At 36.7% G+C, this 144179-nt stretch overlaps 9 protein-coding genes and 3 long non-coding RNA genes across 31 annotated transcripts in view; 3 read left to right on the top strand and 9 right to left on the bottom strand.

The window, feature by feature from the left end:
* LOC135598966 (cold-responsive protein kinase 1-like) overlaps positions 1-7705 on the bottom strand; it is a 10098-nt gene extending 2393 nt beyond the window's left edge. For 2 of the 4 annotated variants that reach the window (XM_065093518.1, XM_065093521.1), the window contains exons 1-7: positions 7594-7696; positions 7402-7499; positions 3398-3533; positions 3127-3242; positions 2828-3038; positions 2495-2732; positions 2088-2238 (exon numbers count right to left, since the gene is read on the bottom strand). In XM_065093518.1, coding sequence (XP_064949590.1) covers positions 2088-2238; positions 2495-2732; positions 2828-3038; positions 3127-3242; positions 3398-3467 — 786 coding nt within the window. In that variant the 5' untranslated portion in view covers positions 3468-3533; positions 7402-7499; positions 7594-7696. Of the gene's footprint in view, positions 1-2087; positions 2239-2494; positions 2733-2827; positions 3039-3126; positions 3243-3397; positions 3534-7401; positions 7514-7593 lie in introns of all 4 variants that reach the window. The other 2 variants (XM_065093519.1, XM_065093520.1) reach the window with 2 other exon arrangements.
* A 6585-nt stretch (positions 7706-14290) lies between these two features.
* LOC135580790 (small RNA 2'-O-methyltransferase-like) lies at positions 14291-26662 on the bottom strand. 3 transcript variants are annotated; one of them, XM_065093514.1, is made up of 12 exons: positions 26623-26662; positions 26405-26491; positions 25367-25684; positions 23381-23476; positions 19006-19460; positions 18646-18897; positions 17193-18139; positions 16957-17108; positions 16762-16878; positions 16424-16552; positions 14836-15245; positions 14291-14765 (listed from the first exon to the last, which is right to left on the bottom strand). In XM_065093514.1, exons 3-12 carry the CDS (start codon positions 25637-25639, stop codon positions 14579-14581), a joined length of 3018 nt encoding a protein of 1005 aa, XP_064949586.1. In that variant the 5' UTR covers positions 25640-25684; positions 26405-26491; positions 26623-26662; the 3' UTR covers positions 14291-14578. The 3 variants fall into 3 exon arrangements, with proteins under 3 accessions (XP_064949586.1, XP_064949589.1, XP_064949587.1); XM_065093515.1 differs by having other exon boundaries at positions 14598-14755; positions 26405-26646; XM_065093517.1 differs by lacking the exons at positions 23381-23476; positions 25367-25684; positions 26405-26491; positions 26623-26662 and adding an exon at positions 23112-23249.
* Positions 26663-47828: 21166 nt separating this feature from the next.
* On the top strand, positions 47829-50044 carry LOC135598965 (F-box/WD-40 repeat-containing protein At5g21040-like). Its single transcript, XM_065093513.1, has one exon. It carries the CDS (start codon positions 48259-48261, stop codon positions 49933-49935), a length of 1677 nt encoding a protein of 558 aa, XP_064949585.1. The 5' UTR covers positions 47829-48258; the 3' UTR covers positions 49936-50044.
* A 688-nt stretch (positions 50045-50732) lies between these two features.
* On the bottom strand, positions 50733-62321 carry LOC103998206 (uncharacterized). 6 transcript variants are annotated; one of them, XM_065093510.1, is made up of 10 exons: positions 61992-62321; positions 61789-61840; positions 61308-61379; positions 60047-60136; positions 58330-58372; positions 56534-56640; positions 55320-55415; positions 52225-52415; positions 51762-51828; positions 50733-50993 (listed from the first exon to the last, which is right to left on the bottom strand). In XM_065093510.1, exons 2-10 carry the CDS (start codon positions 61825-61827, stop codon positions 50886-50888), a joined length of 813 nt encoding a protein of 270 aa, XP_064949582.1. In that variant the 5' UTR covers positions 61828-61840; positions 61992-62321; the 3' UTR covers positions 50733-50885. The 6 variants fall into 6 exon arrangements, with proteins under 6 accessions (XP_064949582.1, XP_009417900.1, XP_009417894.1 ...); XM_009419625.3 differs by lacking the exon at positions 61789-61840 and having other exon boundaries at positions 61308-61376; positions 61992-62320; XM_009419619.3 differs by lacking the exon at positions 61789-61840 and having other exon boundaries at positions 61992-62316.
* A 1379-nt stretch (positions 62322-63700) lies between these two features.
* LOC135598964 (uncharacterized) lies at positions 63701-66805 on the bottom strand. Its single transcript, XR_010481750.1, has 2 exons — positions 66644-66805; positions 63701-64473 (listed from the first exon to the last, which is right to left on the bottom strand). It is a non-coding gene; the product is annotated as an uncharacterized LOC135598964 (long non-coding RNA).
* A 1859-nt stretch (positions 66806-68664) lies between these two features.
* LOC135598963 (uncharacterized) lies at positions 68665-73238 on the bottom strand. Its single transcript, XR_010481749.1, has 2 exons — positions 73123-73238; positions 68665-68868 (listed from the first exon to the last, which is right to left on the bottom strand). It is a non-coding gene; the product is annotated as an uncharacterized LOC135598963 (long non-coding RNA).
* Positions 73239-82467: 9229 nt separating this feature from the next.
* Positions 82468-92023, top strand: LOC135598962 (protein transport protein SEC23 E-like). Its single transcript, XM_065093508.1, has 13 exons — positions 82468-83357; positions 83450-83623; positions 85068-85229; positions 86174-86316; positions 87088-87163; positions 87284-87456; positions 87536-87614; positions 88712-88789; positions 88934-89095; positions 89214-89477; positions 90984-91088; positions 91443-91619; positions 91690-92023. The coding sequence occupies exons 1-12, from the start codon at positions 82560-82562 to the stop codon at positions 91587-91589; spliced, it is 2361 nt and encodes a 786-aa protein (XP_064949580.1). The 5' UTR covers positions 82468-82559; the 3' UTR covers positions 91590-91619; positions 91690-92023.
* A 1632-nt stretch (positions 92024-93655) lies between these two features.
* LOC135580778 (protein EXPORTIN 1A) lies at positions 93656-109576 on the top strand. Of its 2 annotated transcripts, none has more exons than XM_065093507.1 (32): positions 93656-94020; positions 94711-94827; positions 95731-95823; positions 95930-96001; positions 96185-96292; positions 96362-96444; positions 98316-98454; positions 98577-98645; positions 98849-98926; positions 99060-99122; positions 99234-99278; positions 99770-99874; positions 99966-100064; positions 100816-100968; positions 101373-101432; positions 102526-102636; positions 103244-103341; positions 103429-103537; positions 104281-104346; positions 104907-105005; positions 105103-105183; positions 105304-105393; positions 105876-105961; positions 106107-106187; positions 106319-106501; positions 107706-107772; positions 107852-107962; positions 108070-108177; positions 108266-108403; positions 108470-108607; positions 108703-108807; positions 109005-109576. In XM_065093507.1, exons 1-32 carry the CDS (start codon positions 93925-93927, stop codon positions 109125-109127), a joined length of 3174 nt encoding a protein of 1057 aa, XP_064949579.1. In that variant the 5' UTR covers positions 93656-93924; the 3' UTR covers positions 109128-109576. The 2 variants fall into 2 exon arrangements, with proteins under 2 accessions (XP_064949579.1, XP_064949578.1); XM_065093506.1 differs by having other exon boundaries at positions 100765-100968.
* A 1248-nt stretch (positions 109577-110824) lies between these two features.
* Positions 110825-112887, bottom strand: LOC135598110 (uncharacterized). 3 transcript variants are annotated; one of them, XR_010481492.1, is made up of 2 exons: positions 112754-112887; positions 110825-111243 (listed from the first exon to the last, which is right to left on the bottom strand). It is a non-coding gene; the product is annotated as an uncharacterized LOC135598110 (long non-coding RNA). The 3 variants fall into 3 exon arrangements; XR_010481491.1 differs by lacking the exon at positions 112754-112887 and adding an exon at positions 112501-112735; XR_010481493.1 differs by lacking the exon at positions 112754-112887 and adding an exon at positions 112530-112735.
* Positions 112888-113466: 579 nt separating this feature from the next.
* On the bottom strand, positions 113467-122441 carry LOC103998277 (APO protein 4, mitochondrial). Of its 3 annotated transcripts, none has more exons than XM_009419724.3 (6): positions 122334-122437; positions 121167-121211; positions 120729-120776; positions 120538-120640; positions 116258-116516; positions 113467-114672 (listed from the first exon to the last, which is right to left on the bottom strand). In XM_009419724.3, the coding sequence occupies exons 5-6, from the start codon at positions 116509-116511 to the stop codon at positions 113952-113954; spliced, it is 975 nt and encodes a 324-aa protein (XP_009417999.1). In that variant the 5' UTR covers positions 116512-116516; positions 120538-120640; positions 120729-120776; positions 121167-121211; positions 122334-122437; the 3' UTR covers positions 113467-113951. The 3 variants fall into 3 exon arrangements, with proteins under 3 accessions (XP_009417999.1, XP_009417992.1, XP_009417984.1); XM_009419717.3 differs by having other exon boundaries at positions 121167-121220; positions 122334-122432; XM_009419709.3 differs by lacking the exon at positions 121167-121211 and having other exon boundaries at positions 122334-122441.
* Positions 122442-123193: 752 nt separating this feature from the next.
* On the bottom strand, positions 123194-124553 carry LOC135598109 (uncharacterized). The gene is made up of 2 exons (XM_065091641.1): positions 124417-124553; positions 123194-123761 (listed from the first exon to the last, which is right to left on the bottom strand). The coding sequence occupies exon 2, from the start codon at positions 123723-123725 to the stop codon at positions 123432-123434; it is 294 nt and encodes a 97-aa protein (XP_064947713.1). The 5' UTR covers positions 123726-123761; positions 124417-124553; the 3' UTR covers positions 123194-123431.
* Positions 124554-125279: 726 nt separating this feature from the next.
* LOC135580771 (ubiquitin receptor RAD23b-like) lies at positions 125280-135085 on the bottom strand. Of its 5 annotated transcripts, none has more exons than XM_065093504.1 (13): positions 134886-135085; positions 133489-133650; positions 131894-131932; positions 131738-131820; positions 131572-131625; positions 129669-129846; positions 129448-129597; positions 129304-129369; positions 128769-128816; positions 128581-128693; positions 126493-126574; positions 126302-126417; positions 125280-125558 (listed from the first exon to the last, which is right to left on the bottom strand). In XM_065093504.1, exons 1-12 carry the CDS (start codon positions 134949-134951, stop codon positions 126304-126306), a joined length of 1155 nt encoding a protein of 384 aa, XP_064949576.1. In that variant the 5' UTR covers positions 134952-135085; the 3' UTR covers positions 125280-125558; positions 126302-126303. The 5 variants fall into 5 exon arrangements, with proteins under 5 accessions (XP_064949576.1, XP_064949574.1, XP_064949575.1 ...); XM_065093502.1 differs by having other exon boundaries at positions 125280-125522; XM_065093503.1 differs by lacking the exon at positions 125280-125558 and adding an exon at positions 125616-125634.
* Between the last annotated feature and the right edge of the window lie 9094 nt (positions 135086-144179).

Raw genomic sequence — 144179 nt, 5'->3', positions numbered from 1 at the left:
AGAAGCACAGGCATATAAAAAGGCATAGGCAAAAACTAACAGCATAAGATTTCTGCACAAGACTAATGATAATTTGTACCAATTACTTTTAACTATCTAAACCTAAAAAAAATCTAATCACTTTCATTAATACAATTACTGAATAGAAGCCATTGATTTTGGTCAAATAACAATTAGCAAACTTCCTCATTCTCTCACTTAGGTTTGTATCTTCAATATATTCCTTCAAAGATTATTTGTCTATCACAACTTTGTTTAGACTATCAAATAGTAATTTATTTTAAATTACCCACATACCTAAACAAAAAATCCTAAAGGCATCTAGTAGAATTCAAGGATGGTTCTTTTTAATAACTCATAGTACAATTTTCAAAATTTTGTTATTCTTTTTGTTAGAGCAACCTCTCCAATATGTTGGGAGGCTAGGTATTAGAGACTTGCACCTTGTCAAGAAGTATGTTCATTGTTATTCTCAATGGTTATGATTGTTTATGCTAATCCTTAAAACCTTCAGAAACCTCACCATTCTGCCTTCAGAATGGGTATTCTAAAGAACATATTTAGATCTTTGTTGGGAAGGCTTAGCAAATTTTCTAGGTGTTGATACTTGTGACAATACATGGGAGCATCCTTGGATGATCAGCATTCCCCTAGGAAGGTGACCTACACATATAAATATAGTAAATGTGGATAAGATGATGAGGCATGAGAAGGTGACTGGATGGATTGACAATAGTCAGTGGAACAATTTTGCTCTTACTAACTTGTTTTACTATTGCACAAACTTTTTATTCTTCCCTTAAAGATGGGAGGCTTGCCCATAATGACAGATGTGCTGGCTGTAGGACAATGTAACAATTAAATGTGGTTCTTATGGTCAAAATATTTCGATGGAAACTTTTATATGGTAAGTTTCCAATCTCGGAATGGTTCTCCAGATTACCCAACTACCCTATATCCCGATGCTCTGTTTGTCAATAATCCTCTGATTCTGCCAGACACATTCTCTTTCAATGCCCCTTTGCTCTGAGTTACCAACAACTAATTCAGGCCAAACTTAAGCATCAACTTTTCTATTTTGGGGCATGGCCTCTTGGTCCTTGGATTACTGAGGTGCAGGATTTGGGGAAGAAGTCAGGGAGAATTCTTCTTAATTTGATAGCTAGTTCCCTTTGGGCCCCACGGAACCAGCATAAGGATTGTGATTTTCATAACAGCAAAGTCCAGATTGAGCCATTATAGTCTAAAGCCTTTGTTTTATTTTGTGAGGAAACTTTCCCCACAAGAGTCTGAGAAGGTAGTGGGATACTTTGAACTGGAAAGGTTAGTAATGGCTCTTCTAAGCAAAAGTGTTGATATAGCTAAGTGGGTTTTTTTTCTGTTTTTTAGGAAAGCTCATTCTTTGACAGTGTATGCCAGCAATAAAAGTACCTCATGTTTGGAAAGGTAACTCTCCTGGTTACCAAGCACTTAGTAAGCACACCAATACTTAGTGTGCATGACCTGAATTTATAAGTATACTACATTTAAGTCTCCAATTCTGCATAACAAAAAGAATGCGGCAAGATATGAAGCAAAGTTTTCTTTTTTCCTTTTCTATGCAATACGTAAAATACATACATTTTTTTGGGTGTGCCCAGTTATGCATCGGTTTTCTGTATAAGTAGTTACCTATTATTTAAATATTTAAAAGAAACATTAAAATTTAGATACTTTGATGTGCCTAGTTTGTACTTTTAATTTGATAGAGCTTGCTGGAGGAATAAGGAATAACGTGATAAAAAGTGCCAATAGTAAAGATAAGAACTAAACGTGTTTCCTTAGATTTGGTTTGTAGAACTTGAAGTAATGACTCTTCTCAGAATACATGCAGCCTATATGATATTAAGTTCTATGTCATCATCAATAACAATGATTACATGGAACATTTGGTTACGTACCACCCTAGGCCTATGGACTTGAATAACAAAATCATTCCAACAAAAATATGATTGACATGAACCAAATAAAGCCTAACTATAAAACAAATATTTTTGTATTCATATGGAAAGAGAAACATTCATCGTTATCTGAGTAAATTTTCTTACCCTCTCAAGTAGAAATTGTTCATCATAAGGTAACCTTGTGTTTGTGTTACACCTGCCAGTAACTATTTCTAGTAGGAGTACTCCAAAGCTGTACACATCTGACTTCCGATTCACTTGCCCCTTAATTGCATATTCAGGAGCCAAGTAACCTCTGCATAAAACAAAAAATTTAATAATTAAAAAAATGAAAACAAGGTGATAACCAAGTTGGCCCAGAACGCAAGTGGTTTTTAATTTTTTATATTGTTTTGCATCTAACTGCCAGATTCCATGCTCTAGAGTGATAACATCAGACCATGAGCACATTTAGCAGTTTCAAATCAATTTCGAAGTTGTTATTGTACTTGAGTTTATTTCTGAAAATTACTGAGATCATTATAAGCTAGAAAGAAAGTAATGGAATTTACATTGTTCCAGCGACTCGAGTGCTGACATGGGTTATATTTGGTGGCAGAAGCTTTGCTAAACCAAAATCGGAAATCTTGGGAGTAAGATCCTTATCAAGAAGAATATTGCTTGCTTTAATATCCCGGTGAACTATATGAGGCCGGACTTCCTCGTGCAGGAATGCAAGTCCACGAGCAACACCAATGCAAATTCTTACCCGTGTTCTCCAGTTGAACTGGATATTACTGCAGCCAGAACCTGAAAAATCAATACTTTAAAATATAATCTGATAGCATCAGAAGTATAAATCAGCACTTAATTAAGAAAAAAGCACTAGCAGGAAATTAGGATACCAAGAAGGGTTTGCGCAAGGCTATTATTCTCAAGATAATTGTAAACAAGTATTCTGTGAGTTTCTTCAACGCAACAACCATGCAGACTAACAAGATTCTCATGCTCGATACCAGAGATCACAGCGATTTCATTCAAAAATTCTGGTACTCCTTGTCTCGACTCAGAGGATAGCACTTTTACAGCAACAATCTTCCCATCTTTAAGCTTTCCCTAAACCAATTAACTCAAAGTTAGCTAATCAGTAGAAATTTTTCCTGACTTAAATAGTAACAGTTAATTCAAAGTCCAAAGAATTCACCTTGTAGACAGAACCAAAACCTCCCTCACCAACCTTATTGGTGAGGCTAAAATCACCAGTTGCATTTCTCAATTCCTTGTATGAGTAGATTCTAACATTTTCAATTCCTGGAATATCTAGAAAAGATTAACAAAATCAACAACTCATTGTAGGTAGAAAGAACTCTTCAGAATGCAGTCGGCATGAACATGGAAAATATGAATCCTAATTTATATCAAATAAAAAGAACTAAATTAAACTTTATTTAGATTTCAACATGATATGTGTCTACCTTCAAGATGCTGATCACTTTGTTGTCCTGAACAACCTATCCTCTTAAATATGAAAGAGAAGCAAGTCATAATGGTATGACTGAACGACCAATGTCTCTGAACGTTGACCTTGTGTTTTGTGAATTAAAAGGTTTCCTGCAAAAGTAAACACTTGACTGAGGAAATATATCATTCAAAAGTTAATATAAACAGAAACAGAAATTTTCTTTGGTTCAGATTAAAAAGGTGGAGAAATCCTCCACCTAGAGAACCATTTGTGAAACACTTCGACATCTCATCCACAAGAACATGTACCTAGAACCAAGGTTTGCCGTACCATAACATACCGTTTGGTACGAGTGGTACATACCAATCCAACAGGGGACCGATATGGGCGGTTCATTGGTACACCCACATGTACCATGTGTTGGTACGGCTCGGTATGGCTCGATATAGCTCCATACGTATTGTACCGACAGCTGGTCGGTACACCGGTACGGACCGGTAAGGCGAACTATGCTCAGAACCTCATAGAGATGAAGACGTAGTCAACACGATCAGAATTTTGTTTATTTAACTAGGTATACAATAAAGGAGACACACAATACTTGGTGTTTTTTATCTTTACTCAAGTATTATGAAAAGGAATCATGTTCCTACAGTGATGGATTTATCGGATTTGTGCCCAAAATGTACTGTGTTGCCTGATATTTCTTGTTCCTTTGGAAAATCGAATTGCAGGATTAAAATGGTCTAATTTTCCAGACTGATTAAAATGGTCTAAACCAGCTTTTCATTGGACTTGACCACCTTAGAAAGAATGAACTGGTGATCTATAAAACATAAAACTTGGTTTATGCCATACGGACTTTTTCACCTGGAAAATGTCGCTTCTGTTAGCTGCTAATCAGAGAAGAAAGTGGCTGACAAGAATGAGCAGAGGAGTATCATGAGGAGAGGATGACAAAAAGTCTGACACCAATGAGTTAATTATTTTTGAGCTTTTTATTTTGCATTTTCTCTCTTCTTTTTTGTGGCACCAAACCATGCTAGCTAGTACAGTATGAGACGGGTCTGGGGGTTTGAACTTAAATCCATACCTAACACATAATTTATCATCTTTGTTTGGACAAATCCTATAAATGAGCCTAGTAAAGAACAACTACATTACTTTTTTCTGATTTAAGAACTTGGTTCTCTCGACATTCAAGAACTTCTATATTGACTAATACACCATTACATATTTTGTCCCCTTTAACTTATATCTTCCCTTATCCACCATGAATCTTGAGTCCAAAAAAGGCACCCAATGTATGAGGCATCTTGCCTCATATGAGGGTCCATGTATGAGGCATATAAGGCTCTTGCAGGATCTAGAGGGGTCCATAGATGCATCTTATCAAGAGGCTATTATCATGACTCAAATCCTAGATGCCCAGCTCACATACATCAATAATCTCACAGTGACACCAGGACTCATCCTCTATCATGAATCTTGATCAATTTGTAAAATAATGCCTCCATCATGTAGCTTAAACCACCTTTAAACTGTCTGATTTTCATAATCTACTGTTGCTTTATGGCTTTCACTAATAAGATTTGACATAGCTTGTCAATATCAAGATTTCAGTGGCTTTCATACGATAAAAGATAACGATCTTCTCAAGGCTATTTTGGCCACAAAGGCCAACCAAAACTAAAAGCTAGGCAAGGACAAATGCACTAAGTTCACTCAAGTGAGATCAAACCCATGATGCGCTGCTAAAACAGGGCCTATCACCCTACCAATGGGGCAAATCAGCAGGAACAAGAGTTAGATGTTTAATTAATTGCTGGATCTAGCACATTTATGAGTTTTCAGTATAGTATATCCACTTTCAATATGGAGGTTCAAGTCAAGGCCAAACATTCACAAAATGTTCAGCATCATGTTTCAGGATATATATAGCTGAACTCAAAGATTCAAGAACTTCTATGGATTGGTGCTGGAATAAGTCAAGCTTAAAGAGAAGCAGCATCAAGCTTTCAAATTTCATCCTTAGGGAGTGATGCTCCTTTGTGTGACTAACTAGCCAAATAAGGGGAAAGAAGAAGTATCACATTTATGACTCTTGAGCACACCATGATACTTTAATCCATGATCTTGAGCATAAGTATGCAAAAGGTCCAACAGTACACAATTTTTCAGGAAGAACAGCTAAATTCAAATACAAAGGTTGGAAAATTCTAAAAAAGGGTGGACCCAATGCATGAGGCTGTCGCCAATGCGGGGTCGGGGGAGGATCAATGTACGATGTCTTACCTTTAAATATTTAAAGAGGCTATTTTTGTAACTCGAACCCTGGTCTCCTAGGTTGCAAAGTATATAAGCATAGTATTACTATATAACCTTTAAATATTTAAAGATTGGAAAATTCTATTACTATATAAGCATAGTATCAAAATTTCTATTCTATATAAGCATATTTTTAAAATATTTACCCATAAATTATTTTTTTGCTGATGCATTTGCACTCAAATGGATTTAGGTATTGGTTTAACCACTTCTAGTCATATATGACTTTCATAAACTTCCCTAACCTTCTTGGGTGAATGATTAGTAGATAAATAGTCACCAATCAAGATTTTAATTTGCCAGGTTAAACCAAGCAGAATGATGACCATTACCATTCTTTTGACCAATTTGATGGATAAGATCCAGTCATGCTCATTAGAAGTGATGGATAAGATCCATTACCATTCTTTTGCCCACAATTTCACTATAAACAATTCTAAATCCTTCCCTGCTATTTCCATTAAATACACCTAATGCTATAGAATAAAAAATAAGTAGAAGTGATGAAAAACACAAGCGGAGATGCTGCAACATATCAAAATTTGTAGCATACAAGAAGGTTGACACATATCTATTTATAGCCCTATAAACTTCAGCATAGTCGGACTTTACACCGAACCCAGACGAGAAAACGATATAAATTTCTAAATTTGAAACAGATGTGGATTACCTAAACTGTAACAGGCCCGTATGTGGAAACAGACCCTATGGTACCACCATTTACCTGTTAAATTTTCTAATATAGTTTCTTCCAAAATTCTTGTTGGGTGTGCTGATTTTGCTTGATTTCAAGTTGCAACCAACACAGATATTCTCATTCCCCTCGTTTGACTGTTGCATATCGTTCTACAACTTAGGTCCAAATGCTCACCATCTCAATTAGTTATTCACTACTGCAGCCAAAAATAACACGACTACAATAACAAGCCTCCTTTGTGTTAAACAGACCTATTTTTCAGAGTAAACTAGAACAATTAAAGAAACTTAATATGAACCAACAGGGATCTTTTCAAGTACCCTTATTTCAGTTACAACTTGCAACGTTGACCAACAGATAAACAAAAGTCCGCAGAAGGGATTGTTTCAAAAGATTATACAAATAACATGAAGCTAAAAATTTAAAAGGTCTAACAAACATATAGCAAGGAAAACATGGCTATATAAATTTGTATATTATTTGCAAGCCCAAGACAATCAGAATGAAATTTTTAGGAACAATATTCCACTTTTAACTTTGTGCTGTTTTCCATGATTTCCTCTGGTATATAACACCAAACTGAGCCTGTCATGGATAACTCAATTACCTAATTAATTGCGCTATGACGCCACATACTACTCCCAAAGGAGAAAGTAACAATTGAACGTCAAAATATCCCCTTTACTAAGCAACTACACGAAGTTCGATCTGATACACAATTGTAGCGAGCCCAATCAAGAAAGTCCAACACTATAAGCATTTCTTTCTTCTAAAAGGTAATGCACAGCTTCAAAACTCCGCCAAGGAAAAAGACAGCACACGACATCGCTTAGCCCACCCAACTAATCTCAAAAGGACTCCGAGTCTAGCTCATCAAGAACAAGAAACATGCAGCTCAAATCATAGCAAACAAGAAACTACACATAGAACACATATCGGAAAAAAGAAAAAAGATCCGATTTTGAACTCAAATTAAGAAAATTGCAACACACCTCAGATCTTGACCGGCGAGCCAAAAAGTGCCACCGGACCGACGGCGCACGTTAGCGCTCCAAGCCAGGGGATCAGCTAAACCCACCACACCTTAGACCTGCGATGTTGCATCTGCAACGATTAAAATAAGAAGCGAAGCCGACAAAGGCGCAAATCCACCGGCCGACGAGAAAACCCGAGGAGAAAGTTACCGGGTGCGGCCGGACGGGGGGCGGCGCGAGAAGGTGCGCACGTTAGGAGGCAGCCGCGGGGGTGGGAGCTCCGCGATCGCGTGCGTGGAGTACACTCCGGTAGACAGACCGCTTCACAATTAATAGCACGCTGACACAATCGGACCGGGCCGAAGAGTTGAACCATCAGCTTCGATAGACCAGACGAAAGAACGAACCGGGTTCTTTCCCGTTATCCCTACGCGATGGGAAATTGATCCCCGCCCAAGGAGGTCGGAATGAGCCGATGAAATGAACCGGGCGGCTCGATGGATGACAAGTTGAACCGGGTTCATGTCCTAAGTGTGAACCCCCGTCATTCCACAGCACACGATTGTGCTAACTCGTGTCCTACCAATCTTTGACTTTTCTTTGACTTCGCGCAGCTGGTCAACAATTACCTGCTTCTTCCGATCAATCTTTATCCGTCCAAGACTCATTTAGGATTCAACTCTCTCCTCCAAAAAATATATATTTATTTGTATATTTATATATCTTGCTACAAAAATATAAATTAATATCAGCAATCCTTTATCATGATTTTTCGTATTACTATTATTTTGAAATGTGAAATCGGCATTAATTTATTGATCGATCAATGGGTTATTACGAATTTAGGACACATATACTAATATTTATACATTAAAACTGAACAATTTTTCTTATACATATTATTATATAGGATGTAATCAAGCAGTTAATATTTTAGGGAAGAAGAATAATTTTTCTTCTCTATTAAATAATTTTAGTGGTGCCGATGAACACTAAAAGAATCTGTATTCGAGAATTAATCTTGAGAAAAATAGAATCTAAATCTCCTTTTCCAAGATTATTTCTCATCAACCCATTTCCCTGTATTGGATGATTCCAATTATCTTGGCAGCACCTGTTTGAGGTAGTGCAATGTTTTGATATGTCAAAAAGGGAAGAGACTGAATGGATCATTTACATGTTTTTGGTCTGCCTTTGACTGCTGTCGTTGGAGGATTGACACAATCCATTCTCCTTTTGGCCCGATATATATTAATACAAAGAGATTAGAGATCTCATCATTAAGTCAATCTATCATTCAATGACTAGAATGGAAAACGGGAAGAAAGAAATATAGATGCATAATCTCTTTTTCTTTTTTCTTATTCGACATGCAGTTTATTTGCATGAATTATTTTAGTGTCTTGAGCCTATGTCACGCTCAAAAAATTATTAAGGAGTAGTTTTATGATATGTTTCGAATCGTTCTTCCGATAATATTAAATTATCTGTAAAAAAATTTAAATTATTAGATTATTTTTTTATATAACTTAAACTTTAAGATTCAAATGAACTAAGTAATCAATCGATAGATATATTTAGTTTTATTACTAAAAAGAATGACGAGACTTTACAAGTGATGGATTATGATACTCGATTCTATGTATATGTACATTAATATGATATGTTTGTCAAACTCAATCCTAAAATTAATCTTACGACATAGTGTATTGATACACTATATGTTTTGCTGAGTTTAGAAAAGTAAAAATATGAGAATAAAAAAGAGATATGAGTAAAAAAAATTTAAAAGAGTTCAAGGAATTAAGAAAGTGAAATGAGTCGAAAGAGGAGAAAGAAAATGATTTAAATTAGTTGAAAAATCTTTTCCTAAATCTCAAATGGTTAAATTGACCGTTTGAAATATGTCAATCTTAGCATCGCGACTGATAAGATCGGTAATGATCAGATTTCGATTGTTATCATCTAGTATAACCTAATACGGGTCAAATAATTGATAAAGCTCAATAAAAAATGATTGACGTATTGATTGGTACAATGGTACATACCAATCATACCAATACATACCAATAAAAAATGATAAAGCTCAATAAAAAATAATTGATAAAGCTCTATCATACCAATACATACCAATCATGCCAAACGATATTCATTGGTACATCAAACCGGATAACATCTTCTGCTTTCAAGACATCGACCGTCACTGCTAACACGTTTGGATGAAGTCCATGCTAATATGAAATAGAAAATGAAGTGTGCTTTCCAGAAAGCATATTTATTTTATTATCACTTTCGTTTGGTGGCTGATGCTTCATGCATATTATACTTGCAACTTCTCCTGGTTAGATCACATGATAATTATTCGGGGTGTGAAGTCAACATCAGCAGCTTCTTTCTAGCTTCCTACTGATGATGTGGGATGAATCTTTTTCTTTGTCGAAGAACAGAATAACTTCCCGTTCTACACCAACTGCTTATCTTTGAATCACGACTGTTCTCTACGTGAGAAAGCTGTAGGAAAGAGGAGGGCGGCTGTTAAGAAAAATCATTGTCGAGGTCTTAATTAATCCAACACGATTCAATCTCAAGGGTATAGGAGTATCCAAGACGACTTTGAGGTGATATCGAGGAAAATTTCTTTATCCGATCTCTCCAAAATTTAAGTTAGTAACCGAGATCGAGCACATTTTGCCTTATGCTTCTACTGTAAAAGATTTCTTCTCACATGGGTGGGTCGACTTTTCCTGACCAATGCATCTCGGGCACATTTGACTTATACCTCCACTATGATAGATTTCTTCTCACATAAGTCATGTCTTCTCAGCTCACAAGCCCCAAGCGCATTTCCCCCTATGCTTCCACCATAGTAGATTTTTTTTCGCGTGGGTTGGGTTTTCCCAACTCATACACCTCAGGTGCATTTCTCCATATGTTTCTACCATAGCAGATTTTCTTATCGCTGGTCGAGTTTTCTCGACTTATATATCATGGGCACATTTCGTCTTATGCCTCTGTTGTAGTGAATTTCTCTTGGCACGGGTCAGGTTTTCTCAACCCACACACCTCGAGCGCATTTCATCCTGCACTTCTATCGTAGTGGATTTTTCTTAGTGTGGGTTAGGTTTTCTCAACTCACACACCTCAGACACATTTTGCCTTATGCCTCCACCATGACGGATTTCTTCTTACGTGAGACGAGTTTTCCTGACTCACCTGTCTCAAACACATTGGACCTATGCCTTCGTTGTGATGGATTTCTTCTCACGCAAGTTAGGTTTTTTTGTCTCACATATCTCGAGCACATTTTGCCCTACACCTTTACCATGGTGGATTTTTTCTCATATGGGTTGAGTTATTTCGACTCACGTGTCTTGGGCACATTTGACCTATACCTCCATAGTGACGAATTTCTTCTCACGCGGGTCGAGTTTTCTTAACTCATGAGTCTTGAGCACATTTCGCCTTTGCCTTTGCCATGATAGATTTCTTCTCATGGATCTCAAGCGCGTTTTACCCTATGCTTCTACCATAGTGGATTTCTCTTAGCATGAGTCGGGTTTTTCCGACTCATATACTTTAGATATATTTCGCCTTGTACCTCTATCATAATATATTTCTTTTGACGTGAGTTGGGTTTTCCTCACCCACACGGCTTAGGTGCATTTCGCCCTACACTTTTGCTGTAGCGGATTTCTCTTGGCGTAAGTTGGGTTTTCATGACCTATACATCTTAGGCACATTTTGTCTTATACCTTTGTCGTGACGGATTTCTTCTAATATGAGATGAGTTTTCCTAACTCATGCATCTCCAGCACATTCAGCCATATTCTTCTATCATGGCGAATTTCTTCTCATGTAGGCCAAGTTTTCTTGACTCATGTCTCTCAAGCATATTTCATCTTGCACCTTTTCCATAGTGGAATTCTTCTCACGCGGGTCAAGTTTTCCTGACTCACGTATCTCGGGTGCATTTGGCATATGCATCCACTGTGGTGGACTTCTTCTCACGTAGGTTAGGTTTTCCCAACTCATGTGTCTTGAGCACATTTCACATGTACCTCTATCGTGATGGATTTCTTCTCACGCGAGTCAAGTTTTTCTAACTCATATATCTTAGTCGTATTTCGCCATACACTTTTGCCATAGCATATTTCTAGGTCAGGTTTTTCTAACTTACATACCTTGAGCACATTTCACTTTGTCCCTCCGCCATAGCGAATTTTGCATTATACTTTCACTGTAGCGAATTTCTCTTGGCACAAGTCAAGTTTTTCTAACTCATATGCCTCAACCATATTTCGCCCTGTGCCTCCGCCATAATGAATTTCTCTTTGTGTAAGTCGGGTTTTTCCAACTCACGCATCTCAAGCGCATTTTTCCCTAGCTTCCATTGTAGCAGATTTATCTTGGTGCAAGTTAGGTTTTTCATACTCATATGCCTCAAGCACATTTTTCCTTGGCCTTTTTATGCATCTCCTTGTGCTTACTTAAGGCCATTGTCTCCACAATAGTGTATTGGTTGACCCTCTAGAGTACCTCAAGCATCATCACTAGTGGCCTCTCCAATAACAATAAAAAAATGTGAGAGCGCTTGAGTCCCATCATGAAGGCTTGTATTACAATTAATGGATGAGCTTCTTGCACGCCTTGAATCTCATTTGCAAATCGAGTAACAAAGTCGGAGAGTGTTTTTTTTGTCCCGTTGCTTGAGTCTAAGAAGTATTATCGCCAATGGCTTCGGTGCACATTCCCAAGAAAGTAGAACTCGAACTTCTTTGCAAGCTACGTGAAGGAGGCTGACTTTGAGAGGCTTCAAGCAAGTGTACCATTCTCATATTGGGCCTCTTAACGTTGTCGGGAAGGCGTGGCATATTAGGGCATTCCAGGTGTCATACAACTACATATAGGCATGAAAGGTAGTGGGCTCTATCAGGTCGATGCTACCATCAAAGTCCTATGATGATAGGAGGTGAAAGTTCATTATTATTTGCTTCTCCTATATGTTCTGAGCGAATGAGGACTGACTCAAGGTGGAGTTGTCCAGCCTTTCCCCTCGGGATAGCTGGAACTCTTATTATATCTTTTCTAAACGTTGTCTATTTGTCATAGTTGGATCCTCAGCGATTCATCCATCAAATCAGCAGATTAGGTCACAAATTCAAGCAGATCAGAGCGATGGTGTGGCGGTGTATCGAATTGTAGTTGGAGAGCGAGGAATTTCCTCATTCGATGGTTCCATAGGCCTTGGGCGATCTTGAGATGTTGGCACTACATCAGGAAGAGGAATCTTGACAAGCGTTGGTGCCAATGGCAGTTGAGGTACTGATCACGATTGAGATGGTGGCATTACTTATTGGTCTAACTGAGGTAGGAACTAGGCGATAACCTGCATCATGCCAATTAGTATCTACACATTTTGGGTGAGATTTAAAAATAACTCGGTGGGGATAAGTAGGTGGCTTAAGGTTGTCCTTCGGGGCGAAAGGCCTAAGTAATTAAATAGATGTCAGTATCTCATCGGCGTCCATGCCGAAATGAATGCATCCATATGTGGGAAGGAGAGTAGTTGTCCCCTTGAGTAAAAGTGTTGTGAGTTGGAGGTAGGGCCTCCTCATTGGAGCATTTTTTTGAGAGGGTTAGCAGGTGGATATTCTTATGATATTAGGTCATCCTTCTAGTGTCAAAATATTAAGACAAATCATCATTGACATCTGAGTCAACCCGAAATGGTCCAAACCTGAGGGCACAGGAGTGTCCGAGGTGGTACCTGCACCAAGATTGATGTTAGGGGAAATTTCTCGACCCAGTCCATCCGACGCTCAAGTTAGTGATCGAGATCTCTTTGTGTGTATAGGTATTTTTCGGAAAGAGAACCTCTTAGCGTAGCGCCAGGGATTATCTTTTATACTTGATCTCGGAAGAGATAACCTATAATCGCTTCTCTTGGTATTTTGTCCACACGTGGGCAATAGAGGTTGGCTCAAACAACCTATTTTATATTTTTATCCATATGAGCATATGGGTGGAGGTTGATATAGATTTTTTCCTTGTATAATGATTAATATATTTCTTATCAAGATTAAATTCACAATCTTTCACGTAGATTGTAGCCCATTCAAATAACTACATCATTGATAATTCAAATCATTCTCTTTCACACAAAACATAGTTATCCGAACCGAAATGAAATATGGAGCCAGCCACTAATTGGACTACAGATTCGATATAAATTAAATTTTGTTTTATTTTCATGAGATTTGATAACCGAAACATAGTCAAATATCTATTAGTTTATTATCAGAAAATAGATCAGCAGCGCATGATGTGAGATGATAAAAGAATTATTGTGACAGTAACCGGGTTGAAAAAAAGGAAAGAAAGGACAACAACAGCAAGATTAATTGATAGATGAAAGTGAGACAATGATAACATAAGAGTGAAAGCGAGAGAATAATAACATAAGAGGAAAAAATAAAATAAAATAAAATAGAACAGCAGCACATGATGTGAGATGATAAAAGAATTATTGTGAAAAGAACGGTGTTGAAAACAAAGAAAGAAAGGACAATAACAGCGAGATTAATTGATAGATGAAAGTGAGACAATGGTAACATAAGAGTGAAAGAGAATGATAACATAAGAGGATAAAATAAAATAAAATAAAATAATCTTTCTTATAGAGATAAACTCTGGATCAAGATTTATAATCTACAGTCAAAGTCATTGAGCAAACAAATGGACAATCCAACTAATCGATTAAACCCGCAATATTGGAAAAGTATCATGTGTCATAAGTGGAAAAAGCCCCGTACACTATAAATTTGCTGAAACAAGAGAGAACATAAAATGGTCCTGCGTTTTATGACATGGATAATTGATTTAGTATGATCTCCAGGAAGAGAGAGGCTGCGATTCCAACCCTATCTATGCTAGTCATTCATAAATCAAGTTACTACATGTAGCTCCGCTGCACATCTGTTTTCATTGTTGCCCCTAAGAAGTAGACTTCAGGAACAACTGTGATCTGTTCCAACTCCTGTAGACTACTAAATGCTCAACAAAAAGTGAGGAAAAAACAAAAACCTGAATTTGCATATACAAACTTTGTCATTTGGGAGGTATAAGGTGGTAATATTGCTGATCTAACATAGAATCAACTACATGCTTCACTGGGTTCAATTCAATTCGATTAGGCTCAACTAGTATGACTCATCATCGGATCCTTTGATTTGTGCATCTCTGTTGCGGTGGAGAGTGGTGGACTGGACTGCCTCATCCTTTTCATCCCCAAATGAAGTCTCTCCTCATTCGTTTCTCCCAGGTCACTCCGAACACTCTCAGCTGACCTCTCGACTTCTACTTCAAATGTTGGCTGTGGTGTGCTTGAAATAAAAAAATTGCTAATTAGTTGTCTGGAAAACTCAGTCAAATTCTTAGAGAGAAGATCAAAACCTGTCAGCCCATTCCCATATTAGTTCATAGGGTTGAGATGAGTCCTCTGTTTTGAAGTATGTTTCTGCTGTATTGAAAGAGCTTCTTCTGAAGATGGCGATCTGCGAAGCAAAACCTGGTTCCACATCTGATGATCCACCAACCCCACTAAATTCAACACTATAGTTGTGCCTAAGTGCAATATCAGTGGCCCAACATTCAAACTGCTCTCTTGTCCACTCGAACTTGTGATCATGGTTGCGAAACTTGCAAGGTGCTGTATTCTCTTCCGTGGTGGGCACAGCTGATCTCTGAAGAATGGAGTTGTACTCATAGTTGGGTGTTGAAACTACGAGTATTCTTGGGCAGAAAGAACTCAACACAACATCACCAAATAAGAATGCCTGATCTTCTTCCATATGCTCAATCACCTGCAGTAGGTTGGCATTATATTAGTACGGTAAGTAAACACCTCTGCCTATGGAAATTCAAAAAGTTCTGTTCTATAACCATATATATATAGGAATTTCTTAATGATACAACACGTCATGCAGAAAGGCAAATTAGCTTACCAGTGTTCCAACTCACAGAAACTTGGCAGTTTATTAAAAAGAGCTTTCTGAATTAAGTTCTAATTTCGACCACATCCTTAAGCAATGCATATACATGAAAATGGCATAAAAGAAGACTGATTCAATCCAAATAAACTCTTCCAAACATCTTCAATGAGTTATAACGAAGATCTACAATTACTTGCAGGTTTGCAAGGTTGATTGATCCAAATTAACACTGGTGTTGACCACAGGAACAATTTCTTGGGGGGCCATTGAAATTGGATTGGCTCAGCCAATCTAGCCAAACATGGCTGATTTGCTACTAATAGCCACCCAATTTCAGCCAATCCAATTGATCTGAACAATTTCAGGTAATTCCAAGAAAAAATATCCATATAACCCAATTCCTATCATGAATCCTACTTTGCCTTTGAAAGTTGCTAGGCATAGCTAGATTTTTCACTAGTGCTTCTGCAGAGTAGGATTATAGATACAAGGAAAACTTGTGATGCATCTTTGGAACTATCATAATATCCTATTTACTCTTCCAAAAGTCAAATCTCCTACATCAAACCATAAAGACCCCCATTTGTGCACCTGACATTGCACACATTAGGGCTTTTTAGAACCCTTTATTTGCAAATATAAATTAGCCTAATGGTTCCAAATGAGTCAAATTGGGATCTTACTCAAGAGCATAAAAAAAATATTTGAGTTTGCAGGATCATATACGATATTTGGATTTTTGGTGGAACAACATTCCGACACTTAGCAGGGGTATACCAGAAATTTCTTCCAAATATAAATAACACTACATTTGCTAGTGCCTGCAGAAAATGCAACTCCTACTCAGAGATTATACTGCCTTGTGCATAAAAGGATATCCATAACAATGGAAGATTTGATGCCTGCAAATAACAAACAACGTTACTCATGATAATCACATTGACTTCATTCCATCAAGAACAAGGCAATACTCGGACCATTTAGGATGCTTCATGTGTAATTTCTCCCTTCTGATTTAAAGAGTAAAGAGTGGTCTGAATGGTCAGTACCTCTAAACAAGTGCCAATGTCAAACCCAGATAAACGGGAGTCATAAACCGTAATCGATCCATCATAAAGCACAGCTTGTCTGATGCTTGTGGGCACGCCAGAATTTAGGCTTAGCTTTTGATGTAAAATCTGGAAATGTCAGAGTATACAATGGTTAAGTGACCATAAAATTGCAATTATGTATCATGGACAACTGAAAGGTGAAAGCCCAAAATTCAAATGAGCTAAAACATATACATGAGGTTATCAAATCATTCTACTAACAGGCTGAACAACTATGACTATATCTTTCGAAAAAAAATAGACAATTTAACATGTCCATAGACCACATAGGTTACCTTTGCAGCACGTGCAAGGCTCTTCTGAGAGATATCCACACCAACAATCTTCTCTAAAGTCGTTGTATGCTCCAATAAAGAATTAAGCAGGCTACCTGATCCACATCCAAAATCCACCTGCATTAGAAATCACAACATCAATCTCAATAAGCACTATAAATCTAGGAAAGCAAAGGACAAAGATCAAGCTAATACCAAAGTGGCAGCACTACATTCATTGATGTGCTGAACTGCAAACTCAATGCGCTGTTTTGATAGAGAAGGACTGAACAAAGCCTTCTCCATTCTGTCTTCTAAAGGTTCAGGTACCCGCAAAACCTTTACTGAGTACTCCAGAAAGCAATTGTCTACAAAAAGGGAATGTATGTATATCCCACTTTGTTTATTGCTATCAGTAAATCAATATACACACAAGGTAGGGTATAACTCACACAGAGGTAGCTTAGAAAGATCTTTAATAGCGTCGCCAGCTGCAGCCAATATCAGGTCCCTAGAAGGCATGTCTATGACAAAATGTGCAGATTGATTGACAGACAACTGAGTTGCACATGCTTCAAGCTGGTGGATTACAGCATCAGTCCCTACCTCAAACTCAAACTCATCTTTACCTTCCAAGTGATCTTTTACAGGATCTCCAATCTTTACCAATGCAACAGCATAACTTATGCATATTAAAGATCCAGGCGATGGGAAGACACCAGAATCTGGACCTTCAATATTTAAAACAACCATTCCATTCTCCTCTTTCCTGTTTGGATAATACTTGCAAAATGATTCCAGTGAACTACACTCTCTTAGGTTGTCATTCTTCGTAGATCCGAAAATAGATGAGCACATAGCAAATTCATGAGAAAGATTTTCTGCATGCACGATAATACCATGAGCATGTCCAGAAGAGGACAATACCTCCACAGGCATGTCTAGTTGTTTAAAGTACTTGTCAAACCAAAGAAGAACTTTTAATGCAGAACACTGAATGGCATCAGACTCTTTCCTGTAAGTATCAGTAAAAGAACCTTCAACTATTGGTTCCAGTCTTCTTGACAGTATCTTCACTTCGCACCTGAAAATACTCGAGTTGTCCAGGTTTTTTTCCCCAACATCAGAAACATCTCCATTTGCAATATCAACTTCATCAGTTGGCTTTGATGAATTAGATTTCCTTTGAGTAACTGATAAGGAAGCATCTGCATTAATTCTTGTAATAGAAAAAACAGGCTCTGAGAACTTGTGTAGACGGCAAAAAGCATAGAGGAGATCCCTTGGGGCAAGGCCCTTCCAGTTTGAACGCCCAGTGTACGCAGTGGGTAATTCAGCTGCAAGAATTGCTTCTCTAGATAACTTATAGTGCCCATCAGGGAACTTTGCAAGAAGCATCCTGGAAAATACAGAACAAAACACCAAGGACCTCAGACAACAATGGTACAGTGACATGAGAGGCTAAAAACACGGCAAAAATGTATACATCATTCAGTCAAATGATACTGAAAAAGAAAACAGAGTAAATTCGATGGAGGTTACTACAATTAATCAGATCACCAAAAACCTGTTGTTCAGCAGCACAAATAGCACAAAGCTGTGGAGTCATGGGATCATAAAAAATGAAAACCAATCCATGTGCTGCTCAAGATGCGGCATTTGTCTTTGCTTCAATATTTATTGGTAGTAATATAGGCTGTTTGAATTTAATCGTGATAGATAAATATCAATAAAGTTCTAGTACTGTTGCTGCAAATTTATGTGAACTGCTAGTTCTGCACAATATAACTCTAACAAAATATGATGATAACTTGTGTTCTGTGAGAAAACTCAACAATGTTTCAGGATGAAATAGGTAACAGAAATAAGAAGCACAAAGAGAAGCATCAACTAGCCAGGACAGACCTGTAATAGGTACATAGAGAGACATCTTCATAGAAAAGATATGGAGACTTCCATGTGTATCCAATGTTAGCTAAGATGGCATCTCCATATATATCTTGGCCAGAGAGATATGAAGCTCTTTGATTAATTATTGGTTCAATACTCACTTTACCTTCTGAACTTGTCTTAAGACCAGATGAAGAATCTGAAAAGTGAGGAACTTCTGGATAGGGGAAGTATACCTTCATCTCTGAAGAAGCCTTGCCAACTGTCCTGAAATAGCAAAAAAATTGATAACCAAGCTCAACTATCCATTTTTAAACCCAAGCAACAAAAAAGTACTGAAAGACAAACTGTCTTATATTTTACTATTTTATACACCTTGAAACAAGAACCCGAGAAGAATCCTTGACATTCAACTTCTGAGCAATTAAATCCAAGTAGTAATGTTCATTAGAGACGTCAAGGGTCAGTGCTTCAACATTTTCTTCAATAGAGCAGGGAATACGTAATGCTTCTATCTGTACACACCCTAGAGACTCTGAATGATGATTAATTACTGATGCTATAGCCTCAGGAGAATATGGAGCTTCCTTCCATATCCATAATTCATCAGTAGCTGTACATAGGGAAGAACACTTTCTGGCAGCGTTCAAGATGAGTGATGAAACCAAGAGAGGATCTGATTCTGCCTTGGAATTGATGACTTTACATAAATTATGAACCTTTACATCGCATGTGGTAATGGCAGATATGGGAATCATACCAAAGTGCTCTCTCATCACTCCAAATGCAACTCCAAAATGACCAGTTAATGGATGAGTTGATGAAAGGAACTATCAATTAAACATAAAAAATTGCACTGTCTGTTAGTAGTTATAGACACCATATACATAAAGAAGAAGACAGTGATTTTATTCAAATCTATATAACAAATGTTAGAATGCACAAACATTTCATGTCAAGCAAACAGAAAGAGTTAACAGGTTTATTGCTTTAATTTCAAGTGATCAAAACTGTTCAAACATTTATACTTCTAGCTAGCCATAATCCCACAATGGTAGTAATTAGTATTGACATAATAGAACTGAAAGGATCGATCAAATCTTGTTACTACTGGAGTAATTTAGTGCATAGCAAGAGAGATTTAGTGACATGGATGAGACTTGCTTTTGTCAATCAAATTACTAAGCAAGGATCGGTTTGAAGACTGATTATGCTGGAACACAATGGGGTTTTGCTGATGAGCAAAATGGGTCAAGAGAAAAAATTGAGTGAGTAAAACCAATAGAGAAAGAGAGCACGTAAATGAAATATTAGGAAAGACTCTGGCCAACACTAAAACATTTCTTTTGTCTTAGATTCCAGTATACATCTCAATTTTTTTAGTCTAGTCACATACTTTAAAGTTTTTAAATTGATGGGCTATTAATAGTATCCATAGAATTGTTTCAAGCCAAGGTATACAGTTTCGAATAATACCGTCCGGTACGGGTGGTACGTACTGGTCCGACAGTATATCGGTACGCAGACCGCTCGGTACCGGGCGGAACGCTTAACATTGCCCCGTATCGGACGATACGGGGTTATATTGGGCGGTAACGGTCGAAATTTCGACCGTTACCACTCTGTAACAATGCTCCAACGGTCAAATTGACTGTTAGAGCCCTTTCTCATAGGTTTTTAAACTCTTCTTCTCTCCTATTTCACTCTCATACTCTTTTAAAGACTTAAACTATCTCAAACTCTTTTTTTCTCATATTTGCGCTCTCCTAAACTATACAAAACAATGATTTGTGAATTGAATCAAGGGTAATTTAGGAAGATTAAGAGGAAGAACTTTCTAATCAAAAGGTATGTATTCTCTTTCTTTAATTAGAAGTATGTATTCTCTTTTTTTTTATTTTCAGATATTTTTGGATGATTTTACACCTAAATTAGGTGTACCACTCGGTACGCCCTGGTGTACCGCTCGGTACACGGTACCATACCATACCGAGCCAAGCTCGAAACACTGGTACGGTACGGTATTTCAATCCTTGTTTCAAGCACAGAAGTTTTGTAGGAAAGAGCAACTATAATCATCTCCTTCTCTAAGCCTAATCTAGATCAAGGGCTTTTATATATAGACAAGGATACTGCTTAAACCAGCCAACTTTCTGTAAACAATTTGAACCACTTAATAAATTCTAAAAAATATATAAAACATGATCTGAATCCTGTTTTTAAAAAATAAAAAATATATTTAAGAAAATACATCACATCTACTCAACCTACACCAAATCAAACGCAGCCTACATCAGATCACTTGTGCAGCATATATGTCATTCTTGATATCTTCATTTTGCCATGCCAAACTATGAAAACCAAACAATCTTTCAATGTTTTATATAGATAGTTCATGCCACTTAAGCCAGCCATCCTTACTCATATGCCTACGAATATCCTGAGAAGGAAAATAAACAATGTGACATCCTTACTTATTAGGTACATATTGTTGAGTCCTATCATTCAACTCTGAACTTGCATTCACAAATTAAAATAAACAATGTGACATTTGTTTTATATAGATGGGGAAAAGTTTAAGAGAAAGCACAATATAAAAAGGAAAAAATAATATCATTTTCTGTCTTTATCTCATTGAACCCATTGTTGATTTTAATTGCTCACCAAAAACCCTCTTGAAGCCATTCATTGATTTATAGAAAATCTTATGTGGTGAAGTTTATTGTTTCGCTATATCATTTCTCAGATATCATTCAATATGAAAGATCTTTCTATCCAACAAAAATGCCACTAAAAGCAATTTAACCTAATAAGATATAAGAAAAAATTGTGGCTCAAAAAGAAGAAAGAGGAGCATAAAACACAAGTACCAAGACGTAAACCATAGGCTTATGTCGAACACAATTGTCACACGGTTTACAATCTTAAAATTGGAATGAATATTGGCCAGCAATGATACAGTCAATATTAAATTACCAAAAAAATATTTGACAATAAGAAATGTGAAGGAATTTTTTAGCATTTTTATCATGACATCATCCATTTGAATGCAAGTTAGAAATTTTGTTTAGTATAAACAATGTACAATAACAGGCAGTTGTTCTGCAGTAATATTTATCACTAAGAATAAGCAAATTAAGTATTATACAGGAGATAAGATCAGACCATCCATCATACTAGCAAGTAAGTCTGCATGTCATAAAATAGCATAAATGGCCAAGCGCTTAATATGATACTGCATAATATTGAACAGACTCAATAATAAATATAACATACTACTAAATACTATTTGGAACAGCAAGTTATCCTCATTAAAATCCTGATTGCAATACCAATATAGATATAAATAATGTAACTCTGGCCAAATAATGATGACACCATAAAGCTAAATGCTAAGTACTGCTCCTACTGATCCATTCCACCATGTGTCACATCATCTACTTTAATCTTAATCATAATTGCTGCTCCTTGACTCCTCATATACCTCCATAGGTGCTCCTTTTCTAGTAGTATAATAAATACATTTGGATCCAGATCAAACCATTCTATTTGAGTACATTTGGATGCAGCTCAAACCATTCTATTTGAGAAACCTCAAATTCACAACTAGGACATCAATTTATTGGTGAGAACATCATCCGGTCCTGATGAATTCTGGTCAATTCATTTTGATTTTGGCTAATTTCCATCAGACTCTGGTTGATCTCAAACATTCTTGCTCGCAAATAGTTGTTCCATTGATGAAATTAGGATGGTTGATTCTCCCCGCAAAAGACTTTTGGTAGCATTCAACAACTAACATATAAATTTCAAATTTTCCTATTTCTAGATCCATCAAATAAGTATTCCATACTCAAAGAAAATGATGCAATATTGTTGCCTTGAGGCCACATCAGTATAATGTGCTCCAGTCTCAACTAATAAGATAATGATTAAGACAGATACAAGGGAAATTTACAGTAAAAAAGATCTCAGCACAGAAATTTAGGAAGGTGAAGAAGAGAACAATGGTAGAAATAGAGATAAAATATGAACAAAAGGAGCAACAAAAATGGGCATCATAATCAGTGCAGTAACCTGATGCATATTTTGTTATATTTCATAGACTTTACCTAATATCTAAAGCTCTATATCAGCACTGATCTGGGTCATTTTTACATAAAGTCCAACTGCAATTAAGACACCCAATGAAGATACTTTCATAACCAGCAAATTGATACTTCTCTTGACAAACTTTACCAGAAATTTGATCTCGGATCAGGGACCCCATACACAGACATTCTCAGCCAATACTTAAATCTTGATTATAGTTCTTTAAAAACCTAAAAATAGCTAGTTCTAAGAAAATGGAAGACCAATGCTAACCAATAGGCTGCATCAAACTTGTTTTTCTAAGTGGAGAAAGAAGCTCCAGAACAATGCGCTTAATAGCTGTGCAGAAAATAGCAGGCCATGGTTATAATTTTGAGACATGCACGCACCAGAATGGGTTTTGTGCAATACTGAGGTGTGCTACCAAACACAGATCAACAAGATTGGTTTGACCAGTTGGCACAGAGACCATGCTGTATGTCCCAATGGGCAGGTATTACTGCAAGCCACGATTTGTATGGTGCAGGCATCTAAAATTAAGACCCTTGAAATAACTTTGCAACTCGGAGCCGCATTCTGAGAGAAGCTATACTCTGTAGAAGTTCACAAGCAGTTATTATAATAAATAAATAATTAAAGCTTAGGGTCCATAACTAACCTCATCAGTGAACAAGCCAGAAATGCGTGCAACTAATTCATATGATGCTCCCTCTGGAGTAAGATCATTTGTTGCAGACGTAGAGTGAATACCCAGCTGCAAGGACCCAAAGTTATAAAAACCTTAGCAGCAGCTACTAGTTGAAAAGATGGTGTATATCATGTGACAATGGGTTATATATAAATATAAATATATATATGGTTAAAAAAATTATTATGGTTAAAAAATCAGTATAAAAAGGTTAAAAACTAGGATATACTTGGTATTCTTAAAATTATTCTGTCAAACATAAAATCTTGATAAAAGAAGGGTTTACAGTAAAAGATCAGTATAGAAGTGTTTAAATCAATCAAACTTAATAGTCTTACGTTTGCCACCTTAAACTTTAAAAGTGTGCATGTTATAAATCCTTAATACCATCCATGACATACACTGATCAATAAAATCCATACTCATAAGTCATAACCTTTATATCAACAGGTCCTTCTATGGCTTTGGCATGGGTAGATAGGTGTACTAATTCTTACATCAAAACAAATATCAAAACTCTTTGCTAAAAGTCTGAAGAAGATAAGACCACTGAAGATAGAAATAATATGTTTATGCCACAGAAAAGAAGGTTGACAAGGATGAAGGAGCAATAGAATCGTAATATTCATCAACCAACAGGAAGAACATAATGTGGAAGATAAAAACTCTTAAACTGGTATGTCCCAACCAATATTGACTGGTCAGATGAAGAATCAAATACAAACACTATATAGCTAGCCACCAATAAATATTCATTTTAATTCATTTATCTCGTATACCACATAGTATAGGTCGACATACTGTCTGGGCATACATATTGCCCGGCATATACCACATAGTATAGGTCAACATACTGCCTGGGTATATATATTGCCCTGCATACCCACACAGTAGTACTGTACTGCCCTGACAAGCTGTCAAAACCAGTATTGGATCAAGATCTAAACCTCGAACTCAAGATCAAATTGTACCCATAATTTTCAATAGCATAATCTCCTTCCCTTCCTAGATATCATAACAACACCAAAGGAATCACTGGAAAAGGTTTGAGTTCATAATTCCTTGCAAGCAAATGATCTCGTCAAAATAGGACATACCTATAAAAGCTAAAAGTATAAGCATCCATCAGATTATGAACTAGGAATGGCAGGTACAAAAGTGAAAACACAATTAATGGAACAATAATTGCCAAGCGATAATCCTGGTTGGCAGGCTGTTTACCTTGCTAGCGTTGTAAATACTATTGAAGGATGTTTCCATGCCCAAGATATTCAAAAAGTTATTTGGTTATAAGGTTATTGAAACTAAATAACATTAAGCATGTTTTAACATAGCATATTGACATTGTTATTATGCACAAGAGAGTAAGCTGACTAGACAAGAAATTACTTGGCAAATATGGACTATGAAAATTCTTGGCATAGTAAGGACAGTTCTATAAATTGAAAAATAAAATACTTGATGCACATATATCAATACTGTGAACTTAAAGTCTAGAGATTTTCACAAATTGACTGCAAAGGTTAAATAATAAAGGAAGCTACTGTACAAATGTCCTTGCCCCACTATGAGTTTCATTTCTTACTAAGTGTTAATAGGAAGCCAGATCCACCGGTCAATTTCGATTTCATTTTTTATCCCCTATCTTCATTGCTAACTAAAGTTACTACCCAGGAACCTCAATATCAAATTACACCCATGTCAATACAAAATGTTCATGATTGTAATTTGTTCCACAAGAGCCACTTTCAGAACTTCAAATCACTTAATTTAAAATAAAATCATATTGAATGGTAATGAACTAAAATCATATTACATTCTGTTTAGTAAAATAAGCAAACAAAGCTAGAAAAATTTAGATGCCTCAAAGATCTTCATGTTTGTTTTAAAAAGTTAAAAAGGATGTAAGAATCCTAAAGTGCCAACTCTGGACTTGGCAGGTTCATGTCGTAAAACCTTTTCAATAGCAATTTTTGCAGCGGCCTGCTCAGCATCTTTCTTTTTTGGAAACATATCCGAAGTAAAAGACAAGTCTGGAAGATCCAGATGGCAGCGATACAAACTCCTGAACTGCTGCGGAATAACCAACCCTGGGCAATCATTTTCAACATGTTGCTTTACTTCCTCAATACGATAGCATGCCGTTCTACCATACTTGTGGTGGATAAGGGCCTTCGGTGTCAACTCCAATCTTTTCGCAGAGACTGCTGGAGCTTCTTGGGATTCCATTATAACTTGAATTATTTTGCCTCTCGACTATAAATATCGTTCAACCTACTTATGTCATAACAAACAACGCTCTGGGTTAAATTTATTCAAGCCAGCCAATCTCTGTATCCAAGACTAAAAAGAGAGATTAAATTGAAAATGTGCTTATTCAAAAGTAATCACAGTTCTAACTACTAAAAAAACTGATCGCTACAGGAAAACCAGAGCAAAGAAAAAACTATGTCCAATATGCTTCGTTCCAATAAAAAAGGTGAAAGCTTGTTTTCTCAAAGCGACTCTCCTTCCAACGATTAATGATCGATAAACCCAGAAAACTCTGCATACGTAGTAAAAGAAATTCTTCCAGATCACCGCAGCGGCCACGCTTTTGACAGCCGCAATATCATAAACTGTCTATCGAAAACTTGGAATCCAAGAAGTGAATTCTTTTATAAACAAAACAAGCAACAAACCCCAGCCTACAAGAGAACTTTTGAACGACCAACAACGAGAAAAATGAGCGGCGTTCAAACGATCAAAGTCACAATTAGAAACAAAAAGGCAAGGAGGCGGACGAAAACGAATATCATTTTCTTCCATCCCGACAACCCAAGCGTTCCGACTATACCACGAAAAGCAAGTTGAAGAATCACAGCAAGTGGCGAACCAAGCACAAAGCCGAAGAGATCAGAATTCTAGCCAAACCAGCACACATTGATCAAAACCAAAACCCACCACCTAAATTGACTACGAACGTAACGAAAAACGGCAGCTAGAAATTCCCACCTGACAAACAAAAGATCAGCCACAAATGCCTGAAATTCGGAGGGCGAAGCGCGGCCCACCGCTCGCAACCGATCACGAGACCGATCCCTACAAAAGGAAAATTAGGGCTTAGGACGAAGAACGCCTGCCTCTTCCCCGCCTCCGCCTGGCGCCCAGAAGAACCACCACAGAACCGTCAGAGAGAGAGAGAGAGAGAGAGAGAGAGCGAGAGAGAGTACTCGACACTTGAGGAGGGAACTTAAAATAGAGCAGCCACGCGATAAGAAACATTCCCCCCGACCACGGTCGATGCCTGCCTGCTTTCTAGCTTTCGCACGCCTTCACCTGCCCCGACCCAGCACCACCGTCCGATCGCCCACGAGAACAATCCCGTCCGTACACATCGGGCGTCGCCTGCGGTCGCCATCACTGTGAACGGAGATGATCGGTTGCAAACGCAGCGCCAACGGTGGATCTGCGTTGTCGTATAATATCGTCCGTTCGACGTCTAAAAGAAAGAACGAACCGAATTCCTTAATCACCAAGATTTGAAGCCGGGTTCGTCTGATGAGGGATGCGCGAATCATAAAGCAAACGGGCGTCGAGCACGAACGGTGGATTTGCGTTGTCGCGTGGTTTATTCTATGCGACGTCCGAAGAAAGAAGGGCGTCGATGACCATTTCGAATCCCTTTCTTGCCTCGACTTCAAACCGCGGGTCCGTCCGATGAGAGATCGCACTAATCGTAAAGCACCCGAGTCCAGTGAGATCGCACACATCTTACAGCTCTTGACGTCGGACCGCTTGTGATCATTTACGTGCATTACTGAACGACTATTTAGTATTAGTCTTTTGCCAAAAGATAAGTCAGATATTTAGGAGGAAAATAAATACGTAATTAATTGTTCGAATGCTAAATTATCGACGATGTTTTATTTTAATCCAATTATCGACTTCTGTTCATCGAAGATTAATGCTCTTAACCTAAATTGAAACCCTTGGAAAAATGTATCCTCTTAACTTTGCTTTATATTTTGAGATTTCAGGAAGATATGTTTGAAAGTCTTTGAATGATTTTGGATGCAATTACAGAAGTTTTTGGTATTATTTCAAAATAAAGGATGAAAAAAAATAATTTTCTCCACATAGCAATAAATTTAGGCTTACATGTTTTTTTTTAAATCCTCAAAGCATTTATGCTCATCTATTATAAAAATGGTAATAAAAATTAAAATATTATTTGGTTATAATGTTTGATTAGTTCAAGCACCCACCAACCTTGATCATCATATTTGTTATATTTTTTGGATTTCATAAAATGATTCATTTGAGATTTTTTTTAATTGCTTTGGATGGAAATTAGGAATCTTTTGGCATATTTCAAAATAAAGATCTACTAATCCTTGTTTTCTCATTTAGCAATAAAATTAGGTCTATGTATTTTTTAAAAAATATATAAAATATTTGATTTGTATTTATAATGGAAGAATAATAATGAAAAATGATGAAATTTCATAGAATGTTTAGTTCAATGAACCAAAAGCACTTTTAACTCTATTGAAAAACACAATAACCAAGATTCAATTATGACTGCCATTGGTTTTAGATTAAAGTTATGAAGGCTTTGACATATTACAAGATAAAATATAATAAAATTTATAATATTTTTCATGTGGTCTTAAATTTAGGAGTACATATTTTAAAAACCTTTGTAATATTTATGATCATTTATTATGAAATAATGACAATGAGGAAAAAATGATTTTTTTTTTAAAGTGTTGTTAATTGGTTCCTTTTTTTTTCTTTTCAAGTATTGGAAAGAGGAAAAGAAGTCCATTTCAAAAAGAAAAAAAATAAATAAGTGTGACTAATACAGAAGAATTTTAACTTGAGCCCAAAAACACAAAAAAAAGCTCTCTAGTGAGATGCTAATGTGGTATGTCTGATAGGCAGGCACTGATTGAAGTGCATGTGTCAATCCCCATTAGGATGAAAATTATGATCAAATCATGGATAAATTATTGGCCCATAGTATGTGACATAGATCATATTATTTATTTTGGAATATTAACTAATAACTTGTGCTTAAAAAGTAATTAAGTAAGTGAAGTGATTGCTTTCTTATCTTGGGCAGAGAGAAGGGGAGGATTTTTCTCCATTGAATACATCATATGTGTTTTGTCCTACATGAATACATAACATGAAAAAATATATGTTTTTATTTATTTTTGAATCCTAAATAGATGCATGCACAAAAGGATATATTGGTTGCGTCAAATGCTTTAAATATTATTTTATCATATGAAATGCTTTATGGGTAAAGAGATATTTTATAAATTATTTATTACATCGAATGTTTTAGATATATTTTTTTTGTCTTAAATATCAGACGCAAATAAGATGTCATGTCTTATTCGTATGGAGTGTTTTAGATTATTTTTCATAATAGACGAATGCAAAAGGATATCATATGCGAAGGAGATGCCTTATAATTTTAATTTTATTTTTTATCCTAAGTGGACATATAAGATGCTTCGAGCGTATCATGTGTAAAGAGAATGTTTTAATATGGTAAATTGTATCAAGTAGTTTCAATGTCTTTTTTTCTAAGGACCAAAGTATCACATGCAGTATTACACAAATCCTCTTTTATGTTTATGTTATTGCCTTTAATATAAGAAATCTTTCTCAAAGGAAAGCTTAGCCTAGGGCTTCTTAGTTGGTCTAATGATTTCACCTAACATAGGTAGATCAAGTACGTCAGTTAGAGTAACTAGGTCTTTAGCTCCCGAATGTCGAGAATAATTCAAACTTCGAGTTGAGTATGCTGAATTTCAGATTTTGATGATGAAATCAATTGATTGATGTGTTTGTAATCTAATCTGTATTTTAAGTGACGTATGACTAGCTTTGATCAAGAAAGATAATTAAAGCAAGAAGTGTTAGGATCAAGAACGACACTAAGAGTGGGGGTGAATTAGTGCAGCGGAAAAATCATTGCTTTCGAAAAATATTCATTTCGATTAAATCCGTTTTGAAAAGATATTAAATTTGAAGGCGTTGGTAAGAGTGTAAATTGAAAGTTAAGGAAGATTACAGTAATATAAATTGCTCAAATAGAAATGCAAACCAAAATTTAGAGTGGTTCGGTCTTTGTGACCTACATCCACTTCTGATTATTCCTTCGTCGAGGTTACTGGTATCCACTAATGGTCTTCCTTCAATAGGCGAAGACCAACCACCTTTTATAGTTTTCTTCTTTTGTCGGGTTTAAGAGATAACCCTTATAAGCCTCACTCCTCTTTCTTGGATGGTTACAAAGCTAAGAGAGGGAGGGGAAGACTCTTCTCACTTTTACAATACTTTAACACCCCAAGAATTCAAGATTATGTTAACACTTTCGTGCCCTTTCATGCAGAAAAGGATGAGATATTTATAGGCCCCAATGGCTTCAGAATTGAAGTCAAAAAATATCACACTTTCGTGCCCTTTCATGCAGAAAATGATATGATATTTATAGGCCCCAATGGCTTCAGAATTGAAGTAAAAAAATATCACATCCCCGGATTTCAGTGTACTATCGGTACCATCGTCATTACTGGACGGTACTACTACTAGACACTCTAACACTGGGCGGTACCATCGCCCAGAACACCTGAGAGATCGAGTCCTAGGCGGTGCCACTGTCGGTTGTGGTTCAGGTGTTGAATGAGCTGTTTCAATCCGGCCCAATTCAGACCTATTAAGGGCCCAGTTGGCCCCTGACTGAGTTAGTGAGATTACTTCCCGATCTTAACTCAACTAATATTCTAACTATGATTAAGGCAAGCAATTAGTCTGGTATGTCGATTTTTCTTTCGGTGAACTTCTTGGCGAGCTTCCGGCGAACTCCCGACGAACTCTCGACGACCTTCTGACGAGCTCTTAGCTATCTTCCGATGTGCTTCCAATGAACTTCCGGACACACTTTCAGAACATCGTCCGAATATTTCACTCTGGCCCATCATTTGCTTTATGTATTATTGCTATCGTAGTTAATCTTGCACACTTATCTCAACACATAGATTAGGTCAACAATTTACCAATTGATTGCATCATCAAAATCCGAAATTCAACAATCTCCACCTTTTTGATGATGACAACCAATTGGTGATAGAGTTATAACTCCCCCTATCTATACATTATCCTTGAGAGAAAAGATACTCTTGAATTCAAGATCTTTGAATTTAAGCATCAAACTGATAAGTTGTATTTATTTAGACTTATCAACATGTATAACATGATACTTATCATGATTCACCAAATCAAAATATGATACCACGTATCCATTTACAAATTTTGAAAAGATGATACGAATGTGGAATCTAGCCAGATGATAATTCATCTTGGTATCAATTGTAAATAACAAGTTATGCTCATGATACCTCATCATAACATTTTGATACGAAATCAAGCATGAGAAAACGTTTACAAGTAATCATGCTACAAGGCACTAAGATATTAAGTGAATGAACGACTTCATGCATGATAAAGTAGCCTTTCAATGCATGAACATCATCATTATATTGCATCCTAACATTCAAAGGTTTACAATATTAAGAATTCGATATTGCATCAGTGTATGGTAACATTAAAATTTTACGACATCAAAATTTCTTAATATTTAAGTTCACAACATCATAGTGAGCACAATATCAAAGTGAACATTACAACATTTTACAACATTTAGAGAGATTTCATCAACTTCTCCCCCTTTGTCATTAGCAAAAAGATATACATTAGGTATTCAAGTGGAGGTAAGTCAAAATGTCTAATAAAGTATTAAGTTGTCGATAAATCTATTGTATCTCAGTTATAATTTAATCTTTACGTTGTTTAAACCCACCCATTCGAGTTCGTATGTCGTCGGTAGATGAAAAGGGTGCTTGCTCTAGTGGAGGTGTTGCCTTAAAGGGACCAATATGAGGAGATTGATTGCCCCTAAATATTGGTGTTTTAGGTTCTGGATCAGGTGGGAGGGAGTCAACCCTTCTAGGTAATCTAGTCGATGTCCCATTTCTGAGTGTACATCTTAATCTTCTTAGTAGATTTCTATTTATGACACTAAATTTATCTAGTTTCATGGCTTCTTCATCAGGTAGAATGACTATGTCATATGCATGAATTAGTCTTATGATCAAGTCATCATATTGAAGCATCATATCCTTTTTCGATAGTTCAATCATGTTTTGTTGTATTAGGTAGCCAAAACAATTTTGATGGCCTTTCATAATCCAATACATCGTTCCTATTTCCATTTGGTTAACTTCATCATAATGATATTACTTTGGAATTATAATACTTATCAAGATGTGATGAAGCAATTTGGTGTTGAAGGGTAGTAGATGTTCACAGCTTTTTGGAAGGATATACAAGTTTTGATTACCAAAAATTATTCCTAAGACATCAGAATAAGTGGTCCCAACTAATTCTTCATCCCATTGTCCTCTAAAGTAACAACCTCTACTTTTCTCAACAATTCCTATGAGATTGCAAATTACGTTATCTGTAATGGGTATGTGATGCTCTAAGAGATAAGTAGATACTATCGTTTTCATCTACATGTAAATTATTGTAAAATAGCCTAACAAGTCTATGATAAATAGGTTCACATATTTAAAGGATTGGGAGGATATCTAGGATAGCAAACCATTGAATATGTTTCAATTCACTCAATTCCTCTAAGTCTACATATTTACCCTTATGAATATTTCTAGACTCTATGGTAGGAAATCTAAGGGTATGTTGAGAAGAATAAAAAAGTAGGGAATCATAGTTTTCATCTATTATCCTCTTCCCTTTGTCCCTTGAGGATCTTTTAGAAGTCATTGATGTTGAATCTCGGATTTTGATGATGAAACCAATTGATAGTGTTTATCTAATGTGCATTTGAGTGACGCAGTACTTGCATCGATCAGAAGAGGCAAATCGATTAAAACAGGAGGAATCAGACGTTGGGTCGGAGTAAACATATCAGTAGATTGGACGTCGAGCCGGAGGATCGATCGACGTGTCGACAGAAGGCTTCGGTCCGTAAATTCGGGCATCGGGCCAAGAAGATCAGACATTATGCCAAGGAGATCATATGTTGCGAGAAGACAACATGCTGATTGGGCAATACGCCGAAGGAGAGGACGATGCGCCGAAGGATCAGACGAACACCGGAAGAACCAATGACATACCGGATAACAAAGGATTTGCTTGTAATCGATTATGTCTAGATCGAGTTAGTTTAGAGTCTAATTGAGTCAGTTTAGAATATAATTAGACCAACTCAATTAGGGGCCAACTAAGCCCAAGTTTAAGTTGTGTTGGGCTAAGTGAAAGGCCTAAGCAGTGACCCAATAGGTGGCATCGTTGTGGCACAGTCTCCGAGACCGTGTCAGGAGATGATATCATCAGTATGGGCGGTGGTATCGCCTAGACAATCTCTCAAGCGTTGGTATCGCCCAGTGTCAGTGCTGCGGTGGTACTGCTAGGACCCAAAAAACTCGGGCTTAGACCTTTTTTAGCTCTAATTTTGAAGTCAATTGAAGGCTATAAATACCCCTTACTTCTCAGTTGGTAAGCAAAGAGAAGTGATAAGAACTGATCCAAAATTATATTGAAATAGCTTGCAAAAGTTAAGAGTTCACCTCCATTTCTAAGTGTTAAAGTTTATAAAAGGAGAGTGAGCCACTTGTGAAAGTTCTGTAAAGGGGTGATTGATCTTTGACCTTCAAGAAAGATCAATAGTGGAAGCAGGTAACGTCATTGGAGGAGTTATTGGGAGTGGATGTAGGTCAGACGATCGAACCACTATAAAATTGGCATGTTCTTCTCTGGTTTGCATTTCTATTATTGTCATTTACATACTGCAAACTGCTTTACTTATATATTACGCTTCTATACGCTTTCAAGTCAAGTACATTTCCGATAAGGTTTTTCATCGTATGAAGTTTTTTAGATTTTTTCAAAATTGTTATTTTTATCCGCTACACTAATTTACCACCCCGCCCCCTCCCCCTCCTCTTAGTGTCGACTTGTTCCTAACAATTGAGACTACATTTATAAAGAATAAATGAGAGGCAAGAATAGTTCATGCAAAGAAGGAAACAATTTGGTTTAGGAATTACCTTAGTGGTTTAACCTTCTTGTGATCACCCAAGGAACATTTGGGATTATTCCTTGATTTTGCAGAGAATGAGTATTCCTTTGAATTACAAGAGGAAGAACAAGGGGAATGAGTGTTTTGAGGCTCTTAGGAGAGGTGTAGAATGAGTTGGGGTCGATTCTACCACCGGCCCTAACATGTTCCTTTTATAAGGCAAGTTGCGGGCGGTGCAACCACCTACATCCCATTACCACTAGCGGTGCTACCGCCAGCTAGGCGATGCCACCGCCTACAGGCAGTGCTCATTGCCTGCATTGTGGTGTGGTGCAAATCTATGTGGTGCCGATACTGTGTGGTTCCATTGTGCAAGATCTTTATGTGGTGCACACACATTTACACAAATATCATAAAGTTTTTTAAAATTCTACTTTCGTAAGAGGAGAAATTTGTATGGCAAAATTCATATCACTTGTTATGCATATCATAAGTCCATCATTCAAGTCTTATCTCAAGTGAAGAGATAATAGTGAGTGATCTCAAAAAATAGAACTCAATTAAGAAAATCCAGAGAAAAAAATTTAAGAAAAGAACTAATGTATCAGAGAAGTTTAACCTACTTAATTCTTTTCTTATAAAATCAAATTTTACCTCAATTAAGGGTTTTATAAAAATATCAGCTAATTGATGTTTTGTATCAATAAATTCTAGAGATATGTCATGGTTATTAACACGATCTCGTATAAAATAGTGTCTAATATTAATATGTTTAGTTAATAGGATTTTTTGTTAAGTATATTGCACTAGTATTGTCACACTTTATAGGTATATTTTTTAGGTGAATTCCATAATCCTCTAAAGTGTTTTTCATTAATATAACTTGAGTATAGCATACACCTGCTGATATGTACTCAGCTTCGGTTGTAGATAATACAACCGAGTTTTAGTTTTTGGAAGACCAAAAAACAAGTGTGTGTCCTAAAAATTGACATGTTCCCGATGTGCTCTTTCTATCCATTTGGCAGTTAGCAAAATCAGCATCCGTATAACCAAGCAATTCAAATTTTTTTGCTTTTGGATACCATAATCCTAGTTTATGAGTTCCTTTTAGGTATCTAAAAATTCTTTTAACAGCTTTTAAATGAGATTGCTTGGGGTTAGATTGAAACCTAACACAAAGTTCTATACTAAACATAATGTATGGTCTCACTACGGTAAGGTATAGTAAACTACCTATCACACCCCTATAAGTTTTTTGATCAAAGCTTTCTCCACTTTCGTCAATGTCTAATTTGGTGGAGGTACTCATAAGAGTTTTGATAGCCTTTGAATTATCTATATTAAACCATTTCAGCAAGTCTAATGTATATTTTGTTTGACTAAAAAAAAATTATTATTAAGTTGTTTAATTTATAAGTCTAAAAAGAAAGTTAATTCACCCATTAAACTCATTTCAAACTCTTGGCTCATACTTTCGGCAAATGATTTGCATAAAGATTCATTCGTAGAACCAAAAATAATATCATCAACATAAATTTAAATAATAAAAAAATATTTTCGAAATTTTTAATAAATAATACGTTATTGACCTTGTCTTTAGAAAAACTATTTTGAATAAGAAACAAGTTAAGTCTCTCATACCAAGCCTTTAGGGCTTGTTTCAATCCATAGAGAGCTTTAGTCAATTTAAACACATGATTAGAAAAATTATCATTCTCAAATCCAGGAGGTTGTTCAACATATACTTCTTCGGAAATAAAACCATTAAGAAAAACACTTTTGATATCTATTTGAAACAACATAAAATTATTATTACTAGCATAGGCAAGGAGCATCCTATGGCTTTTATTCGTGCCATAGGAGTAAAGGTTTCTTCATAATTGATACCTTCTTCTCGGTCGAAACCCTTGGTTATTAATCTAGCCATGTTTCTAACTACGATACCAAATTCATCTTGCTTATTTCTAAAGACCCATTTAGTACCAATAACTAAATGGTCATTTGGCCTTGGAACAAGCTTTTACACCTTATTTCTCTTAAATTAATTCAACTCTTCTTGCATTGAAATAACTCATGAATCATCTTTCAAGGCCTCATCAATGTACTTAGGTTCAATTTGAGAAAGAAAAGCGGTGTTGGCACAAAAATTTTTAAGAGAAGAATGACTTTGAACCCTTTTTTATGTGTCTCCTATGATTAGCTCCTTAAGATAAGCATCTACGTATTTTTATTTCTTGGGTAAGGATTTTTCGAAAGAAGATGCATCCAAGTTGCTAGTTGGAGGAGAGGGTTCATTTAAATTCAACGCATCAAAATTAAGATCATTATCAAACTCATTTTTCTTAAATTTGAAAACTTCATTAAAGACAACATGAATAGATTCTTCTATAACCAAAGTTCTTTTATTAAAAATATAAAATGCTTTAGAAATAGAAGAATAGCCAAGAAAAAATTTTTAATCAGATTTTGCATCAAACTTTCCTAAGGCATCTTTTTCATTTAAGATAAAACATTTACAACCGAAAACTTTAAAATATAAAACATTGAGTTTTTTATTATTCCACAATTCATAAGGAGTTTTGGAAAGTAATAGCCTTACTAGAACCCTATTCATGACATAGCATGTCGTATTAACAGCTTCGGTCCAAAAGTATTTTAGTAGGCTATGTTCGTTCAACATGGTTCTTATCATTTCTTGTAAATTTCTATTTTTCTTTCTACTACTCCATTTTGTTGAGGATTTCTTGGAGTAGATAAATTATAGTTGTATCTATTAGATTCACAAAAATTTTAGAAATCACAGTTTTGAAATTCACTACCGTGATCACTCCGAATTAATGAAATCATAAAGCCTTTTTCATTTTGAACAAGTTTACAAAATTTAGAAAAATACCTAAAGCAATCACTTTTGTGTGTCAAGAAATATGTCTAAGTGTATCTACTATAATTGTCTACAATGACAAAGGCGTATTTGCTACCTCCTAGACTTAATGTATCAATTGGTCCAAACAAATCCATATGGATCAATTGCAATGGTCTAGAGGTACTTATTTGATTCTTTGATTTGAAACTATCTTTCATTTATTTTCCTAGTTGACATGCATCACACACATTGTCTTTGATAAACTTAATGTTAGGAATACCTCTAACAAGTTCTTTAGATAAGATTTGAGAGATTAGTTTCATGCTAGTATGACATAATCTCCTATGCCAAAGCCAAGCATCGTTATTCAAAACCAAAAAACACATTTCATTACAAAGATCATCAATGTCGATGGTGTATATATTATTTTATTTTAGGGCAATCATAGATGTGTTTTGGTGTGGTTTTTCAATAATGCAAGCATTGAATTCAAATCTAATGATGTATCCTTTATCACACAATTGACTAATGCTCAAAAGATTATGCTTTAAGCAATCAACCAACAACACATCTTTAATCAAAAAATTGGATGTGTTACCTATGGTTCCTTTGCCAATGATTTTACCCTTGTTGTTGTCTCCGAATATGATATACCTTTCGTCTAGGCTAGTGAGCTTAGAGAATTAAGATGGATCTCCGGTCATGTGCCTTGAGCATCCACTATCAAGGTATCATCTCTTGCTCCTAGCTTATGATGGTAAATATTTCTACAAAAGAGGGTAATTTTTAGGTACCCATTTGACCTTGGGTATCTCAAAAATTGATCTACTCAATTTATCGTTTTGCATAGAGTTTTTTATGGTTCCTTTAGGAACCCAAATCAATTTGTGTGGACTATATCTCTTAAGTGGACATTTATAAGCAACATGTCCAAGTTTGTAACAAAATTTGCATTTGATGTGGGGTGATACATGCAAGGTAGGGCCTTTAACAAAGGTGGTTAGATTTTGGCGAGAGCTCCTCACAAATCCGATTCTGTTTTTTCTATGAACATGACCCTTATTGGCAAGGATCATGTTCAAGGACTTGCTACCAACCTCAAACTTTTCTAAGGTTTCTTTGAGTAGTAAGTTTTCCTTTTTAAGTGTTTTTAATTCATGGCATTTTGTACAATGAGCTAAACTATCATCAAGCTTAATTTTTAGTCTATCAAAATCACTAACAAGAGAAGCATGCTCCTTTTTTAATACTTTATATTTTTTACTAACTAATTTATATTCATCAAATAAATCATGAAAAGCACATAAAAGCTCATCAAAAGATAAATTTATATCTAATGAACTACTTACCTCATCTCCAAAAGCCATTAGTGCATAGTGAGCAACTTGCTCGGTGTTGGTTGGCTCCTCTTTTTCGGATGCACTTGAATCATCCCAAGTTGTTTTAAGAGCCTTCTTCTTCTTTGGTTGCTTCTTCTTTGTTTAAGGATATTTCGCTTTTAAAATGTTCCGGCTTCTTGCATTCATAGCATATAACTTGTTTTTTCTTGGGTTCAAATTTATTTTTAAAGTTGTTTTTAAATTTGTTCCTTTTTATGAATTTTTTGAACTTTCTTGTTAAAGAGTGCCAAGTCATCATTATAGTCCTCATCACTTAAATTTTCTTTCAAGTGGTCTTCTTGAGTTCTTAGTGTCATATCCTTCGTATTCTTTGGAAGGTTGTTCTCAAGCTCTTCATGAGCATTGCAAGTCATCTCATAGGTCATTAGTGATACAATAAGTTCTTCGAGAGAAAAATTGTTTAAATCTTTGGCCTCTTGAATGACCATTACTTTATAGTTCCAACTCTTTAGAAGGGATCTCAAGATTTTATTAACAAGTTTGAAATTAGAAAAACTTTTACCAAGTCCTTATAGACCATTGACGACATCCGTAAATCGAGTGTATATGTCTCCAATGGTCTCACTCAGTTTCATTTGAAATAACTCATAAGTATGGGCTAAAAGATTAATTTTCGACTCCTTTACTCTACTAGTGCCTTCGTGAGTAACTTCAAGTGTGTGTTGAATATCAAAAGTCATTTCACAAATGGATACTCGATTAAACTCGTTTTTATCCAAAGCACAAAATAAGGCATTCATAGCCTTGGCATTTAAAGCGAAAGTCTTCTTCTCCAACTCATTCCAATCATTCATTGGAAGAGAAGACTTTTGAAACATATTTTCTACAATGTTCCATAATTTGAAATCCATATAAATTAGAAAAATCCCCATTCTAGTCTTTCAATAGGTGTAATCCGTTCCATTGAATATGGGTGGATGTATAATTGAGTGACCCTCTTGATTGCCGGGAAATATCATCTCTCTTGGGTTTCAAACCAAATGAGAGTGATTGGGCTCTGATACCAATTGTTAGGATCAAGAGCGCTACTAAGAGGGGGGTGGGGGTGAATTAGTGTAGCGAAAAAATCGTTGATTTCGAAAAATATTCGTTTTGATTAAATATGTTTCGGAAAGATATTAAACTTGAAGGCATTCGTAAGAGTGTAAAGAGAAAGTTAAGGAAGATTGCAGTAATGAAAATTGCTCAAAGAGAAATGCAAACCAGAATTTAGAGTGGTTCGATTATTGTGACCTACATCCACTTCTGATTCCTCCTCCGTTGTAGTCTCCGGCATCCACTAATGGTCTTCCTTCAAAAGGCAAAGACCAACCACCTTTTACAACTCTTTCTCCTTTTGTCGAGTTTGCAAACCAACCACTTTTGATTCCTCACTCCTCTTTTTTGGATGGTTATAAAGCTAAAAGAGGGAGGTGAGGACTCTTCTCACTTTTATAATAGTTTAACACCCCAATAATTCAAAATTATGTTAATACTTTCATGCCCTTTCATGCAGAAAATGATGGGATATTTATAGGTCTCAATGGCTTCAAAATTAGAGCCAAAAAATGTCACATCCATGGATTTCGGGGTACTAACAGTACCACCGTCATTACTAGGTAGTACTACTGCCTGACACTCTGACACTAGGCGGTACCACCACCCAGTCTAGGTGCTACGACCGCCTAACATAGCTCGGAGATCGAGCTCTGGTGGTACCACCGCCTGACAAGGGTGGTACCCCCGCTAACAGCATTAACTATCGGTCGTACCACCGCCCAGTTTGGACAGTACAACCTCCCAGTCTAGGCGGTACCATCGCCCATAAAACCTGGGAGACCGAGTCCCAAGTGGTGCCACCACCGGTCATGGTTTCAGGTGCTAAATGGGTTATTTCAAACCAGCCCAATTCAACCCTATTAAGGGCCAAGTTGGCCCATGACTGAGTTAGTGGGATTACTTTTCGATCCTAACTTAACTAATGTTCTAACTATGATTAAGGCAAGCAATTAGTCTGGTATGTCAATTTTTCTTTTGGCGAACTTTCGGTGAACTTCTCAATAAGTCTTCCGGCGAGCTTCCAGCGAACTCCTCGATGAGTCTTCCGGTGAACTCTCGATGAACTCTCGATGACTTTCTAACGAACTCTCAGCGATCTTCCGACAAGCTCTCAGCTATCTTCCAACGTGCTTCTGGCGAACTTCCGGACACACTTCCAGTACATCATCCGAATATTCGACTCCAGCCCTTCATCTGCTTTATGCCTTACTGCTATCGTAGTTAATCCTGCACACTTATTTCAACACATAGATTAGGTCAAATAATTTACCAATTGATTGCATCATCAAAATCCAAGATTCAACAAAAAGAATCAATGTTGGGCTGGAGTGGAACATGTTAGAAGATTGGACGTCAAGCCGAAGGATCGGTCGACGTGTCGGTAGAAGGCTTCGTGCCATGAGTTCGGGCATCAGGCCTAGAAGAGGGGACATTATGCTAAGGAGATCGGAGTTCCAGAAGTCAACATGTCGATTAGGCAAAAAGCCACAAAAGAGGATGATGCGCTGAAAATTTGGACGAAGCACGGTTGAACCAATGACATGTCGGACAACATATGGTTAATGCTTTGTAATAACTGTCTAGATCGAAGTAGTTTTAGTTCTAATTGAGTTGGTTTAGAATATAATTAGGCTAACTCAATTAGGAGACAACTAGGCCCGAATTTGGGTTGTTTTGGGCCAAGAGAAAGGCACATTCAATGACCCAAAAGTTGGGTCAAGCGGTGGCACCTCCAAAGGCTCAGTCTCTGAGACACAGTCTCCAAGACTATGTCGAACGGTAATACCGCTAGACTGAGTGGTGGTACCGTCTAGTATCAAGCAATGGTACCGCCAGTCTAGGTGATGGTACCGCCCAGACATAGTCTCCCAGGTGGTGGTACCGTTAGACTGGACGGTGGTACCGCCCAGTGTCAGTGCTATAGGCGGTGGTACCACCAGGACCCGGGAAACCCGGGATGCAACCTTTTTGTGCTCTAATTTTGAAATCATTTTGGGTCTATAAATATCCCAACTATTCTTGCATGGCGTTGCAAGAATTGAGCACAAAATTAAGTTAAAAATGGGGAAAAGAATACTTGAAAAAAATTAGAAAACTTTTTTAAGATTTAGGATCACTTCTTCCTAATATTTAGAAGTTCGTCTAAAGGGAGAAGTGAGTGAGGTCTAATAAAGAGAGGCTTATAAGGGTTGTCTTCTAAACTGGTAAAAAGGAGAAAGAGTATAAAAGGATAGTTGATCTTCGTCCGTTAAAGGAAGATCGTTAATGGATGTCGATGGCCTCGATAGAAGAGGAATTGAGAGTAGATGTAGGTCACGACGATCGAACCACTATAAAATTCTGATTTGCATTTACTTTAAATTTTTCACTTTAATTATAAACATAATTCTTACTTTCACTATGCTTCCATACATTTTCAAGTCAAGCATCTTTACAATATTGATTTTCATCATATGAAGTTTTTTTTAAATAATTAAATTTATCATTTTTATCTACTGCATTAATTCACTTAGTGTCGACTCGATCCTAATAGTTGGTATCATAGCTATATTATTTTCTCGTTTGGTTTAACAACAAAGACAAATGGCTCTTTTCGGCTTTCAAGAGGGTCACTCTATCATTCGTCGTCCTATATTCAATGGGACGGACTATACATATTGAAAAACTCGAATAAGAGTTTTCTTGCTTTCTTTATATTTCAATTTATGGAATATCATTGAAAACATATTTCAAAAGTCTTCTCTTCCGATGAATGAATGAAATGATTTGGAAAAGAAGACTTTCTCTTTGAATGCCAAAGCTATCAATGCTTAGTTTTGTGCTTTGGATAAAAATGAAGTCAATCGAGTTTTTATTTATGAAACAACATATGATATTTAACACACTCTTGAAATTATACACAAAGGCACTACTAGAGTTAAAGATTCAAAAATTAATCTTTTGATGCATTATTTTGAATTATTTCGAATGAGGCCAATCGAAACTATCGTTGATATGTATACTCGTTTTACGGATGTCATCAATAGTTTAAAAGCTTTTGGTAAAAGTTTTTCGAATCATGAAATTGTGAATAAAGTTTTATGTTCTCTTCCAAAAAATTGGGATCCTAAAGTAACATATATTCAAGAATCAAAAAAATTGAATCATTTAAAATAACATATGAAATGACATGCAAGACACATAATGAACTTGATGAACATGAGAACAACCATCTAAAGAATAGGAATGATCTAACACTTCGAATAATAGAATATCACTTGAGTGATAACTCAAGTAATGATGATGATGATGATGATCTTGAACTTCTCACAATAAAGCTTAAAAATTTCTTAAAACAAGAATCAAAGAATAAAAATGAACTTAAAAAAAAGAAACTGCTAAAGAAGAATAAAATATTCAAGGTGGTTTGGGATGAATCGAGCTCCTCTGAAGACAAGAAGTAAATCAACAAAGACAAGGTGGCAAACTACATCTTAATAACTTTCGATGACGAGGTAACTAAAACCCTCTTAGTTTACTATGAAACTACTTGATGCATTTCATAAGTTGTTTTTAAATTAGTATATAAAATGCAAAAAAATAAATAACAAGGGATCATGCCTTTCTTTCTAGCGTTATTGAAAAATTTAAAAAAAAATTGATCATGACAATTGCATTTCTTTATGACAAAGGAACAAAATGTTAGATTTAAATCTAATGCTTGTATATCTAATGAGATTAATCCTATGTATGTTTTAAGAAGCAATAATGTGTATCTTGATTATATATGTATTGTTTTATGATTTTAAATGATGATGCATGGTTTTTGTACGGAAGATTAGAGCATGAAATCAATCAAAATTTGGAGCTAAAAAAACTTTAGCTACTTTTAATCTCATAGGAATCAATCTACGTTACTTTCAATCAATTTTTCGAATGATAGAAAAGTGATTTTGATGATGATTTTGGATTTGATAATTTATTTTTATGCTTATCCAAACACTTGATTTATTCGTATTTATGACATGAGATGTATTTTATATGAATCATTTTGTTCTCGTATGATTCTATCTTCTAAGAGGTGATTTATCTAAACGAATCTTGATTCTTGACATTAATGATTTAAGGTTTATTTTATTTGAATCAATATCTCTTATTTGATCTCCTAAGATTTCTTTTTTATTATTTAAAAAGAGATTTGTCAAGGTGAATCAATCTCTAATTGATCTTTCTTGATCTTTTATATTAATATATTTCATGTCAAGATTTGCTTAGAGCATTGATGTAAGAAGGAAATGAATTGCACTATTATAAAATTCCCCTCTTCTTCTTTCTTGTTTATGATGAAAAAGGAGGGAAAGGAAATCGCTAGCATCTCAAGAAATTGATAAATCTATTTATATCATTTTGAATCTCTTGAAAATGATTTTAATGATTTAATGATTTGAATTTGGATGAGTTTCATCTAATCATGATTTTTATCTTGATTTCTCGATATTTATAACTTAAGATTTATTCTATATGAATCGAGATCTTTTATCCTCTTTGTATCTTTTTGTTATTTATTATTCAAATGAATCATGATTTGTATCATTGCTATGTTTCTTCTTGTTGTTTACTAAAGAAATTTTTTTTATAAATGACTCATAATTTTTTGAAATTATAATATTGTATGATTCATAATGAATTGAGAGATATTATACATAAATTGAGATCCTTTATGTGTTCTCTCATGACTCCTTTTGCTATAGAAATGTCTTTATCTATATCATGATCTTGAATTCTTGATATTAAATACTTGAGATTTTTTTTAATCAAGATCTTTGATCTCCTAAGGTTTCTTTTTATTATTTACTAAAAAAGAAATTATCGATATGAATCATCGGTTCTCTTGCTTTCTCGGAATTATAACTTGAGAATTTTTGTTATGAGTCAAGATCATTTACTATGATTCTTTTTTTCACTATTTGAGTCATCCAAAAAGAATCATAATTTTTCTCTTGATTTTTCAATATTCACAATTTGAAATTTGGTTCATGACTCCCTTGTATTCATGAAGTGTATATCTCATCACATAATTAATTTTTCTTAATATTCTTCATGTGATGATATGAATTATACATAAAATACTCATGATATTATGTTGATGTATACAAATGAGAAGTTATGATCATGCATGGTATGATGTAATGTAATTTGACATTTTGATATCATCTTGATTTGAAATATTTATGATTTGGAATGATGCATGCAATACTTATGATTTTTTAATAAAATTATGTGAAAGTCATCAACTATCATTTTCTAAAATGATACATTATTTCAATATGTCATATTGAAATAAGATTGATACTTTATCCTTGTCATGATTTGGAAATTGATGTAAAGGGAAAAGAATTATAAAATTATATTCTTCACTTCTTTTTTATAATGACAAAGGGGGAGATAAAATTGCTAGCTTACATGTTCTAAAATATTATAAAATTTACTAACTTGCATATTCGAAAATGATATAAAACTTACTAAATTTGCTAGCTTGCACATTGCAAAAGAAAATAAAACTTACTAGCTTGCACATAGCAAAGAAAAGCAAACTTGCTAGCTTGCTCATTATAAAAAGATGCAAAAATATGCTATATTGCACTTCTCAAAAGAGAAGAAAGAACTTACTAGCTTGCATATTCTAAAGTGATAAAAAATTTGCTAAATTGCTAAGCTTTTATATCTCTAAAACTTGATAGTTGCACTTCTCCTTTTCGTTGATGTCAAAGGAAAGAAGATATGATGATCTAATGATCATGCATGATGTGATGTATTAAATTTTAGATTATGTATGATTTTATGATGACATATTGCTTACATTTATAATTTATTTATGAATTCAAAAGTTCTATCAATATGACATATTGATAGGGAGAATTTAGTTAAACTCCGTCATCAATTGGTTATCATCATTAAAAAGGGGGAGATTGTTGAATCTCGGATTTTGATGATAAAATCAATTAATATGTTTATGATCTAATCTGTGTTTTAAGTAATGCAGGACTAGCTTTGATTAAGAAAGATAATTAAAGCAAGAAGAATCAATGTTGGGTCGAAGTGGAATATGTCATAAGATTGGACGTCGAGCCGGAGGATCGGTCGACATGTCAACAGAAGGTTTCATGTCATGAGTTCAGGCATCGAGCCTAGAAGAGCAGACATTACACCAAGGATATCGGAGTTACGGAGGTCAACATGCCGATTGGGCAAAAGGCTATAAAAGATGATTATGCGCCGAAGAATTGGACGAAACACTGATGAACTAATGATATGCCGGACAACATGTGGTTAATGCTTTGTAATAACTGTCTAGATCGAAGTAGTTTTATTTCTAATTGAGTTGGCTTAGAATGTAATTAGGTCAACTCAATTAGGGACCAACTAAGCCTAAATTGGGGCTATTTTAGGCCAAGAGAAATGCTCATTCAATGACCCAAAAGTTAGGTCAGGCGATGGCACCACCAAAGGCTCAGTCTCCAAGATATAGTTTCCAAAACTGTGTCAAGCGGTAGTACCGCCAGACTGGACGGTGGTACCGCCCAATGTCAGGCGATGATATCGCTAGTCTGAGTAATGGTACCGTCCAGACTCAATCTTCCAAACGGTGGTACCGCCCAATGTCAGTACTGCATGCGATGGTACCGTCCAACACAGGCGGTGGTATTGCCAAGACCCGAGAAACCTAGGATGAGACATTTTTTTGCTCTAACTTTGAAGTCATTTGGGATTTATAAATACCCCAGTTATTCTTGCATGGAGTTATAAGAATTGAGCATGAAATTGAGTTAAAAATGAGGGAAAGAATACTTGGAAAAAAATTGAAAAATTTTCTTAGGATTTAGGATCACTTCTTCCTAGTATTTAGAAGTTCATCTAAAGAGAAAGTAAAGTCTAAGAAAGAGAGGCTTGGGATTATCTCCTAAACCCATGAAAAGGAGAAGAGTGTAAAAGGGTTATTGATCTTCGCCCATTGAAAAAAGATCGTTAGTGGATGTCGATAGTCTTGACGGAAAAGAAATCGGGAGTGGATGTAGGTCATAACGATCGAACCACTATAAAAATCTGGTTTGTATTTACTTTAAGCCTTTTATTTTAATTGTAAACTGAATTTTATCGTATGAAGTTTTTCAAAATTAATTAAATTTATCATTTTTATCCGCTACACTAATTGACTCGATCCTAACAGGGTAATTATTAGTTAGTAGGAATATGTGGCTAAGTGGTATACTTGATCTACTCTAGAATCAACAATTTCAATTCTTAAATTTTGTGAAACAAAACCAAACCGTATAAGATCATTATAGAATCATCAATTTTTTTTATTTTTTATTTAAAATAACTTTAAAATAAAAATTATAATATATATATATATGTATATATATATATATATATATATATATATATATATGTATATATGTATATGTATATGTATATATGTATATGTATATGTATATATATATATATGTATATATATGTATATGTATATGTATATATATGTATATGTATATATATATATGTATATATATACATATACATATATATATACATATACATATATATATATATATAGTTATATATTTAAAACACGAACCCAGTTTGAATCGGAATCGAAATCCTCGGTTTCGATTCTCAAAAATTAAAAATCATAATTGAACCATTCAAGCATCAAGGCCTAGTTGATTTTGAAAAATCAAAAATTTTATTTTGGTTTAGAATCGATGAACCGTTAGATTAGCACGATCTCTGACATGTTTATTTCAGCCCATGTCCGATTCTTCCTGCTTTAATCGAATTACCTTTCATGATCGAAATTAGTCATGCATCACTCAAAAAGTATATTATATCATAACTTCATCAATTGATTTCATCATCAAAATTCAAGATTCATAAATATCTAAACAAATCATGATTGTTAGAAGTACTATGCGAATAGTATTGATAATTTTAGACACCGAAATGACTTGAAATAGTAATTTTTTTCGCCTCTCATTTCTAACCCTACTCCACCCATAGGCAGCAATAGAATTTTATATTTTTTCTATAAAAACTAAAATAAATAGATTAAAAAAATTAGACAATAGGCTATTGGACTTTTATATTTTTAAACACCAAGTTGATGCCATCAAAATCAAATATGCACTTTTCCGGCAACCTACTTGCCATTTTAGTTGCATACACAATAGTCTACTCAAAGCTGCAACCCGACACATTTGATGATGATGAGAAGATGAGACTAACTTAAGTGTGGGAAGCAATAGTATTATTCCACTTCCATCTACGATCACATCTCATATCTCATTAATTTGTTGCGGTATGTTTTCTATAAAAGACTTCACCTATTCGAGTCGGTATTGAGTTATTGGTTGAGTGCCAAAAAATGTTCACAAACGTTATAAGAACTTCAATTTTATTTTATGAGTTTAGGATGATAAAAAGGAAAATATGTTATAAAAAAATATATTTCATATTGTAGTTATGTTGACATGGCATGTCCAAATAAATACCGATTAGATTTCATATTTCGAGTATCGATTAATAAAAAATAATGATCGTATCACTTAATATTATAATGATTTAGTTAAGAATTCTATGGGAAACATATTCTTTTTATGATAAAAAAAGGTATTTTAATCTAAAAAACTTCATGAGAAATGACCTATCAAATTATAGGTATTTATGGATAAATTTCTCACAATTTTGGGTGATACAAAGCAAACATTACAATTTAATTGGGTGATGTCTCATTCTTTTTTATTGACAATCTTCAATAATAAATATATGATAAGATTGATCATTAAAATTAGTGAGAATTTAAACTAAATAAAGCTCAATTATGAACCGGGCCGAAATGAAGACCGGTCCGGTTCATGACGCGATCCAGCCGCAGACGCCATCGTAGACGAAACGAGAAACCGACGGCTGAGATTTCATTTTACCCTAAAGAGTAGTTGTCGGTTCGTAGTCGGCGGTGGCGGCCGAGGCTTTACGTATCGGAAACGATCACCACAGTAAGTATGGTTCCGCCTTTGACCGTGCGGGGTCGAATCCGACCGACAAGTTCCGCTAGGGTTCTTTCCCGAGTTGGGATCGTGGCTTCGGATTTCGAGGTACCTTCCTCTCATCACCCCACGTTCCAGTTACCTGCAAGTCTGGCGCTTTCCATCCCCGTGGAACTCAGGTAGGGTTAGTTCGGAGCTTGGATCAGGGGGTAGGAGCTTCATTCTGGTTTTAGGTTGTTTCTGTTTCGATTAGGTTCACATTCGTCCTCGAGAAGGGACCTGCCGTATCCGTCTTCCTTCCTTTGGTAATTTAGGTTTTGGCTGATCAATACTCGATAAAAATGGCATCTTTGGGGATTCTACATTGGTTGTGGGCCGTAAGGGAGTCTGTTTAAGGGGAATTTAGTTCCAAGCTCGACTCTTTTATGGCCTTGGAATGGCGAGCGAGAGAGGAATCTTCGCCAAAGAAGCTCGTCGCTAGTCCTTGGGACGACGAAGCCCCTTTGGCTGGCGTCACGTCCCAGGCTTCTTGTGCTGCTTCAAGACCAAAGTGCAGCAAGAAATCCAGCTCCTTGGTTACACCGAAGAAAGGTGACTCCAAGTTTGGAAGCGCAACAGCTGATAATTCGAGTCCTAATGGCCAACTCCGATCCTTTACCGACCTTCCTGCGACCTTGCTCTCTGAGATTCTTCAGCGTCTCGATGCCGATGAGCTCGGCGTTGTGTCCTGCGTCTCTCCTCTGCTCAATAGCATTGCGTCTGACCATTGTGGGTGGAAGGGTTTCTATTGCGAGAGGTGGGGCTCCCCGCCGGGGGTGGACGTTCCTGCTGGACCTGGCTTTCGGGACCAGAGGTTCTGGAAGGAGTTGTTCGTGGAAAGGGAGTTCAGAAGCAAATCGTTCATGGGGAGGTTCAGCATAGATGTCCTCCATGGCCACACTGAAGCTGTTCGAGCCGTATTTCTTCTGCAGACAGCTAAACTTATCTTCACCGGAGGGTATGACTCTGTCATCCGTATGTGGGACATGGAAGAAGGCTTGTCGGTCGCAGTGTCTCGCCCTCTTGGCTGCACGATTCGAGCTATCGCAGCTGATTCGGAGCTGTTGGTAGCCGGGGGAACGGATGCATTTCTGCAGTGCTGGAGAGCAATCAAAGGGCATCCGCACCTGTTTGACATTGCCGGTTTTTCCCTGAACCACAACCCCAGCTTCCGCCTTTGGGGCCATGAAGGTCCAGTGACTTGCCTCGCATTGGATTCGACCAGAATTTATAGTGGTTCATGGGACATGAGTGTTCGTGTATGGGACCGAGCTCATTGTAAGTGCTTGAAGATATTGAGGCATGAAGATTGGGTGTGGTCTCTTGCTCCTCGACATGGCACCGTCGCTAGCACGGCTGGTAGAGATGCTTATGTTTGGGACACTGATAGTGGATGCCTGAGGACTGTTATCCATAATTCCCATGTGGGCAATGCATACTCTTTGACTCGCAGCCGTTTGGGAGATCTTCTATTTACTGGAGGAGAAGATGGTGCAATTCACATGTTCGAGATTGGTCACAACTGTAATGTTGAAGATGTCAAACCATCTGCAACTTGGGTTCCTCATACGGGCGCTGTTCATTCACTTTCTTTTGAGTTTCCATGGGTTGTGTCATCTTCAAGCGATGGTAGGGTTGCTCTGATTGATGTGAGGAAGCTGTTAAAGTCTGGTCGATCTCAGTCTCCAAGGCAGCATTCTAAGACCAGGTTCTCTGCTTCAGATGCAGTGGAAGCACCTCGAAGGATGCTACATGGCTTCGGTTGCAATCTTTTCTCTGTGGACATTGGCGCAGATAGGATCGTATGTGGTGGTGAGGAAGGCATTGTGAGGATCTGGAATTTCTCGCAGGCACTGGAGATTGCAAAGAGGGTCGAAGCCCTTAGAAGCGTGAGGCTGGAGAACCGGATGAGGCGGCGCAAGGCTCACATTAAGATGGGTGGCAATGGTGCACGGTCCGATCAGTGCTCTGTTGCAGCAAAAAGGAATCAGCTGAATGGAGAGCACACTGGCATTTGGCACAGTAAGCGTAACATGAACTCATGCGGAAAGCTCAAGGCCTAGCGACAGGAAGTTCCTCCTTGTAACTTGTTGAGTACATAATTTTGGAAGTTGTTTTAAACAATATGGTTAATCTTAATTTTAGCTGAGTACATAATGTATGTCATTTCAATTTGCATTCTTCATCATTCATTCGGGATATGCTCTATCATTTTCTTGTGGAAGTTTGTCATACTCATATCGAGTTCGTATACTTATACTTGCACATAACTTCTGTTTTATTATTTTCCTTTTTCGATTAGTTCTGGCCTCTTCTTTTCATGCTTCCTATGTCTAATTTCTCATACTTTTTAAAGTTATCTTTGCTCCTGAATTCGATCACGAAGAGTGACTCCGTCGAGATGGGTTTGAAATTGATTTTAGAGATGACACTTGAGATGGTGAACTCTGGGGGACTAGTGCACATTGAGTGGTTGGGTCACACTTTAATCCCCTGTTATGGTTGGTTTACATGCAATTAGCATTATCTCATGCATGTGACTGTTTGGCATCTGTAACTAATTACAGAACATAATTTGTAATTAGTTCCTCATGATGACTACTAATCCAATTTACAATTTTCCATCACAAAAGTCAAAAGAGGCCTTTCATGAGGACCTCAACAGCAAACTGAACAAAAGAATCAGATTTCACTATTTGATCTCAATATTTGTGGATACAACTTCTCATTTCGTAAACCAATATGACACCAAGTAGGTTTATGTATAAAGTTAGGAACATTGGATGAGGAAAACAGCCAATATGACACTGCTAGCAGATGGCTTGCGCACTGCATTACACTGCCATTAGGTGATGGGAGGGAAAACAACGTGACAGTTCCTCTTTGTTATTTCTAATCATGGTGTTTTTCACAAAATAGAACAGGTCTTTTTCCACCTCAAACAACAGGTGATAAAGTGACCAAAATGAACTGAGATAAAGACTGATACATTACTTGATGAGCACAAGAATCCCTAACTTCCGATAATATGATCGAGTCCACCCTGAAGATTGGCTACCCGATTTATGCCACCAACATTGTGTAGTAGCTGCTGCAGCCAGTGCCGAGTTGTAGGATCATCCTGCAGAAAAATTCAAACCAGGCAATGTTGCTTTGATACTACTTTCATTTGGGTTGAAATGCAAATTGATGGAAAATTTTAAAAACCAACATGATGTTTTAAGGAATGAAAAAGTATGGTGCTGTAGACTGTAGAGTAGGAACCATATAATTAGAGAGCTAACCAGATAAGAAAAGGAATCAAATACACAAAGCTCATATGCAACAAACATAGTCTGCATTACAGGTTCTATATTTTGAGTAAAAGGTAAAACTTGATCACATCAAGGTTTGCATTTCGTGTAATGGACACTCGTTATGGGGGTATACCGAGTTTCAAAGAAAATCTAAAAAAATGAATGAAAAGCACAAAAAAAAGGAAATTGACTTGATATAAGCACTAAACCAGGTGGTACAGATCCTGTGACGAGCCTACCGAGCAATACAGGCCCTGTATCAGGCACACCATCTAGTTTACCATGGTCCTCGATAAGCTTATCGGATTGGTAAATATTGCACATACCATACCATGTTAGACAATATTGCAAACATTCTAGTGAGGTTGAAAATGTTCAGATGAACTAGGAGAAGTTGCAATTCAATGGCATACAGTAAAAATATGATTGAAGAAATCTTCATATACACAAAAAGCTACAATGGCCAAACAACTCCAATTTTCATATACACAAAAAGCTACAATGGGCAAACAACTCCAATTTTCATATACACAGAGAGCTAGGATGGCCAAACAAGTCAGTGTAACTATGTAACATGGCAGCACCAAACTTACAATATAATTGTTAAAAGATCCGTCTTTTAGCATATTGGGAAGACAGTTGTTCAAACTTCCACATGCCCTGCAATTGTGCAAGAATATAATTAGAATGGTTTCTGGGAGGTGTCTATAAAATCATGAAGACCTTCAGTGGTCTTCAGATGCCGCCGAATATTAATGCAAGGCCAGCATGGCTTCAGCAAAACTGAGGTTTTTCTCAAGCATTCCATCAGAATGAATTTGTTAATTCACAGGTCTTATTTTGTATTAGACTCATGAAAGTTATATATCCTGTGTTTTATTTTAGACAAAATATAGGATGGATATGGAACTCTGGATCTGCATTAGCACATCTCTACAACAAGATGCTTCAGACCCTTATTTAAAAAGATGTTAGCATTTATATGTCGAGATATCAAATTTGGACATCGAAACCCCCTTTTCCTACAAAATAAATATAAGTCTATGAAATGCATACCTTGGGTGCTCCGAAAGCCTTAAGTAACAACGAATTATATGCTTCAGCAGTCTCGCAGATGGCTGTTCAGCAAGTGATGTGACCATGGATCCAAGCACTTGACCTACAGCATAAAAACGTTCTGCGGTAGCACAAATGTACCGAAGCCCAACATCATCCAACAATATCTTTTGAACAATAAAGGTCGCAACCTACAAAGATCAAGCTGATAAACTTGCATGAAAAATTGAATAATTATTTCACTTATAAGAACATATTACAAGTTGCCAACTGCTTATTGAGAATCTTGCAACTAAAACTGAAAAATATAAATAATATCAAGCAAAAACCATTAGGTAAACATGTCCCTGGACAAAGCCGTATATGTACTACAGAAACCAGCTGATCAGATTGCCAAGCACATGCCTGACTACACCTTTCCATGCTAGTATGGTGTCAACATTTTGTTAATGATGATTTTATATTATGACCCTGATAACTTAAGACATGTCGGATAGATGTAATAAATATGCTGTACTCCATATATTTCAACTGCCAAAAACGTGTATACTCTAAACTATTTGGCTTATCAGTTCATTTTTTCCATCTTTGCCAAGATCGTTTAGGTGGCCTCCCTTATCGCTCAGTAGGTGATATGCCTGGTGAAATTAGTGATCTAACTCCTGAAATCTACTCCTACCCTTAAAAAGGAAAAAGGAGTTTTTATTGTTTTTGCAAAGGCAGGATTCAAACCCAAGACCTTGCGATAAACTATCAAAAAAAGAAAGTAACAACTATTTTTGCTAGGGACTTGCTACACTCTTTAAAAAATCCACAAGATCTAGGTTTCAGTAAAACCAAGCCATTTTAAAACATGAAAGAAAAATTGTTTGTTCTTATTTTCTTTGAAATTAACATCCTCTTCCAACACGTAGAAAAAATATAAATCAATCAATCAAATTATGATGAGCTTCATAATTATAAGAAAATAATTGACACTCAAGCTCCTATAAGCATTGTACATTTCCTACAGAATTTAATTCCTTACTTTTATTTGTGGATACATGTAACACCCAAATTTAGTCCCGCATCAAAAGTGGGCTAAGACTTAGAATGTGTATAAGGGTGGGTATACTATTGTTAACTTTAATAAGCATTTTGATCAGTGGTTTGATCTTAATGAAGCTAAGAGGTCAATTATTCTATCGAGTTGGATTATGAAAATTGGTATCAAATCTGACTTAGTATGGAGGCATGGTGAGGGACTCGAGTAGGAAACGACTACCCATAGGCAAAGTCAAAGGGTACATCATGATGTGGAGCCACCATTGGGTCACGTCTCACGTGCACTATACTAGGGTCAGATTTTGCGCTATGTTGGGCCTTGGCGAGAATGTCAAGCACGTAAGTTGGAGATTGTAACACCCTAGTTTATTCCCACATCAGAAGTAGGTTAAGATTTAAAATAATGTTAAAGGGTTTGATGGGTTTACTATTGTTAACTTTAGCTTAAGTATTTTGGTCAATGGTTTGACCTCAACCAAATTAACATGCTAATTATTTCATCAAGTCGGATCATGACAATATAGGATTACATACATGAATCCAGCTTAGGTTTATAAAAGAATGAAAACATTTGGAAAGGAGAGTGAAAAAGCAAATGCAGACGGTAAATAGGATAGGATCAACTATGATAAAAAATAAAGCATCCTAGTCAAATTGCACATGTTGTTAAGATAACAAAATGTATTCTATCACAAATCATTCTCACAGATGGAAAACATACACCATCAAAGAATCCATAAGAGAGAATTTGTAATATGTCACTTTCTTACTATGGTTCATATTATGGGATACATACTTGTTTATATATAATTTAGTTGGGCATAATCAAGGAATTCAATTTCAGGTAACAAATCCATAGAGGACCATGCTATTACGAGTCCAATCCATGCTGGTATATTGACACATGATATATTCTAGTTTGGGGGGAAGGGAGGGAAGATGGAGGAAGGAAGAAGGGACGAGTAAGAGAAGCGAAGCGCAGAAGGAGACAAAGATGTACTGGTCCAGTGGACAACTCGACAAGCGACTACGAGTGGTGAGGGCTAAGCCCTTGGTATGACAACTGACTCCCGAAGAGTCACGCTGATCCCTTAGTATGACAAGTGACTCCCGAAAACTCGCACATCAACGTGTAAGAATAGGCAGGAAACATATATGCAAGATACAAAAGGGAGCCAGACTACTGAAAAAGAGGCAGTTTGCATCTCGGTTCATGCCCAAACCGACATTTGTAGATACTGATCAGTATGAAATGATTTCGAATAAGTTCTTCATTTCATGGTCACAATACAATATAGGCCGGCATAATTAAAAAAATCTTAAGACATTTCATTTGTTGATCTCATTTCATTAATTGTAAATAATCCACCGGTATCTAGATGATTGTTTGAATTAGTGTGACAATATTTATGTCACATCATCTTGAAACTACATAATTTTATTTTTCTATCCAAACATCAACTTTATAAAGTTTATATTAGATATTGGTATCAAGGTTTATAATCTCGTACCGACTAGGCACATCGGTCCTTGGTCGGACCAGTGTGTAATGATCAGTACCGATACATGGTACATGTAAAGAAGATTCAAAAAGGAAGAAGAGAAAGAATCAAATGGTGGCGGAGGAAGGAAGAAGAAAGAAAATTATGTCGTGCAAGAAAAGGAGAAAGGAGGAAGAGGCAGGAAGAAGAGAAAGCAATGGCGGAAAAGGAGAAGGAAGAAGAGGAGGAGAAGAAGAGAATGTCACACAACAGGCGATCAACTGCGAAGAGCAACAATAGGCTCTGTGCATACAGAGAAGAGGGCTCACGTCAACAGGGCTCATGTCAAAATGGGGTGGTCCGCATACCGATTCACACTCGAACCAGTACATACTGCTTGTTTAGTACCGGTCTAGGTGAGATGGCAGTCTATGATCTGTATACACAATATGGTAACAAAAACTCATAGAGCAGATTTGATTTGTAGATTAATGAGCTAAACATAATCTCAAATTAATGATGACAATTTAACTGTTTCTACAATGAATAACTAGTAACTCCAAAACATACCGTCTTTGAAAGTTCACTACCCATCTCCATCGTGCGCAGGCACAAAGGAATTATTTCTGTTTGAAGAAGAAAACTAATTACCTCCGTGTCATCAACCTGAAAAGGAATAAGATGGCTAACATATTGCAGTCATTGGAAGGATGGGGAAATTATCAGCTAGACAACAGATAATTCCGTAAATAACCGAAATATCAATTCACATTCAAGTGATCTGCACTAGATAAGTTGTAGGCTTGCTTCAACATATGTTACAACTCTTAAATACATGAGCTCCTTAATGCAATCTTAACCATCAACATAATGCAAGGAAATATGCAGCCTTTAGATAGTGGCAGAGGGGTTTCGGTGTGTGGTCAGCATGACACACACCAGGGTGTCTCCTGTGCTGACCTCAAAAGACCAAAAATTGGCCTAGTCATGGTATAAAATAATTATCACTGACAAAGCACAGCTCAGCACAGAACTTCAACTGTGCGCTCTTTAATTCAATCCTTGAAAGTATAGAGAAAACAAAATATGCATATAGGTTTATTTACCACAAAGAAAAATCATAAAATTTCACGAAAGGTTAAATATGCAAGTCAATAATTAACAAAACTAGAAATGGCAATTGAGTAATTTAAGAAGAGAACAAAAAAATTGAGGCTCCAAATGGAGCAGGATAGAGGCCATGAATATTTCAGCATTCTCTATTACTACCAATATATCAAAGGTTCGGTCAAAAACCAATGATAGGACACCAAAAGAATTTGTTTTGTGATCTAAAAGAGATTGTTGGTTTTCAGTATAAGGATAAGCTATCAAAATCAACTATCAATGCTAAGATTAGCTTAAATTCATCTTTTAATATTAATATGCTTCCACTATTTGTCTCATGCAAATATTGTGACAGTCATATCATGGAAGAACAGAAAATATATGGTGAATAATTTAGCAATTATTTAAAGGAATGACCAATATACTAAGAAAAACTGACGATTACAATATAAACTCAAACTGTAAGGTTCAGATCCAGGTTTCGCAGCCTTTTTTCCTTAAAAGCATAAATGAGTTTGATTAGAAAAGGTAAACAAGTTAGTAGTACTAGTCCAATACCTACATAGGTGACAATTTTATTTCTACTTTAACATATGATTTCAAACTACTATTAGATATATGAATAAATCAAAAAACTGTATTTGTAGATGTCGGAAAGAAACAAAAAAAGAAGGTACCTTTACAAGGGCGCCAATAACCCCCAGGCTGGTCAATCTTAAATACTCAAATGGCTTTGTCTTACTAGTGGTATTCAAAAAGGGATACAAATACAAAGGGATGTGTGCTGCAAAAAGAGGGTAAAACCATAAGAGCCATAAAGCCAACACATAACTAGGGTGTAAACCATGATATGCAAACATGCAAGAAATTTGGAAAGGAATGCTAGAGCTGGTATTATAAAGTTCTATACCATTCTTTCGCCAAGATTTTGATGAAAAAATTTAAAAATATTACTCTAAAATTTGAGTTCCTATAAATAGTCAATTTTTGACTTTTGACACATCTCAATGATGGTAAAAGATCTACGTAGCCGACCCTACAAATAGTCCATTTTTATCTTTTGTCAAAGTAGCTTGATCAAGACTTGTTATGACTTGCCACCTTATATATAACTCCATCATCCTCAACTATACAACAGCCAACTAACAATTAGTGGACATGGTGATTCTAATGACTTAAACATCCTAAAATCCAATGAATGATATATTAACTTGTAAGGTAATCTGGCAAAGTACACAGTCCTCTACCTCCTATTGGAGTGTCCTCTATGACTATTACAACAGAAAACAAAATCACCTGTTTCTTTCCCAGTCAATTCACACTAAATAATGAGCTCCTTTATTGTTCAATCTCACTGCAACACTTACAAGCAATTAATGAAAAACATAACACTACTTGACCTTTAATTGCTTTCATAAATTCCACCTGAACATTCATGGTAATAAAGAAAAGAATCGAAGTTGAGATGAAAATTATTGCACATTTTCAAATATTTCCCACCACAATCTTTATGAGTGATATAATTTTTTTTTACTTTTCTTTGTTGGCCCAAAAAGGGAGGATTTTACATATTTCAAAGAGAAGATGTCAATTTGCACCTTGTATTTTTTAAATGATGATCCAGTTTCTCTTATAAATACCCTACATTTTTCCTAAGTAGTTACGTATCATTCCATTGTATACTTCCTCTCAACATTAGCAATTTCGGGTACTAGTATTGGTTGGAGCTCAGACTGGCACCAAATCAATCCTCCATTGGTATTGCCAGTATAATTATGAAGTAGAAACCTTGACTGAAAACTTAAAAATATGTAATAGTGAATCGTAAGTTAATAGTGCCACTAGGACACTAGTAGCAACCAGAACCTATCGATTTTGTACATGCTATACCACATAAAAGGATAACCTGCTTGGAGTGCACATATTATGCACAATAATTGGATAATAAAGAACTAGCAAAAACCTTAAATGCATACAACCATTACTGCAGCAAATGTAACTTTTTTTTAAAAAAATGACTTAAATTAACTGCAAAATAGTGTTTAGTGTATACAAAAGGGGGAATGGAATGCAGGTCATTAAGGGTCTGGCCAATCCAAGTCAAAGATAACCTGTTAGATTTGGCATAAAAGGCTAATTAGTGAGCCAGATGTTGGAGCTTCTAGGAATCTAAGACCAGCTAACGACATTCATATTAGCTGAAAAAAACAATACATCTGACAAAATGTTTTGGATGGACCAAGGGCATTCCATCTCTTTGTTCAAAATGTTTACGATCAGGAGAGTCTGTTTTGACCCAGATATTAGAGAATCCATTACTTTGAGCTACTCGTAACCCTTCTTGAACAGCCCACAGCTCTGCTGCATGTACTTGAGTACCACAAAGAGAGGTATTTTCTAGATGAAGACGGCAATGAATGCTCGAATGAACTAATAATCAACCCTTAAAGAAATAAACATGAAAGATAATTACCATTTAGGAAAAGAATTCGTGTATCAGGATGTGATGCTACACACTGCAGAAAGAGAAACCCCATGGCATTAAAATATTGAAACAAAGCAAGCCAAATTAAAATGACATCCATATAAGTGTCTGCAGAACCTTGAGGAACAACTTGAAATAGATAAAATTGTATGAGTCACCCTTTATTTACAATAGCCAAAATGAGTTTATTGAAACGATAAAAAAAATAGCATTTATTGGAAACTGCAGACTTGTTGATATCAACTGTCACTTTAAGAATCATGGTATCTACCAAACACTGTAAATTTATACACAAGTACTAATAAACCATCAAACCAACTCAATGGAATCATAATTCAAGTTTTCAACATATGAAAATTAGGATCTCCATGACCAACATACAAACTCCACTCAAAAGCAACATATTCCATCCTGCAGAGATGAACTAGAAGTTGATCAATTTTGCATTCCGTTAGTTCAATGTATATAAGAACAAAAAAGGGAGACTTCCTTCCTGATTTACAAGACAGCCACTAGAATAGACCTTTAGCACAATATGGTATCTGTAGAAAAACTCGGTTTATAAGACATGAGTTGCCATGTTCTTGACTAAAGATAGCTTGCTCATTAATGCTACTTCAAAATGTTTAACTAAGATGACTATGGATAAGCAATTTTTCTAATTATTTTACTATGAGTATGAGTTTTCTAGCTTGAAGAGGATTTGGATAATTTTCCATCAACTTGAACAGTAGAACCAGTAAAAAAGAAGAAGAGGTCCTGAAGACTACCATGTCTTCAACCAATCAGGTTAGAGCCAATACTAACAAAAATGATAGTAATCTTGAGATTCATCTTGGGTCTTGAAACTGGAAGAAAATAAAACCAACTTTGGCAAAGTTCTTTTTTTGTGCAAGACACCTGATCTTACATCTTATAACTGTATACCCATTTGTCTATCCATTATGATCCAGTCAGACCATGTACATTGCAACATAGACAGACCTGAACCTATCCAAACAATAGAGTAGCTTTTAGCTTCAACTCATAAGTAACTATCCTGGTCCACATCACTAGTTGATATCTCACCAAAATCTTACAGATTCAGATAATTGGTTGAAATCTAACTGGACTATTAAAGTTTCAAGTAAGATATGAGAGGATCTATACCTAGAATCTCACTTTTTAAGTCTCAATTCATTTGTTCAAAGTTTCCAATTCCCACATACTTCAACCAAATTACACAATCACTAACAGTCATGTCTAATTTATTACTTTCAGGTTGTCATTGCAAATCGAAGGATCATTTAGTTCTAAGAGATCAACAATGTCAATAACTATCTTTTTTTTCCTTTTCAACTCCATAATGATCTTTCCTTCAAGTTAACTTGGAAATGAAAGTTTAAACCAAAAGAAAAAGAAGAGGATTCTCATCACTAAGTAGCTGTAGCTCAGAAGTACAGTGTCAAAATGACAAGACAAAACAGATGATGATGATTCATAATGAGTAAAATGTCAATTTTCACAGACCAAAAGTAGGACAATGACCAGTTGAATTTGCACTTGACAAACAAAAATGAATAAAATGCAAGAATATAGAAGACTGGTCATCAACTTCTTAATTATTAAGAGACAAGGTAAATAACTAAAGACTAAAACCTTATAAAACAGTGAAAAGGTACTATAAGAAATAAAAAAAAAAGGTTCCAGTGAACTGAAGAATTACCTGAAGAAGGGCAAGAGCATTGCAGACTCTATTTGATGCACCTGGTGATAAAGTTGGAGGTGAAAGAAAAGGGTATATAGAAACTATCTCCTGCAAATATCAAATCATGAGCAGAAGTCAGAAACCTGTATATATTAACAATGTGGCTCTTTTCCAACTAGCTAGCTGCATATCTTTAGTAGTAAGTTCATCAATCATAACTTGTTGAAATAGCCAGGTACTATAATCATGGATCGCCATGCTAGACATATTGGCCCATCCTGCTTGGCAATTGTGCCACTACCACACCAGCAGTAATACACAGGCATCAACAATATATTGACCGTATGGTGTACTAATTTCTTTTCTCTTTTTATCCTTTTCTTTTTTCTGTGTATGCAACCATTGAGGGTTGTGCCTATCATGTGTTGTCTTCTAGCAACCCCTGAGTTGTACCTAATGTGCTTTCTAGTTTGTTTCTTCATCTTCTTTAATTCCTGTTGTACTTTTCCTTGTCATTTGTACCGGTGGAATTTTTGTGTCAGAGAACGTCACATATCAACAACACATACTTTGCAGGATGCCAACCTAGCAAGTAAATTTAATCCACAACAATCCCAACTTGTAAAAGAAATGCATATTGCAGGAAGAAAAATCAAGATAAGGGACAGTAGTATCATCCAAAGCAACTTTTCCAATAGAATATACATACAAAATACCAATATTATGAAATACAGTATACATCTAAATAACTACATAGCTTAGACAGTGCTTATCAACAAAAGTATATTGCACTATAGTAATCAGGAAGAGACCTTCTCTGTAACCAACAAAACAACCATTACACAGTCTATATACATCCAACACAAATAAATTGTCATCAATAGTTCAATCGTTGATTGTAGAATCTTGACATTGAGATAGTGATCTCCAGTCTAGTGCAACTCTTCTTCACCATAAGTTGAACCTAAATCTGCATATTTCTCGACTGGGAATTGGACAGTTTAAAGTGGGTGAGGGGAAGAGGATGTTGACGTGGTTGATAATTATTCCACTCTGACATATCAGAAGAATCAAACACAGGTTTCAAAGAAAATGTCTACGAAAAGATCACATGGCTTCCAGAAGTTCGTTTATGTTTTTCCTTTTCAGAAACCATTTTCATTCGGTAAACTCTTTTTGCTTCATTCACATTGATCTTGTTGTCTGCACCAAGTTTCACATATTTCTAACTAATGCATGTCAAGACTATTAAGAAAACTATATCAGCATAAAGACTAACTTGGAGGAGTGCTGCAATTGTCCCATATGCGTTCCATAACAAAGGAGCCAAATCTTGAAATATCTCTCTCTTCTGCAATGAAAATTTAGGTATTAAGTTTTTTATAATTTTCACCATAGACAAATAGTAAAAAAGAACTAGGCCGGCAGCAACAAATTTATAGGTGACGAATTATTCTATGACTATTAATTATTCTAACCATCCAACCTTCATGCAACTAGCTGAATGGCCCTTGGGATTCCTGGAACATCAAACAAAACTACCCAATTCCCATCTTTGTTCAGGTCACCACCACTTCAAGATCAATCATCAAAAGAAGAAAAAAAAGAAAATAAGGAAAAAGAATAGAATAGTTCCTTTCCAGATCAAAAGATCCCATTGCAGTGCTCATAGGGAACTTTACCATCCACCAAAGCATACTAATCAATTTCAAGATAGAAGCTTCAGCTAATTACAGGAACTAATCGATTAAAAATTCAACCTTTCTACCGTAGCACAAGAATATCCATCGCCACAACATCAGAGAGGGTTTCCTGTCCGAAAGAATTAATGTATTACGCATCTATACCCCAACCATTACATTATCGACTAACAATCCACAGTAATTAAAATTTCCAAGACTCTCCTTGGAACATCAAGATCAAAAAAAGCAATTCGCAAGAACAGAACCCGAGAGCGTGATACCTTGGAAAGCTCCCCCAGCGCGTTCTCCCGGAGATCCGGTTCGCAGAGATCCAGCACGAGCTGCTCCGCGGACGCGATCTTGCGGTCCCTCACGGGCTGCCCGCCCCCGGCGGCGGACGACAGGGGCGGAGGGGCGGGGCCTCCGCCGAAGGCAGGGGCGAGGCAGTGCGGCTGCGGGAGGTTAGACATCGTCGGTGGCGGCGTAGCGACGAGATCGGCGACGCGAGAACGCAGCACAAGACCGTGATGGGAAGAGGAATCGATCGGCTTCTCTCGCACGCCTCTAATTTGAATCGTGTGGGATTTCCACAGAGGAGAAGAAACGGTGCAACTTATGAAACGAACCATTGTGTTCTCCTACCTGTTCCTTCTCACCCTGTGAGGTACCCGCGCGATAATCCCAGATTATAGGTGGGACCCGCATAAGACGATGCCGCGTGCCTCCCAGAGCATGGGAGAGGCTAACGTTTAGGTGTGACCTCCCAGCCACGGAAAGAGTGGGCGAGGTGGTCTTCCGATGGAATGTTGATGCGTGGGTGTATTTTAGGCATTAGAGATACGGCAAAGAAAGCGGCTTTATGCTTCTGGATTAGGGTTTTCGCATGTCTATACATTCAAAGATACCGTAAGATTTGATACTATTATACTCATATCGAATATTATAAATTTGATTAATATGTGAGATTATCAATTTTAGTCATCATTCCCATATGCCAAAATTAATCCGACCTAACCCTTTTTTCAAGTCATCAGGTTTGGAAGAACAAAATATTAAGTTGAGATATATATATATATATCTCTCTCATCACCCTCCGACAATTAAGTTAATTTTAAATTATTGATTGCGAGTGAAAAAAATACTAGTTTAAGAACTTCAGTTTAATTCAGTTTAGTGATTTCACAACGAGAAAGCATCTGTTCATTAGAACAAGAATTCTCCTAGTTAAAAAGGAATTACAAGAGAGATACTCTTCCCATTAGAACAGGTTTTGTAGCAGCGTAGTTTAATTTCTCATCTAATGGATTGAATTGGGTTATTAAAGCTTGGTAATCATGCTTCTAGACTTAAATATTCCAATGATGCTGAATATTACCACTCTACAAGAATAGGAGTTGAATTCAGTCTTTTGTGAGCTATGAGAATAGGAGTTGAATATTACTACTCTATTCAAATACTAACCGACATTGAGGAACTGGCAACTCCAAAAAAATATTACTGATGCTCATCAACCAGATGACACTTTAGACGTTTAGTTGCTGTTTCCGATCTCTGCTGCTGTTGCTTCACCAATGAATAACAATCAGACTCATGAAAAAGCATATTTAAGCACATAATATTTAGACTCCTGATCAACATCAATGTACCGCAACAGTGTTGGTCATTCAAATATCAAAGCTAAAACCGGTTGACTTACACATATGTTGCTTTCCTGAACATGAATGAATGCTAATCCACCAGACTAGTATTTTGGATGTCTAATGCTTAGTCATGCAAAGATATGCCAATTTAACAGTGCTTAACTATAACATACCCTGGTTTGCAGGTCAATTAGCTGACACTGGTATCTCTCCTTTTGCCACACATTTTTTTCCCCCACTATGCTGCAGTTTGTAGTTGCAGCTTGGCTTGAAGCGCAGGAGGCCCGAACATTCCAAATAAGCAACGACAAACATGCAATGATTGAAACAAGAACTGCATTGCGGTCTCGTGAATAAATAGTAAGACTCCGATGAACAAAAACAAGAACATATACAAGTTCAAGGGCAGTTCGAAGAGCTGAAGAGATACCACAGGAATGACAGATTGAGCAGAACAAAGATCAACTATTCACATACAATTAGAGACTTGACAAAATGCAATGCATTTCAGAATGAAACAGTCACCAAAGAAAGTTCTCGGCGTGGTTTGTGAGATGATGGCGTGCCTTAATCCAGACCAGGAGCTTCACAGGCAGCAGAAGTAACGAAAGCATTTGTTTGGAGGACACCAGCCACCAAGCAGATAACAAAATCTTTTATTTTCTTTTAGTAGCACACAACCCTGTCCTTCATTTATTAAGTGATAGGAGCGACATCTGCTCATCTATGGAGCATTCTACATGGCAAGAAGATCGGCACCTGGCAGGAATCAGGATAAGCCCAAGACATCGCTGTTCCATTGGTGATGAAGAAGACTGGCGAACGCTACGATACTCCACTGCATCCTGAAGGATGATGTTGCCTTGTTTGTCAATACAATGAAATACACCCAAAAAGAACCGTCCATCACTGACCCCCACAAGCATCCGACGAAAGAGAAGTTTCCTTAAACGTGCCACTAATGGTGAGCCATCACCACCAGAGTTCCCTGACACTAACGAGTCAGAGTGGACATCTTGCATGATTGGAGGACTGGAGGATGATCCTGGTCCTCCTTCCGTTGCCTAAGAATGTTCGTCCTCTTATAAGGCTGACGAGAAAATACTGGAAGACTTCAATGTGCCTGTTGAGCGGGGAAAAAGGATAAGATTTTTTGGTCTAAAGTAAATAGAACATTACTGTCTGTCAATGTATAAAGTGGCAAACAACATGTTGTCAGAGTATCCAGACTCGTGATAGACATCTGATCCAGAAGACTAGGAGTCACAATATTCTGGACATCAATGTAAACCTTCGAAATCGAGATTATCCATGTCCTTTATTAGAATTAGAATTAGAATTAGAATTTAGGGTCAGTTGTTTACCCTAAATAGGACAGGGAATTGGCTATGAGAAATATGTAGACCATCCTCTCTCCCCTCCTTTTTGCGCCTGTCTATCCTACCCCTTTCTTCTCTTTTTTCCACTAGGCGGGGGGTCTGGTAAAATAGGTTTTATTATTTTTTTAATGAATTCTATTGTTACATGATGCCTCTTTTTCAAAGTTTTTCCATATAAGTACCGCTCATCGACTCATGTTCCTAATGTACAATAGTAATTTGAAGTTTATAGCTTGATATCTATCGTTACACCTCGTAGTCAAATTTGATCACTAAGCCTCCTGAATCTCCATATAAGTCACTAAATGCAATCAAGTATAATAAAGTTGTATTAGAATCATTGGTTATTGTACGAAATCATATGGGTGTTTATTTTATTTTATTTTCAATGATAAATAGGAAGAGTTGAGACTTAGCAACTTCAAATGCAAGAGCCAAGTTTTGAAAATCCCCAAGACCAAAATAAACAACTTGAATAAGATTGTGAGAAATTATGTATCAAGGATTTATGAATAGCAATGCTATTGTTGGAAGGGTCATTAACATTAATTGAACTTCTAACTTTTCAAAACAATATGAATACATCATCACCTGGCTGTATCAACTAGAACTCAATAAATGATGGCACGAATGCGTTAAATCTTTTATGTGGCTACCAGCTAGCTAGGCCACCATTGGAATTTAGGAAAGATCCATCACCAAGGTCACTAACACATTTGACAACCATGATGGGGCAGCATGGAAGGGGAATGAAGAAAACTAGTGCACTTCTTTGATGTGAAGCTTAGAGAAAAGATAAAACTTTGTTCCACAATTACGATGTAAGAAGAAGAGAAAGGAAGGACTGGCATTGTCAACTGGAGCTGGAAACTAGAGAATGAAACAAAATTTATTATGAAGTAAAGATGAATACATTTATGCAGGAAAATCGCAATTATGTCAAATGATTGAAGTTTTGAGATTGGCATCCTCACATATTTTCAGACTTGTGACAATACTCAATAAAAAGTGTCCTTACAAGTCTCAAGACATGAGCACATCTAGAATGACTCAAAAGTAATCTTCTGATAAAACACAGGTTAATCCAGGGTACAGAACGAAGTAAATTAGGAATAATAAATCTCACAAATTATTCTCCTTGAAAGCTGTTCACCAATCAGATCAGTAAAAAAAACCGTTAGGGTAGACTTAGATTACGAATTCTGTTACCAATCTTCAGATTAAAAGTTGTTTTCTCATCATTATGCAACCACAGGTAACTACTGCTTTCAGGCGACAACACTTGGTTTTCATCAGGAATAAGAAATCTCACACATTTGTCCCTTATACTATGTTAACCAATCAGATTGGAGAAACAATCAAATCCACGCCTAACCAATTCCATGGATCAATCAATTCCAACAAAATTTCTTATTTACGCATTCAGACTTTTGGACAGATCAGATGTAGCATGGTTTAAGGTAAAAGTGGAGAGGGAACAGACGTAACGAAACAGGCATGCAATGGCTTGCCTAAACCAATCGTATGTGCTGGTATATAAACAAGTGTATGAACAGAATTAAAGAGAAGGAGAACTCATGATGAATTTGCATGATCTCACATCAATTACCAGGCTAGACAAGTTCAACTTCTAACAGGATGACAGCAGAAGATTTCTATGCAATTGATTGAACCGACACACTATCGGTTCTCTGTGGAAATCAAAACAACAACACTATCGGAGGGTCCGCATGAAAAGGCTGTGTGGTTCTGCGAGATTTAAATATGTGAAGGATCATCTGTTTTACCTAAGCAAGCATTAGAGAGGGGAGGGGAGGAGAGGACAAAACAGGGGAGGGAATGAGAGAAGAGGACAGAGGAGACAAGAGGAGAGGGGGAAGGAGAATGGGGGGAAGAGACGGGAGATAGAAGTACCTGCGAGAGGAGGCGACAACGGCAGTGAGAGGCGGTGGGTTGTGGGTTGCGCCCAGGAGGAGGAGGTTCGGCCGGCGATGTCGGCAGCCGCAGCAGAGGAAATGTTAGGGCTCGCACGTCGCCTGGCTTCCCGTGCACGCCGCTTCTCCTGATGATTTTTTTTTTTATCTTTTCTTTTTTGTGTCTTTAATAAGCTCATCGAGTCGACTCGGACCGATTGTACCGAGTCGAATCGCGAGTCAACCCGAGCTCAATTAACGCCGAGCTGACTCATTGGATTGGTGTGTGCCGTATGATCGAACGATCCCACGGTCCAGATCGCAAGTTTGTTTCTTCGCGGTAGATTCATGAAGAACGCACGGACGAACTGAGAACTTCTTTGTGTCTTATGTTGATGTATGTGCCTATGACAACATTCCTAGGATTGGGTTTCAGAAGCGAGTGATGCAAACATATGCAAGAGGAGCATCATAAAGATAATTGTTTACTTTGATGACGACCGCAGAGTTACATATTATATAATGATTTGTCTATAATTACACTTAACAACTCAAAATAGTTTCATAAAAGACTAATAATATTAAGTTAATTTTTTTTAAAAAAAATCAATTTTAAATAAGTTTCTCATAGCATAATATAATCCAAATACTACAAAAATAATTCTTTGGTTACTCCTCAGGACTAAATAGAGTAAATAATAATAATTAGATAATTTATAATATAATGATATGAATGTTAGCACAAAAGCACATCATAAATCACATACAATTTATGGTTTTTATGAATAACAAGAAATATCATCACAAAAACCTGTATGTCATGTATAATTTATTATATGATTTAAACATAAGCAACAATGATAAATAGTAAGAAAAAACATGTAATATTCTCATAAATCCTAATCACATTGGTACATACACATGACATATGAAATATCTTACCTTACTTGAGAAACAAAACACATCACAATACAGCTAAAAGAATAATCAAATATTTGGCAATAAATAAAAAGTAAAAGGAATAGAATAAACAAGAAAACCTAACACCTTTGCTAGGTACTACTATAGGTTTCTATCTTCTTTTTTTTTTTTCTTAAAGGCATTACTAGGTCTATTTGGCACATTGGTTGCATAAGTTCAAATAATAAGGAAATAAATCAAATATTCATGCTTTATGTGGATTTTTTTTTTGATAGAATTTGACTTGATTAACATGAAACATGCTGCTTTTGGGACTTGATTATGTAGGAACCATTAAGATTCTAAGTGACAAAATACTGCCACAAGCAATGTCTCCCTTATTCATTTAAACATGAATCATATTCGAAATATGCAGAAACCATATTTGCAAAGCTAAGTTAGCTAACTAGAATGATAGAATCTATAAAAAATTATCAGATGTGGTCTCAAATTTAAGGGTTGATGGTTGGAGATCACATCTGATAATTTTTATAGGAGGAGCAACAGTTTCTGATGGAGGGAGGAGTCTGATGCAACACCTCAATGAGCAATGTGTTGTTGCTTGCTAGTCTACAGATAACTGATCTGCACAAATTGTAACACACTGCTATTTCCAGCAATTTAGCAAAATTGAAATAAGAGTCCTCCATCCATGTTTCCTGTTTTTTGCCTACATAATATTGATACACACAATAATGATCCAACGATAGTATCTGTTCATTAAAACAAACTTTTTTTCTCACAGCCCCAACTGAGATCACCGAGTGCTCTTTGCTCCAGCAGCAGCATTCAACCACAGCAAAGCCACTTCCGCTACATCAAATTAATAAAGAGGCTAGTGAATTATTGAAAGAATCAGTGAGCTTGTGTTATACGACACACACGAAAGCAGGAAAAGGACGCTTTAAGCTAGCATGATTTCCAGATTGTGGAGCTTTTATGAATTTGTAATCAAGTCACAATGATTCCAGAGATCAGCTGCGATTAAAAATAAAAGATAGTGACATACACTTTTTCTTGGATACTGGTAGGTGTCATCTGCTTGTAGACCGCCTACATCTCTTTTCGGTGTTGCTGTGGGTGTGCCTGAGTTACCACCTGTCTTTTTTTCATCTCGGGCCTTGTTGAATATAACAGTGTACCCTTCAGCTGAGGCAGGATTATTGACATCCCACTCTCCAAACTTGGGCAGTGGTTGAGCTGTCTCCTGATGTGCTCAAAAAAAAAAAAATCTCGAGGACCATAGTCAGCTATGGAAAACCAAAACTGCCAATAGGCGAGACAACAGAAGCAGCAGAAACAATTAACCAGCAATTAGTAGTTAATTTTCTGCAGAAGATTGTACTACAAAATGTACATGAAATGACAAAAGTGAATAAGTTTAGTCATATTAATCTTATAACAAAAAAACAACAAGCTGTACGTTCCCAACAATCTAGAGGTTATGGTTTCTTTTTTCTGCTGTTTAGGGAAATATGACTAGTCCAACAAAAAGCAATCAGATCTATTTTAATTTTGTTGTCGAAAACAAATATTACAACTTCCTCAATCTCTCCTTACTATATTAATCTAATTGATTTGTCTTTTCTCGCTGCTGCATCTTTAGGTCTTTTTTGAACGTGTCTACATCATCTTATAGATGAATTTATCTCATTTTATCCTCTATTGTTCATAAATTAAATATTTCTTATTCTTTTTCTATAACCCGTCATCTACCTTGAAGTCCTTATATCAGCAATTAATGTCAGCAAGAATGTAGCTTGGGTTCTGTTGATAATAGCTGATTTTTCAGCATAAAAATGACGACATGGTATGAGATTAAAGCATATGTTGAATACATTGCCGATTCAGAGCAATCTAGAGTTACATAACTTACCAGAAACACTGCATACAGGTACAACAAAATTCACCAATTCTGTTGATACAAATGCACGCACTGTGTCATTAATCAGTCTCCTACTCCAAAAAAGAAGCTTTTCTTTTGCAAACAGTTGATCCTTTTCTTCCTCAATTAAATTTCTATTTTCCCTTGTTCACTCGAGTACTTGAAACTTGAAAGCATAACAATCCTCCTCATAAAGAAGTTTAAAGTAATTATTTACTTAATGCATGGTGATCCTCCTTGTAAGAGAAGCATAACAAAAGTAAAGTATGAGAAGAAAAGGAGCACAAACTTTTCAACCAATTGAAATGTGGAGGATCAGACATTCATTACTTTTGATACAAGATTTATTAACAAGTGGCCTAGCAGATATATTTTGCATTACACATGGGCTTCAGAATTTCCTCAGCTACATATCAAGTATAGATGGATAAAGTACATGCAGAAGGATTTCTACGTGTTATAGTCACGATTTGATTACAAGATACTCGGCTAAACGTGAGGAACATTTACATCTCTGTAACATTTGCAAGAATTTGGATCAGTTAATTTGCCTAGACATTAATATTACGAACTTGAGTGAGCAATTCCAAATGCTCCTCAACTCCATCTGACTGAGAATAGTAGAATACGACCTCTTAAACGAATAATTTTATCCGGGTCTGGTACTTTTGTCTTCAGGCGCAGTGGAACTATCTTATGGACAAACATGCTAGCTTCCTTCTTGGTAACTCTTAAAACAGGTAAAGACAAGAAATTATCATCTGTTCATGATGCAACTGGTTTCTATAAAATGAACAGACCAACTTATACAGGCTAATCCTAGACAAGTTAGTATATATGATACAAGCACCTCTGAAATTAAGTTTCAATTACAATAATCAGCACACAAAACAGTGTGCAATATAAACAAGTGACATGTCTGATTTTCTAATAACTAATAAACCATAATATTAAATGATTTGAAAATATTCCTAAAAATCACAGAATAAAGAAAAATATTCAGTATAAAATTACTTTAAGAACAAGAGTTGGTTTCTTAAGTCACAACAGATTTCATGATATTGCTTCCTACATTCCTCCTACGATTTAATGGTTCTAAACTATATTAATATATGATTCGGTATAAGATGATAATTTCAACCAAGACCAGAAATAATATTACTTTCAGGATTGTGTTGTTGGCTCAATTTGGAATGTCCTTGGCAAGTAACTTGACGGTGCTCAATGCAAGAGTGGGTGCTTGGTAGGACGAGACCATGTATGGAGGGATGAAAAAATGTGGTGTTTAGTCATATTTTTCATATGATACAAAAATTTTGCATTTATGTAGCATTGCCTTCGTGTAAAGACGGATTTTAGTGTCCAAAGATAAAGACGTAGCTTCCATAGCACTTTGTCGGAAACACTAATAAGAATCAAAGCACTTTAGTGTATGGAGGGATTTTAGTGTCCCCATATTGATTCAAAGCACTTTGTCGGAAACACTAATAAGAATATTGATGGCAGCCAACACAGAAAAGGAAGCTACCAAAATCGAGTTGACTTTCTGGTTGCAATTGTGATCATAGTGAGCATGAGAGAAGTATTATTATCAACAGTCAGATAGTATGGTATGAAAAACTCTAAGCTATATCTTATGACATTATTACTTGCCAATGTTTAACTTTTGTAACTACCTTATTGTATAGATAAGTGCCTCTTGCTATGCAGAACCTTATACTGTCTCCTGATGTTCTTTTCACTAAAGCTAATTAATGCTTCTTTGATTAGAAACAACATGATCTCGCATGTAAGAAAAACATATACACTATATGTGCTGAGCAAGCAGTCCCCAGCAGTATAAAGCTTATTTGAAGAGGTTTTGCACCTCCTAGCTTTTTGTATGAACCTCAGTTGATATAGGTTCAGGTATACTTCAGAAAAAAACAGTATACAGCTTATCATATTTCATTATACAGTTAAGTGTAAAGGGAAATGACAGTAAATTCCATGGTGTATATCCACAAAACTAACTAATTGCAGTTTTATAGAGAATTGTAAAACTTGTTAATGTCTTTGAAAGCAAGAAGGATATGATGAAAATCTGAGAAGTGCAGAACAACAAACTGGCTGATCAGATTGTGGACATCTGATAAGTCATATATGGAAAGAAAGGTCGATTATGTTGTTGTGAACAAGAGTTCCCAAAAGATGAGTTTTCATGCTATAGGAGATGCGAATAGTTAATCGTTATGGGGTGACAGATGTAAGAAAGTCCAGCTTAGAGAATGCCCAAGTCCACATCAAGGAACTGAACTGGTTGATGCCCCAGGAGAAGATGGTGTTGTATGAGAAGGGATGATAATTACAGAGTTAAGCTGTCTTTCTTCATAATTAAAGCTACAGTTGGATTAGTAACTAATCATCCAATTGCTGCTAGGACTAATAAATGTTGGACAAAACAACAATAACAACAAGAAGTTGTAAAGTTGCAATTATTTGGATCAGCTACGTAGAACCTTTTTCACCATAAAGATTTTGGACAATCTGACCCCTAATTCAATAAAGAAGAAAGAGACGATAAATGGTACCCTACAGGTGAGTAAGTCCAGTTAAAAGAGAATAACAGAGGAGCAAACAAAGAGAAAAAGAGAAAGGGAGTGGGAACAAAGAGGAGAGAAGGAAAGAATGCTAATGTTTGACATACATCTTAATTTGCACATGCATTAGCATTTGCTTTGAAAGTGATAATGTCTGTTTCCTATTTAATATTTAAAAAGTTCATAAATTGTTTTGACAATAGTGAAAATCAGCCTGCAATAATTGTAATCTGCCTTTAAGTGAATCACATATATTTTGATACCTTCTATGGCTTGTTATGTTAATATTTTCATCCCGAGTGAGGTTAAGACTATTTCACCCTTAGAATTTCTCCAAAATAAGAGAAATATTTAACGAGCAATATCATGGAGCTTACAATCAGGTTCTGAACTGGAAACTAAATAATGAACCTTATCTAGCATATTTCTTCTCCGGATTGAACCAATTCAATCATCAAAAGACAATTCAGAAAGTTATAGTTCGTTTAAGCACTTAGGTTACTAGTATTCGCTTTAGTCACCCAAATTTGAAGTCTCGAATAAAAAAAAAAAAATCATTCTCACATAAACTGGTCATGTTTGTACAGATTTCGGAATCCTAAAACAGTTCCTATCACCTGGATAAGCAATTAAGACAACTGGAATTCATCGGAGGTTCCAAGTCAACAAGGAACGCAAATGACAATGAACAAAAAATCATATTTTCCAAAACACGTAATCACCCAAAAAATCGACTTCCATATAAGTACAAGACCAAGCAAGTTGCATAAACTACCAAATCTAGATACAACACTTTCGACTCCCACACCATTCAGTCAATCCCCAAAAGGGATCAGTCCCCAAACGTAATCCACATCTCCCAAACTTTCCCAGAACTTACTGAATTTTCAGGACCATTTCAATCAAAATTCGATCGATCGATCGATTTCAAAGAACAGCGAGGGCGTTTCAAGTTCCGAGGACTCCCGATTGTCTGAACGAATCAGATTTCTCGGAATCGTACAGTCGATGAGCAAAGAAATCACGGAAAAGTTGGAGGAGTAGAAGATCGCTTACCGAGGACATGATGGACGAGATCGGATGCGGGGAAGCCCAAGAGATCGGTCGACGCAAGGAGAACAGAGGGAACCTGGGGTGACTTCCTCTCTCTCTCTCTCCCCCCTCTTTTTATGTGATGACCGAATAATATCTGGTTCCATCCTTCGTCCGAACGTGCAAACAATACATCCGTGGGCCCTAAGTGGTCCAACGCTGCTTCGCCAATCACGAAACTGGTAGAATCGTTGCTGCGCACTTCCGGACACGGGAACCCGTCTCCCGTTCCTTCAACCGTGTCACTGCGCCTGTCTCAGCCGTTGGATCCGACAGTTCTCGCCTTAATGATTTGTAAATGTCCGAATCCAACGGCGGAAGCTCGAGCCCCTCTATGTGGGCTCCAACTCTCAAATATCACCTTACCGTGGCGTCATGCACGGTGCATCACCAATCAGCCAATCATGAAACGGGTAGAGGTCCGGTATACATAAACGGGTGGCAAAATAAAGTTGCTCACTTCGCGAATCGGGTACCGGACTCCCGTTTCTTTTCAACCATCGACCACGGGGCCTATCTCAGCCGTTAGATCAGAGCGATCTCGCCTTAAGATCCACAAGTATCAATCAAACGGTGGAGCTGGAGTTCTTCGGCTACGGCGACGGGCGGCCCCCGCCAGATTGGGATCCGAGCGGACACTGGGTGGCGGCGTTGGTGTCTCTCATCGCTGTTCTGTGAGAAATGCGCCGTGGAAGCAGTCTCTCTTTTGCTCTCCTTATTTTTACTTCTCTTTTTTTTTCTGTTTCGATTTGTATTGTTTAGATTGTCAAAAAAAAATTTTGTTCGTTTAATCCGAATTCGTCACTAAGATTTTCTTTTTATTTTACCGGACTTATTCTAACATAATCATTTTTGTCTTTCATTTCGATAATTTTTGGATCTTAAAGAAATCACATTCCAACATTATATCGCTATACAGAGGAAGACCTAAAAAAATATGATTAAAATTATACATATAATTTTAAATATTTTTAATTTAATTAAAGATGCCTGGAGATTTGACCCTAAATAATCAAGACAATACGACTCTATTATTGTTGTTGTAAGCATCAATTTACAATATAAATTTGGATAGAAGAATGACAACAAAAATGATAGAAGGTTTATTCATAAGCAAAATTTTAGCTTATTACATGAAGCCTTCTAATATTGAACATTACACTTTCATATGTTTTCACCCATTCACTGTAGATGTTATGCCTGTTCTGCATGTTGGACATCCGGAGATCTTCTGACCTCAATCTCTGCAACACTGCAAAATGCAATGACAGGCATCAGGAAAAAAAAAAAAAGAGTGATCTTGCACATTTAAGTCTGGCATATGTATAATAGTGTATATATGAAGAAAACTGCGGAAACTATATACTGGAATTGATCGTCTCCTCAAATGCCATCACCAACTCCAACAGGCACAGCTGATACTAAACATATTGGTGTGTGAGATATGTCAAATGTAGAGTGTTCTCTGTTCTGCATCCCTGTGTCAATTACTTTGTAGAGGGAAGAGGTAGAGAGATGCTTGAGGGTGATGGTTCTTGGCCACATATCAGTATTTAGCTAGTTCATATTGATCTTGGATTTGATGACTATTCTCTCCAGGAATTGGATGGAGGTGTGCATGCTGAAGAGAGTAAAAAAGCAATAATAAATTAGGAATTTGGATTTGAAGAACTTTCCTTCCCAACTTCACAGCTCATGGTTTCATTGCATGCATGCATGTCATTTCCACTGAGATCTTCACCAAGTAATAGTTCTGATCTGTACCAATTTAGGATCTCAACAGCAGTGATGCAGATGTTGAAAACTGCACATGTAGAGCAAATTGAGCTTGTTCATGGAAAACACTTTAAACAGTACAAAGCTCAGAAAGATCAAAGTGCATAGAAACATTGATTCTTGAAGATCTACTCTGTCGTGAGTAGGTTCAATTCCCGGATGGAACTAATGGCTCTTTAATGCCACCTCTGCCCGTTTTATTTGATTTATTTATTGCAAATGATCTTTCTGAAAAACAAAAAAAAAACAAAAATTTCAAGAGGTGTTCTAATTTTCATTTTTTCAAATGGTGTCACTATTTTGAATAATATTCAAAATATCCCTACATCAATCTCAATATATTTTTTGGGTCAATTACAGTTTTTATATGTTATAGTATTTTTTTCATAATAAAAACATCATAAAATCTACTTAAAAATAATATAAATGATATAAATGGATTCATAATCTCAATCAAACCAAATTCAAGCCAAGATTTGATATCCTAGTGGTCTATGATTAATAACAAATAAAGAGACATAATATAATATCACTTATAGTGTTTTTATAATATTTTTAGCACCTCGATAAAAATATTATAATATTATTAAAAATTATAAACGATCTAAATAAAAATACTGCAATAGTCCAAAATTGATGATAAAAACTAATGAAAAAAGTGTAATAGGGATGATGAGAGATGTTTTTAATATTATTTGAAAGAAGGATATCATTTGAAAAATATTATAAATGAATCTAAGACATTGTAACCGTCCAAAATTGATTAAGAAAATATCATTATCACTATTATTTGAAACAAGAGAAAAAATAAAAATAGAAATATTATTAGGATCCTATTTATTTTAGCTTTGAATAATATTTTATTGAGTTTATCTAGTGAAAATAAGAGTTGGATAGAGGTTTATTTGAGATTTATTTATTTATCAGGAGTCCAAATCCTAATAGACTCGTAGGTGGAACTCTATAAATATGGATATATCTATTTCATTTTATCATCTATGGAATATTATTCCAATTTTTAGCAAACTCTAGGAGGTCAATCATATTGAAGTGATCAAGGACGTCGATCCCTTCAAAGTGATCATTACTTTTCTTTTTCTTCTTCTATAATAAAACCCTATAGTCTTATCATCTAGTATTAGAGCAGTAATCCTCGACATTCCCATTGTAAATTCTCATGTCACTTTGCCGCAGCAGCCATCATCATCTAAAAAAAAAAAAAACCGATAGTCGCCCCATCCCGCTTGAATGAGAAAGGGCAGGGCCATCTCCATTGTTTCCTAGCCTCCGTGACCCCTCGCTTCTCCTAATCCTCGGTATTCCCACTGTAGTTCCTCATCCCACCTTCTGCTGTAGTTGCCCTCAATCGTGTCTCATCTCACCTTTTGTCATAGTCTCCCTCAGTCGTGCCTCATCCCATCTCTAGATACAACCCTCGACATTCCTTCCCAACTGAGCGATTATCTCTTTCCTAGCCTCGGCGACCCCTTGTCAATCCTCACCCCTCTAACCGAGTGATCGCTGCTAGTGTTCCCTCCCAGTCGAGCGATCGTTTTCGCCGCCAGTGTTTCCTCACCCCTTGTCGTGCCTCATCCTACCTTCCATTGCAGTCACCCTCAATCGCGCCTCATCCCACCTTTCGTCGCAGTCACCCTCAGTCGTCCCTCATCCCATATTTAGTTGCGACCCTCAGCATTCCTTTCCAGCCAAGTAATCATCTCTTTCCTAACCTCGACGACCCCTCACTAGTCCTCATCCCTCCAATTGAGAGATCATCGCCAACATTCCCTCCCAACCGAGCGATCATTTCTTTCCCTCCGACCAAGTAATCATTTCTGCCTCGCAACCCTCGGTGACGCTGCTCCCAACCGCGGCACCATTACTACCTCCCAGCCTTGGCAGCATCATTTTCTCCTCACAACGATAGAAATAGGGTAACTCCCCACACCGTCGCCTTCCAGCCATGCTATCGTCGCTAATTTCCAACCGCGATCCTTGGTGTTTTCGTAGCAATTACCCATGCCACCATCATTGCCTACAGCTAAGCACCTTTAATGTGATAGTAGCGAGCCCTCTTGCTGCTCTCAGTGTCTAGTAGCATCCTCGACACCATTGCAGTGATCCCTCATATCCTCCTCGCAGTGACCACAACAAACCCTCACACTGCTCTCGACATCCGCTTCCTCATCGGCATCCTCGTAGCAATCCAATCCTTCATTCTTAGAGTGTTACCATTGATCGACGTCACAATAGTAGCACCGAATAGGACAGTGCTATTGCCCTTGACCTAATACCAAAAATAGGAGTTGGGGATTATAAATCTGCAACCATATGTAATGGCTACCAACAACTCAGTGAAAGCCCAATTAGAAGCATTGGAAACCAGAATTGAGAACTGATTGCAAGAAATCCTTAATGATTTTAAAAAGAGTCTATTGTAGAGCTTTAGCATATTTTAACAAGATGAAAGTTCAAGTCTTACATTAAATCGATTGGAAGACACAAGAAAATTGAACAAAGAGTAAGAAACAAGCTACCAACGCATGAAGATGGAATTCCCAAGATGGGAAGATGGAGATCTGACTAGCTGGATCTCTATGGCAGAAAAAATTTTCTATTTTTACAGAACTCTAAAAGAATCCAAGGTGGAAATAGCTTCAATCCAATTAGATAGAGATACAATACAATGGTATGGTTAGTACGAAACTTACCATAGGGTCCTCTCGTAGGAATAATTCAAGAGAGGGCTTCTCATTCGCTTTGAATCATCTGAATACGAGAATGTTGATAGACAACTCGTTAAAATTTGTTAGACATCTACAATGCTAGAATATCATAGCATGTTTGAACAATTGTCAAATCAAGTTAGAAATTGATCTAAACGGCAATTAGCGGGAACATTTATCGAGCGACTTAATCTAGATATCTAGTGTGAAGTCAAAGCTCGCTAACCCCGCACTATGATAGCTGTAATCTCAGTTGCACATTTGCATAAGGAAAAAATTAGTAGGGAGAATCGTCAAATTAGAAGTGTTAATAAATAAATGATCAGCAAACCACCAACCTCATCTATTCCTAGCCAAAACTCTAACACCCAAAGACTAACCTTGCTAGTAATGAGTGTCTTGCAAGTCAATTACGTGAGTGATGACACGTGTGATATAACATATAATCTTTTTTTATTATTATTATGATAATTTTTTACTTTATATTGCTTGTTGTATAAATATATTATGATGTCCATAGATTTGTGAAATGTGAATCAGATCATGATGAGATCACGACAATGAAACTGATTCACCTTTAAACACAGACCATAAATAATCTTGATCATAGGTTACTCGAGAGGGACATCGAGATAACCGAATAGACTTGTATACTATATACTCGTCCATATGATGGAGGCGGCTGGTCTCATAGCTGCTTATGTGGGGACGCTAAGGATATAGTGCAAGTGCTCATTGGAGAATGAGTTCACTAATTGATCTGCTTACGAAATGCTAGATAGTTGATAATACCTTACTGTTAGACAATGATTTCGTAGTCTCAATAGTGTATCTAGTCCTTAGACTTGAGACACCAATGATGTCCTATATGAGTACTCAACTCTTTGATCTCGAACTTATAGATTTGAAAGTTCTAGATCTAGTATAATCGATCATTAGGAGTGACTGTCAACCTTACGACGATTATTGATTGTCAATAGAGGACTATCTGCTCTCAGTATCCAGAGAGAAATGTCTTGTGTGTTCTTGCTCAGACAAATTCTTGGCTAAGGTTGTTCGGATTGTGAGAGACTCCGGGATAATCTGATTAGAGCGAGACTCGAGGAGAAAACCATGTAGGTCTGATAGCACTATATCTAGCATGCGGTCTTTGAGATATTGGATTGATGAGAGACTATAGGTACATGATAACTGAGAATAAATATATCCAATGGATTAAGTTCCCCTGTATCATCTGAGGACTTCGTTATAGTGACATAGTACATCCGTAGTCGATGAGTCAAGTGAATTATTACGAAGATAATAATTCACAGAACCAGAAAGAGTTTTGACATGTATGACTCACAGCTAGCTTGATATTGGGCCTAGAGAGTCACACACATATAGTACGCATTGTGACGAGTATAGATTCAGTTATAAGATATCCGTCGAAGCCCCTATCTTGTTGGATATCCAATAAGCTCATGAATTATTGGATCTCGTGGATGAGATCCAATAAGAGCTAATAAGAGATTATTGGGTAGAGACCCACTAGTCTAAGAGGCTTGGGTAATTGGATGGAGATCCAGTTCCTAATGGGACAGGATCAATTAGGATTAAGTTAACTCAGAGCCTCTATAAATAGGAAGGAATTAAATACCCATAGCTGGGACTTCCTGATTGCCACATTCTATTCTCCTCTCACATTCTCCTCTTCAAATAGTAGGCGTGCAGATTTGAGGGGCATCATTGCAACCCTGCTATATGGATCACCGCTAGAGAGGATGATGCTTGACCTCCTTCATCCTCTCCCACATATCTATAGGATTTTAGAGATATACGATCTCCATAGCTAAAACACTATTGGTTTTAAGTTTCACGAATTTTTACGCACTAATCTTCATATGATGATAAACACATTTTTGAAAAATTTTAGGTTTTTGTTTTTATTCTTTCGCTGCTCATGTGATGTCACCCCTAGATTTCCCTATAAATCCGAGAAGAACTCAATAAAAGATCAATGAAGGGTTTGTGTTGGTATTGTGATGAAAAGTGGAGTAAGGAGCATCGATGTAAACAATGGCAACTTCTAATAATTGAACCAAATAGGGAGGAATCGAAAGCTAACAAATGGACTCCGATTATAAAAGCATTGATTTTGATGAATCGACTAATTCATCAAACTATGAAAGTTGGAGAAACTTTGGAACATTAGTCCGTTACAGTTTTGATTGATACTAGTAGCACTAACAATTTTATGGATAGTAAGATTGATGACCGATTGACCTACCACATTGAATGCTATGATAAATTCAAAGTAAAGGTCGCTGATGGGTGTATTTTAACTTATGATAACAAGTGTTTGAAGATAAAATTGATTATACATGGTCTAAGAGTTGCTTGTGGATTTTCTTTTGCTACCCTTAGAAGACTTCGAAGTGATGCTTGGAATTGAATAACAATCAACCATGGGTGATGTTTTTTAGATTTTTTTTAAACTAATCATGAAGTTTCTTATTAATAGAAAGCAAATGATCATAAAGGGAAGACGTGGAAGTAAGATCACAACTACCACTAGCCATCGGATGGAGAGATTTCAATCTAATCCTAAGTAATCTCTAGGTCTATGGTGTCCTAATTCCAAAAACTTTGAGTTACTTGCTTATACCGATGCTGATTTTGTTGATTGTCAAATAGATTGAAAAAGCACATCCGAAATATGTCAATTCTTAGGTCATACACTTGTCTCTTGGTCCTCCAAGAAACAAAACTCGATTGCATTATCTATAACTGAAGCAGAATATAGAGCAGTAGGTGCATGTTGTGCACAAGTTATTAGGATAAAGAACACTTTAGAAGATTATGGAATTCACTTGAAAAACATACCCATAAAATATGATAACATTAGTGCAATATGTTTAATATAAAATCTCATTCAACACTCTAGAACTAAACATATTGATATTAGACATCATTTTATTAGAGATCATATTAATAATCATGACGTATCTTTAGAATTTATTGATATAAAGTATCAATTAACAGATATTTTATCAAAACCATTGAATGAGGAACAGTTTAATTTCATTAGATGAGAATTAGGCATGCTAAATCTTCCAAATACATAAATTCCTTTTTTGGATTTCTCAGTTCTTCATAACTTGAATTTTCTTTTGAGACTTGATTCATAGATTTTTGTGATTGATGACTTGATCTTTTTAACAATTCCTATGAATCATTCTTCCTTCTATTTATAAGAAAAGGGATTTAATTTATGAAGTTTGATTCATGGATTTTTTATCCTTCATTTGATGATCCTTTCCCATGAATTCATCTTCACTCTTCTCAAGAAAGAAGAATTTTTATTCATTGACTTTTAATATGTGATGATCATTTGCAAGAATAGAGATTTGATTTTATATGAAAATCTTGATCCTCCTTTCTCTTTGCTAAAATATAAGCTTGATTCAATAAAACTCATTTTATTATGGATTTGACTTAGTTCAAATCCTTTCATGAAATTGGTTTTTGATTTTCTTGTAGATGATGAATTCCTCCCTTACTCTTCTTCTTCTTCTTTTTATCTTTTTATGACAAAGGAATAAAGAAACTTGCACATCTTAAGAAGAACCAAAAAGCTCCTAGACAAAAATGTTAGCTTCTCATTTTTCATGCAAAGTTTTTACTTAACTTCTCATTTCTTGTAAAACTTACTTGACATGCTTTTAAACACTTGCATTATTGAATGATTCTTCTTTTTGTTGATGACAAAGGGGGGAGAAATGACGATTGATATCAAAATATTGATTTAAGCATGAGAAATAATGAATGTTTGATATCATGAAATGATAAATGATATCATAATCAAAGTTTTAACATCATGCATGAAAATGATGAGTAATGACTATGACACGAGAAGGTCGACCTATTGCTTACACTATCAAGAAGTGGAGACCCTACTTACTTGATCAGCGGGTTGTGATGTACTATAGATATCTTGTGACTAGAGTGCTAAAAGATAAGCTTTCAGAGTTTAATGTTGCTCAACCTTGAGGATAAGACTGATTTGAAGGGGGATAAGGCTGATAAGGCTGAGTTTATTTTCTGAGCTTTCAATAGTTTAGAGTCGGATAAAGGTTTGTTTGAGATTTATTTCTTTAGAGTATAAGTTCCAATCGAGAACTCTATAAATATGGATTTACATGTTTTATTTTATTATATATGAAATATTATTTGTAAATCCTAGGAGATCGATCCCCTCGAAGTGATCAAGAGGCCGATCTCCTTAAAATGATTATCCATTTTTTTCTCGTCTTCTACGAAAAAACCCTAAGGTCTTATCAAATATATTTTAAAAAATAAAAAAAATATTTTTTAGTAAAATAGTCATAAGTTTTATATTCAAGTCCTCTTCACAAATCATTAACGTAATTAAATATATTATAAATATTGTGACTAATTTTGTTAAAGTCAATCAATTTTTTTTAAGAGGGACTTACCCTATGAATAATTAATATATTTTTTTTAGAAAAAGAAAAAAAAATTCATTTGGTCACAATCAATAACCCAACAACGTCATATTTCACTCAAATCTCTCATAAACATTAAATGAAGATTTAGTCAGATATCTTAATTACCTAATCAGTGCATTCATAGGATTGGTGGAGTCGGGTTCGGGCAACCGCCCACCCAATTGAAGCCCAAATCTGTGTAAAGTTACGTCCGTTAGCCACCAGATGTAGTTCGGATCCGGGTGATGAAACCCGAACCGTTTATGGAATTAATTAAGGAGGAAATGAATAACGTAAAATATAAATAAATACTCCCTCCATCCCCCAAATCTCCAAGCCATCCGAATTCCCGATCGCCGGCGAGAAACCTCCGCCGCCGCCGCCTCGTTGCTGCCGCCACTACATCTACATGGCGGAGGACCTCGCTGGCGCGGGAGCCGCGGCCGCCCCGGACCCCGATGGACCCGACGGCGTCCGCATGACCTGGAACAATTGGCCCCGCTCCAAGTTGGAGGCGAGCAAGTGCGTCGTCCCTGTAGCCGCTTCCATCGCCCCGATCCGCGCCTCCCCGTCTCTCCTCGTCCTCCCCTACAACCCCCTCCGTTGCAAGCCGCCGTGTTCCGCGGTTCTCAACCCCTTCGCTCGTGTCGACTTCGCCGCCAAGATTTGGATCTGCCCCTTCTGCTTCTCCCGCAACCACTTCCCCCCTCACTACGCCGCCATCAGCGAGGCCGTTGTCCCCGGCGAGCTGTACCCCCAGTGCACCACCGTCGAGTACGCCCCACCGCCCCTCGACCACTATTCCGCCCCCTCCTCACCCCAGCCGCCACCCCCCGTGTTCCTCTTTGTCATTGACACCTGCCTCATCGAGGAGGAGCTGGGATTCGTGAAGTCGGCCATGCGCCGGGCCATTGGTCTGCTTCCTGATCACGCCCTCGTTGGGCTTGTCACCTTCGGTACCCAGGTCCACCTCTACGAACTAGGGTTCGCAGATGTGTCCAAGATCTTCGTGTTCAGAGGGACCAAGGAAATCTCCAAAGACCAGATATTGGATCATCTTGGGCTCTCTGCATCCAGCGTCCGCCATGGTGCCGCTGTTGGAGCGCCGGGATATCCCAAGGTGCCGCAAGCCAATGGGTTTCATCCATCTGGATCGGTCAATAGGTTCCTGCTCTCGGCAGCAGATTGTGAGTACGCTCTCAGTTCGGTGAGATTCAATCTTTGCTCCCAAATTGGTTGATTGATTTGTCTTTTTCTTTTTGTTTTAGAGGTAAACATTTTAGTTGTGTTCTGTCGCAGTTGTTGGATGAGCTGCAGACAGATCAGTGGCCAGTTGAAGCAGGGAATCGTGCTTTACGTTGCACAGGGGTTGCCCTAAATGTTGCTTCTGGCTTGCTGGGAGCTTGTATGCCTGGTACTGGGGCTCGCATCATAGCTTTGGTTGGTGGGCCATGTACTCAGGGCCCTGGCATGGTAAAGATGCTTGCTTTTTTTCACGCATAATCTTCATACTTTATTCTGGGATTTATTGATTGGATTGCTGGACTTCAAACCTTTTAAAAGTAAGTGATCCATATTAGTTGAAGATCCTTATATTTGTTGTTTTAGATGATAATAATTAAAAGGGTTATATCATAACTATACCACTTTTGTTGTACAAGCTGGGGCTCGTCTTTTCCAATGATTAATTAGATGCCATGTGAGAGAACTCTGCAACTTTTTAGCATTTTGAAAGTGAGAAGTGCCTATGTTGGCTACTATTATTAGCTTGAAGCAATTTGTTGTAAGATGTGAAATTCATTTAATTGATATTATTCCGAATGACTCTCTCCAGAATAATCCACTTATTCTTGTAAATTCTACATCGGTTTAAAATAATCACCTTGCCATATCTTGAGACTTGATGGTTACTGTAAATTCTGTGGTTTGTTATGTTAGAAGCATAAGTTGTGTTTGTTCAGTGAAAATTCTTTAAGCATGCCTTTGTTTATCATTAGTTGGTAAGTTTACGTTGAAGCTTAGACTAGTTTATAGCTAATTCCTATTCAAGATTAGTGCCTTCATCTTCACAGAAAAGCATCCTTATGAGGCTTAGGAGTGCTACAAAGTTTTGGCCTACATTCCAATTATCTTGTTATGTGCTCTCATTTAGCCTTGTATAAATTATGATCCATTCCAGGACCATCAGCCAGAAGCGCCTTTCTACGGCTGAGTACATGCTTCAAAATTGCATTCCTGTAATTCAGAAGCATACATGTCTATGAATCGCAACCCCTGATGTCCAGTGTCAGGATTCCTGGTATCCCAATTTGGAAAAGAAAAGGGATTTCTGAAGAAGAGGAAGAGGAGAGGAACCTGCCACTGGCAGCCATCAGTAGTTGAGTTGCTGTTACTGTCAGGAGGGAGGGATAGGGTCTACGGGAGAGATTGAGAAGGAATAGGTCGATTCTCCTAGTGAATTTTGCTGTTTACTTGACTTTGTACATGCACCTACCCCCGCTTTCACTTCTGGCAACTAATTTATGGTTCTTGTATTGGCCGAATTAATTTTTTCCTATTTTATTCTGTATGCATCTGTGTTATTCAAGGTTAGTGTGCCTTTTCAATGTAAATTTACTTAGCATCATGCTTCTTGTAGATTGAGTCATTGAGATTGGTTTCTTTAGTACCTTGTGTTAGATTACCTTATCCTAGTTTCTTTTTTGTGCATAACAATTATTTTTCTGAAAGAATGTAATGTACTACACTAATTTTTCCTTGCATAACTTTCTGAAAGAATGTATTCTGAGGTCTCTCATATGTTTTAAAGATATTAATGTTAATTGTTTTCTGGATTTTCAGAATTCTTACATCATTTACATCCTCAAGCTAATTTCCTTCAAACATTCTGTTTATTCACTCAAATTGTGTTTTGCAGATTGTCTCAAAAGATTTCTCAGAGTCAGTGCGCTCTCATAAAGATCTTGATAAAGATGCAGGCACGCATTTTCACAAAGCTGTTAAATTTTATGATAATTTGGCCAAGCAGCTAGTTAACCAGGGCCATGTGTTGGACCTATTTGCTTCTGCAGTTGATCAGGTTTGAGTCAATTATTTTTGTATTAGCAACTTGTTTTGTAATAATGTAGGAGACCTTATTATGCTTTAAAGATTATTATGGATACATGGCACAACTAGACTACTGTCATTGCAGTGCCATGTGTAAGTCTGTTAAACAGTTGACCGGTATGAGTATGAATGGATATGGGATCCTTATGCGAAGAATATTGGACATCATTTATTATAATTCTATTACTTTTCTGATGTAACATTTTTGTGTTAGTTGTATTGTAATGTGTACATGGAATTTGTCTAATTGACATCGATAATATAAGCTTGATAATGAATTGTTAAGATCATAATTCTTGGCACTGGACACCGTTAACTATGTACCATGCATGCAAACACAATGAGATAAACCTGCTTTTTGCCCGCTTCAGCTTGGTGATATCCATTCTAAAGACCTGTCATCTTCCTCCATGACTGATTATAGACATGTGGCTTTCATGGTAATGACTTTATCATCTAAAGATGACTACTGATTAGTTTGACACACGTGCTCTGATGCATGATAAGTGAATGCAATAATGAGCTTATTTAAATTATCCCATTAAACATTTATTTAGTAACAAATTTGTGACAAGAAAGTGTTGAAAATTACCTGAGTGTTTCCCAATATTTTTGATAACTAATGTGGAACTAGGCTGGTCTAGTAAGTCTAAATTTCAACAGGACCTCTTTTTCCTATAAAATAGCCTGTGAGCATTTGGCTGAAAATTATTCCACAAATGTATTTTGCAAAATTTCCTGCAGAAAGTTGACTTGTCAGTAACAAAATGCTGCCATTTTTGTCACTCTCTTCTCTTGTGTGTATACGTGTGTTTTGATTTGAGGAGATTTTGTCATAATCCTATGGTTAAAGATTTTCTTATGTGCTAATTTTATTAACTCATAAAAAATTCTTTTTTGTGTGTATATATCCAGGTTGGGCTTGCAGAGATGAAAGTAGCAGTGGAGAGAACGGGCGGACTTGTAGTTCTTGCTGAAAGTTTTGGACACCCAGTTTTCAAAGACTCCTTCAAACGAATTTTTGAAGATGGCGAGCAGTCTCTTGGTCTTTCTTTTAAGTAATTTTTTTTCACTCCTATACGTACAGTGATATTACATTAAAAACGAAAATTTGAAATAGCTATATACAGGAAGTGATCTCAATTGTCTCCAGTATGAACCAGTTGACATCTAAATCAAGGCCAGAACGTCGTGGAAGCTACAACAAGCTCAAATTACAAATAGTTTTTGAGAATCTAAATTAGTTCTGATTTGGCAGTTTTGAAGTATCGTATGTCTATCAGCTTTAACCAAAACTAAACAAAAAAAATCAGTCAGGTATCATAATTGACTTTGTTCTGGTTTTGACTCAACTTGGAAACTTTGGCAATGTTTCTATCAACAGGAATGGACTTGCATACTTGTTGATAGCTGTTGAAGTAAGTGAAAATTGCAACATGATTCAGTCTTCATTAAATTTGTATATGACCTTATGTCTAATATTTATGAATGAGGATCAACACCAGTAGTAGGTAATTAGTTTGGTTTTTAACCTCACAAGCTTCTTCATCCAGTTCAAATCTTACTCCAGTATTTCTAAGATCAATGGAACCTAAGACCACATGGACACTTAAATCGATGGACCATTGGACTGCTTAAGTGAAAAGCAATTTTTTTCCACTTTTATTTTTGTAACTTTAGGTATCCAACAAAACTGGATTTGAAAATTGCAGTTGATTCTCAGTATTATTTATAACTTTGCCTCTATCGCCTGTTTTAATTATTTTTATATTTTGTTAGTGCCGTATCTTCTGAAGACATTAGTTCTTATAGTTACTTAATTTGTCCAGTGGCACACTTGAGATCAACTGTTCAAAGGACATCAAGATTCAGGGAGTTATTGGACCATGTACATCTTTAGAGAAGGTTATCTTGGATCTTGGTGTTAATGAGGACATAAGATGCATACTGATATGGTTTTTTATTTTGAAAATTTTGGAACTTTGATATCTCTAAAGCATATTGCTAATTCAGTAACATTTGCAGAAGGGAGCTCTTTGTGCCGATACTATTGTAGGCCAAGGAAATACAACTTCATGGAAAATGTGTGGTCTTGATAGGACTACTTGTTTGACGGTATTCTTTGAAATTTCACCAAGTGAACGGCCAAACCAATCTGGAATTCCAAATCCACAATTATATATACAGTTTTTGACCAAGTATAACCCCTCGTCCATTTTGTTTTGTTTGTAACTTGAAAGTAAAACTTTTTAATCAGATAATGTCATTGGCATGTAGTTATCAGGGCCCTGAAGGTCAAATGAGGTTACGGGTTACGACTGTCACTAGAAGATGGGTGGATGGTTCTTGCACAGAGGTTGGTTAGAAACAATTTTGTTCCATGTTTTACTTAAGTACACATAAGAAAATCCTTATTGTTGAGAGTTGTGTTCAAAAGTCATGCGAGGACTTAATTTGTGAGTAATCGAAGTTTTTGACTTGTGCATATATATCATACCTGGTTAGCGAGCAATTGATGTTTGACTTAAGTATTTCCTTCTGCTTTACTTATCACCATGATCTGTTTGATTTGGTTTCTGTTTAATATGTAGGTGATGTAAATAAATATGTAGGTGATGTAGATAAATAAAGCCTTGTGGTTCAAATGTGGAGGCGACTCCTGTTTAATGAAAATTGTCAAAACTTGGTGTATCAAACGCCACTTATATTGGCCATGTTGCCAATATGGTATACAAGAGGAGCACTGGGAATGCAGGCGCCCACTAGCACACCATATGTGGTCACTAGCACATAGGTGTTTGATTTGACTAAAACTTGATATATCTAATGATGCTGGGCTGAGCCCAGTGAATCCCGGCTAGTTGTGGAAACCTTCTCTTACATGGCATAATATAAGATCAGATAGACAAGGTAAATACATACTGCCTTCTAGGACAAGACATCATGGTTTGTCTCTTGAACTTTCTTATTCAGTTTTCTTTACCATTTTTTGAACAAATATTTTTTTTTTGCAAATCTGATCTTTTTGGCCGTTTTGGCTATGAGGATTTAGTTCATATGCTTTTTTCTAAAATCAATTTTATTTGGTTTCTTTAGCTGTCCTTAATCATCAAGTGTTGGTAAGTTGGTCAAATTTGGATCAGGATTCTATAACAGGAGAAATGGAAGCAAGCCTTTAGTCCCAACTATTTGGCACTTGCCAATTACTTCGATGTAAATGTGCATGGTTGCAAGTTTTCTAAAACCCCATGAGAGAACATAAAACATGTTGCTCTTGGTTAATGTTAGTTTATAATCCAATTGTTGTTATGTTCCTTTAACATGCTACTGTCATAAGATAGTTTATTGGATCTCCAGTTTTTGATTGAATATTACTAGAACAATAATGACTATTGCATATTATTAGAACAATAATGGCCACTTGATTGGATTTTGGACATTGTACAATTATAGGAATTGGTTGAAGGATTTGATCAGGAAACTGCAGCTGTTGTTTTTGCAAGATATGTGTCCTTGAAAATGGAGATGGAGGTAAGCTACAGGCTTGCATATTTGCAACTGGATGTTTTATTTTTGTGACAAGAACCCTGATTTTTATTGCTTGGTATAGTATTAGTTGCTATGTACGTTTTCTTGGTTATCATAGCACGAATATGATATATCTTTGCTTTTTAGCAAGAATTTGATGCAACACGATGGTTGGATAGATCCCTTATCCGCTTTTGTTCAAGATTTGGTGATTATCGAAAAGATGACCCTGCTTCGTTTACGCTGAATCCAAATTTCTCAATCCTCCCACAGTTCATGTTCAATCTGAGGCGCTCACAATTTGTACAGGCACGTTCTTAGGATTATTTCCAAGAATTTCAAAATTGGTGAATTTTGAAATTGACACTTTTCAGTTTTGCAAAATTTTATTCAAGTTCTAAATTTCTTCTCAACATTGTTTCTTCAGGTTATTAACAATAGCCCTGATGAAACTGCTTATTTCCGCATGTTGTTGAATCGTGAAAGCATCAGCAATTCTGTTGTCATGATACAGCCTTCACTTCTTTCATATTCTTTTAATTCACCTCCTTCTCCTGCATTATTGGATGTCGCTTCTATATCTGCCGATCGTATATTGTTGCTAGATGCATACTTCAGTGTTGTTATCTTTCATGGGATGACCATTGCTCAATGGCGCAACATGGGTTACCAGAATCAGCCTGAGCATCAGGTAACTTGATGTATTTTTTAGTCCAGTCATATAATCAGTAATGATTGCAATCAGTTTAATTACAAATTCTTGTATTTGATATTTCTTCATGTATTTACAACCTGTAGCTTGAAGTGGAAATTGGCTTTAAAATGATAGTTGAAGAAAATAAAGAAATATTGAGAAAAAGATCTTCTATATCAACTAACTGAAACCTAAACTAAATATTGTATGTAGAATAAAAAAAGAAAAATAAAGAAAGCGATGTGCCACATGTGGACTGTCTAAAATTTGGTGGTTAGCCTGTAGATTCATGCTTGGACCAGTAAATACTGGCTGGTATGTACAGGTCCGGGTGAATATATCTTTTACTGCTATTGTTGACAATTTACTAGGCTTCTTAGTTATGTTCCTATATATTAAACTACTTGTGACCCTATTGCCTACCCAAATTATATTTTTATTTCCACTTTAAAATATCAGGGACCACTTTATTCTTTTTCATTATTTAATAATCTAAATCTAACTTATAATGATTCAATATGCTTGGAGGGTCAATTTTATGGGATATAAAGCTGTAACTTATTCTATGATTTAAAATTGCCCTATTGTTCTGCTCTACGTATGGTTCTTTGTTATGTTAGAAATGTAAAAATAGGCATACTCAGGGTAGAGGCTGGCTCCTGCCATCATGGGGTTGGAGAGGATCAATGTATGCAGGCTTATATTTAGAGAGGATGGAAATGTACTCCAACATATTTAAGATCACAAGCGTTGTTGACCACATTGCAAAGGGTTTTTAGTAGGTGATAATCAATTTGATAGTCATCATAATTTAATAATTCTGTGTACTGTATCTCATCTCTGTGTTATTTTTTTGGCCAAGTGGTGGTTACATCAGGGTTGTGAACATGGTTCGAGGTCCTGGGCACTAGCCCTGTACTGGTCCCTGGAAAGACCAGTACAGGTGTGGTTCATACTATATGGTGGTAAATTGTGGTGGTGGTGCCGAGAAGGGGGAGGAGTATATGGAGAAGAAGAGGAGGAAGAAGAGCAGGGGGGGTGGGGGGTGGGGTGGGTTGTTAGCGGTTATTATATAATTACCCTGAACTGGACCCGATCTGGCAGAAATGGGGAGTCTGTGATCCGGTCGTCTGTTGTACTGGTATTTAGTGCCTGGTTCATACCGGTTGTGGTGTTTTTTTTGAAATCTTGGCCTAACACAACTTTGGCTTAGGATGGCATTTCCACTAACTCAAGTCGGTTCTTCTGCAATTGCCTCGTGCCATTTAGACAAATCGTGGATTACTGCATGTTTAGTAAAGGCATAAATATAGCATGTAGTGGACAGGTATAATATAAAAGAGCCATTAATGTCAAGAAAAAGGCAAATAGAACATGTGTATGAATTTATTTATTTACCTCATATAGGTTTGTTAGGCTTAAGAAAGATATTTAAATGTTGGTGAACCTTTTTTGCCATGAATAACACACCAATGAATTTCTTTTTTTTCTTGTCATCAACAGGTCTTTGCTCAGCTGTTACAAGCTCCCCAAGATGATGCCCAGATTATCATCAAAAATCGTTTCCCTGTCCCCAGATTAGTTATTTGTGATCACCATGGCTCACAGGTATATTTTCAGTTTGCTTTATATTGTGCTATCATAATTATTTATCTGATATGCCATTTTCTTTTGTTCTTGACGAATGCTATTCCAGGACATTATTATTGCTTGCGACTTGGTTACTAATTATGTTGATGTCAGTCTCTGACCACAACATAAACAATTTGATAAGCATTTCTTTAATAGCAAATGCTACAACTCTTCTACATGTTAAATATACTGATATTGTTGGCAAAATGTTGGAACACCCTGGATATGGTAGATCAAGTAACATATGAAGTTCATATTGTTCGTTCACTGTGCTCAAAAGTATTACCACAGCCTGGCTGCTGACAATCTGGTGGTTTGTTTAATTTGTAGGCAAGATTTCTGTTAGCGAAGTTGAATCCATCAGCTACATATAACTCTGCCCATGAGGTTGCACCAGGGTCTGATGTCATCTTCACTAATGATGTTAGCCTTCAAATATTCTGTGAGCATCTTCAGAGGCTGGCTGTTCAGTCATGAGGACTTTGTATTTGACTTGTTTTGAGTGTGGTAAGCATACGTAGGTGTGAGTTGTATTGTTCTCCATCATATACTCATCAGCTTTTCTGTTGACAAACAGGTTTGATGTGCATTATCTGGCTCTTTGGCAAGAACAAGCAAATCCATTGCTCTTTGGTGATTTAAGTTTATTAAGAAATGGTGACGCACAACTTAGGTGGATTTCTAGTCTCCCTGTATGAGGAATTTGGACATGTGGCAGATTAGGTTGACATTTTTGGCTGGAAATTCAGTCAGGAAAAAAACTTCATTTCCTGCTTCTTTGGTACTTTCTTTTGTCTTTTTCTTTTCTTTTTTTGGTCAGAGGTTATGAAGTCCATAGCTCATTAAAAATAGACAATTTTTGGATCTAACCTTTATATAACTTTTATTTTAAGGGAACAGTGTTTTGTGGATGAAGCATGCAAGACCTGAACACTGTTGTCTTGCCTGTTCTATTAGCTTTTTTCATACCAGTGCAAACGTGATTTTTTTATTTCTATCTTTTCTTCAGATCTAGGTTATTAATCTGGGTTATTCGTTCCTGATTGTGCTATTGACTTCTGTTAATTTTACCAATGTGGCTTGTGGGTAGTTGAATCTTTGCAGATTCATATAAAAATGTGCTTGAACTTCTTTTAGCTTAAAAAGGAGTCCAATGAATGTGTGGATTATCGAAGCTTCATTTTTGTTGGGCTCATTTTCTTGTTATAGTTTGGTGCTTGCAGGATCAACATCTTTCCTCCTCCCCAACAGTTCCTATAGCAAATGGAAAATAGAAGATGCAACTTGGGTTCATGGTAAAGTTCCCGTGTGATTTATGTGATCAAAATTTCTCCACCAAATTTGTAATGTATCTACATGATATAGACACTTATCAAATTTAGTTCAAATTCAGGGTTAATTGTAAATTATTTTTTTGTAATTAATTATTTTTAGTATTTGGATTCTTATATTTTTTAAAAGTTATAGGATTTTTATACTTACCAAAGTCAAATAGTTAATTTTATTTTTCCTCATGTCGTTGACATTTGTTGATGGGAATATCTCATATATTCAGTGATAAATTTAAGTGAGTCAAAGTTAACATATGTTCAATGGTAAATCTTATGATATTTTCAGTAATATAGTCGATGATGATGTGTGATATTTTCTTTAGTAGAGTCCATTGCATGAGAAGAAGAAATATGATTAAATATTTTAATTTTATAAATATAATAGAATTAATTATTTTATTTTATCAGGATTCGTCACTTTTGAAAGTATAGGGGTAATTAATTACAAGAGTATTTTATAATTATTCCTTAAATTCATGATATTTATTAAAGATATTGAAGGATGAGTTAGATATAAGATGTTTGGAGATTACAATTTGATGTAGGTCTGAACGTTAAATGAGTTAAAAAAATCAAAAAATTTTTTTATGATAATGCGACATTGAAAAAACTTGACAATTAAATAAAGATAATTGCTTTAATCTTCGTCGATCAAATCTTACATAATTGCTTGATAAAAAATATTATGGAAGATGAAAATAATAAGAGCTTTTTAGACATTTACAACTTTTAATTAAACGGCAATCTAACTTCAGTTTATTGGATAGACATGTGAAAAGAGTTCTTGCTCATATATGTAACCTTAAAATTGCAAATATGCTATTTCGGAACGTTGGGAGGGGTAGACAAGTAAAACCATCTTTTTAATTAATTGACATGTCATACTTCAAAAACCGTGCAAGGATCCCATTGAACCGGACCCAAAGCCACGCCCGCGGCGAGCCGAATCATGATTCGGACACACCGTTTCGTGCCTTCAATTCACGAAAACGTGAATCCCATCGGATCCCGAAATGACCGAAACGCCCCCGTTTCCCTTGGAAAAGGACGATTCCGCCGGCAACAGCGTTTTCGTATTTCCCCCCAAACCCCAGTGGCAGTGTCGTTATTCGCTGGCAACGCCGGCCCCGTTTTCATCCCGCGGAACCCCCATGGCCGCTTCCCCTAATCTATATTTCTTTGCGTCCCTTGATCGCTTGGCGACCACCGAACAGGAGCGAAAGCGAGCGAATAAAGAGAGAAAGCAAGAAAGAAGGAGCGACAAAAGGAGAAGACGACGACGAAGAGGAGGGGAAGCTAGCTTTCTCTCTCGGAATCGAATCCCCTAGCGAAGCTCACGAGGATAGAAGAGCTAGGGTTTGGGAGACTTCCCGCTTTGCCCTCTCCTCTTCGCCCCTTGTTTCTAGATTCTTCCACAGTTCCAGGGCTCTTCGTCGGTGCTTTTTCTAGGATTTGGCCGCTGGATCTTGGGGTGTGGTCCAATGGCGGAGAGGTTGAGGGATTTGAGCAAGCCGATTGATGTTCCCCTCCTTGATGCGACCGTGGCCGCGTTCTATGGGACGGGATCTAAGGAGGAGGTCGGTTTCTCTCCTCGTCCGCGGCGTTCTCTTTGGTTCTGTTACTTTCGCTTTTGGTCTTCGCGTGTTTATTAGGGGTTTGGGTGAGGGTTTGCTGCTGTTGGGTGGGTGTTTGGTGGCCTTTGGGTTTTTCTAGGGTTTTGGATGGTTGTGGGGTTTGATCGTCGGCTTATCGATGAAAAGTAGCTACTTTGTTTTCTGGTTAAATATCGTAACCTGACATGGTCTGATTCAGATAGAAAATGTCACTCCTTTCTTTGCTTTTGTTTGAATGGTTTCTTGCGATAGTGCATTGATTGTGTGGTCTTCCAATCCTAGTTATTTGATTGTTTTCTGGTTAAATGTCGTAACCTGACAGGGTCTGATTCAGGTAGAAAATGTCACTCCTTTCTTTTCTTTTGTTTGATTGGCTTCTTGCAATAGTTCACTGATTGCGTGGCCTTCCAATCCTAGTTATTTGATTGTTTTAGGTGGGAAAAATGTGTATATGCTGCAGTGTCGCTGTCATACTGTTTGAGTATTGCAGCGAGCATTTGTGGAGTGTTATAAATTGTAACTCTTCTTGGTTGGTTAAACATGGCCCTAAGGGCTGGGTGTGGCTTTTTGAATTTTACCCTGTGTAATTACCTTCTGTTATTTGTTTCTTTTATGTGCAAGCTCAGCTGACTTCTGGCTTCCAATTGGTGACAGCGGTCAGCTGCAGATCAGATTCTACGGGAATTGCAGAACAACCCTGACACCTGGCTGCAAGTGGTTCACATTCTGCAGAATTCACAAAGCTTGAACACTAAGTTTTTTGCACTTCAGGTTAGCTGGAAACAGTTATGTGCCTCTTTGATAGTATTATCTTTTCAATATAATGATATAAATCTGAATGTCATGGGTCAGAGAGTCACTCTGGTATGCAAAGTGCACATTAGTTGACTATCTTATCCAGCTATTTAAAAGGCAATGCCTGTCAATCCTAAGATGATGGCATTTGCAGTTCTCCATAAATGTCAATAAGTTGCTACATGATAGGACACTGTATACTATTGTGCTGGTCTCCTAAGCATGAGATATAGATATAGCTAATTATATCCATTGAAAAGAATGCAAGGATAAGAAATGGTGATGACATTTGTAGTAACTTTTCTAATAGGGACATTGATCTAGTGTGTACTCAATTGAATTTTACCTTGAAGCAGCAACAGTTTGGATGTTTGAGATCTGTAAAACGACCCACAAATGGCAAAACATTTTTATGGATGTTCTGCTTGAAGCACACAGCATGAAGCCCACAATTGGGTCTGTTGCAGATGTCCCAAATGGATCGAAAGTCAACCTGATAGTCTCGCCACATTCTTTAGGTTCCAATACGATATGGTGCTGACAGGTGTGTACATGGACAATATCATGTGCTGCATATTAACGGAAAAAAATTTCCGACTATAACTTTTAGTAGATTCTTGCTCTCATTAGCGTTTGTATTCATTTTTTCACATTAATTGTCTGGGAAGTGTACATTTTGATGTGTTCTGAAACAAACTTGGGTTCGGATTATCCTGACTGGACCAAAAAAATTTCTAACCATTGGTAGATGTAATTCTAATTTTTTACTCTTGAAATTTGTTTGTATTTCCTATGTTTCTGTCATCTAATATCACTAGTAAAACTCTTGTAATTTGGAGCATTATAAATAGTCATTTTTTAATTAAAAAAACCTTTTAGGTACTAGAAAGTGTCATTAAGTACAAATGGAATGCCTTGCCAGTCGAGCAGCGTGATGGAATAAAGAATTATATATCTGATGTGATTGTACAGGTAACTGTGGTTCTGTTTGCTGGCATGTATGCATAGTCATTTTTCTTTATGATTTATGTTATAACTGGTTCATCTGGTTTTTGGACATCTTTGCCCATTCAATCAGCTTTCTAGTAGTGAAGTTTCCTTTCGGAAGGAGCGGCTGTATGTCAATAAGCTTAATGTCATATTGGTGCAGGTAATCCCCCTGATTTTTCATATTTGTATTTGCACAATCTTTTGGTTGAAACCAGTAACCATTAGCCTTTCTGTTTATATTACCTGATTTCGATCTTCTTTGGCACAATGCATTAGGAGCATGGATTGAGAAAAGTAGGTTGTGTTTTCTCTTTTTTGATTGTCTGCATTTCCTAAAGAGTAGGTCTTAAAGCATGAGTGGCCAACCAGATGGCAGAGCTTCATTCCTGATCTTGTTTCAGCTGCAAAGAGTAGTGAAACAATCTGTGAAAATTGCATGGCTATACTAAAGGTATGTCTCCTTTTCAGTATTGGTTTCAATATTAAGAATATAAGACTAAAATAGTTGTCAATTGTGCAGCTTTTAAGTGAAGAAGTTTTTGATTTCTCAAGAGGAGAGATGACTCAGCAAAAGATAAAGGAACTTAAGCAGTCTTTGAATAGGTATGTTTGATCTGATCTATGTGCCTTATCATAGTGTTTGTGTGGTTTTTGTACTCGTTGGTCAGCTCTACTAAAAGAATTGTGTCCTCTTACTTAATGTTTTTGTATGATTAATGGATTTTGGTCTTATCTTATTCCAGTAATATAGGTTACAGTCATGACTCCTTTTATCTGCTTTCTGAATATTTTCATTGCTTGATTAAATTGAGTTATTGAAACTTTGATGTGTTGTGATTATTTTAATGACCAAAATATTGTAAGACTCGGGATAGGATCAGAATCTATTACAAATTAATTTAAAACAGACAATTTATGAAATTTGTGTATACACAAGACAAACATAAAATAGAAGTGGGAATATAATGATATTGTTTGAAAGGATTCTTTTATCTTTAGAGTTACTAAATAATTTCTATAATAACAATGATAATATTATGTAATAACTTATCTACATCTAGCTTGGACGATGATGATAAATTCCACGGTGACCCTGATGCTTCTCTAAACGTCATGCATTAACTGTAGAATAGTACAAAAATAAATAAAGAAAAAAAATCCGTGTTTAATGAAAAAGCTCAAGATATCGTTATTCTCTGTGCTAACATTCTTTATTTTCCTGGAAGGTCATGATTTAATCCCTCTCCTTTTCTCTCTTTACCTTCTTTTGTATTACATGATTGTGTATCCAAACACAAATAAAGACAAACTAGTATCTTTATTTCTAAGGCGTAATCACATATTTTCTTTTGGTTATAAATTGTCCAAAATCAGCAAGCTAGTTGAGTTCCATTAACTTTTAACAAGTTCATTGCTCTTTGTCTATATCTTTCTTTTGATTCCATGAAATTGGCTAAATTTGCCTAAATCAGCAAAATATATTTGATTTTTACTGATTCAAGCATTCTTCCCTGAGTTCTAATCATGTGGCAAAAGATATCCGACGAAGTTGGATCAGCTTGGATGACGCTGGTACTGACCGGGCACATCATGTTGGAATCAGTCAATATAAGAAACTATGGTCCAATGTCAAGAGTTTGCATTGACAGTGCCTTTGGTTCTTTAAACAGAGTCAGCAAGAGAATTTTTGCAGCTACTTATTTTCCATTGTGATGCATTGGCTTAAGAATTTCTTTGCTGGCACTGCCACTTGGTTAATACCTAGGTTTTATGCTATCTTTTTAGTTGGGTCATTGATTATTAGTTGCAACTAGGATCTGTTAATTTTGGAAACTGTAGAAGGCCAGTTCTGATTTTGACACCTGTATTTTCTAAACTCAAGTTCCAAGATGGTCAAGTGCAGAGTGATTTACCCGATCGATGAATAACTGATGGTAAATAAGAGCCTTTTGTTTTCAATAAGACTGAGCCTTTTCAACTGGAAAAATTCTCCATGAGCTGCCTTGACCTGAAAATATTCAGAATGGGAACAATGTTTGATGCTGGAAATTGTAGGTGTCCAAGGATTAAATGACAAAATCACAATTAAATTTGAATGCATTTTTTGTTTCTTATATGTTACATTTGGAAAACAGTTGTGTTGTGTTCTTTATTCTTCTATCTAGCAGGAAACTTTGTCGCATTAGTTTGTATTTGGTTGTTGCATGATTCTTTTGGGGGGCTTTTTCTTTCTGTTGTGACACTGGGTTTCATACAGAAGGTATTCCTTTACCATTCTTGCCATATTTTCTATAAATTACTGTTTCTCGTGACCTGTAAAACTAGTGTTCTTGTAATAGGAAAGATTAATATTCTTCAAATATAATTGTCTTAGCCAATTTCGCAAGGTTTGATGCTGTTCTTTATTTTTGCAATTTGTTGTATTCACTCATATAGTAACATTGTAATTTATACTTTTTCTGTCTTCAAAACAGTGAATTTCAACTCATCCACGAGTTATGCTTATACGTACTGTCAGCATCACAACGAACAGAGCTTATCCGGGCTACCTTGGCAACCCTTCATGCTTTTTTATCATGGATTCCTCTTGGTTATATATTTGAATCTCCACTGGTTTGTTTGTTGATGACCATAAGCTTCATTTATTGATTTCTTTAGTCCATTTGGTTGATGGTAAAAATATATTTTGGTGTAATTAATGTTATATTTAGCTTATATATTGTGGTAATTGTCAGCTGGAGATACTCTTGAAATTCTTTCCTATCGCATCATACCGGAACCTTACACTTCAGTGTTTGACAGAGGTACATGTCTGTTATGTTGTTTTAAACTTGTGGTTGATAGTTTCCTTGATGTTACCTTTGATGCGAAGATTGTGCTGTATATTTTCATTTGAAGTGGCATAAAAACACTGCAAGAGATTGCATTTGCAATAGAATCTTAGGCCTTGTCTTTATCTCGTCCTTGCAGAAGTTTTATAACAAGTTAATCTACTACTAATTGACAGGTTGCGGCGCTTCAGTTTGGTGACTTCTATGACATGCAGTATGTGAAGATGTATACAATCTTTATGATACAATTGCAGGTATTTTTATTTTGTTGATGTGTTTTATTTTTAAAATTGTATATCTATTTAACTTTCTTTTTATGGACATTGCTGTCTTGCGTTGTCTATTCTGTACTTCTATTATGTTGAGACTGTTTATTATGATATGTAGACTGTCATCCCACCTGGTACAAATATCTCTGAAGCTTATACAAATGGTTCCAGTGAAGAACAGGTACACTTATTTTCCCTTTTTGTTTAATGAGTTGATCTCTTCCTCTCTGCAATTAATTTGTTTCTTTATGATATGCAAATGAACCATGCTAACATTTTTTTTCTTTTATAGGCTTTCATCCAGAACCTTGCATTGTTTTTTACTTCGTTTTACAAGGCAAGTTGTTTCTTCCTCTTGTTCAACTTCTTGAAACTAATTGTTAGTTGCATATATGCGAGACATATTTTCTTTCGTAGAATTATGATGTTTGTATAAGTTTATATTATTTAGGAATTGCAATCAAGAGGCTAATCATTGCTTTGTTCTTGTTTAGTTAAAGTCTTGGTTGATATATTATGGCCCTTATTTTGTTGATCATCAGTGAGTGCATCTATTGATATTGTTTGGAATTGAGAAAAAAAAATTTAGTTAGAATTTGGGATATCTTTGTTTTCCAGAATATTGTTTTTGTGGTCATAAAGAGCTTGATGTTTGTGTAACTTCATTATGAATTATTGTTACTGTCTTCATCCTTGAAATCACACTTGCTGTACCATAGATTTAACAAGAGACTTTGATCACAACATTCCACTGTTAGCTTACGAGTATTAATAACAACTTGCTTTTAAAAACCTGTTGCATTAATGTGGCTCCCTTTCCTTTTGCAGTCTCACATACGAGTACTGGAATCTCCTGAAAATAGAGCTGCCTTATTGATGGGCCTTGAGTATCTTATTGGTATCTCATACGTCGATGACACTGAGGTTTTCAAGGTACGAGTATACTTTTCTGTAGTATATGATTAAATTATGTGCATTGCCTTGTCACCTATTGTGGTGAACATTTTCTTGAACATATGGGCAGGTTTGCTTGGATTATTGGAATTTACTGGTTCTAGAACTGTTTGAAGCGCATCACAACTTGGACAACCCTGCTGTTGCTGCAGGCTTGATGGGTCTTCAGGTATATCTTCATGGCAATTGATGTTAAACTGTTTCTCTTTATTCATATGCAGTTATTATATAAATTGAGGGGTATTTGTTGTGCTCCTCTTTACTTTATAGCTCAAGATTGAGAAATCCTCTCCTGTTTTTGCATCTAGGTTTCCCTCCCTTGAATCCGAGCAAATATTTTACAGTTAACTACTTAACATTACCTATATATTTCTACTTTTGATATTAGCTATTCCTTTCTTTGTTGTGTTCTGGAAGATGGTTCTTCTATAATGTTACTGTAGGAAAAAATATTGAGTTTTTTGTTGCTTTAGTATGTTTCCTGATCAAGTGTCTCATTGGTGCAAATCTTCATCGTCAAATGAATGGATGCTGGATATTTTACATAAATATGTTTGAGGTTTTACTTCATTAATGTCCTTAAAGCTGGTTTCAGCATTGTTTTTGTTACTCTCATGATACTTATAAGCAAAATAGATACATGGTGATTCTAGTTCAATTGCAGTAGTATCATTTTGAAATTGATAAGCTATTATTCTATCTTGATGTCGTGTTTTCAACTCAAGCATATATAATTCTAGATCCAGTGTGATCATATATCTCCTGTTGTTTATCTACATGCATAGTCAATTTGTTCTCGTACATCATCATGTTACTTGATGCCTTTTTTAAGACTGTTTTTACCATGACATAGCTTATGGTTTCTTCAGGCTACACTGATACCAGAAATGGTTGATGGCCTTGGTTCACTGCTTCTGCAGAGGCGGCAGCTTTATTCAGGTCCATTATCAAAGTTAAGAACGCTCATGATTTGTCGTATGGCTAAACCAGAAGAGGTTTTGATTGTTGAGGATGAAAATGGAAATATTGTTCGTGAAACTATGAAAGACAATGATGTGCTTGTTCAATATAAGGTTTGTGCTTGATTCCTTTTCTGGAGAATATAACAATCTCTCTCATTTTCTTCACTTGGCATATGCATCTGCTTGACTCCGAAACTTCCTTTGTAGCCCTTTTCCTTTTTTGTGAACACTGAAACATTTAATCTTTATCAATGTTTGCCTGTTTATTTTGGTGTAGGTTGTTTGTTTAAAAGCAAAATTGGATTCTTGGTTTAACATAGTCATTGAATATCCTTTAATTTAGTGTTTAAATAAATGGGTTAGGCTTTTTATATCAAAATGCACTGCTACTGTAGATGACAAACTTACTGTAAAACTGTCTTTTCTGGCATCATAATTGGTTTTCTGGTATCTTAATTGCCATTGTTTTAAATTTACTTTGACTTGCTTACAATTAATTTGATTCACTATTGCAGATCATGAGGGAAACACTTATATACTTGTCACACCTTGATCATGAGGACACAGAACAACAGGTACATCCTGATCTTGCTTTATCCTTGTTAATTTTTGACTATGAACAAGAAGTGTTTTGAACTATTTTCTGGCAATGCTTGTGTTATACTTGCAACCTGTCTCTTTCATATGTGTGCTTGTTACTACCATGAGTTACAGAAATTTGTATTTACTGTTAAAAGATTACCTAAGGTCTACTTCACAGCTGGGCATCAGCAAGTTATGTCATACATACATTTAGATTGGTGAACTGTAAACGTCAACACAGTTCTTATTTCATATCTTACATTACTTGTGAAGTATATGGACAAAAGTCCTAGTGCCCAGTCCATCCAAAATTGTTGGCTACATTTATCGGTCAATCTTGGTGACTAATCACAGTTTACTATTTTTACTGACGGTCATATCTGTGCTTGGGCCAGAACTTGATTTTGGGACATGACATGATCTCTAAAGAGGAAAATGAGCTCTGAAACATCTACAACTTTTGGTTTGTAAGTGAAGGGTTCCAGAAGAAGTGGATAAGATTACAGTGCAGCAACATTTACCATGTACTATTCATGTAGATTGCTGAAATAAACATGAATTGTGAAATTTGTCTATGTTTGTGGATATTATACAGACAACTCCGTGGATACTCCTAGTCCACTGCAGTGGGTCTTGAAGTTTATCATTTTCTCATTCGTATCTGGTTTTTGATAGGTTTTGTTGAGTTGTAGTTGACTAAATGATACTAAAACTACTATTCTTGTAGAGAAAAAATTATGCTAGTTGAACAGGTTTTGCTAACTATTACTATATCTAGTTCAGTTAAGAGCTTATTTCACATTTCATCTGGCTTTGTGACTGCAAGAATCTTGTCCTCAAAGCCATTACGGTTCGTAATTGGTTGTGATCTATAGAAGTGCTATAATTTTTTGTTTACAATTGATCTTGCTTTTCAAATTCTTAGGGTGTAACTATCCATTTTTTGCAGTTAAAATATGTAAGTTATTGGATATTTATGTTTTCATTTTAATTATACTTTATTCGTGTATAACTTCATTGCTTGAAATTGTCCAACCATCTTTACTAATAGCAAATTGATCCATGCATAATTTCTTTGACTTGCAGATGTTGAAGAAGTTGAGTAAGCAATTGAGTGGGGAAGAGTGGTCTTGGAACAACTTAAACACATTGTGCTGGGCTATTGGATCAATATCGGGTTCAATGATGGAGGAGCAGGTACTTTTCCTAATGATGATGATGCTCATACTTATTGGTGAACGTAAACATAGACTTAGAGGAATTTAATTAATTGTCTCTGTCATTTTTGTGTAATTAGCTGTTTTTTGTTGGTAAATGACGTCCACTGTTTTGTTGGAAGGCTTAAATTCTTGGTTGAAGTTTGGATCCATTTTTAGGTTTCATCAGGTATTGTAAATGTTATGACATGATTATTTGTCAGAAGATGTGGCGAGACCAGACAATGAACTTATGTCTTGTGCAAGATATTTATGATCAACCAAACATGTTAGGGTTGATAAATTTTCTTTTTGACAGTGGACACATGGTTCTTAAGATCAGAATCCTTAGCTGCAGTGTTATGTGAGATCTGTCTCTTTAATTTATTAAGTATTCTGCAAAATTTAACATGGTTGGCATAGTTTTTTGTTTTTGCTTTCTTACGTTTATTTCAGATCTTTATAGGATAGTTAAGCTTCACCTTGTCTAGATTTGCAATTCTCATCCGTTTTTACTTACTTTCTATTGTCAATAATTCTTTTATATGGTTTATGGCATATGAAATAACTAATGATTATTAAATTTCTAATGGTTTTGATGTTGCCAGGAAAATAGATTTTTAGTAATGGTCATTCGTGATTTGCTGAATCTTTGTGAAATTACGAAAGGAAAAGATAACAAAGCTGTGATCGCTAGCAATATCATGTGAGCAAACACTTCTGTTCTATTATCTTTTGGCTGCATCGGTAATTTTGGCTTTTAACCCATTCAATTGTGTGGTATAAATTTTAGGTATGTTGTAGGACAGTATCCGAGGTTTCTCCGAGCCCATTGGAAATTTCTTAAAACAGTTGTGAATAAGTTGTTTGAGTTTATGCATGAAACTCATCCAGGAGTTCAGGTACATCTTTTGCTTATTGTTTATTATCTTCTTGAGATATTTGATTACTGCTATGCCTTAATGAGTCCAATAGGTTTGGAAAAGATTGTTTGGGCTGTGGAGCAGAATATATGTTGAACACTGTTCAAAAGAAAGATAATTCACATTTTAGTCCTTGGGTTTTAAACATGTTGGTCATGTGAAAATGCTAGGTACTGATTTTGTAGTAACAAGCAAATGCCACCAAACTTTTAACTTAATAATTATAATTGCGTAAAATGTGTGTGTTTTTTTTAAATTTGCTACAAACAGCTTAGGTTCATGATGCAAATGGTAAATCTAAATTTCTTTTGAGATGGCTGATTTATGTTAGGTTAATATGGTAGAATCTTGTAGAGGTTTTAATTGAGGTTTTGGTTTTTGCCCCATTGTCTGAAGCTGAAAGTAGGAGCTGATCAGCTTGTGCTTCAACTGGCAGAATGCTGGAACTAACAGAACTCTAGTTCCTGGTTACTTTAAGCCAAAGAACCAAAGTCTATTGTTCTTATCTTCCACTTAGGTGATTGGTTTATGCCAAACAACTAAGTCCATGAATCCTATCAGCTATATAAGTACTTGCATATATGTTTCCAGTTAGCTGTTTTGACTAATACTGGTTTCACTAAGTTTGGTTTTCCAACTACATATCAATGATCGCATAATTTGATATGTGTCATATGATTTTGCCCTCTTGTGCTGCATACTGAACTTTGTTTTTTTTCCAGGACATGGCTTGTGATACTTTTCTGAAAATTGTCCAGAAATGTAAGCGTAAGTTTGTGATCACCCAGGTAAGCTGACCTTTGCTTATCAACAACGAGTTATGGCAGTAACTCTCCTTTTGTACTTATGAACACTTTTCTATTTGATATTATCTTTTTCTAATTTAAACTACTCTGCTATAGTGGGTGGTATGGAGATAGTGGAACTCTTTTTTTGTTTTTTCTTTGGTGGTGAGGGGAGGGGTTCAGATCTTCAGCAGTCCAATAACTTTTGAGAAGTATTATTTGTTTCCTGATTTGGCATGCCAATTTGGTGACATCACCTGCTTTCTTGGTTGGCTTACTTTGTCTGGTCATGATGCTTGGGCCCCTCTGTATCTAAAGTTCTCTGGAGATTGTGGAAGTTTTGTTAAACTTTATGAAACTATACCACTCAGCCGTTTTTTTAATTTTAATAAGGAATCCTAATGTGAGTTCAGGTGCATGGATAATTTGCTGGGGGTCCAAATCGTTTCTTTAATGGGCTTTAAGAGTCATAGAGTTCAGTCATCATCAAAGATACTCTATTAGCATGACCTTAGATTCTGCAAGCATTTATCTTATGGAAAGAATGTTTTCTGAGGATACAGGTAGGAGAGAATGAGCCATTTGTTTCTGAACTTCTGTCGAGTCTACCAAGTACTGTTTCAGATCTTCAGCCTCACCAGATTCACTCATTTTATGAATCCGTAAGAATAACAATTTATACTCTCATCAAACTATTGTTCTGATCAATTTTAACAGAATTTTGTAGATTCATAAATGTTCTATTGTCTCTGAATGCAGGTTGGCCATATGATTCAAGCAGAACCTGATCCTTCTAAGAGGGATGAATATTTGAGAAGGTTAATGGATCTTCCAAATCAGGTAAGTACGAATTCTTTCCAAACTTTTCAAGTTTTTAGTCATATGCTAATAAGTAACAACATATTTGTATTTTGTACCATACCTAGTGGTGTCCTTACTGCAATGTATGATTATTTGTAGAAATGGGCTGAAATCATTGGACAAGCAAGTCTTAGTGTTGATGTCCTGAAAGATCAAGATGTCATAAGAGCAGTTCTTAATATATTGCAGGTACCTGCAGAAAAATCTTTTTTATTTTTCAATTAGCAAATGACAGTCTGATTAATCATTACCAAAATTTACATGCTATGTTGGTTGAAAGTTAGTGTTGCATTATTCATATTGCTTATTTTCTAAGGCCATAGTCTCTCTATTGATGCGTAATTTGTGTCTACTCTTTTTTCAAAAGATTCATTTTTTTATTCATATCCTAATTTGGACCTTACTGTCTTCAAAGAACATGCTGTAGAAGTCCTTGCTTTCTTACATAATGTCTGATAACTAATTGTTAGTTTCTATTATGTCTTGTGATACGTAGAAATCTATAATCGTACTTCTAATGCGTTTGACTACTTGCAGAAATGACTAATACTAGTGACATATAGCTATTAGTAGCATTTGTTGTAATGATTATGATGTTCTGCTATTGTGTTTATTTTGTGACTGCATTAGTAACGTGTTTCTAATTTTGTGTGTTTGGTGATGCTTGACAGACAAACACAAGTGCTGCTAGTTCTCTTGGGACATATTTCTTTCCACAAATATCTCTGATATTCTTGGACATGCTTACTGTATACAGGTGGACATTCTTTAATGTTTTGTGGTTTTATATGAAAATACAGGGAATTAGAACTTTCTTTTCCTATGTCACCCACATAAACCCTGCTTTAATCAATTTTTGCTTAAATGTTACAGACCTGATAATATATGATTCTTCTTTACAGAATGTACAGTGAGTTAATATCTAGTAGTATAGCTGAAGGAGGGCCCTTTGCGTCAAAAACATCTTTTGTGAAGCTTTTGCGGTATGGTTTAACAGTTTGCTCGTTGTCTTGCTGCCAATTAATTTTTCTGATTATTTAGGCCTTTTAAATCTATAGGGAAAATGTTTATTAAAAACTTTAAAGAATCTATGTTCATTTTAATATAATAACAGATCTGTGAAACGGGAGACACTCAAGCTAATCGAGACATTTGTAGACAAGGCTGAAGATCAGCCACATATCGGAAGGCAGTTTGTGCCACCAATGATGGATCCTGTCCTTGGTGACTATGCTAGAAACCTGCCAGATGCCAGGGAATCTGAAGTTTTGTCACTCTTTGCAACAATTATAAACAAGTATGTATAAGCTCCAGAAAATTTTCCATATGTTCATGTTTATCTATTATCGCAAAACACGTACTTTATATTCATTTTTTGGTTAAGATATTAGAGATCAATGTTTCATAAGGAGTGCCGGACTAATTGTTTCTGCATCCACACGGCTTCAGTATGCACACACATGTTTTATGCTGAACTTTTTGGACTTTATGAGTTAAACTTTCATCGAGTAATAGGTCTAGGAAATAAGGACATGCTGAGAGTGCCTTTATGGAGTTTGCTATGTTTTGTTCAGGATCTTGGGATAACCATGATGGTGCATTCTAGATGTACTGATTTTCATATTGGTTAACTAGTTCCGGTTGCAGAATGCCATATTAGTACCAGTCAGAACATGGTGGATCCTATCTGTTTTGGCCATTGTTTTTGTGTCTCAGCTGGTTTGACCTGCCAAAACATTGCTTTCTTCAAGCACCATGGAGGCATTAAATGAGTCTGCATGTGCATCTCTTGCAGAATGCATCCTATGTGGCATTACTTGTCTCCACTGTGTGCCTTGGGCTTCCGGATATTCAGTTATTTTGTTTACTTTAGATAAGTCGGTTCTTTAGTACATTGATCACCAAGTCTTTGAGGAAATCACATGTTCCACGAGAATTTTCAAATATAGAAGCAAAGTGCATTTACCCAGTCTGACATTGATTCAGTGACTGGGGGCAGAAATTCCCTCTGAGGTAGCTGATTGATCACATTGGAGTTTTTTCCCCTGCAGATGAGCTTAAAAAATGCTATCTCATCTATTAATCATGTGGGTTCAGTGTCTGGGGGCAGAAATTCCCTCTGATGATAGTGATGAGCTTAAAAAGGATAGAATCATTTTTATGTTAAATGCAGAAAAAATAATAACGATGATATGTATATCATTTAGGTCATGAATGATTCAATGATCTTGAATACTAACTTTAGTATGCATGTTGTGTGGCACTGTGGCTCTTAGTTATGGAATGAATTCAGTGATGGATAAATTTAGTTGCTAGATTGTTCTTAAAATTTGAAGCTCAAGAACTGCAATTCTTAGTTCAATCTTCTGTTAATAATTTATAATGATTATTTACAATAGAATTGATCCGCATCTATGTCCAATACACCTACATTATTGTTATCAGTCCATTAACTTCCTGGTTTCCTATCTTTATGCTCATATTGAACTCCGTTCATGCAGATATAGAGGTGTCATGATGGAGTATGTACCTCGCATATTTGAAGCTGTTTTTCAGTGCACGCTTGAGGTGAGGAGTATGAACTTCAGATACTTTTGCAGATGTTAGAGTTTGTTTCATTCTGCTGCAAACTTCAACGTTGTTTCAGATGATCACCAAGAATTTTGAGGATTACCCAGAACATCGCCTTAAGTTTTTCTCTTTACTGCGTGCAATTGGTACTCACTGTTTTCAAGCTTTAATTCAACTCTCAAGTCAGGTGAGCAATGATTTCATTATTTATCTATTTGGATATGTCATATTACATGCCCATCTGCATGGCTTATACTTTATGGTTTCATTTCATGTATTTCTGTTCTATGTCAGCAATTGAAACTTGTGATGGATTCAATCATCTGGGCTTTTCGGCATACTGAAAGGAATATTGCTGAGACTGGACTTAGTCTTTTGTTAGAGTTGCTGAAGAACTTCCAGGTTTGGCAGATGTTCCAAATTAGGACAGCTTTCTGATATATTGCTGAGACTGGCCTTAGTCTTACCATCTGATACGATTTATTGTCAGGTTTCGGAGTTCTGCAACCAATTCTATAGAACATACTATTTGACAATCGAGCAAGAAATTTTTGCTGTCCTGACAGATACATTCCACAAGCCTGGCTTTAAGTTGCATGTTATAGTGCTTCAGCATTTGTTTTGTTTGGTAAGAAGTAAATACATTATTACCTTTTTTGCATGGTCTATTCACTGAATTTTGGTTATACTTCAGGTTGATTCTGGTGCATTAACAGAGCCCCTATGGGATGCTTCTACAGTTCCATATCCATATGCAAATAATACAGTATTTGTTCGTGATTACACCATAAAACTATTAGGATCATCTTTTCCAAATATGACGACACCAGAGGTAAAGATGAGATTCTAATCCTGTTATATGTTATGTTATCCTGTTTATTTTCACTGAAAGCTTGTTGCTGAATAACAGTGCTTTTCTTTTTCTAGATAACTCAATTTGTTGGTGGATTATTTGAGTCAAGAAATGATCTTCCAACCTTCAAGAACCATATACGAGATTTTCTTGTGCAATCAAAAGAGTTCTCTGCTCAGGTATTGCTAGTGTGACTAATGTTGAATACTGTTGCGCTTCCTTGTGGGTTTAGAACACAATTCATGGTGTATTACCATAGAAGAAGATGCAGTGTTAGTCTATCATATTGCCTCTAGCAGCTGCTGAAAACTTCATACAAGGTGTATGGCTTCTGTGTACAAGGATGTTGCTCATCACAAAACTTTTTATGCCACAGGACAACAAGGATCTTTACGCCGAGGAGGCTGCAGCGCAAAGAGAACGTGAACGCCAGAGAATGTTGTCGATCCCCGGGCTAATTGCCCCAAACGAGCTACAGGATGAGATGGTGGATTCATAGTGTCCGGAGGTGTTGCAGTGATAATTACAAGTTTGGTTTTTTTTTTTTCTTTTGTTTCCTCGTTTTCGATTCCGATGGGTGCCTCACATATCATTTGGCCGATTTCCTGGCCAAAAGTAGATGGGAGGCTTTCTCAATTTCTAATTTGATTTCATGGGAAGTTAAAAAGGAGGTGATGGTCTGTCAAAGCAAGAGCTGTTTTGACTGCTGGTGATGCTTGCAGGTTCGTACGAAATTGTCTGGTTGAAGTAGCGGCAGCTTCTTGGTAGAATGAATGTATTTCCTAATATAGGGGGAAGGGAAGGGGGAGTTGGTGTGTAGGGGCAGCTTCTTGGCTTAATGTATTTGCTAATATAGGATGTTTTGACCCATCAGTAGTGGTGTCACACAATGTGGTTTTTTTTTTACTTGCGCATCTTTATAAGCAATAGGAGCATTATCGTTTGACATAGCGCTCCTCCTTAGCATCCTCGTTTGTTCCCCGTCAAGATGTAATCGAGTACCAGTCGTTGGAGGTGAACGAACTCTCTCACCTTGGGCGATGGCCACCGACCAAAAGCCTCCCACCATTTCAATTCATGACGTCCTCGTAATCTTTTCTAATACCCAGACTGGTCATCGTAACGAGTCCTAATGCTGTCTGTTTTGGAAATTGAAATCAGTATGGAAATTGGATCTGTTTTGAATCGATTTGTCTAATGCTGTAAGATTTTATTTATTTTAGAATTTTTTTCAAAATACCCTTTCAATTAACCCTTTGTCAGGTTTTATTAAAAAGGAGTAAATTCATTTAAAGATAATCTTTTTTTTTGGTTGACTGGTTCGAAATCAAATAAATAGACCGACGGAATTGAACCACCGAAATCCATTTTTGGTTCGGTTCGATTCTAAACCATCGTACCTTCGTATCGAACCGTACCTACCATATAGTAGTGTGTCATGAATCCATTCGCGAGTATGGTTTTGTCTCACATGCCAAGCCCCATCGACACAGTCCGTGACAAAGGAGAAATCATCGGTTAAACCTCAATCCTCCTGAAAAAGAAAAATCTCCCGGATAACAAACATGCTGAAGAATTCCTTTTTCAGAGGTGTAGATGCCACTCCATCGTCTCCAGGTACAGAAATATCTCTTCTACTCTCCAGAAATGCATCTTTTATATCAGGATTATTTATGTGGGCCAAACAACTAGTCCGGTTAGAATAGATGATGCTTCTTCCAAAAGGAATTTACATCTTTATGACTGAAGGCCTCGATAGCCAAGTTGTCTAGGATTTGACTCACCAAACACACGCTGGTTGGTAGGGGAAGGTTGTGGATACTGACTTACGAGTCGGCAATAAATTAGAAAAGGCTATCTATCATTCATTGTTAAATGTAAGAAATATAAAACTTGAAGTAAGATAAAAAGCAGTAGGAGATCAAGTATACCCAGGTTTTGATCGCATGCATTGCCGAAAGAGCTTGAAAGGGCCTGGAACTGTTTCAAATGGATTTCCTTCAAAGCAACAAAAATTGAACATAAAAGTTTCACCCTGTAGAGTATACAAAAACGCTGAAAAATAAAGAGTACCCTATAGAAGTACTTAAAAACGGAACAAGAAATAAAACATTAGTAAATTAATTGATGCTAAATCGGACAGATCCTGGAAACCAACATTACATGCATCTAAAGGCATAAGAGGTTTGGTAGATGTAAACATTTTAATTCTTTTTTTTTTAATTCCATTCACCTTTCAAATATAAAGTTGGCAAGGAGTGAGAAAATTTACTCAACCTTAGCACACTAGAATTTTGAAAAAGTTAAAAAGAGTCAACAACCTGAGCGCATTCCTAAATATGCACAACCAAACAGAAATGATAAGATACCAGAAGGACTTCAGAATTCAACCATGGATCAAATGAAAATACAGTTTCGAAGATTTGAAACCAAGGAGAACCTGGATAACATACGTCTGTCTGTCTTCAGCACGGACGTTGCATCTGTGTGCCTGAGAATGTCGTGTATCACCTTCAAGGAAGCCCCAGGGGCTCTCTCTCCTTGGGACAGGTCGAGTGCCTCATCCTTCTCCTCTACAAATAATTTTTGAATGATCTTCGTGCCCCCGATTTGCACTGCAGCAATGTCAACTTAATCAGAACCGCATCTTAAATAAGCAAACTAAGCACCGTCAACAAATACACAAGATCAACAATTTTGATTTGGAGTAGTAGTCTCTTGGATTGCTGAAGGCTACACACAATGACCCTCCTTGGACACCACATTAGTGGAAACCTCATGCACTGGATTGCCCTTTTGTGAAGAGTAGTAGATGTCATTACAGGTTATTATTAACTCACCAAAAATGCATCTCAAGCTGAGTAAATGAAACCTATAAACTCCCCTGAGCATTATTGATCCTTTAAAACCTAAGTAGATACAAGACCTGCAATGCTACCTAATCCTTATTATCCTTTTTTCTATTTCTCTTACTTCTTTTATTATTCTGTAAAAGTTGTTTCAGTTCCTCCCAACTATCTTCTTTACTTGCACAAACTATCTTATATTTAGAACTAGAATAACCTAGCAATAGAATCAAATTGCAATGAGATCACCTAAAATACTGAGAAATGGAAAGAAAAATAAATGCAATAAAACTAAAAAGATAGGAAAAAGAAAATATGGTGATTGAACCTATATGTGGTCCATCAGTGTTCATATTGGGCATATCACTCAATATGTGTATCTTACCGAGCATAAAGCCCAGATTAAGCTACTGAAACAAGGTGGGTTAAATGGTAAACGTACCGGCCGGTACCTAATTTTTTGATAGCAATGGCAATCACCGTCTCTTGTTTCTTTTTCTTTTTCTTACTCTGTTTCTTTCTCTCATCCATGCTCGCCCTCCACCTGCATCTCTTCCTCCTCCGGACCAACTCATCCCAGTCTAGAAATCTGATATCTTGGCCAACCGACTACAATATCAGATTTCTAGATGAATGATTAGGAAAACAATTGGTAGATTCAGCTGGCCCAATGACATGACAAACTAGGTCTTTCATCTCAAATGATAATTTTTATGTAGAAAGGCAAACATAACAAGTTCCACGTTATTCCAAGAACTGATTAACAAGTGCTTACATGTTCATCGGAAGTAGTTAAACGCTTACCGAAGAACATTGGTGACTCAAACAATTAATGCTCGCTATATCATTCACTTCAATATCGTTTTTTATTTTATTTTATAGAACTGTGACAAACATCTTGTGACTTTCTCAACCAGCTTACCTCTACAATCAATTTGTTCCGAGATAGATTGACGACCAGGCAGATAAAATTAGCATCACCACTAGTAATTGCATTCATTGTAACTTGTAAACGCCAGAACTCACCGCAAAGATCATCACAGAAATCACTGTACCTGACGCAGATCTCCCTTATGGTCGGAAACCCAATTCGATTTGCCGAACCGGAAAAACCATTTTAAAGAATGGAACGATAACCAATCATCAAAAATTGATTCACACAGAAAAACCCTTCCTCACAAGAATCATCCACAGTCGGCTTCGATCTAGCCATTAAGAAACACTCTCTATTTATTTCTCCATGGATCTTTGCAAATTCAATCATAAATATGTTACCTACATCAAGAGACCACAGAAGCATAGTCTATTGAGGGGGTTCACAAACATGATGAGTAGCACGAACGGGAAAATGAATCAAGGCAAAGGGCTTCGCACGGACTGAGAATCTAAGAAACCGAAAGAGCTTAGAGAGAGAGAGAGAGAGAGAGAGAGGGATTCATAAACCCTAGTGCGTACTTGTGACTTCCAGCTGTGACAGGGCGATGGTCCGAGTCTCGAGGAAGAGTCACGACGTGGGTGTCTCCGAGGCACCACCCATTTCTGCAACCAAACTGGCTCGCGAAACCGCCCAATTCGAAGGATTCAGGTAGTTGTTGTTAGTGAAGGCCGTTTGACACGTATTCGAGTTGATCATCAAGGTCAGCTCTTGATGATGGCGTAGCAACGCTGGTAATTGAATCCCTTGGTCTAAACCACTGATCAAAATGCTTAAGCTGAAATTAATAGTAGTACACTCATCAGATCCTTATAAGCCAATCTTAGTCTTGTCAACTTTGAATGTGAGATTAATCAGGGATGTTATATTAGATATGAAGAAAAATAACTTGATGAACTAACTATACGAGTATTATTATTATTATTTTTTGCTTTAGTTATCTTAGCTCGTAAACGATTAGCATGTTTTGCATGAACCTTCAAATCCCCTTGTATTTGGATGAATTCTCCTCGGTACTACTGACGCATCACAACAAAATTTTGAACACAATAAAAAAATACTTCAAAACGATTCATTTTCTCCTCAAGTTCATAAAAACAATAATTTTAAAGCATCAAAATAAATAAGCTTGACAGAATCAATGAACTCTCTTCTGGGAAAACAATGTCACTTTAGCTGCTCGCTGGTAAGAGTCTTGCAGCATAATCTAATCTTTTCACTCCAAATCTCCACAACAACATGGAGTATCAAATGAGAAACCTCCATCAGTTGATTCCTTTCAAGTCTCTTGCACAGCGAGAAATAGGTATCAGATCTCCTTCCGATCAAACTTCCTGACCAACTTTGGCATTTGAACTGCTTTCAATGTCAAATCCGATGAATTGCAGTGAGATGCTATCCCTCAGGAGGACATCAGAAATCATTAATATGTGAAGTTTCAAATCACTTTTTCTTGAGAAAAAATGAAGGTGCCATTTAGAGTGTCATATCTGAATCGAAGCACGGTCTCGAGCAAGCATCGTGTGAGTGACCATCATAAAACTCAAGTGGCCGTGAGCCCATGGACCTTCATCATACAGAAGTACTTCATCGGCACTCTGGCACCAGCTTGCATGCAGAGCTCGACGACAGCTGGTGCATGCCCATAAAAACCCCGCCCGCTATCCACAAGCACAGGTGGATCGTGAGGCCGCCGATGCCACACCATCTTTGGTGGTACCAAGTCATCCACCTCCGCTTTCTTCCACATGTGGGATCCCTTCCATCTTTCAAATTTAAAAACCCCACAGAGTCGCGCCTTGTGCCCTGATGGCCCAACGTGGACTTCTGAACAATACTTGCAGACCTTCACTGGATAGACTAGCAATAGCTTCTGTACTCCCAGCCTGAGCGTCTCCCAGGCATCCAAGGTGACCTGAGCAACTAACTTGATGTCTTTGTCCGACGAAACACCAGCCTTTACTGTGTTTCCTTGGCTACGAGGGGATTCTGGACTGCAATTATACAAAACTTCATCTGAAATTTCAACTCCAGCTTGATAGCATAATTCAACAATAGCTGGAACACGATGGAAGTCAAATCTCTGGTCATGCTTTATGATGCTTTGATGCATATCTTGGAGATGAAAGGACTCAACTGGAGTGAGGATATCATTCAATTTTCCTTCAGTCCAATGGTGTGGCTGGTCCTTAATAATATGCTTAAAGCCATAACAGGTTTTAATCTGATGCCCTGTCTCACCAACATATACTTCAGGACAAAACCTGGAAGAAAGATCATAACTGGAAAGTTCAAAAATAGCTCCGCTATGAAAGTCTAATATTGTTTTGTAGTACAGATGAAAAACAAAACTTAAAATCAGCCTCACAATCATGTTATGGTGGAATGAATCAGCCAATTCTTTTTCCAATTCACCCAAAATACCAATTAACTGCAAATAAACGTTATTGAAGAGCAACAGTTCAAGTCACTTTATAAAATGGCCAAGATTTCAGCAATCATATGCAGGCCTGGGCATCAGACATGCTGTAAACAGTCGATAAAATTAGTAGGAATATGAGAAAGAAAACAGCGGTCATCAGAACCAACAAAGCAAGCTTCACAAGCTACAAAATTCTAGTCTAACCAGAACAAGTATGCAGTCAGCCAATAACAAACTATCTCGGAAACTACAAATATCAACTAAGTTGCTTTTGGTTGGCGTGCAAATAAATCCTGTGCGTGATGCATCTTATCCAGGTTTATTTAACGCACAACAATTACAGGTTCATTCACCTCATAAGACACTGAGGAACATTCCATGGATGGTCTTAGTCTTGCATACAACAGGTTTGGTAAACAGGCTTACGAATGGATTGAACATGCAGAGAACGAGTGTAGTTATGCATAAGCACCAAAAAAAAAGATCTTTCATTTCTTCTAAAAATAAAGAAAAAACTAAAAGAAAGAAAGATGGATATTTAATAACCAGAACCAGTGGACAAAGAAGTTTATTCTATTGAAAAATCAGAAATCTCCTACAAAAGCTACAAGCTACAAAAAAAAACCACTCAAGACAAAATTATCTAAATTTAAGATCATGTTGACTAAATGGATGATTGAAAAAATTGCAATTAAGTCATGGAAAAACAAACAAAAGAGAAAAACTAAGAAGAAGGTGAAGTGGGAAGGGAAGACACAAATTCAGAAAGAGGAACAATGAAGGATGAATTATAAAATCATGAGAATGAGTCAGACAAATGAAGATCCAAGGAAAACTACCAATTCATAATCTCATAGCGATTAACAAATCGTACAAAGTACCAATCCCCAATGAACTAAATGAAGTGCAAAGTGACTGTTTTTTATAAAAGAAAAGTTCCTTGTATTGGAATAACATAACTACCTGTGACTAACAAGAAAGAACAGTAAGAGGATAATTCAAGAAATCAATACTGAAAAAACAATATAAGTATGTAATGCTCCCCGTAAATATAATAAGCAGGTCTGAACAAGTATCAGTGGATACACAAGAAGTTCAGGCGACAGTAAAAGATGTCTTATGTAACAATCCAAGGGACAAAATAATTAACAAACAACATAGCTGACATTAAAAGGCTGAAAGTTTTGGGACATGAAACCCATCTGTCTCCAATTATCAGCATTTATTAGTTCCCTAAAGAAATATATTTGAAAGAAGTTCCTATTCATTCATAATTTCATATGTTCATGGCAGGACTCTTTATTTTGTAAGAATATTTATATGAGCCTTACAGAGAATGAAAACAACCAGCATTTTCAGAAGTGAAAATGGATTAACAAACAAAAAACTTGTAGCTAACAAGAATTGCAAGGAACATAGATGCTTACTTGCATGACTTAACCGGGATAAACTTGAGGAGAGTAGAGATGCCTTCTGCCAACATTTCTCTCGATTTTAGAACATCTTGTGCTATAGGAATCATTCTCACGACAGGATAATCTTTTGCTCTGTTTCTTATTCTTTTCAAAATCATTGGCCGAAGCTTATTCCAATCAACTTTTGAACCATACTGCCTCAAATGCAAGAGGGAGCAATATAAGTCTCCCTGGAGATAATGCTGAACTTGCCTCCAGAAAGCCATCAGACCTAAACCACAAATTTGAGCATTCAAATATATTAAATTCTACATGTTGATGCTTAAAAGACATACAGACTAAAGCTATGTATGTGTTTCTACAATATAAAATTAAAATAGCTAATTGGATAGTGGATGGGCATGCTTAGGTTTAAACCATCCAGTGAACTGGATGAAAACATAACTTTAGGTTTGATAAATAAGATTGGTAGGGATTTGAAATAATTGTGGCTCGATTATAGTATTTTTGAATAGTATAACAGTATCTTGCCTTAGTAATCAAAAACATTGTAAGCACATTCAAAAGCATTGTAATTGGTTTCACTAGATCAGTTGGCTAGAGAAAAGGTCCAGACCACCCGGGTTTCAATGAGAAAAACTATGCTTTGTGCATGCATATTGAGAACAAGGGGGTCGATCAAGAAAAACCAAACACCTGAGGCTTTTTTCTGGGAAATCACCAAGATTTATAGTTATATTGATCCCGAGTTTTATTTCAAAACAAAAGCACAATAATCCAAAGAACATATTATAGCAAAGAAGCCTTGAGCTACATATCTATATGCTCACAAACGATAATGATGCATTCTCAATAATTCAACAAAACACAAAAGAACAACAAAACAAAGCAAACCACTACAATTTTTAAAATTAAGTTAAAAAATTCTAAAAATACAATAAAAGATAACCGACCCTTAAGAGGGTTGTCTTTTTATTCTTTTTTCCAAAAACGAAAACAGGCTAATCAAATATGGGAATGAGGAACCATTTTTATTGATGCCCAGGGAGAATTCCACTATGTATCTGTGAAGATGCCACAATTTTTCTATCAGTGAGGAGTGACCATGTGTATAATTTGACATGGCAACAGGTGATACGTTATTAGATAGAAGTTTATAGAGAGTCGACAAGGCCAATTTGGCATTAGTTGATGCTGCCGACAATAATGACCATTAATTTGAAATTGCAGCGTTATGGGAATCAAGCAAGTCCTAGTGGCTGGGATTTCAATTTGGTTGAATTTAAGCTTTTTTGGATCAATTTTGTCAACCACCTTATTCTCGTCTCCTCCTGCCAACTGCCATTGCCTCATTCATTGGGCACTGTCAACAAGTAACACCATGCTCCTCATTCCATTTCTCAACCTATGTTATCGGTCCATTGCCAACATGTCACCGACAAATTTGTATAAAGGGTGTTTGACGTAATGTTTGTATATGTCTGTGTCTTTCGGTTTTGTTCATGCCTAGCACAACATATAGAGAGCTTGCAATAGGCTTGACAATCCCATTTTGGTTTGCTTGGCCATCTTAGTCCTATAAATGTTGGTTATGTGAAATCATCGCGCAAAGGCAAAACTGTCCAAAAACAGGCCACCTAGGCAACCATTTTAGGGGTTTTCTAACTCCACAAAGTGGTGCAAAGTGTCAACCAGCACAACACCAAAGAGCTACACGGGTGGCACATGGCTGGATGAGCCTTTGGGGTAGTGTCTAGGACTGGTTCGGTGCCTTGTTCTGCAGCAATATTATGTGGATACTTGTAGGGACTTTTGATCGCGACGGACCACCTTGAACCCTTTGTCACACGACTGTTCAAAGCTTATGCAGTCTATGTTTGTATTTTGCATTGCCTATCAAGTGTTTGCTAAAATGTCTGCTTGCAAGATCTTAGGTTAAACAATTCCTCTAACTCGTCTTCTCTTTTGTAGCTCCTTAAGGGACCATAAGAGGTTTTGTGGAGGTTGACCCTTTATAGATGAAAACGTAAAGGTGCCACACGACTTAGACAAAACTAAGTAAGTTCGTGACAAACAAGAGAGCCTTGTGTAACATCTTCCCGTCTGCTCTTCTACCCTAAACTCAACACCACACCCTAATTGCCTCAACAACACACCCTAACTGCCTCAACAACCTTATCACCATCGAGGCCATACCAATGCTCGTGCACTGCTATGTCCTAATGTCATTGGCGAATGGATCTAGTATCACTATCCCCTTATCTGTACACAGTGGTTTAAATAGGTGCTCGGGTGAAGCAACATGAGGTGAGGCCCGAGCACCTCAGGCGAACGCTCGGTTTAAATGAAGCAACCAAACTAAATTTTTAAGTCTGGTTTGACTGAACAGTAGCTAGTTGGTGATTGCCTCCGCCGCCGACAGCCTAGCCTTGGTGCGTAGTTCCTTCTGTCGCCACTACTTCTGTGTGTAGCTCCTTCCACCATCGAGGGAGAGGACCATAGCTTCCTCTGCCACCGACAGACACCTCTGAAGCTTCCTCCACCTACGACATCGCCATCCGCAGCTTCCACCGGTGTCGATGCTATCATCTGCAGCTTCCTCTGTTGTTGTTGTTGTCATCCGAAACTTCCTCCGCCACTACCGTCGTCCACAGCTTCAACACCATCGTAATCGTGACTCTTTTCCCCGGTTTCCACAGTCAGTGACTCTTTTCTCTCCTTCTAACTACTGTTAACAATAGATAATCTACTGTTAATAGTAATTAATATTATATTTTATATAATCATATTTATCAATTATATTATATTTTTTATATTTTAATATTTTAGAGGATCTTGCTTCACTCAAATGAGAAAAGAAAGCCTAACGCCTTAAGCATTTTGAGATCTTGATGTCTTTTGGCACCTAGCACTTTTTAAATCATTGTCTGTACAATCAACGATGTTGTCTAAGCTCAATATTCGTTACCATGATTACAATATCTTAGTTTAGGTAGAAAGACATTCAACTCAATTGATTGAGGGAGTGCCATGAGTAACATACTAAATACATTGCGTGGAACCATATCCTATTCAATATTTAATAAATTTTACTCAATTATTATCAAATAATTACTTATAGTTCAACAGTCACAATCTATTATATGTGGAGCCAAGAAACCTAGGCTTTTAAAGAAGTGGTCATATCTATAAAAACTGGCTTCACAAGAATCACAACTATGACATATTGTGCTGTTATCAGACAAGTGTTTCATGAGATATTGCACAGAAATAGCTTAATTTAAGATTGAAAAGATAAATTCTCCATGCAAATTTATAATCTGGCATGAAATCCATAGGTTTTGGATGCTTGTTGCTTGCAGCCATCCTTTCATCAGCTTAAGATTGAAGCATGAAATTAAATACGAATTATGATATTATCACCCATAAATCGTGGAATAGATCAATGTGTGTTTCTTGGATTTCCAGATCAACCAATTGCTGACACTATCAACAGTTGCTAATTCACACTACAACTTCCCACAAAAGAAAGAAACAAAGAAGACCAGAGAAGAATCATCTTAGAAACATGAGACCTGGACAATAGCATTAGATGAGGGTGATCTAAAGAATCAGACCAAGACAATGGAAAGATAAGAAAACATAGGGTTCCCAAAAGCCGATCTCCTCATAATAGAGCAAGGTTCAAGAAAGACAAGAATTAAGTCAATAATTCACTAAATACATTGATACGGAAAAGAAACAAAAAAAAATACTAAGAAGATCATATCATCCATGCCAGGGTAGACAATCTAGACAAAAGGAAAACATAAAAAGTGACAGTAGAGAGGTTAGTACCTTGGGGCATCTGGAAAGGCAGGTGTTGAAGGGAGTGGCAGAAGCAGCGTTCAACAAGGTAACCATGGGGGAGAGGGAAGATCGAACTCGTAGGGTTTAGAGGAAAGATCGTGATATGGGATGGAGATGGGACATGGAAGAAGGTGTTCTGGAGTTTCACAATGTGTAGCATAGACGCACAACTAATTAAATGGTAAAGCTTAGACCAAAACCAAACAAAGGACCAAAAGACCAAAAAATTTACTAGCATAGGAAGTCCTTTACCATACAGAACAAAGCTCTGAAGTATGAAATAGAATAAGTTCATGATATCTGAAAACAACAATATGGTAACTTACCCAAAATTCAAGCGACCTCTTCAAAGGGCTCACTAAAATGTTTAAAATTTAATAAAATTTCTTAACCTTTTCCTAACTGGGGAATTCTATTAAATAGAGTGAATCTGGAACATATACCTTCTGGTGTTGCTTTCTGTACATTGCAGTCCAAGTAAGCTTAGCAGGTTTCAGACCATCGTGGAAGTAATTGATTGCATTTTGAGTTTGCAAAACAGAAGACCTAAACAGATCCATGAATTAGTTGAAACAGAACATAAAAATATTTGAATCATGTATATGGATCCACAATAAGATCTGAACAAGTTCACCTGTGAGTCAGATCGAACAAATGTAATATCCTTTCCTGGATATATAACCTGACACCAGTAAAACAGCAGAGTTTAGTCCTGAAAGACAAGCACATAACATGACCATCTAGATAACAGAGGCACTATCGAAATACAGAAACTATTGCAGGAAAGCCATAAGGTTCCAGTGATAACAGTTTAACATGAAATAAGAATTTTCACTAGTAAATGCAGGGAAAGATACAAATTTTAATCCAATAAAAATCAAATATCGGAAATTCCCATAAAACTATAGCACATTACTTCCCAAATTTATAAGACATGAAAAGAGGAAAACTAAAACATGAAAGGTGATGGTGACAAATGGTAGAGAACATATATAGAGTAATTGTTAATGCAAAATATAAAAAAATTGCTACTAAGGCATGGATGATGCATAAGTCGGATGCTGAGACATACTTCAAAACCATCTTCTTGAATTTCCAATATCGTCAATACTTTCTCCTGGGGTTCCTAATAAGTAGTCCGTATCAGAAATGGACATAACAATTACAACAGAGAAACTATCAGGAGAAAGCACATAAGAACTGGACTAAAAGCCAACAAAGTTTTGCACATTTAGATGCAACAGAAAACAAATACCCTGCAAAAAGTAACAAACTGCATGCACCATCAACTAAGATTGAAGAACTGCTTCTTGCAAAGAGAAAAGCCCACTTCAATTTTGGCCATTAAGGTTAGGCAATAGGACACTTACACTGATCAGATCTACGGTGATTTAACAGTATATCCTGCAATCCTAATATCTAACACAAAATGCCAGGCATCAGAAGGGGGCAGCTAAAAAGGACAGTCCATAGAGCACAAGTAATAAGAAGTCAACCAACAACTAAATCAATCCAATCCCTGGTCGATAGATTCAAAAGATAAAAACCAATTTTTGGCCGCCTCCTAATACCAACATCCTAAACGCAAGTCTTAGCAACCTCCTAATACTAGATACCTCCAGCTAAACTAGACCAGCTACAAGCAATCAATGAGAGAATTAATAAGAGCACATGAAAGTAAGAAGTGTAATCAAAGGCAAGAGATGCTAAAAGGTGCCAAGGTGTCAAAACACCCAAGGTTGTAGGTGCTCACCCGGACAAAGTGAAGTGCTCATGAATATTAAAATTTTAAATATATATATCGTAATTGATAAAAATAATCACTGAAACAAAAAATGACATATCAAATTACATTCATTTAAAGTACCAAATTATTTTGTCCAAATCTATCTTAATAAAACAATTAACATAGAAGTACGAGAAGGATGGAGAGGGGGTTGTTGGGTATGGCGAGGGGGGGTTGCTGTCAGTTGGGAGGGGAGGAAGGATGAAGGATCCGAACAGAAGGAGAAGGAGGAGGAGGGGAGGTGCGGCTGCTGCGCTGCCGGGAGGAAGCCGCCGGCGCAGGAAGGAGAAGGGAAGACGCCAGCGAAGGGACGAGGAGGAGGCTGTCGGCGCAGGGAGGAAAGGGGGAAGATGGCTGTGACGAGCCAAAGAAGAGGGAACGCTGGCGGCTGCGGCGGAGTGAGCAACGGCGAAGGAAGAGGAGGAGTATGAGGATGAGAGAGAGATAATATACCAACGACGAGCCCGCTGGAGGAAGACGCCGCCGCCGCCCGCCGATGGAGAGGAAGAGAGGAACTGCCGCCGATTAGGTTTCCTGGGATCTCGTGGCGTGCGCGCGCACCGCGGTGGGGTTGGGTGTGAATATTAGTTGATCTGGTTCGATCGAACCAGATCCGGTGACGTGGCTCGCTCCGACCCGATTTGGAATCAGGCGGACGCGTGGGCCGAGGCACGCTCCTCACCGGCGCCCAAGTGAAGGCTCTCGCTTGGCCCACGCTCGGGCATGCGCCTCGACACTCTAAACCCTCCATAAAACCCAAGGAAATAGGTCACTGGATCTCCATGATAACCAGTTCAACACCAAAAATATTCAAATATAAATTACGAATAGAAAAGTTCATGAGAAATTATCGACTTTAGATGAGTTCGTAAGATGAGCCCAAAAAACACCTTTGAGAGTAAGGATGATGCTAGAGACTTGTAAGTTCTTAGTTTCCATACTCTTTAATCAATATGAGATAAATGTCTTTACCAACGACCCTTCGTCATTCTTATTAGTTAATATTTTATTATTATTGATGCGAACATGAAGACTCATAAAACCGTATGAACTCATTCAAAACGGATAATTCCTCGTGAGCTTTCATATTTGCACTAATAATGATAAAATATTAACTTATAAATAAATATTAAAATAGATTATGTTTGATTATTTTAAAAAGAAAAATCATGCATCATCAATGTGCATTATTATAATGTCTATTCATCAGACGCACGTCAAAAAACTTTACATGTTTATTTTGCATTCTCATAGATATATGTCACCTTCCATGTGCCAAAATGTCTGCAACAGAGCTTTAGAAACCAAACCAGTAAGACTAATACTCGCCGACGAGTTCATTATCATGGAGATACATCAGGTTCCCAAAAAGAGTACAATCACTAATTTGTTTTTATTTTTAGCAGCAAACATCATGAATAAAATTGTGATTGGCATGATGGTCATTATCTGCTCTGCTTAAATGGTGATGAAGAACTAAGGAAGAGGGGCACCAAGACTTTTTGGGCTTGCCTTCCACAAGCCGGACTTCATCCTCCAGCAGCAATGTGGTCAGAAGAATTTTAATTTCCCCTTATGCAAGGATTTAGCCTGGCAGAGTGCCTTGTCGGCTCCTGACATCCCTGAACAGGAATCTGTAGCACCCAAGGTAATCGCAAAGTACAGATAGATGGTGCACAGGAATGCCAACAAAGCTAGCATCGTCAAGAGGAACCTGTGCCGCTCAAGAATTGTAGACCAAGAACCTAACTCACTGTGATCTGATACGTGCTTCTTGGTTGCAGATGACAGAAAAACCGAGTTCTGAGACCTCCTGTGAGGCGATGACAATGCATCAAGAACCATCTCTGTTTAGATTTGTCTCAAGTACTCACTGAAGCCCTGGATAAAAAGAAAAAGATGGCTGTCACTCACACTCCAAGTATTTATCTTCTGAACAATTCTAGAACAATGAACTTTTTTATAGGGTAAGAAAATGTCCCTTGTAACTTTGTATTCATTTCTAGGAATATTATATGTAGGTTTTGACAACAATAACTTGTCTTAATTTCTAGGAATATAGTGTTGCCACTACTTTCAAGATGCCTGGCACTATGTAAGACGACTAGGGCATAACAATCCCTATGATGCATGCATCTATCTACTGCAAACTCTCTCACAAACAAGGAGGCCTTTACCCTTAGCATGACGATACTAGACTGTCAAATCATTGCAGAAAACCAAAAATCTCAGATGCAATCGCTGAGAAACGATTAAAATGAGTCCTTTTTCCTTCCGAAGAGAGAGGAATTGCATACATCAATCGGACATGCAATCGCTGCAAATGTTCACATACTTGTAGTGCACTAATTAAAGATCAACCAAATAAGATTGAAGCAGTGGCGCATGTCATAGATCTGACGCCCGGAAGATAGTGATCCGTCGAATCCAGAACGATAACCAATCGGTAACAACAAGCAAAAGAGAGAAACCATCCATCAAAAAGCGTCGGGAAGCGAAGAAATCTGGCATTTCGAGGGTGGGAAACTGCACGTACCCCGCGACGGAGGGAAGAGGAGGGAGAGATCCGAGTCCGGACCCTCGGAGCAGCTCCCGAATCAGCGTCGGTCGCGGGGCAAATGAAGATGCTGCGTTGTCGAGAGAGAGAGAGAGATGGAGGGCCACTAATTTGGTTTGGCTTGATGCGGGGGAGTCACATGAACTTGGAGAAAGAGAAGGGTGAAGAATTGTGGTCTATTCTTTGCTTGGACCAACGTGAAGGCATTTATTTGAGTTCGTTAACAGATAAATAACCGTTGGTTGTGTTTGGGCAATTAAAGATTGGGCGTACAAGACGAGCACGAGTTGCGTCCGGTCGATTTCCGCACACGAGATTGACCCCATGAAATTTGACTTTAAAGTCGATTTGCTACCAGAAGTTAGGTAAGGATCTGTTTTGCGTATGAATTTGTCATCGAAAGGTTGGTCTAACTCCAGCATCAACGCGGGGTCCCACCACTTGCACATGAGGATGGGTCCCCCTGTGTTGACTGGATGACAGTTGACATGATGAGAAGGTTCACAAGGGTCAACCAGTAAAAGCTTCTCAGTCTCAGTCAACCTGATTTAGAGGTCTGATGAGGACAAGCACATAGTGGACCCATTGCAAGTGGGTTAGGCATAGTTATCAGAACTACCGTTAGCTGGTCAAATTATATATATATATATATATATATATATATATATATATATATATATATATATATATATATATATATATATAAATATAATATTTTCTCTTTAATTAGACAAATTAATCAAAAAATCATGTATACCAAAAGGTCTTTAAAATATCACATCCGACTGCAATCAGATACAGAAAGAGATTCTCTTCATGAGAGTGATCCACTTTCTGGTCACTGAAGAAATAATCAGCACATATATATAGCTTTGTAGAGTGTAGTCATTGTTATAACGGTGAAAACAGAAACCACAATGGTTAGAACAGCAGTCAGGAATAGAATAGTCTAATTAACCAACAATGTCAAGGAAATCGAGGCTTACGATTACATGAGCACCAGCAATCTTTGGGGCATCGCTCGTCTTGAGATTTGCTAGAACAAATGCAATCTTGCGCGCAATATAGCAGCAGCACCGTTTTAGCTGGGCAAGAGTTGTGGGTTAACAATGATCAATTTGCTGTCAACATACGTACAGATAAGATGGATTGCACTTCAAAAACACCAGAAGAGAAACATGTTCCACTGACGAAAGTCTGATCGAGCAAAAAATGATGTTAAAAAAAAAAGTTTAAATATCCAAAAAAGATGAGCTCATTGACTGACAACAGCAATTTACAAAAAATTAGCTGTTTAAAAAGAATATTATGAATAAGGTCTAATGTCTATGTTTGCACTACAGTTTTTCTCTGCATCCAAAGTACAATTTTTCTCTAGAGTAACCAAGTGATTAAGCCTCAGTGTCTGTTAAATTAGATGACCATCCAGATTCCGGATGTTCTCCAACTTCTGCAGGATTACGTTTCACAGAGAAATCCATGTCTTTCAAAAGTTGGGTGGTGAATTGATGAATCCCAGTTCCCTTGTGCAAAACACGATGAATTACCAGTAAGCACCAAAATATAAATTGTAAGCAAAAAAATGTCTTCGGTTAATTAGACTTGAAATAGTCTAGCATAAAATGTCAGGTATTGGACACTAAACATCTCCAGATACTTTAGGCTTAAAAGATGTTAGGAGCTTGGTAACTCATTAATCATACAAACAAATACAATGAATTGCTTCTTCACTAATCTTATTTCTATTGACTTAGTAGATTGCTCAGCCAAATAAAAAAATTAAGTTGATGAAGTTGATGCTTACAGATACAAGAAATTATTTAACCAGTCGATAACTTTTTTTTTTTTGAACTCTCCAAAGTACCTTCAATCTTCATCACCTGCATGCTCCAATAAATAGTTTGCTGCCAACTGCTCATTCCTGTCACACGCTAGGAATGCTTCGAGAACTCTAGCTCGGTCAAAACCCATTGCTTCAAGCTGATCATGTTTTATGTATATCAGGAGAAAATAAAAATAGCATAGAAGCATGTATAAAAGGGATGAACAACATACTCGTCCGATTGCCTCCTGCTCTTCAGCCGTCACATTTACTGTATGTTGCATCTCGTCTTCCTCAGGCTGATCAAAAAGATCCCTGAAAAAATTGCATAAGAAAACATTCGAGACTTCGGATATGGGGATTAATCGAGAAGCAGAAAAACAGACGCACATACAAGAAGCTTAATTCCTCGGCAAGTTCAACAAACATCATTACTGACTTCTAGGTAGAAAAAGACTTTTAACAAAAGAAGCTACAAAAATATGCAGATGCAAACAAGATTGCAACGTCAGCCTATAAAACAAATCCTTACACTCGAAAACCTTAGCAATTGTGAAAAAATTGCAAAACATAATTCTTTTAGTATTTTTCTTTTTCCAATGAAGTCTTTTGAAGCTTTTATGCATCTTCATTACACTAAAGCTTGAATAGTTTCTGGCAAGTTAAAAAAGTTGAAAATTTCACAAACCAAAATTATATATATATATATATATATATATATATATATATATTAGTGACAATAACTTCATTCATTTTTTATTCATTGTGTATTTGATTAAATTAGACTTGCTGATCTCAAATCACTTTAGAGCACTCCCTTCTAAGTTGAATTTCCATACCTGTGATTTAAGTCTCATAATTATTATTACCTCAAAAGAAGTTCCATGGTTTATCATCATACTCAACTATAATAAATATGCTTCTAAACCTCATGCTAATTAATAGACTCACATGACTCCAGCTCATAAGCATAAAAGTGCTTTACATAACTAAAATATATAAAAGAAGAAAAACAACCAGATATCAAACCTTGATCTTCCTAAACAGTAAAATGATCCATATAACCAAGAAGTGGAGTTTCATCAAATGGTTTAAAGAGGAAAGCGTAGCATTATTGAAAAACGATAAAGGCAAGCCTAACATTCTCTAAATAGTTCTACTCCATATATAGCTGTACTAATTGTCACCTAACCATTTTTCCGGAGATTACTTCCACCTATTAAGAGGATGAATATCATAGATGTCTCTGACACTAAATATATAAACAAAGATCAAGTCTTCCTTTTCAGTCTCCAAATTATCCCTGTACTTCTTCCATGTTGCCCCATTTTGCCATGCACCATATGAGCTCTAACTCAACCATCACTGCACACCTAAAAAATGCAGGACAGTCCACCATAATCCTCCAGGTCCTCCAGTAATGGCATCATTGTCACCCTTCTTTACAGTTGCCCTTAGTAAAAGTAGTACTGCATCTATGACTAATGATGGTACATCTAGCATTCCTTAGTTGAATGCAGAGCTTACCTGAATCTTTATCTGCAAACCACTCACACTGCCAGCTGCCATTCAAAATCTGATGGCTTGCAAGGAGATTAATTCTGAGGCCTTGTGTAAAGAGGTGTGAACTAGTGGAATCTCCAATGCTAAAGTTAGGTGGCGGTAGAGTATTGTAAATGTAAGAAAAAGATTTCTCAAAAAAAAAAACCCTTAATTTCCCCCTTCTTATAAGGTTTTTACCTTAGGAATAAACCCTATCCTCCTGCCAAATGTAAGGATGAGAATTTTACCTGAAGCAGTAGAAGAAGGCTTAGACATGGAGGCTATACAGAATGGATAGAGACCACTTGTCGAGAATGATTGGTTCTCATCAAATGACAGCTCATGTTCCCCCATCACCCATGTCTCCTCATCCTACACCATCTTGGCATTCACATCTCCACCACCATTAATGTCCATGCTAATCATATATTAACCATTTCACCTTTCTCTATTTCACCCCATTCTGTTGCCATACATTACTGTATTCTCTGTATAATCTAGAACACATAGTTTGGAGGACTCCATGTGTATTAATCATTAAACAGATACAGAAAAAAAAAACAAAAGAACAACTGACACAAGAGAAAGTGCTATTACACAAAACATATAAATACAACTTTGATAACAGTTCATGTTTTGAACCCTAGATTTAACATGTCTCAAACCACCCAATAGAACCTCCCAGACTGATATATACTATCAATATCTAGACACATATCAGTTAGAAATTGGCAATTTAAAGTAGTCATACCAACATCATACATTATGACATGACTCACCCTTCAAGACCTTCATCAACTGGTTCATTTATTAACTGAAGAAACTCAGCATGATGCTCCTGTATTAATCTTAATAGCTGAGGGTTTTGCTTGCTGAGTTCCTGAAGCATTGGCTGCAAGCGAAGCAGTAGTTAGAAACAAGTTAGATGTAAGAAAGCTATATTTTATCTCAGATGAAACTCACTGACCTGCAAAATTTGCGGATTTGCTTGAACCATAGCTCGCAAGGCTAAGAACTACACAAAAAGAAAAGTAGTACGAAGATTTAAAATAGCAATACTGCAAAACCAACCACAAAGGTCATCTTGGTATGCTAGTAAGACCCAACCATCAATGCAATGCATATTTGTTGACTTGATTTTAAGAAGCCAATTGTCCTCGAGATAACCTAACAGCCTAAACTGAACATTTGTCGACTTCAATTTAACAACCACATACCTAATAACAACCATACTCCAGCTCTCTCTCTGCTGGACAGTCATTGCAAAGCAGAATATTCCCTGACAAATCAATTAGCTTCTATTGCACTAATAAGGAACCACCTCTGACTAATTCAGAAATTTTTTGACTGAACTTAGGTCGACTATAAGTAACAATTTCAGAAATCCATCTGAGATTAAGGACTTGAACACATTCCTAAGCTCGTGAGCCTTTTTTTGGACTCAAATTAAAAAGTTACTTAAGACTAATGTTGTGGAGTGGATTAAAATGCAATTAACAAACCTGTTGGTTGTTTCTGAGGAAGTCAAGATATCCACCTCCAGCACCCACTCCAAGATCAGTATTGCCCTATTAAAAATAATTAGTTGCCTTTTAAATGCCATGCGTGCCAAATGAAGACACATGTGCAAGGGTGTGACACTAAACCTGTGGGAACATATCCAAGGGAGACGAGTTTGGTACCCCAAAGAGAGGACCTGAAGCAGCTACATCAGGTGCACTGGCTCCTTGGGGAGATGCCTGAGATGAAGAGAAAGGAGAAGCTGGAACTGCAATTTCTGCTGTTGCTGGAATACCCTGATAGCAAGATGTGAAACCATAGATTAGTAATTTGTCAGTTCTACAAAGAAGAAATATCAGCTACATACAGAATATAGGTACTCCACAGCACGCTCCGGGTTATTGTAAGCAGCACGAAGGGCAAGCAGAACTGTTTCTCTATCCCAGTTACCACCACCCATCTCCATCAATTGACTAACCATCTGCTCAAGTTTACTCTCTTCAACTGAACTGGATGCAGCTTGACCATAGGCATCAGCAGATACCCTGCATATAAATAGTTGGAACTTTATGATTTGTTGGTGTTGAATTATATTTCAATGCACTGTTATAATCCAACCCAATAAAATTGTCCCATTAACTTGATAGGCATAAAACCACAGGCAAAAAATACTTGATTCCAATGCCAAGATTGGACCCCAAAAGGAAAAAACTGACTCGTTAACTAACCCCAAATATTCGAATCCAATAATAAAATCATCTAATCCTTATAACAACCACATTCACTTCTCCATTTCCAATGTGGGACTAAAATAACATACCATGCATTTAATGCATAATGAGATTTTGTTGTTAGTCACAGAATTATGAATGGTAGATTTAAATAAGGAGTTCTGATCTTACTAAATCACATGATCTTAAAAAAAAGCATCAAAACATACAATAGAAATTCACAAACAATGTTGTCTACAAGGCCCACCAGAATTAGGTTATAAACCCTCAGTCTAAAACATAAACATGGACAGGGTGTTCATACAGCATCATATGACATATTGACATGCAAACTTGTATTGTGTTAGAACATAAAAGAGAATTTGTCATGAGCAACATTCCCTATTAGGTTGGCCGACTAATATCTTCATCCAAGACTTTTCCTGCAATAAAGAACCATAAACTTAAATTTGAGGACACATTTCAGAATAGGATATCAGCTCGCTGATCATACTACAGAATAAGTGACATATTCCTTTCGGCAATAGGCTTATTTTAACACATAAGTGTCCAAATGTAATAAAATGATCTCAGTAGATTCCCAAGAAGCCTGCTTGCGTTTGATTTAACTTGTATCTCACCAAACTGGATTATTGTTTATTTTTTTCAACTAAATCAGATGCCATAGTTATCTAATATGGGTATAGTTAATTCTAAAATCAATGTACCAAAAGGACAAAATTTATGTACAAAATGCTCAAGCAAGGTGGAACATGTGACTTTATTATTAATCATTTGCCCCCTTATTAAACCAGTGGCAAGTGGTTGACATGGAGCAACATGTGCTTAGTTGAGTTTCTCTAGACCTTTGTCAGTAGTGACAAAATTATCATGAGCAAGGTAGGCTTTTAGCCTGTGGGTCATAATATTTTGGAACACAACCAGAGGGCATTCAAAATGATTCACTTATAATTGTTGGTGTATGAGATTTTCATCATCACAGGAGTTTGCCAGTTTCATGGTGTCATCATATCCTCGTGTCTTGCTGGTTCTTCTTCCCCTGTCCCCTGGATATGTTAGAATTTGATGGCTCCATGCTCCATTAAAGGTGATCGTGAAGGTGTGGAATTTGTTGTCTAGCTTACTAAGGCCTGAAACATTAAGCATGAACTGAGATATATTACTAGAAAGTGCAGAAGCATAACTTAACAGCTATAATTCAGAGTGAGCACTTTGCCTTGGTTGCTGCTATTACAAGGAGAAACCCTCGTTGTTCTTAACTTTGATCTAGAAAAAGGTTACAAAGGAATTTCATCTATGAAAACTTCTCAGAAAAGAGAACATAAGATTCTATAAATGGACATATGAAAGCACGACAGAAATACGCTTGCTTGAAATACATTTGGACAAGCAATAGTCAAATAAAAGTTCATGCATTAACAACTTAAAAAGTATGACCCTTTGTCCTTGCAATTTTAAAAGCATGTTAAAGGATCTCCATTGATATACTTTGTATGTATTTTAGAATGATAAGAAAATCCTAATTATAAACAGACATACTGTGCATTTGGTCCTTGGGGTCCACCAGGCCCAGTTGCGGAACTCTCTAGGGCCCTGAAACAAGAAGCAACTAGTAAACAAACCAGATGACAGTGACATTGAGAGACTACAGTAACATTAGGGTGTTTATTGTTTTAGAAGAGAGAAAGTAACTCAGTACACTCACTGAGTTTGTGGCGGAGCTTGTGGTGGAACTGATGGTGGAGTCTGTTCAGCAGCGGGATGCTGGACTGTAGAAGTTGCTGAGGGCTGTCAACATAAACATTAGGTTACAACAAAAATTTGCTGATTCTCTCAAATAGGTATGTAATGTAACAAATACCTGCGCAGATGATGCTCCACCAACACCTGCAGCTTTACTCTGAAAATTATTTAAGCAACAGATGCATTAAAAATCACAAAAGGAAAAAGATATTACCTACCACAGATGATGCAAGTCCATAAATAGTATAAACATGACAAATATAAGTCGAATCACGTAACCTTAAATTTAGATCTTCATAACAATTGCAATTTATGCTTAGGTAGCCAAAAACCAGAAGTGCAGAAGAAAGGAACTCTTGAAGAATGGTAAGAGTAAAGATTAGAATAGTATAAGAAATAGTTATCTAATGTCAAATATACTATATTAAAATTTAAAAATCTTCAGTTTCTATTAAATAGGCTAATAAAAATTTGAAGTGGGAAGACAGAAAAATGGGCATATACTGTGTCATCCACCGCATATTCACAAACATGCAGAAGAAAGTGATGGGAATTATATATAGCTGACTTCTTCAAATAACTAGTTGAATGTTGTATGACATCTAAAACTCATATTAATACATAATATAACTAATAACACAACAACAACAAAGTCGTAAATCCCAACTATTTCGGACTTGCAATATTCCAAAAGATTACATGAAAGAGTTTTTGAGGATGCCTAGGCAAACATTGAAATTTGGAAAAGAGAGGAATCCAGCTTATTCTTGTACATATTAATTCCCAGACTCAGGTCCCCATCATGTCTTCTAGAACAACAATCACAAACATAAACTGAAACATCAATAAAGCAAACAGAACCCATACAGGAGATACACACCAATCTAAGATGAGATATCAAATGTTTTCCAGCTGCACTTTATATAGATCTGGGACTGTCAAATTGAGGGTACCAAATATTTGAAGATATTGGTAAATATACTTAGATTACGAAATCTATGACGAAAACCAGTTGGCAGGTAGCCAATTTAAGAAATGCTAGTGATACAACAAGGGAATAGTAAGAAAGAATAATGCTATAACTTTTCACAACTGAGAACGAACCAGAATGGATATTAATACCTAATAGTTAATCTTGAAAAAGCTTACCACCAGAACTCATAGTAGCTGACATATATAAATCACATAACAATGATCTGCTATTAATGGGATTATAGATTGTGCCATCTGGGCATTTAACACTTCCAGAGAAAAGAAATGAATAACATCCCATTTTCTCATGGTGAAGTGTCCTACATAGTGAACATGACAAATCGATATAGGTTTGCACATCGTTAACATTTGCAAACTAATTAAAAATTCCCAACAGCAAAAAACAGTAAATGGAAAAGGTTATGTAAGCTAATGTAGCAACACGCTAACCAACTATGAGTTTTTGCTTTCTAAAAGATAGCAAAGTGCCAATACTACCAAATAAAATCTGAAACACCATGAATTCTCAAGTTCCTCACTTTCTTTAATATTTTTCTAGTAACAAGCAAACCTCCCAATGAGAATACACTTTTTTAATATAAGCTAAAAAATGTAAAAGCTCAAGTTACAACATTAAAGAACAGCCAAACTAATTTTGGATTTATATTATCAAAGTTCAACATCTGTTCTAAACTATTTATGCAATTCAAAACATTTTCCTGTCAAATAACTTGTGAATACCTTACTAAGCATGACAACTAGAAAACCATTTTCATTAACTTTGTTATCTTCCAGTGTAGTTTCATCTTTCAAAACTTTTCCATTGTGAATCAGCAATTGTTGCCCCCATGGATAATTGTCTTTTCCTTGTACATGCTCGATATTTTTCTTCACGGCCATAATCTGTGATACAAGAAAAAAACATGCTATCAGGTATCAACAAACTACTAGATGACAAAGATGCTGAACATAAATAGCTATAACCTAATCAAGTATTATATTTAAATCTACAAGTCAAATTATATAATGTCATGTCAAAATAATATCAACTAAAAACAAACATTGTTTTCACAAAATCATTCAATCATGCAAGACTTGATCACGGTATTCTTTTTTTCTATGAAAAAAATATAAAGAAGACTAAAACTGAGCCCCATAGCAGAGCATATTCTTCCTTCTAACTTATAAAACGAGTATAAAACAAGCATCTAGCTTCAGAGTCCAAACTATTGGAAACTGCACAGGCCAGTTCTCCTTCCAAAAAAATTTAAATTTACAGACCTAGAAGAATTGGCTAACCAATTAGCCGCACTATTTACTTCCCTATACACATGCACAGTTTTGGCTTCTACAAATTTAGACATCAACCGCTGAAGGTCTTCTAAAATGCTCCAGGCCCACCATGGAGGCTTGGTTTATAGCAGAACATATTCAATGTACAAAAAGTATATGCAGAGTTGATAGAACCTAATAATTCTTAACCAAAATCGAATAAAAGTCTACATGTCCTAGTAAAAGTCATCAATCTAAACAAGGAGTAACCAACAGATCAACTGCTAGTAACAGAAAATTACATGCTATTTTCTTCTGTCTGAAACTACAATTTCTTTCATCCATGCCTCACATAGTACACAGATCAAGTTGAGAATCAGTTCCAAGGAGGTCGCGAGAGAGTGTATCCAATAAAGTTCATTTCACGTAAACACTTAACATAAATAACTAATTTACAAAAAAATATATTCAGTGGGAAAAAAAAAGACTACTCCATCAAAAACTAATTATGTTAAAAATGGTCTGTTCATCATACAACCACATAAAACTCAAGAAATCAACGGATTCCTAATCCGATATACGTAAACTCTGACATGAAATCAAGGAGAGAAAAAACGACAACGTACTTCATCTCTCAAAATCAGAAAACAGGAGCAAAACGTGAAGTGATCTAAGGAGAGGATCAAGACCAAGCAATGCCCCCATCAAGGAGAGAAAAAACGACAACGTACTTCATCTCTCAAAATCAGAAAACAGGAGCAAAACGTGAAGTGATCTAAGGAGAGGATCAAGAACCAAGATGCCCCCCAGCGAAGAACAGAACAAATCAAAAGTAGAGGAGTGTTTCGGTAAGCGCGGGAGTCTACCGTGTCGTTGGGCTGAACCTGGATTTCGAATTGGGTGCCCTTGAGCGTCTTCACCGTTAGCTTCATCGCGCTCGAATCCCTTGTTCGCCGCTGCCTAGATTCAGTGCAAATATTTCTCCTTCTCCCGAGAGCGACGACCGGTCGAAGGAGAGGAGTGGAACCCTAATACGCGCAGAAGAATGACCGGAAAAGGAACAGAAGTAGAGACAGAGGGCGAGCGAGAGAGTAAATAAAGGTTCAGGCTCAACGTCTACCTGCCTTCTGCTTTTTATGTGGGACCCACATATATCTGTCAATCACACGACGGTAATAAATATGAGTAACGTCGAAACGGGTGGAAAAGGTATCGCTTTTTTTCGATCTTTTTTCTCGCACGTTTTTGTTGCACCCTTTCGCGATTCGCCTCGGAGACGTTATGCGGCGGGTGTTAACGTGACTCGGGTTCATGACGTGACATTGCCGGCCCATCGACCCGACCGTGGTCTGGGTTTGATTCGGCCTTTCTCTTGACGAACAGTCGAGACGCCGTCAAATGACTTCAAAATAAATACGACATTTACGCTTGCCAAACATATATTTTTATTATAGATAATTAAATTAAATTATTTTAGATATTATGATTTAAGGTATACTGTACAAATTTTGAAGTGAAGGCATGGCGGGAGTACATCTTGCCGTCCATCAACGCGGGACCTCAAACCCCCCTCATTTATAGATCATAGTGAAAGAAATAAAAACTATAATATATATATATATATATATATTATTAGATATTAATAGGATTTGGTAAGAGACACATTTGTATATAGTTTTGGGTTTAAACTTAAATGAGGTCATCAAGGTACATATCATATGCACATCTTAAAGTACACGGATCTTGTATGGAGTGAATACATACCTTTATTTTATGGATCTCTAATTATGGTTCTTCTAGAAGGAAAGTATTTGACATTTATGTATGGATCTATACTTGTTTCTATCATATAGATCTCTATCCATTATTTTATTAGAATGAGGTATGTAATATTTATCAAGGACAGACATAGATTCCTACTCACTTCTTTTTTAAAAGGAGATATGGCACTCATTCAAGATAAATTTATCCTTATAAAAATACTATAAACTTTATATTTTTAGAGTTAATGAATGACTGAATTATAGGTTAGTTTGTTAAGACTATAAACACTATAAACCTTACAAAATCCATCAATCTGGTTTAAATTAATATTAAACTTGAGACTATGGAAGATTGTCTAGTTCATTATGAAAAATAATATCAAACATTTGAAGAGCATTGTCACCTAGCTGAATGGATCATCTCGATAATAATTTAACTTTTAGGCCTCCATAAAATCCACTATAACCTAGATGATCTAAGGAATATATTGCACCTTAACCTCTACATGTATCCTATAATAGTGAGGTAGATTGAGAGAATGAATAACTCGATTTAAAACACTCATAAAATGTACCTAGACTTATGTACCAAGATGATGAGGATGACATTACCCATAGGATTAAGTTAACTCCACCTTACTCTTATGGAAATCATGATGCTCGAGTTATGGACCAATACTTTGATTGATGCTTGATGTCAAGAACTATAGAGTTAAACTTGCTTACATGATGTTAATTGTTTCAGCCTAACTATATTGAATTAGTATAAGTTGACATTTAGGGTTAGAGAAAAAATATATGCCTCCTTATAATAGGAACCAACTCATGAAGTAATTAAGCACTATATGCCAAGTCTCTAGAATTTCTAATTACATGACTTGTTTTGATAACCTCATGGTCCGAGTGAAACTAATGAATAATCTACTTTTGTGATAACTAGATATCTCATTAGCCTACCATAGAACATTCAACATGAAATATCTCATTGGCTTATAATAGTTAGATATCTCCTTAATTCTTCAAGTTGAATAATACCTTAGGAATATTTCCATATGACCTAGTATCTTTTCATCTAAACAAGATAATAAGGGCAAGCCTATTATTGTTGAGAATGTTCAATCTATTTTGATAATGAAATCAATTGATAAGTTTGTGATCTAATATACACTTTGAGTGACGGAAGACTAGCTTCGATCATAGAGAGATAATTTGACTAAAGTAGGAAGAATCAATGTTGGCCTGAAGTGAAACATGTCAAATGATTGGATATCGAATCGAATGATCGATCGCCGTATCGGTAGAAGACTTCGTGCCATGAATTCAGGCATCGAGCCAAGAAGATCAGAAATTACGCCAAGGAGATTGGATGTTGTGAGAAGACAACATACCAATTGGGCAATATGTCGAAGGAGAGGACAATGCGTCGAAGGGTCGGACGAAGCACTAGATGAACCAATGACATGTTAGACAATATGTGATTAATGCTTTGTAATAATTATCTAGATCAAAGTAGTTTTTAGTTCTAATTGGGTTGGTTTATAATGTAATTAGGTCAACTCAATTAGGGGCTAACTGGGCTCGAATTGAGGTTGTTTTGGGTCAAGTGAGAGCCCAGCACCCTCACGGCAAAGTCACAGACTTAGCTGGAGTTGCCTAAGTCGTGAAGCACCCTTGCGCCAACTCTTTAGACTAAGCTAAGATTACTTAAGACATGAGGCACTCTTGCAACATATACGTCCACAAAAGGTCAGCCTAGTTGCAACCTCCTACAAGTCCTAAAGGACTTGTAAAATAGAAAGTTGATTAGATTGAAAACGAGCGACGGGCAAGTCTCGATGTCTCACGAAGAGGGAAGCTTTACAAGCAATTCAGTGAGCACTTTGAGTGCAAAAGAGAAAAGAGAGGAAGGAGAAAACAAGAACTTTAGAAGGTAGAACAAATAGTTGCAAGTCCACAAATAACTACTCACTAGGTGTCGGGCGCGAAGGCAAGTTCCCGTCAAATTAACGTGTGAACTTGTGAAGATTATTCAACATCCAACTATATACCGAAGCCTCATCCAGCCCTATGCCACCTGGGGGGTTCTAGGGTACCAAGATGGCTGATGTTTCGCATGTAGCTATGATTTGCAAAGAACAAGATGTGGCACACGAAAACATAACCATTTTGGGGTAGTTCAGCCTGGCGCGGTAAGCGATTGCACTGTAGCACTCTAAATTATCGTTGCTTATATTTTCCAAGCAAAAACACATAAAACCAAGGTAAAATATACTACCATGTCTCTATATAAGTATGCAAAAGTGACGAACGGGTTGTTGAATGAAGTTGTTACGGTTGCACGATGACCGTTTGTGACATTCTCCCCTACTTAAATTGTCGACGCCCTCATCGATGCTTATTGGTAGTTGTTGACAACTGCTTCTTCATGTCGTAGGGCATCTTCGAGCTCCCAACTAGCTTCAATTCGGTGAAGCTTTCGCCACTTCACTAAGTACTCGATCTACTCAGCTCCATTAGGTAGCTTTATTTTGTGATCCGCTAAAATGGTTTCAACTCGCTTCTTGTATGAGGCTTTGGTGGGGGGTAGCCAAGTTGGAACACTTCATGAAGTATCTTACGAATCTCAGTGGTAGGCTTTCAAGTTGCTGGCATGAGAAACATTGTGAATTTTGAGCCACGTTGGCAGTTGCAACTTATAGGAGACGTTGCCCACCCTATTGATAATTGGAATAAGCCTTTCATACTTATGCACCAATCCTTTATATACTTTATGCCTAAAAAATTGGAGTGATGTTGGTTGAAGCTTCACCAATACCAAATCGTCGACTGTGGTCGCCTTCCCAAGTCTGCCCACTTCTTCATCTTTTTTGCTATCTTCTCCATGTAAGCCCACATAATATCTATATTTCGGTGTCATTCTTTTGCAAAGTGATATGCTGATGGACTACTCCCAATATACCCGATAGCCAAGGTGTGAGGAGTCGACGACTATTATCCTATAATGATCTCGAAGGGGCTCTTGTTGGACGTAGAGCTCCGTTGCAAGTTATAGGATAGTTGGGCTATGTCCAACAGCTTCACCCAATCTCATTGGTTGGCACTCACATAGTGCCGAAGATATTGCTCAAGGAGCGAGTTTATCATTTCGGTTTGGCCATCCGTCTGAGGGTGGAAGCTTATGGAGAAGTATAACTTAGACCCTAATAATTTGAATAGCTCGGTCCAGAACTGTCCCAGGAACCAAGTGTCTTGATCACTGATGATATTGTGTAGGACTCCTTAATACTTCACAACATTCTTCATCATCAGTTTGGCCGCCTCCTTTGCTAAATATTGTAGAGGTGCAATAATGGTAATCTCATTAACCCTATTAAGGCCCAAACAAGTTGTTGAATCTTGTCAGGCAGTGACACTACTCAGGGTGGGCAATGGAACCGCCTGAGGCTCAGCCTCCCAAGTGGTCTTGGTGATAGTACCGCCGAAACTAGGTGGTGGTACCATCGGCAGTTAATGCTGTCAGGCGGTGGTACTGCTAGAGCTTAGTCTCTAAGGCTCTGTTAGGCGGTAATACCATCCAGTGTCAGTGCTATAGGCGGTGGTACCACCCAGCACAAGCGGTGATACCGCTAGTACCCCGGAATCCCAGGATGAGACACTTTTTGGCTCTAATTTTGAAGTCATTTGGGCCTATAAATATCTCACCATTTTCTGAATGAAAGGGTAACAAAGTGCAATCATAATGTGAAAAAATCTTGAAGTGTTGGGGTGTAAAAGTATTGTAAAAGTGAAAAGAGTCCTCCTCCTCCCTCTCTTTAGCTTTGTAATCATTTAAGAAGATGTGTGAGGCTTGTAAGGGTTATCTTTTAATCCTGTAAAAAGGAGAAAGCACTGTAAAGAGGTGGTTGGTCTTCACCTATTTAAAGAAAACTATTAGTGGACGTTGATGACCTCAACAGAGGAGGAATAGGAAGTGGATGTAGGTCACAATGACCGAACCACTATAAATTCTGATTTGTTCTTTCCTTACTGTTTATTTTCTTTACTTGTGCTGCATTCTATTTTACTTCATTACAAATTGTCCAATCCCCTCTTGAGTACTCACATACAAACTTATTAGAGTAAAACGTCTTTTTAAAACGGTTCTTATTGAACTAAGGTTTTTTCATCATATGAAGTTTTCGAAATCACTTAAATTGATGATTTTTATCCACTGCATTAATTCACCCCCCCTCTTAGAATCGTTCTTGATCCTAACATAAACACAAATCCTAAATAATTCTAGTCATAGGCTATTCGAAAAAGACATCGAGATAACCAGACTAGTGGACTCATATCTGCTCGTGTGGGGATATTAAGGATATAGTGCAGGTGCTCATTGGAGAATGATTTCACAGAATGATCCTCTCACGGAATACTGGATGGTTGATGATGCCTTATTGTCAAACAGTGATTCCATAGTTCCAGTAGTGTATTTGGTCCTTAGACTTGAGGAACCAAGGATGTCCTATATGAGTACTCTACTCTTTGATACCAGACTTATAGGTTTGAAAGTTTCAATCTAGTACGGTCAATTATTGGGAGTGGCAGTCAATCTTACGAGGGCTATTGAGTATCGAAAGAGGATTATCTGCTCTCAGTATCATGAGAGGAATATCCCGTATGTTCTTGCTCAAACAAATCATTAGCCAAGGTCATTCGAATTGAGAGAGAAAGAGTTCCTGGGAGAATTCGATTAGAGCAAGACTCGAGGAGAAATCGCATGGGTCTAACAGTACCATGCCTAGTATATGGTCTCTGGACTATAGGTACATAGTAACTAGGTCCAAAGGATTAGATTTTCCTATATCGTCTGTGGACTATGGCATAGTGGCCTAGTACGTCCGTAGCCGATGAGTCAAGTGAATTATTATGGAGATATTAATTCACTGAGCTAGAAGAAGTTCTGACATATATGTGCTAGTCATAGGTGCCTAGCAAACCAATCACGTGAGTGATGGCACGTGTGACTTAACACGGAATCTTTTTGCTTATTATATTTTGACATTTATCACTTTATATTGATTATTGCATATATGCATGTATATATTATTGTTGAAAAATCTTGGGGGTGACATCAGATGCGCAGCGGAAGAACAAGAAAACAAAATCCCCGATTCCCAAAGAGATGTTCCTCGTCGTGCGAAGATTGGTGAGCAAAATCCGCGAAACCGAAAAACTGTGTATATAGTAGATTGTGTTACCTAGGGAGATCGTATATCCCTGTTTCCTTGCAGATCTTTAGGAGGGTGAAGGACCCTTGCTAGGGATTTGTTTGAGAAAGAACACATGAGATATTCCTTTCATGACGCCGAGAGTGGATGATCCTCTATCGACACTCAATAGCCCTCGTAAGGTCGACTACCACTCCCAATGGCTAGTTGTACTAGATCTGGGACAACCAAACCTATAAGTCTGGTATCAAAGAGTGGAGCACTCATACAGGACATCCTTGGTGTCTCAAGTCTAAGGACCAGATATACCACTAAGACTACGGAATCGTTGTCTGACAATAAGGCATCATCAACCATCCAGCATTCCGTAAGCGGATCAATCAATGAACTCATTCTCTAATGAGCACCTGTACTGTATCCCTAGTATCCCTACACGAGCAGCTATGAGACCAGCTGCATCCATCATATGGACGGGTATACAGCACACTAGTCTATATGGTTATCACGATGTCCCTCTCGAGTAACCTATGACCGGGATTATTTAGGATCTGTGTTTAAAGGTGAATCGGTCTCATTATATTGTGTTGTCCTTGGATTTGTGCAATGGGAATCGGATCGTGATGAGATCACACTCATCCTATAATTTATATAAAACATCACTATAACTTAAAATATCGTATGATTAAATCAAACTAATATTTGATATCACTATAACATAGAGGTACGAGGAATCGAAGCGAGAGCTTTACTAAATGAGATACACACTCATCCTATAATTTATATAAAACATCATCTTCAATTTATCTAAAAATAAAATGTAAAAAAAATTATTGTAAAACTACAAAATCAAGCCTCTAACAGAGATTAATATAATTAAAAAGGTATCTCCGTTTAACTGTTATAATGATTAGAATATCAATAACATTATAGATATTATATAGGTTTAAAATATTTTTAAACTTAAAATATGGTATAATAAAATCAAATTAATATTTAATCTTATCATAACATGGAGGTACGGGAAATCGAACCCCGTGCCTCTTGCATGCGAAGCGAGCGCTTTAGCATATGAGCTACACCCCCAAGTTATTATTCATGTATGATATTATCTTTCATTTATCTAAAAAATAAAAATAAAAAAAATTAATGTGAAAGTATAATATCGAGCCTCTAATTGAGATTATTATAATTAAAAATATATGTCCATTTAATTGATATAATGATTAGAATATCAATAACATTATAGATATTATATAGGTTTAAAATAGTTTTAAACTTAAACTATCACATGATTAAATCAAACTAATATTCGAGTGCTTTACCAAATGAGCTACACCCCCATGCTATAATTTATGTATGATATCATCTTCGCTTTATCTAAAAATAAAATATAAAAAAATTTATTATGAAGGTTCAAAATCGAGCCTCCAACTGAGATTAATATAATTAAAAAGGTATCTCAATTTAACTGGTATAATGATTATAATATCAATATCATTATAGATATTATATAGGTTTACAATATTTTTAAACTTAAAATATGACATGATAAAATTAAATTAATATTTGATCTCACCATAACATTGAGGTGCGGGGAATCAAACCCCATGCATCTCGAATGCAAAGCAATCATTCTACATATGAGCTACACCCCCATGTTGCCATTTGTGTAGGGCATTATCTTCTATTTATTTAAGAATAAAATATAAAAAAAATTTAATGTGAAAGCACAACAACAAGTCTCTAACTGAGATAAATATAATTATAAATATATCTCCATATAACTGGTATAATGATTAGAATATCAATAACATTATAGATATTATATAGGTTTAAAATATTTTTAAACTTAAATTATAAAATGATAAAATTAAATTAATATTTGAACTCATCATAACATGGATACGAGGGAAATTAAACCTCGTGCCTTTCGCATGCAAAGCGAATGCTCTACCATATGAGCTACACCCTCATATTATCATTTGTGTTTGACATCATCTTTCATTTATCTAAAAATAAAATATCAAATTGAAAGTACAACATCGAGCTCTTAACTGAGATTAATATAATTAAAAAGGTATCTCCACTTTCGCATGCAAAGCGTGCACTCTACCCCATCCTATCCTTTATATATTACATCATTTTATATTTATCTAAAAATAAAATTTTAAAAATTTGAATTTGAAAGTATAATATTGAGATCAAATGATTATAATATCAATAAAAATATATATATTATATAATATTTAAAATATTTTTAAACAAAAAATATTGTATGATTAGTCAAATTAACATATATGGAGGTGCAAGGAATAGAACCCCGAGTCGCTCCAGATCAGTTCCCAACTTGTGGCTCGCCGACCTAATTCATTGCCCGAGTCGCTCCATGTCGATCCCTGACTTGTGACTCACCAGCCCAGCTCTTGCCCGAGCTGCTCCAGATCGGTTCCCGACTTGTAACTCGTTGGCCAAATTCATTGCCTGAATCGCTCTAGGTCGGTTCCCGACTTGCAACTCGCCAGCCCAATCCATTGCCCGAGTCGCTCCATGTCGATCCCCGAGTTGCGGCTCGTCGGCCCAGCTCTTGCCCGAGCCGCTCCAGATCGGTTCCCGACTTGCAGCTCGCCGGCCCAACTCTTGCCCGAGCTGCTCCAGATCGGTTCTCGACTTACGACTCGCCGACCCAGTTCATTGCCCGAATCGCTCTAGATCGGTTCCCGACCTGTGACTTGCCGGCCCAATTCATTGCCCGAGTCACTCCAGATCGGTTCCCGAATTACGACTCGCCAGCCCAGCTCTTGCCCGAGTCGCTCCAGATCGGTTCCCGACTTGCGACTCGCCGGCCCAGTCCATTGCCCGAGTCGCTACACGTCGATCTCCGACTTGCGACTCGTCAAATCTCTAACCAAGTCACTTTAGCTCGATCTCGACTTGCGACTCGTCAAATCTCTAACCGAGTCGCTCCAACTCGATCTTCGACTTGCGACTCGACAAATCTCTAACCGAGTCACTCCAGTTCGATCTCCGACTTGTGATCCGTCAACACCAAAACCCGAGCCTGAGCTAAGTCACTTAGCCCACAGGCCTAGTCTTCGACCGAGTCGCTCCAGCTCGATCCCCGACTTGCGACTCGCCGATCCTTTACCAAGTCGCTCCATCATGATCCACGACTTGCGACTCGCCGGCC

This window comes from Musa acuminata, chromosome BXJ2-1 (assembly GCF_036884655.1).
Source record: "Musa acuminata AAA Group cultivar baxijiao chromosome BXJ2-1, Cavendish_Baxijiao_AAA, whole genome shotgun sequence".
Classification (NCBI taxonomy): domain Eukaryota; kingdom Viridiplantae; phylum Streptophyta; class Magnoliopsida; order Zingiberales; family Musaceae; genus Musa; species Musa acuminata.
This window is presented reverse-complemented; position numbering and strand designations above follow the sequence as displayed.

Excerpts from the sequence above, each read along its gene's own strand:
- LOC135580790 (XM_065093514.1), bottom strand. The coding sequence starts at position 25,639 with ATGGAATCCCAAGAAGCTCCAGCAGTCTCTGCGAAAAGATTGGAGTTG. Across the intron at positions 19,461-23,380 it reads CTGGCTTGTTCACTGATGAG|TTCCTTTCATCAACTCATCC; the intron begins GTTAGTTATGGA and ends TTTAATTGATAG. Across the intron at positions 17,109-17,192 it reads TCTTTCTAAGCTACCTCTGT|ACAATTGCTTTCTGGAGTAC; the intron begins GTGAGTTATACC and ends CCCTTTTTGTAG.
- LOC135598965 (XM_065093513.1), top strand. The coding sequence starts at position 48,259 with ATGGCCTTGGAATGGCGAGCGAGAGAGGAATCTTCGCCAAAGAAGCTC.
- LOC103998206 (XM_009419619.3), bottom strand. The coding sequence starts at position 62,180 with ATGTCTAACCTCCCGCAGCCGCACTGCCTCGCCCCTGCCTTCGGCGGA. Across the intron at positions 61,380-61,991 it reads CGCTGGGGGAGCTTTCCAAG|AAGAGAGAGATATTTCAAGA; the intron begins GTATCACGCTCT and ends TTTTCATTGCAG. Across the intron at positions 50,994-51,761 it reads GATCTTTTAACAATTATATT|GATGATCCTACAACTCGGCA; the intron begins GTAAGTTTGGTG and ends ATTTTTCTGCAG.
- LOC135598962 (XM_065093508.1), top strand. The coding sequence starts at position 82,560 with ATGGCGGAGGACCTCGCTGGCGCGGGAGCCGCGGCCGCCCCGGACCCC. Across the intron at positions 83,358-83,449 it reads GTGAGTACGCTCTCAGTTCG|TTGTTGGATGAGCTGCAGAC; the intron begins GTGAGATTCAAT and ends GTTCTGTCGCAG. Across the intron at positions 89,096-89,213 it reads GGCGCTCACAATTTGTACAG|GTTATTAACAATAGCCCTGA; the intron begins GCACGTTCTTAG and ends TTGTTTCTTCAG.
- LOC135580778 (XM_065093506.1), top strand. The coding sequence starts at position 93,925 with ATGGCGGAGAGGTTGAGGGATTTGAGCAAGCCGATTGATGTTCCCCTC. Across the intron at positions 103,342-103,428 it reads GTGATCGCTAGCAATATCAT|GTATGTTGTAGGACAGTATC; the intron begins GTGAGCAAACAC and ends TATAAATTTTAG. Across the intron at positions 107,963-108,069 it reads TAATTCAACTCTCAAGTCAG|CAATTGAAACTTGTGATGGA; the intron begins GTGAGCAATGAT and ends GTTCTATGTCAG.
- LOC103998277 (XM_009419709.3), bottom strand. The coding sequence starts at position 116,511 with ATGGCTTTCTGGAGGCAAGTTCAGCATTATCTCCAGGGAGACTTATAT. Across the intron at positions 114,673-116,257 it reads ATCCCGGTTAAGTCATGCAA|GTTTTGTCCTGAAGTATATG; the intron begins GTAAGCATCTAT and ends TCTTTCTTCCAG.
- LOC135598109 (XM_065091641.1), bottom strand. The coding sequence starts at position 123,725 with ATGGTTCTTGATGCATTGTCATCGCCTCACAGGAGGTCTCAGAACTCG.
- LOC135580771 (XM_065093504.1), bottom strand. The coding sequence starts at position 134,951 with ATGAAGCTAACGGTGAAGACGCTCAAGGGCACCCAATTCGAAATCCAG. Across the intron at positions 133,651-134,885 it reads AGGTTCAGCCCAACGACACG|ATTATGGCCGTGAAGAAAAA; the intron begins GTAGACTCCCGC and ends CTTGTATCACAG. Across the intron at positions 126,575-128,580 it reads GTTGATGAAGGTCTTGAAGG|GGATCTTTTTGATCAGCCTG; the intron begins GTGAGTCATGTC and ends CAATTTTTTCAG.